Raw genomic sequence first — 144,179 nt, 5'->3', positions numbered from 1 at the left:
GACGTCATAATATGACGTCATGTGTACTGGCTATAACATATCGTGGGTACTTATTATGCAGAAGAAAATAAATCAAACCTTTCTCTGAATAATAGATATACCTTTTATGCGTTTTTATTAGCTCATTTGCAAAGAAACGCCTATACCTAGCCTTAACTCACATGCGCGTGTCGCAGTAGGTGCTGGCACGAAAAAGATCCCTCACTGCTCAATGGCCGTAAGTGCCGAGTATAGGACAAAATTTGCAGCAAGTGGTGGCGTCTCTACATGAGTGAAAAATTCTCGAGAGGGACGTGAAACAAAATACAAACAAACAAAACACATCAGAGCAGGGGTTTTATTACTAAGCGTTGGCTCACAGACTTCTAAATTCGAGTTGAAGGCCACAACAAGAGATTTCTTTTCTCATATATAAGATTTTGAATAAATTCTGCTTCATAATACAAAAATAGGTCTGCTAAAAAACCGGGTGCAATTGGTACCCATGGGAATTCCAACAGATTGTTGGAAGACCTGGTCTCCAAAAAACCACATATATATTGTCAATCAGAAACTCAAGCATCTTTTTAATATCAACTTCAGAGTACTTATGTGTACAATCAGAATATTTACAAAACAATTTTGCAAATGACCAATGACAAGGTAAGTAAATTTACGAGTTCCAATTTTATTGAAAAAGCAGCTGTCGAAAACCCTGGACTTTAATGTTTCGTGCGGAATGGTTGTATACAGAGTTGAAAAGTCGTAAGTTTTTATGTATTGATTTTGGTAAAACTTTTTGATTTCAAAAGTTCCTTGGAATTTTTAAATATCCACATCTCATTTACACCACTTCTCGAATGTACTATTGCAGAGTACTCCTAAGTTTCTCCTTTACTGCTGTTAATATTTTAGTGAGGAGTAAAGAAAGAGGCTTGGTAAGACATTTACTGGAAGCCGCTATGTTTATTTGTTTGTAAGGATTTTTATGAAGTTCTGGAATTTAATATATATATGGGAATTCAAATTCATTTTCGTTGTTAGGAATATTAAAAATATTCCAACTGTAATGTGCTGGTTTTTCAACTTCCATTTTTTACAGAGTTGAAGTTCATGCAAATATTCTGATTTCCACTTCTTCCAGAATTCCTCGGCAAATACTTGGAACATGTTTCCATTGTTTTATTTAAGTATGTCCTTCTGTCCAAAATCTAGGAAGGGGTAAATATCTGTTGCGGACTTTTGAGTTAGCAATATTGTCGGCGTTAACAGGCATGGTGATTCTGAATCATAAGGTACAGCTGTCGAGGGTCTCGCAATGACTATTGCAGTCACTTCCGCCATAAAAGTAGCGAGAGTCTCGTGCATGAGATTTCCTCGGTCTCGTAGGAGAGGAGAAATGCCCATCGTGTTTTTTAGGTCACCTGAGTTACTCAGGTGACCTTTGGCTATCCATTTGTGTCCGTGGTCGTGCGTCGTCCTTCGTGCGTTAACTTTTGAACATTTTCAACTTCTCTAGAACCGCTCAACCAATTTCAACCAATTTTGGCATATAGCTTCTTTGGGTAAATGGGAACACAAATTTTGAATTTCATGGTCCCTGCCCCCCTGGTGCCCCAGGGGTGGGGCTAAAACCACCAAAATTTATGCAATCTTTAAAAATCTTCTTCTTTACTGTTGGACATCAAGCAGTCAAACTGTTGGCGTGATTGTAAAAAGCATTGGACCCTCTACCTAAATTGTGAAATTCATGGCCCCAGGGTCAGGGGTTCTGGTGCTAGGGCGAGCCTCTATTGATTATATAGTGAAAATGCATTAATTCTTTGAAAATCTTCTTCTCTGCTCCAGGATATTATATAAACAAACTAAGTGCATGGTTATGACAAACAATGATGCCTTTTCCAAAATTGTGAAATTCATGGCCCCTGGGTCAGGGGTTCTGGTGTTAGGGTCGGGTTCTCTTGATTATATAGTGAAAATGCATTAATTCTTTGAAATTTTTCTTCTCTGCTACTGGGTATTATTTAACAAACTAAGTGCATGGTAAAGGTGCACAAGGATACTTTTTCCAAAATTGTGAATTTCATGTCCCCTGGGTCAGGGGTTCTGGTGTTAGGGTCGAGCTCTATTGATTATATAGTGAAAATGCATTAATTCTTTGAAAATATTCTTTTTCTGTTCCTGGATATTATTTAAACAAATTAAGTGCATGGTTATGATGCACAAGGATTCCTTTTTCAAAATTGTGAAATTTATGGCCCCAGGGTTGGGGTTGGGGGCTCTATTGACTATAGAGTGAAAAAGCATTAATTTTTTGAAAATTTTCTTTTCTGCTCCTGGTTATAAAGTAAACAAAGTGTGTAGTCATGATGAAAGTGCTTCTTCATGAATCATCACCTCTAAGTCAGATGTTCTGGTGTAAGGATGGGACTCTATTAATAATATAGTGAAAATGCATTAAATCTGTTAAATAATCTCTCTGCTCCTTAGTGTTTAGCAGATAAATAAAGTGCATAGTTATGATGAACAATTGTGCTTCTTACAAAATTTTAAAAGTTTTGGTGTTTCTCGGGGGGGGGGGCTATATTAATTAATAAAATGTAAAACTGTTAATTCTTTGAAAATCTTCAACTAAGTGCATGAGGGTACCTCTTCCAAATTTATGAATTTCATGACCCTGGGACATGGATTTTAGTGTTGGGTAGGGGTGTGTTGAATCTGTAGTGAAAATGCATTATTTCTTTGAAAATCTTCTCTTCTCCTTGGCATATCGAAGGCAAAATAGAATTAAAGTTTTCATAAGCAAGGATATTTTTACCAGATTTTTGAACATCGGGACCATTTGGTCAAGTGTTCTGGTCCTAGTCAGGGCTCTATTAATTTGTAGTTATTCCCTTGGCCGTATACTTTTGATAATTAATCACTGTAAATAATGTATTTGAAAGTTAATAGAATAAGAGAATTATGCCAAAAAAAATATTGAATAATACAAAAAGTACTTTAATAGTTTTAATGATCGGATAGACAAATAATATCAAATAGATTAAAATGAGACAAAAATAACTTATTAAATGTTCTTCAACGACCAAGAGAGGCCAATGTGAGAGGTCACAATGTGGGGTTAAAAGTAGTACAGAGGAACTATTAGTTTGTTAATAGTCTGCATGGTGATAGTGCTAAATGGGGGATAAATTAGAATTTAATGTACGAGTTGTTACTGAATACTAGACTAATTATTTCATTGATTCTGATCATCCTATTTCTCTTGCTTTTGGGCAACAAAGCTTCATCTGTCAGTTTATTTTATACTCTATGGATCTTCTAAATTGTTGATTATACTCAGGTGACCGTTAAGGCCCTTGGGCCTCTTGTTCTGGTTTGCCTCCTCTGGTAGTGTGTGAATTACCTCCCAGGGACCAAAGGTGTCCACTCCACAAAGTTGAAAGCATGACTTAGTCTATCTTTGAGTAGATATGGCATCAGCTTGAACAAAATTCTCCTCTTATCTTTCTGCAGATAACGCAGTTGTGAATAACTGAGTTAATTATGCGTCGTCTGGCCCCAATTATCCAACATCTGGCTGAACGGATCGCACTGTCTGTTAACTTTCTTCCCTGCTGAACTACTCCTTGGTAAAATGACGCACGAGAAGGGCAGCAATATGGTGTCCTTTTGGTATTTGAGAAGGGCAGCAATATGGTGTCCTTTTGGTATTTTGATAGGTTGCTGGTAAGGAGAGTTTACGGAGAGGAGACCAAGAAAAAACAAGAACAAAGAAGGAAATGGAGAGAAGCTAAACAAAGACACTTCTCGGAAAAAAGATCAGTTCGTGAAACGGATTGAGAAAGAAAAAATAAGCGTCAGAAATAAATTCTCTTGTAATACCATTCAGAGTTTTTAACTTGTATGGAGCTTGGCATTGGCAAGATACAAACCCTTACTGCGCAATGGCCGTAAGTTTACTTAAATAAAATATTGTCATAACTTTTTTCTAAAATCCTGTGCAGTTGGTTTCTACACCTCTTCTGAATTATTATCATCAACATTTATATGAAGGACCTTTGTAAGGCGGGGGAAAGTTTAATAAAGTCTGGCATGCATGCCTGACAGTTGTTTTAAACCTCACAGGAACAGTGTCGATGTTACTAAAGCCTGGGCTCTTCCTCCGTCGAGTAAAAGGGAAAGGCATGAGTTTTCGTAAAGTTTTGACACCAGTTTTAAATCAGATTTATTTAAAGGTTTACTGTGACTTCCAGATTTAGGTTTTATATTCACACTCATCAAACTTGGCACAGATATTGGAAATGATTTTGTAGCACTTTCACCTCTTCTGTCTACATTTCACTCTTGATTTGATCAGCATTTTCTGATTGCAAGCGAAATGTTTTGTCCCTGACCACCATTTATGTTAACTTAGATCCCTGCAGAAAACATTCTTTGCAAAGAGCTCAAAAGGTACTTGTATTTCAACACATAGTCAATATTTCAACCAATTATTTCCTTAGTTTAGAGTGAGAGTGAAAGATGGGTAAGGAGCACCAGTGAAAGGTGTGTGTCTTTCGGATGGGACCTTAAAAACAGAGGCCTCGTATCAAGTCAGGCTTTGGCACAAAAAAGAACCCTCACCGTTAAATGGCCCTGAGTGCCGAGTAAAGGTGTGAATTTGAAGCCCTCCACCGATGTCAGTACTCTCCATGAGTGAAAAATTCTCGAATGGGACGTAAAATAACATGCAATAAATTTTGAATTTTATGTATGCTTTTGCGTATCGAATCAACTGAGAGACAATAACTTCATTCATAGGTGATAATGATATACTTCTACATAAATGAGAAAGATTGAAGATGGAAAAGTTGAAGTCATCAAGTTTATCTAAAAGTTTTGTTGCTTGTTTGCCATTCATGTCTTTTTCTAGTAAAATGTCTATATGAGGAACAGAATTGTGAGACTCCGTGCTGTCTTCTAGTTCAAAATCATATGGATATGTCGAATCAACAGATAAAGAAAAATGAGTATTACACAAAAGCTTTTTTAAACGATTTTTTGCAACAAAACTATGCATTTGGTGGTCAAAAAAAATAAATTTAATAATTTGGAACCTTGACCGAGTTTATTTTCCAAATAGCATTGAAATTGACTGAATAAAAAAAAATAATATTGTATCAAATTGATTTTCCTTGACCATTTTTGAATCCATTTCGAACTTTCTTTTGAATGCCCCTTGATATGCAGTATACATGTATAGGTTGGCCAATGCTATATTTGTTTTTTTTTTCCCCTCAATTCTCAAACAGTTCAGGATGTGTTGTCTATTCAGTATCCCCATAGAAGAAACAAACTGGCTAAAATATGTTGGTGATGCTTGTAAGCTGAAACTCATAAAAGTGAAAATCTACTCAAAATGAGTGTCTTAATAATCTCGTAATAATTTAAACAAATATATATTGGTTCAAGGTGTAAAATGTAATTTCAGGATCTAATCTTAATTGGTTTAATTTTTCTTATCATATATTTAAGCAATGAATCATATATTTTTTAAAAGAAATAGTCTCATAATTACAACGGTGTGTACAAACAGAATGAGTAACGCGCGTTAGCGCATTATAAAAATTTGCACACATTGTTGCAGTTATGAGACTATATCTTTAGAAAAAAATGATTCAATGCCTATATTTACATTTTTTACTCTTTGCCTTGACTGCAAATGTGATTTATATTTTTTAAAAATCTCTGTATTATCCTTCGGATATGTTAAAATTAATGGAACAGCCATTGCAACAGCTTTTGTTCAATGTGAGGGTGAATTGATTTTCGCATATGACGTTGCACTTCCATGGCAATTAACTTTTGTGACTTCAAAATGAAAGACCGTTCACGGTAGCTCAGTCGGTAGAGCGCTTGCTCCGTGATCTGGAGGTCGTGAGTTCGAATCTCGGCCGCGACCGACCTAAGTCGATATAAAATGGGTAGCAACTGTTCCTTCGCCATGCGCTCGGCACTTTGAAGTGAAAGTTGCGGGTCCTTCGGATGAGACCTTAAAAACCGAGGCCCCTTGTCATGGCAGGCGTTGGCACGATAAAGATCCCTCACTGCTCAATGGCCTTGAGTGCCGAGTAAAGGTCAAAATTTGAAGCCCTTCACCGGTATATGGTGACGTCTCTATATGAGTGAAAAATTCTCAAATGGGACGTAAAACAACATCAATCAATCAATCAAAATGAAAGGCTTACTTAAACCTTTTGACCCCATGCCCTTGTTATGATGTTCCTTTTAATGTCGTAGCTTTCCTCACACTTTATACACAAAATACATCTGGAATGTAAATATACTTGCATAACGGGTAATTTCCATCTTAGCTACACATTCCAGACCGTCTGCGATTAGGACAGGAGGGGGGACAACATAGATCCAAAACTAATTATCTTCAACCTATGATCTGTAATCTGATTCCGTCTGAGTTTTTTTTATACCCCCGCTCCGAAGGAGAAGGGGGTATACTCTTTTACCTTTGTGTGTCTGTTTGTCCGTAACAAATTTTGGTCGCAGTTTTCTCAGGAACTACTCATTGCAGATGCTTGAAATTTTAGCACAATCTTTGTTAAGGCATGCCATATGGTGGGATTCATTTTTGTACTAGTCCGATGTCAACTTCCTGTTTATCCGTGCGTCTGTCCGTACCACACATAACAAATTTTGGTCGTAGTTTTCTCAGCAACTACTCATTGCAGATGCTTGAAATTTTAGCACAGTCTTTGTTTAGGCATTTCATAAAATGGGATTCAGTTTTTGGAACAAATCCGATGTCAACTTCCTGTTTATCCGTGCGTCTGTCCGTACCACACATAACAAATTTTGGTCGTAGTTTTCTCAGCAACTACTCATCGCAGATGCTTGAAATTTTAGCACAATCTTTGTTTAGGCATGCCATATGTTGGGATTCAGTTTTTACAAATCCGATGTCAATTTCCTGATTATCACTGTGTTTGTCCATAACCGAACTTGTGAATTCACATCAGAGCGGGGGTATTATTAGTGAGCATTGGCTCACAGACTTCTAGTTTCTTTTTTTTTGTGGGGGGTTGGAAACGATTCTACGTTTCTACAAAGAGAGCACATGATGAAACTGTTATATTTGCTTAGAATGAAAAAGAACATATATATAAGTACAACCTTGTCTATTTCTCATTTTGAAGCAGATTTGAGTATCCATGAAACTCATTGAAAATAATTATACAAGCACCTCGTATCAAAACTCCATTATTTCTTAATATTTTCTGTAGCAGTTCCTTTAGCACTTGGACCAGGACAATCCCTGTCTCGGTACCCAAGAGAGCTTCAGAAGGTTGAGAAGTACCATCAAGCAACCAATGAAGGGACTTATCTGCAGGTTGCCTCTTTGGATTGAGAGTGCATTTCCAGACATCAGCAGCAAAATATTTATCTGTTCAACAAGTGATATAATAAAATTAATCTATACATTATGAGAAATGCCTTGATTTCAAGTACAGACTGTAACTTCACAAGTTTTTACCGTAGATATATACATTGACAGTTATCAAAATCCTGTGTTAATTTTTATGCCCCTGGATCGAAAGATCCCGGGGGTACAGGACCCGCATCGTTATTCTTTACAATTCTATCGTGTCCTATCGTGCGTTTATCCTATCGTATCGTGCGTGTATCTTGTCGTATCGTGCGTGTATCCTGTCGTATCGTGTTTTCCGTTTGTCAGGTTTTGCTTTTATCGTGAAGATCGTTTATCAGGTTCTCTCGTGTATCGTGTTTTGTGTTTATCGTGTGCATTCGGAAACTCTCGCTTGTTATCCTTACCTTGAAAAGAAACACCCGAGATATCTCGAGTCAATTTTTCGTTTTGTTAATTTATTTAGGATCAATCTAACTGTTGAACAGAGAGAGAAATTAATACTCTAACTCTGGTATATTTGTTTAAGAAAATAAGTTAATAAATAAATAATTAAATAAATAAACGTCAAGAACCGTGACCAAGTAGAGAGCGTAAATCGAAAGTCAAATTCTTTTTTTGGACATGAAATAATCTATCTACAATTTGAGTCATTCGCTATTATTTTTTTTTTAATTTGTCGATATGCAAGAAATTTTTTTGTCAAAGATAGAAATATTATAATCCCTTTACTAAGTCAGAGTCACAAAAGCAAGATCTTTATTAACTTTGTTTTGATAATTATAGAAACATAAAACATTAGGTATATGTGCAAAATATGAATTATGAATTAAAAAATATCAGCATCTTTATTAAGTTTATCCTTTTTATCAATACGGGAAACATAAATTTTGTCCATGCGCGCAAGTTTTGTTGTTCTTTTTTATTATTATTTTTTTATTTATTTGTTTCTATGATGTCTCTACAAGTTTAATGACAATTTATTATACATGAACATGCTCCATTCAATTCATCATCTGTAATCACTCTGTCTGTCATTCTTCCGTACACAAATTTTCTGTTTTTTTCTAATAACTTTTTTTAGGGTTGACCAATTAAGTTCAAATTTGGTATGTTGGTTGAATAGGCAGTAAGACATATTTTGATGCTAAGTTTGGTTCTCTGTGTCATCTGGTTTGGAGCTGGGGTGGTGGGGTAGATTCCTTAACTTTATATAAGAGTGAATCAGCAAAGAGAGATAACTGCTGAGAATGTTCCTATTGTAAACTATGAAAGGCTGCAATGAGTCTCTTGGGATTAATTAACTTTTCTCTTGAAGAAAATCCAAAGCATTTATCTTTATCTGTCACATTGAGATTAATTAACACCTCTGTCTGCGAATGAAGTTTTTTTTTTAGTAAAGGTCAATTCTGAATGATGTTTACATTCTCTGATATGTGGATTTAATTAATGTTCATACTTTATTTTGGTAAAATACACAATGAGTTATTTATGATTTTGTTGAATTTTAAAAACAAGATATAGGTAAAGATATCTTTTTTATAATTATTTTCTTTTTTCTTTCTTTTTTCTGCCTTATGTAAATTCAAGAATACTATTTATTTTAAGAGGTAATCAGATAAAAACCTCATACTATCATTGCTGAAAAAGTTCTTGTTGTAAATTTAGAAGAAAAGGTAGAAAGCAGTATAATTAATCCCCTGGGATTAATTATCTTGCTGGTCGCAGAAAATTTTTGAGGGTTGTGTTTCTGTCAGTTTAAGATTAATTAACACCTTTGTCTGCAACTGATGTTTTGAAGTTAAGGTCAAGCCTGGGTGATATTTCCATTCACTGGAGACTGGCATTTTAGAAAACACATGCTTCATTCTTCTTTAAATATACATTTAATTGAGTCATTATAGATATGATGTTTTTACTGCCTTATGTAAATACAAGGATACTATTTACAGGTTGTTGGATATTTAGCAGTTGCTGTTGCTTATTCTTCTTTATTTATTTTTAAATTTTTGTAATCAAGTAAAATTCTCATCTCGTAATCTGCACCCTTATATTTCTACCCCTCAGCGGGGCCCTTGCTGACTGGTCAGATTTCTAGTTATATATTATAATATAGCTGTTTGCCATTCTTATTTAAATACTGCATTTAGAAGATGTAAAAAAAAAAAATAAACAAATCCACACAAATTTTTATTATGCAACTTATCTGTGTCGGCGTGGAAATGAAGTAATATATACCGTAACTAAGTGACAGGTGGAAGCGCTCCCGTGACAAGAGAACTGACACCTATATGTACCAGCCTAATCAGTACACTGTATTCTTGTCAGATCAAGACCCCCCCCCCCCCCTTTCCCCTACATGACCGGCCCGTGTGTATTCAACGTAGACATACCTGAACTCCTCTCTCACCTGGTATCAAGTATTTACCTTGAATCCTACTGGGTTTCAATGAAATGCATCTACTTATTTTCTGTATATTATTCATGATTTGTATGAACAACACTTAATTAACAATTAGAGATTTTATACTAAAAAAAATGGTAAACGTACACTTCTGTTACAGATTAAAAATTGAATAATTGAATCAAATAAAATATAGGCGAGGTTTGTCCTCCAAATTCCGTTGATTTAGTTCATTTGTATATTTTTATATAATTTTTATAGGTTTACAGTCAAAAACATGATTGGTGTGATCAAATAAAAAAAACTACGCTTGTGGTACTTCTGGATCTTCGGGTTTTCTGTTGTCTGTCGTTGTTAAAGCCGTCTCAAAGAAAAATGAAAAAAAAAAGAAATCGCGCGGTTCTGCTGTGATACACAAGACTGGTAAATACCTTGAATTTAATTTTATTAGTGTTTATCGATTGCATTTAATACGTGACTATATTGAAAAAGTCGATATATATTTTTTATTTTTTTTTCTTTGGCTCTTTGAATCGGATCTTTTTTTTTGAGTGGTTATGGACCCCCTTCCCCGCTGACTGTGCCTCAAATGGGGTTAAGACTTTCATAATTACAAAGTTTTGTCTAATTTTGCCGATGTTGTCCAAATAAGATAAGGTTTGTAACAATTAATACAGAGTCTAATAGCAATAATTGACAATTATTCAATCCGAAAATCCACTTGTTAGAAATTCATTTTTTATTTATTTTTTGTATTTATTTTTTTTTTCTTTTAGAAAGCAATGTCATTTCTTTGGGGCCGGGGGGGGGGGGTAGGTGTAAAAGAAATGTTTTGAAAAGCAAACAAAAATGGTTAAAGGCATTATTATTGTCGATGGGCATTATTATATAAGCACTATATCTCTACTGTATACTACAAATGTTTGTACATGTTGGAATATGTAAATAATTTCTATGTGCACGGGATATGTGTGACATATATATTTATATATAGGAGAGATTAATTAATCACAGTCCAATGCACGGTCTGTCTCAATGCAACTAGCAAATTTGAGCAATTTTAAAACGTAAAAAATAAATTAATGTATAGAAAATATAAATTAAAGAAAATTCGTAAAAACTTAGAGGAGAAAGCATTAATTTTAAAATAAATATAACAATAATTTTTTCCCATAAATTATGACTAGTAATTTTTTTCGTAAGATTTCAATTATTAAATACAAATTATTAAAGGCGATTTTGGATACTTCGCAGACTTCTAGCAAAAGATATTGAATCCAAATATTTCATTTTTTTTTCGATGTTTGTTATGAATTTCATAAGTTTTTTTTTTTTTTAAAATAATGAATATATTTATAGTGTTTTGTGAATTTATTGCACTTGGGTGTAAAACTTCGCTTGTCTACGGAATTTTTGAGCCACCAACAAATTAAAATTTCCTTAAATAAACGACTCAAAATTCAAATTTAACGATTCGATGGAATTTCGACATTTGTATAATTACACAAAAAATCGCCTAATTTCCATCATAGAGTGGAATTAATCTTGAAATAATTACAGTTTGAATTTGATGACGATCAATTTTACTGACAAAAAAAAAAACAGTATATTTTACAAAACATCATTACTTCAAATGTTTTATCACGATAAATTTAAAATGTTTTATCATTTCGATTTGCGGCTTTGTAAGTAATTAAAATTATCATACTACAGTATTTTCGTCTTGTCAAAAAATGTTTCGCATTTTGAAACAATCCTATCAGTTTTTGCGTTTATCCTATTGTGAAGATCGTTAATCAGGTCCATCTTGTTTTGCGTTTATCGTATTTTGCGTTTATCCTATGTGCGTGTATCCTATCGTATCGTGTATCCTGTAAAGAATAACGATGCGGGTTCTGTATATTTTTTTTTCCTGTCTGTCTGTTTGTCTGTTGTCAACTTTAACCTTGCCCATAACTTTTGATTGGTTGAAGCTACAACTTTCATATTTCACATGTCCTTGTGACAAGACCTTTCTTTGTTTACCATCATATTTGACCTTTTAACCTTGGAGTTTGACCCACTTTTGCAAAATTTTATGAGACTTTAACATCTGCCATTACTTATGAACAGTTGGTGCTTGGGGTTTCAAACTTCACATGTGTATTCTTTGTGACAAGGCCTTCCTTTGGATACCAACAACTTTGACCTTAGAGTTTGACCTACTTTTAAAAAACTTTAACCTTGGCCATAACTTTTGAACAATTGGTGCTTGGGGTCTCAAACTTCACATGTGTATTCTTTGTGACAAGGCCTTCCTTTGGATACCAACAACTTTGACATTTTGACCTTGGAGTTTGACCTACTTTTAAAAAACTTGAACCTTGGCCATAACTTATGAACAGTTGGTGCTTGGGGTTTCAAACTTCACATGTGTATTCTTTGTGACAAGGCCTTCCTTTGGATACCAACAACTTTGACATTTTGACCTTGGAGTTTGACCTACTTTTAAAAAACTTTAACCTTGGCCATAACTTTTGAACAATTGGTGCTTGGGGTTTCTAACTTCACATGTGTATTCTTTGTGACAAGACCAACCTCTTTGAGTTTGAACTACTTTTGAAAAACTTTAACCTTGGCCATAACTTTTGAACGGTTGGAGCTAGGGCTTTCATACTTCACATATGTACATGTAATCCTTGTGACAAGACCTTCCTTTGAATACCAACCACTTTGACCTTTTGAACCTTTGACCTTTTCATTTACTTTTGAAAAACTTTAACCTTGGCCATAACTTTTGAATGGTTGGTGCTAGGGCTTTCATACTTCACGTGTAATCCTCGTGACAAGACCTTCCTTTGGATACCAACAACTTTTACCTTGACGTTTTACTTACTTTTAAAAAAACTTTAACCTTCGCCATAACTTTTGAACAGTTGCAGCTAGGGCTTTCAAATTTCACAGGTATATTTCTCGAGACATTATCTTTCTTTGGGTACCAACATTTTTAGGTCACCTGAGTCAGTCAGTCAACCAAATTTGGCATATAGCATTTATGGGTATAGGGGAACAAAAATTGTGAATTTCATGGTCCCTGCCCCCCTTCGGGCCTGAGGGGTGGGGCTAAAACCACCAAAAATAATGCAATCTTTAAAAATCTTCTTCTTTACTCCTTTACATCAAGCAGTCAAACTGTTGGCATCATTGTAATAAGCATTGAGCCCTCTACCAAAATTGTGAAATTCATGGCCCCAGGGTCAGGGGTTCTGGCCCCAGGGTGGGGCTATATAGATCATATAGTGAAAGTGCATTATTTCTTTGAAAATCTTCTTCTCTGCTCCTGGGTATTGAATAAAGTAACTAAGTACATAATTATGATGAGCAAGAGTGCCTCTTCCAAAATTGTGAATTTCATGGCCCCAGGGTCAGGGATTCTGGTGTTAGGGCGGGGCTCTATTGATTATATAGTGAAAATGCATTATTTTTTTGAAAATCTTCTCTGCTCCTGGATATTCAATAAAGTACATAGTTATGATAAGCAAGAGTGCCTCTTCCAAAATTTTGAAATTCATGTCCCCAGGGTCAGGGGTTCTGGTGTTAGGGCGGGGCTCTATTGATTATATAGTGAAAATGCATTGATTCTTTGAAAATCTTCTCCTCTGCTACTGGAGATTATTTAAACAAACTACATGTAAGTGCATGATTATGATAGGCAAAGATGCCTCTTAAAATTTTTGAATATTTGGCCTCAGTTTTTGGGGTTCTTGAGGAGGGGGGTGGGCTCTATTGATTATATACTGAAAAATCATTAATTCTATTAATTAATCATTGATTAATCCTGTCTGCTCCTTAGTGTTGAGCAGATAAATAAATTGCTTAGCTATGATGAAAATGGGAGCTTCGAACAGAATTTTTAAATCTTGTGGTCCTAGGGTCAGGGGTTCTGGCATAACGGGGGGGGGGGGGGGGCGGCTTTTGATAATATAGTAGAAAAGTTTTAATTCTTTAAAATCCATAGTTATGATGATGAGGTTAACTCTTCCAAATTTGTAAATTTCTTGACCCTTGGTCTTGGGTTCTGGTGTTAGGGTAAGGCTTTGTTGAATCTGTAGTGAAAATGCATTGTACCTGTGAAATTCTTCTCTGCTTCTGAGCATATCGGAAGCAAACTGAGTAAAAGTTTAAATGATATAAGTAAGCGTATTCCTACCAGATTTTTGAACATCTGGACCATTTGTCTAAGCATTCTAGTCCTTGGCAGGGCTCTATTAATTTGTATTCTACTGAGAGAAGTTATTCCCCTTTTCCATTCACCTTTGATAATTAATCACTGTAAATAATGTATTTGAAAGGTTAATAGAATAAGATAATTATGCAAGAATGTTTATTGTATAGTTCAAAAAGTACTTTCTTAGTTTTAATAATCAGGTAGACCTGTAAGTAATAGATAAATAAAAATGAGACAAAAATAACTTATCTTATTAAAAGTTCTTCAAAGACCATAAGAGAGGTCAATGCTAGAGGTTTTAATATGGGTTTAAAAATAGTACAGAAGTACTAATAGTTTGTTAATAGTTTGCATGGTGATAGTGTTAAGTGGGGGACAGATTGAACTTAATTTATGAGTTGATACTGAATACTAGACTAATTATTTTGTTGATCCTGATCTTCCTACTTCTCTTGCTTTAGGGCAACAAAGCTTCATCTATCAGTGTATTTAACTTCTAAATTGTTGTATTATACTCAGGTGACCGTTAAGGCCCTTCGGCCTCTTCTATATCTTTTGGCCTGGATTTCGACTTACATTTGAGAAACTTTAACCTTCGCCATAAGCTGCCATACGGGGGCATCCGTGTTTCACAAACACATCTTGTTCATAATTGTTAAATTGAAGATCGTATTGTTTTACCGAGTAAACTAATATTTTACACTGAAAAATGAAAAAAAAATTCTTTATTTGATTCTGTGACACTCTGTCATTTGTGGAGAATTCATCGTACAAGTTGATTTGGCTATGATGTACTAAATGATTTTTTTATGCACGCAATGCAATGTACGCATGATCTCCACTTTATCCTAAACATGTCTGTGCTACATGTATGAATAAATTCTGTTGTCTTCTTTCTTATACTTTTTTAATACAGTTTAGATGTTACTTAGAGTATCAATTTTAGAGCGAGTCTAATATTTGGACAACACATATAAGGAACAAAATTGGAAATTCTGGTATTGGGTTTTGCCAGTGAATTGCGGCTACCAAGGGGTCAATTTTCAGACTTGAATTCCAGGCCAATTTTAAAAAAATGTCTGCTTGCCCTTTCCCGACCCACGATAAACTAATTGAGTCGGTAGGTAGGGGGAAAATTTTCTTTTTTAAATACTCTTGCAAATGTAAAGTTAAAACACTTATTAATGGGATGAGAAAACTTCGGAATGAAGTAAAAAAAATAATTGTTTTCTGGAGATTTGAAAGAGTTTTGTGTCGGGTCGTTTTCAGGCAGTCGGTCGGGAGAGGACAAACAAACATTTTTTTTAAAGATGGTCCCAGTTGTGGATCCAGATCTTATTCAACTCAACTTGACCCTTATTTAAACCTCCCTTGTAGCGTACGAGCTAAATGTCTTTCCAGGAAACTACCACATATGGGGAAGTTGTGTGAAGTTTATTCATGAAATTGATAACAAGTGATTTATTAATATCCATAAGATCCTGCAGAGTTAAGTTTTTTCTTGAAATGTGATATTAAAATCTGCAAGCCTTTTTTCGTCAAGCGTTAATCATAGTTATGAGGGTAGACTTTTGTTTTATTTACAGCTGACGACTCATGATACCTGTATTTTTAATAGTTAGTATGTCACACTGATGCACAAAATTGCAGTTTTCATATCAAAAATTCGGTCCCAGCGTTCACTCTGGAATCAACAATCTATATTAATTCCGGTTGAAGATCTTCAGTTAAATCAAACCATCGGCGAAAGAACTTTTTTCAAAGATTGATTGATTGTATGTTGTTTTACGTCCCGGTCGAGAATTTTCCACTCAGATAGGGACGTCACCATATACCGGTGAAGGGCTTCAAATTTAAACCTTTATTCGGCACTCAGGGCCATTTAGCAGTGAGGGTTCTTTATGGTACCAACGCCTAGCGAGACACGGGGCCTCGGTTTTTAAGGTCTCATCAATTTCTATATATTAACTTCTTTGAATTAATGCTCCGTGATTGGTAGGTGTTCGAATCGTGGCCGCGACTGACCTAATTCGATAAAAAAAAAAAAAAGTAGCAACTGTTCCTTCGCCAAGCGCTCGGCACTTTGAAGAGAAAGTTGCGGTTCATTCGGATGAGACCTTAAAAACCGAGGCCCCGTGTCACGGTAGGCGTTGGAATATGAGTAGAAAATTGTCGAACGGGACGTAAAACAACAATTCATCAATAGAGAGAAAGCGATGCCATTTTGTCGAAACGGTATAATGATAATTCACCATTCCTATAAGACTCTTATGTGAATACATGAACAGCAACAAAATTTAGCTCCAAAATTGAAAATTCTCAGTCAGCGTCTCAAGTTCAAGCCAGATAGAGACTCCAGCACTTGAGACACGGAGAGGAAAGCAGTTTCTGAAACCTGTCAAGAAAACAGTAGAATAAGCATATTTTGCAGCAGCAGGTAGACGACGTGAAAGAAGAAAGTTGGATAGTACTTCAAAAGCAGGTAAGAAATTGATGGAAGTTGTAATAGAGATGCAAAAAGCGTAAAACAGAAAGGATGGAAAGAGAGATAACAAAAAAGATGAGTGAGCTAACGAAAAAAAGAACCTCTTAAGACAGTTTTTGACATTTAAAAAATATGTTTGGAAAGGGACTATATCAACATCATTTTTTCTTTTTTACAGGTTTCTGTAAAAATTTGTGAATTGCAACTGCACGTTTTGAAAACAATTTTTGAATTCGTTAAAAGGGATGATCTTAATTGATAACTGTGTTTAGCTTGCAAAAAAATCAGAAATCAAGTCTACCTCTCAAAAACTGAAATGGTTATTCCCATCAGAGCACTTACAAATGTGGCATGAATTTGATCCCAGACTTGAAAAAAGTGACAATTATTGGACTATATGGTCGGCAAAAAAAACACTAATGTACTGCTCCTAACAAAAAATACTATAGTTAACTATAGTTTGCAATAGAATCGAAGTTTTTCCTATAGTAAATCAAAGTATTTTTACTATGGATCTCAGATTGTTATATTTTATGTTCTCCAATTGATACCTGCACATTTTTATTTATATTAAATGGAACTATCACTTCATTTACAAATTTTAAGAGATTTTCAGCTTTAAAATCTGAGAAAAGTTCTAGAGTGAGTTTTATTTTAAGTTTTTACTATAGTTAACGATAGTAAATTTTTTGTTAGTTGCCAATTATCTGTTTGATGTAAACTTGTCCAGAAAGTATTTTGTTTCGAAAATAAGTTTTAAATAACCAAGTTCTTTGTCAGATGTAAGGTAACTGGTTTTGAAACTTGTGTTTATTGATATGAACTTTAAAAAATCTTCTCCAGAAAGTATTTTGTTTCAAAATATTTTTTTTAAATAACCAAGTTCTTTGACACATGTAAAATTACTGGTCTTGAAACTTGTGTTTTGTGATAAAAAAAAAACTGTTCGAGAACTGAAACGTATTCTAGAAAAAAATCAACTCTCAAATATTGTGATGTCGAATGCCATTAGGAAACTTTTTTTTTTAATTGGCTCTTACATTTTACAAATTAAGATAAAATACAAACATGTAACATTGCAGAAAGAATATATAATAAATATTACTTAAAATTATTTTATATAATAAAAAAGTCTAATGATTGAATATGTTTTTGGGCTTAATTATGTATAAAAATACTTTAAATCAGTTTTCCAAATTCTCTAATAATTTTTGCCATTCATTGTAAAAGTCTTCTAATTTTCTCTTACTACAATATAGAAATTTTTTGATATATAGTTTTTCCCTAAGCATTTTTCTAAAAACAGTAAAATTCAAATTACATTCACAACTCTCTTGTGCATTTCTAATCTTATAAACATAGTATTTTGCTAGCAGTAAACAGTAATTCAGAGGTTTGTTATAAGTACTTGTACAAATTCCAAATATCATATTTTGACATAACATACCTGGGATAAAACATAAATTTTAACTATTCCACCAGTTTAAAAAGTCATTCCAAAATGCTTTAGTACTTTCACAAAAATAAAACCTATGTTTTTATTGTATCAATTTCCTTACATGATTTGCATAATGCTGATTTGTTTACACCCATGTTATATAATAGTTTTCCATGTGCTATAAATCTATGAATTAATTTATAGTTAGAAGATTGCAAATAAGTTTCACTATTGCATGAAAAGGAAATGGTAAAGATATTCTTCATATCTGATTCTGTAATACTCCTATCAAATGTTGTTTCCCATTTTCTGATACAAGTTGGTTGCTCAATCAAGTGTTCTATCATAGTCCAGTAATAGTCTTTGCATTGCATTTCTGAAATAGGACATATCTTATCATCAATAGAAAGAGTTAATGTATTTCTATTAAAATCAGGTTTTTGTTTTTCTCTAATTTTCTCCAGTTGTGTGGTATTGCCATTCGTAAAGACTTGTAATCTAGGAAAGAAGCATTTATACCATAGAGCTTGACAATATCTTCTAAAAAGTCTTTGTTTTCACCAATAATGTCACTTACAAAAAGTATCCCACATTTGTACCATTTTTCCCAGAAGATGGATAAATTGTTTATCTTTATTTTATCATTAAACCATAAAATTTCCTTAAATATTTTAGGTTCAATACAAACATCATCATTAGTTCTAAATTCCTTCCAACAATTTAAAATATCCATATAAAATTTTGGTATATAAATGTTTAAAATATCTATACAGCATTTTGATTGAAGTAGAGTTTGTAAAATTTGGAAACTGTTTTGGACTATCATGTTATTGCAGAAATAGCTAATGAATTCCTGGGGCAGGTAAACTTAAAATCTTAATACTTCGGATATAGTTCAATCATGTTTACTGAAACACAAGAGCAGAGTGCAGATAAGTGGCCAACAGGACCGCTGTTTCTTAGGTTTAATATTTTAAATTTTTACTAGATTTAAGCAGTCATACTTTTTCGACAGGTGAAGAACAGGACTCGGACGGCACGCTAATGCAAATTCCAATCCTACAGTGACAGTGTCTATGAGAGTAAATGGCAGTTGCTTGTTTAGAATATTCAGTTATATTTTATTTGGAGTGCAATCCTATCATCACGACGCAAGAAATAAAGTTGTTTGCTTTATGAAGAAGAAGAAAAACTCATTGTAAACCATGGAATCGAATTCACTAATGTATTTAAAATATTCGCGGATGGAACAAGAAGGATCCTGGGGTACCGGTACAGATATCCATATATTGGCTACAGTTTTCAAAACAATTATCTTTGTAAATTACAATCATGGGATGAATGGTAAGAACAACAACTATTACCTCAGGCTGCCGTACTCTCAGGTATACGAGGAAAGAAACGAATTAGATGGAAAATACATCTTTATTAGCAATGTCGGAAACCATAACGAACCTGTATTAGATGTCACAGAGGATAAAAAAAAACAGAGATCGGAATTCATACTAAATACACCATTCACTTAAATCAAAGAAAAGTTGTGATCTCTAAAACAAACAATTTAGAAGTCACAATGTCTTAACAAAAAGCTTAGTGCTTTTAAAAAAAAAACAGTAAATGCTATAACTACTAAACCACGTGCTATAATCGATATGTCTTAGTTAGGTAAAGAATGATTGAATCCTTAAAACAGATAAACAAACTTGAAACCTCAAACATAAATATTAAAAACTATGATGCTTTCATACCAGATCGTCTCCGAACTTTAACTGGAAATGAAATAAAAAGACCTTCATTAGAGGAAACTAATTCTCACTTTTACGAAAATGAAGCCATGATAGCGGCCTTCCGCGTCCCAAGAGAAGAGTGTCCTCTACATCCAGGCTCTACACTATGTATTCTTCGATAGTATTGACAAAGAACCACACTTTCAAGTGACCAGAAGTGAAACGCCTAATAAATGGGAAAAGTGGAGCATCTATCTTTATACTATCTTTATTTATGTACATTTTAGGGATTCGGAAGTAAATTCATTTAGAACTACTCTCTTTATTACTACCGGCACAGTACAATTCCATTGGAATAGCAAGGACGTGTATTTGTAAACCAAATTATTCCAATGCGAAAGAATGTGGCAAACAGTATTCCATTAGATTCCACTGTTTGAAACAACCAGTTCAAAGGAACCTGCTACAGCTCAGCTCGAGAAGTCATCAGAGACAATTCAAAGCCAGTCGACAAGGATACAATTAGTGGTAGGTTACCAAAAAACTATAGACTTTAGTCAACAACAGGGTATATATCAAACGCAAACAGGAAGCCATGAATCAGTCAATCAGATTAAAACAAAAGATACACAGACAAGCAGTAAAGAATAGTGGAAGAAAGTTGACTCTCTGCAGGAAACGTGTTAAGGGTTACAGAAAAAATTTACATTCAAGTCGACAACTTGATCATACAAAGTTCAGTGAAATGTACAATGCCTCATGTTTATGAAACCAAATTAAGAAAGAAATGAGCAAAATAAAAGACGATGTGACATCTTGGAAGACAACAGTTCAGAACGGAGACAAGAAAAAAAAGACAAATATATCAGAATCGCACTATGAAAAGCTAGAGCAAGAGAGCAGAGGTCTTTATGACGCTGGAACATAAAATCAAACTGAATATAAATACAAAGTTGAAAGATGTTAAACAATCTCCAGACGCTACAAAGAGTTTGATGAATCTTTACATAGAGGAGGAATACATAACGGCACGAATTGACACAAGAACTGAATAGAACGGGCAGTTCAAACTTTTAAAAAGATTATTAACAACAAAGAAGTGGAGTTGTACCGTATGTACCTTCATGCTGGAAGCATGTCAGGTACCAATGCAGGCAAATTTACGGTGGTTGTCAAAACCACTCAGTCACGTTTTATCAAGGTATTTCCAAAGAACATAGTAGGGCAATCAATGCTGATAGAAAAGGCATCATTTCAAGCTCTGCAAAGGACAAAAAAAAATCTTTCCTACTGATTTGAACTTCAAACCTGAAGCATATTCACCTACAGAGATGGACACGATACACAATGGATAAAGAAACCATGTACACTGTAGAGAGCGGCATTAGAACTGTAACAGAATATTAAAACTGTAACAAAATATGAACCAAAACCACAACCGAAAGCCGTAGTACTACATAATTTGACGAATGAGATGAAGTCTCAGCTAAGAGATATGCACAGAAAATGTTTACAATAGTGAAAAAAAAAATTCCCACAATCAAATCTAATCATATGGCTCGAGATACCAAGAAAAGATTGCGTGGAAAGAAACAACAAGGTCGAACTAGTCAACGTTATTCTTCAAAAAAAAGTTTAAAGATGATGAAAAAATAATTCTTTGTGAAAACAACATTACAATAAATGGGACACGAGTATCAAAATTTCTAGAGCCAGCTAGGGTGAACTTATCAAAGGAAGGAGCAGCAGTTTTAGGTTCCAACATTACAAAAGCTATTGATAAGGCTTGCAAGAACACCAAACTACCAGCATTTAAAGGTCCGAACTCATGACATCTCTACAAGAACAGACCCTACATAGGCTTATATCCACATCGTCCATTCTGGCAAACAAATGGCATGGTAATTCATATCAAAGGAATCGCTGGATTGACCTCTGGCTTAACAAGGCAGAAGCAGGCAAGAGTTATCATTCTTTAATTTTTTGGTCACTCAGGTGACCTATTGCTATCTGTTTTCGTCCGTCGTGTGTTAACATTCGAACAATTTTAGTTTCATCCTGAAACCGCTGAACCTATTTCAGCTAATTTTAGCATATGGCATCTATGGGTGAGGGGAAGAAAATTTGTGAATTTCATGCGCCCTTGCCCACTTGTGCAAATCAAAATGAGTGCTATCTTTAAAAATCATCTTTTTTTACTTCTGGGCATCAAAGTGTCAAACTGTTGGCATGATTATAATTAGCACTGAGTCCTCTACCAAAATTTTGAAATTCATGGCCCCCGAGTCAGGGGTTCTGGAGTTAGGATCGGGCCCTGTTGATTATATAGTGAAAATGCATACATGCTTTAAAAATCTTCTTCTCTCCCCCGTATATAAAGCAGATAACCTAGGTGCATGGTTATGATGAACATGGGTGCCTCTTCCAAAATTGTGAATTTTGTGGCCCCAGGGTAAGAGGTTCTTGGGGGGGGGGGGGGGGGCTCTATTGATTATATAGTGAAAGTGCATTATTTCTTTAAAATCTTCTCATCTCCTCCTAGGTATTTAACAGATAAACGAAGTATATACTTATGATGAGCAAGGACACCTCTTCCAAAAATATGAATATCTTGGCCCCTGGGTCAGGTGTTCTGATGTTAGAGCGGTGTTCTATTTATCATATAGTGAAAATGCATAAATCCTCTGAAAATCTCACACGGTAGAGCGATCGTTCCGTGATTGGAAGGTCGTGTGTTCGAATCACGGCCGCGACTGACTTAAGTCGATGAAAAATAGGTTGCACCTGTTCCTTCACCAAGCGCTCGGCACTTTGAAGTGAGGGTTGCAGGTCTTTCGAATGAGACTTTAAACACCGAGGCCATTTGTCACGGTAGGCGTTGGTACGATGAAGAACCCTCACTGCTCAATGGCCATGAGTGCCGAGTAAAGGTCTAAATTTGAAGCCCTTCACCGGTATACGTTGACGTCTCTGTATGAGTGATGTATAACAACAAAGAATCAATCAATCAATCTCAGAAAATCTTCTCTTCCCCTGTTTATAAAGATAAACTAGGTACAGTATGGTAATGATGAGGTGCAAGGTGCATTTTCCGAAGTTATGAAATTTGTGGCCCCAGGGTGAAGGGTTCTGCGGGAGGGGGGAGGCTCTATTTATCAAATAGTGAAAATGCATTAATTCTTTAAAAATCTTCTTCTCTCCTCTGTATAAAAAGCAGATAACTACTAGCATGGTTATGATGATCAAGGGTGCTTCTTACAATATTGTGATATATGTGGCCCTAGGGTAAGGAGTTCTGCGGGAGGGGGTCTCTATTGATTGTATAGTGAAAGTGCATTATTTCTTTGAAATCTTCCCCTGTTTATAAAGATAAACTAGGTGTATGGTTATGATTATCCAGGTGCCTCTTCCGGAATTGTGAAATTTGTGGCCCCAGGGTGAAGGGCTCTGCGGGAGGGGAGAGGCTCTATTTATCAAATAGTGAAAATGCATTAATTCTTTATTAATCTACTGCTCTCCTCTGTACAAAAAGCAGATTACTACTAGCATGGTTATGATGATCAAGGATGCTTCTTACAAAATTGTGAATTATGTGGCCCTAGGGTAAGGGGATGGTCTCTATTGATTATGTAAAGTGCATGAATTCTTTGAAAATCTCTGCTCCTTGGTAGTTTGCAAGTGCATGATTATGATGATTACGGATGCCTCTTCCAAAATTGTGAATTTCTTGGTCCCAGGGTCAAGAGTTCATGTCGTGGGGGGGGGGGTCTATTTAATATAAAGTTGAATTTTTTTTTTTCAAAATCTCTCTGCCCCTGGGTTTTTAAGTGAAAAACAAATGGCATGGTTGTGACGAACAAGGAAGTCTTTCAAAAAAAAAAAGTTTTAAATTCATAACCCCGGGGTCAGGGATTTTGTGTTTCGGTGAGGTTATTTTGAATATATGTAATAGAAATGTATTATTACTTCTTTTCTGCCCATTGTTATTAGGGAAACATACTAAGTGCATGGTTATGATGAGTAAAAGTGCCTCTAAATTACGAATATCTTGGCCCCTGGGTCAGGGGCTTTGGTTTTAACGTTGGGCTATATTCAATCTATAGTGAAAATGGATTTTTTTTTTTGAAAATCTGCGTCTCTGCTCCTGGACTTCTAGGAGGCAATTGGAATATATTAAGTTGTAATAAGCAATGGTGTTTTTACTAGATTTTGAAATTCTGTACCCTTTGGTAATTTTTTTCAATTTCTACTAAAAGAAGTTATTCCCCTTTGCCGTTCACCTATAATATGTTGCCACATAATGGAAATTATGAAAATTCATAGTTGCAATTTAAATTGTAATTAAATCTATATAATCAAATAATTTTGCACAAATTGCTCTTTAAATTGCAAATTGGTTTCATATTTGAAATTCTAAGTGGTAAATCTTATGCATAAAATTCCCTATATTATTACTGGCACAAACGTATCAGTATGGTACCCTCTCTATTTACCTGGACAGACATACGACTACACTAATGAAGACTAACAAACAAATTTTCATCTAACAGTAAAAAGGATAATGCATTTTAATTTCTCCTACATGTAATATAGACTCTATGAATGACTCTTTTGCATATCAAAAGCTCAACCACAATTTGTCTCCCTACAGCAAAGGCTCACTTATAATCTGAATCTAATTATTTAGGGAAATGTACAAAGGTTTGTGGTCTGAATAATAAGATTCTTGTGTACCCCAAGTTTGAATGGTGGTTTCAGGCACATTTGTATAAATGTAGTCAAGTGCTGAACGATAACCAGTGGTGCTACCTATTTGCAAGTACTTCAGATGAAATTTATCTGAAATATATTTGACAAGATCATCTGTTGCCAAATTGTCAAAATTAAAATCCCCTGTTAGAACAACTAATTTGTTTTCAATTGCAACAGGTACATGATTGTCAAATACTTCAACAAGTTTTCTTTTCACATTATCTTTTTCTTTTGGAGGGTTGTACAAAAATAATGTAACCTGTTCTCCCCTATGTTGCACTTCTACTGACAAAGCCTGCATTGGACCAAATTAAAGACCCTTTTTGAAATTTGTCGCCTAGTGTGCAATTGTATTCCTTATGTACAAGGCCAATCAATATGAAGGTCTCCTTTCAATGTGAACAGGAAAATCATATCTGTACAATATAAACCCTGAAAAATTGAGATAAAGACCATCATCACTTTCCATAATGCGACTTTCTGAAATGAATATAAGATCTGATGACAGAATGTTGGGAGTCCTTTCTTAAATCAACAACATGACAATGAAGAGATCGGAAATTAAAGAACGTGGCAGTTTTTGACGACTGATTGTCATGGAAATTCCTCTAACACATTTAAATTTGGCCATAGTTTCTTAGTCTTTCCATCTCTTCAATCACAGATGTAGAAACAGAAATTTTCTTTTCATTCAAATGTAATATGTGTAAATTTTCCGTACACGTAACTCTGCTAAGTCCAACATAATGTATGTGATCATGTTTTCTTGATCCAAAATGCACAACAGCATCAGGAAGAGTTGAACCTTGAGACTTATGCACAGTTTTTGCTGCACTTAGTTGCAAGGGAAACTGTTCCCTCTTTACCTTGTAAGTTCCATTATGTGATCTTTAAACATTCTGGTAATTTCTAAGATTGGGGTCCATGACTTACTTACGTCATATTTATACAAGTTTTGCTTAATCTGATCGCATCGCTTTTCCGACCTTCTCATCATTAAATTCAACCAATATGATACTACATCTACTTGAGCCTTCTACTCTGTAGTCAAAATGTTTTACAGTGCATGCTGCACCATTTGTAATCCCATCCTGCACATCTACATTATTGATAATTTCAGCTTGGGTATAAACAACTAACCTCAACTCTGATGACAGGCCCATGGTGTGATTGATTGATTGTATGTTGTTTTACGTCCCATTCGAGAATAATTTTTCACTCGTATAGAGACGTCACCATATGCCGGTGAAGGGCTTCAAATTTATACCTTTATTCGGCATTGAGCAGTGAGGGATCTTTATCGTGCCAACACCTGCTGTGACACGGGGCCTCGGTGTTTAAGGTCTCATCCGAAGGACCCGCAACTTTCACTTCAAAGTGCCGAGCGCATGGCGAAGGAACAGTTGCTACCCATTTTCGACCTCCCAATCACGGAGCGAGCGCTCTACCGCAGCTATCGTGAACGGTCCCCATGGTGTTTGAACTATCCTCCGAAATGCGACTCATGACTTTAGACTGTACATTTGTACTTGAAGTTCCTTACACCCAATCAATAGCTTTAATGTTGATTTTTATACTGTCTTCTGCCTTATCATATATCATGGTATTGTACTTTTGAACATCATCCCTTGTGTACAAATGTGGAACACGTCAGGTCTGGATTTTCCTCCTTCACACACATCTTTAATTTGTCAATATCATCAGAAGTATGTCTTCACTCCTTTAGGCTATTTAACAGTGAAGCAGAATTTTTGTCATCTTTTTGTCTCATTATGATAGTCAGTTCATACATCATGAAATTGTCCTTCCACAGGTTGGCACCCAGTGGACCATAGTCTTGTACTGACTTGGAAAATATCCATCCATCCATAACTGGTTTTAGTTGAAATAAATCCCCTACTGTTGTTACACTGACACCACCAAAGGGCACTGTACAACCTTATATTTCCTGTAGCCTCAAGTTTACAAAATTAAACATGTTTCTGCCTACCATAGAAATTTCATCAATAAAGAAAATTTTCAAATGCATGTATTTTGTACGCAGTGTGTTCAACTGCTGCATATCCAGTGCGCAGTACAGTTAAGGTGACAAATGGAAATATCGGCGAATTTTTTATATAGAAAATACATTATTTACAAGGATGGGCGATTCTTTTTAGGACTTTACCATTATCAGACAAATGTAATGTGGTTGAAAACTACATGATTTCTTACCTAGACTTGTGACGTAATGTGGCAGTGACGTGATTTTAGTAAATATACTTGCAGTATTGAGGTCATCTATAAATTCCAATATTGCAAGGGCATAACCACGTTGAAAATCTAAATTTAATTTATAATTATTTTCAACACTCTTTGTAGTTTTTGGAACGTGCTGCGAACCTATATAGATTCTACTATGCTAAAATTACGTTTGTTAGACCGTATGCTGAATATTTTGCTGGTCAAGTACATTTAATATACGTATAATTAATTCATTTGCAAGATTTCATCAGGTTCGCAGCACTTTTCAAATATCTTCATACCTCTTGAGTTTATGTGTAAAAGCTTGTCATAATTCATTGAGGGTATGCCCTTGCAATATATCGATTTATTACGACCCTTCCATTACCCTTCAATGAATCTGCATACAAATATACGGCAGTATCGCTTGTCTAGGAAATGTACGGGAAGTATATGATTAAAATCATAAAATATACATCGCATCCAAGTTAATGGCTTCTTATATATCTGCAAATATATTTTATTTACTTACAAAATACATTTTTCATTGTATAAAATATAACTTGATCCGCCTCTCACTGCATACAAACTGCGTCAAATTTTGCGATATGACGTCACATTGACAAGTGCATTGCGATCAGTGAATTGTTTATATAATGCTCTGTGGGATTAAACCAACGACAAAAAATACATGCAATAGTAAGTATTGATGTAGCTTAAAGCTATCCAACAGTTTAAAATAGCAAATCATTTCATTTTGTGGTTTTGTTTTTTGTTTGTATGTTGTTTAACGTCCCTCTCGAGAATTTTTCACTCATATGGAGACGCCACCACTTGCCGGTGGAGAGCTGCAAATTTTGTCCTATACTCGGCACTTACGGCCATTGAGCAGTGAGGGATCTTTTTCATGCCAGCACCTACTGCGACACGGGACCTCGGTTTATACAGTCTCATCCGAAGGACCGGTCTCCACGTCCCACAGTGGGATTCGAACCCGCGACGTAAGGATCAGCTCCTTACTTCGCGACTCTAGAGCAGATGCTCTAACCACTGCGCCACGCGGGCGACTCATTTTGTGGTAATTTGAAGAACATATACATTTGTGTGATGTCATAGTAAGCATTTCCCGTAAAAATTAGGCCCCGCCTCCTTACTGCAGCCTTAACTGTGCTGCGTGGTTTGTAAGAAAATCCACGTCCAACAGGAATACAGAAAGATGAGTGAAGTGTGGCTCCACAGATGTTATGAGCTGCTTTTCCAGTTGGTGCACAAAGTAAAAGATGCATATTGTCAGTTTTTTCAGCCAATTGATGGAAGTAGTATTTCAACAATGCTTGATACAATGCCCTTGTGACAACACTTTTCCAAACACCAGCACCACCTATCAAAAATGCATACAATGGATTTTCTTGGTCTTCAGCCAATGTAGTACATGATTAAAGAATTCTCTTTGTTGTAAATTTAAACTTCTCATCATTTCGCTGTATGATCTCATCATCAAGTTCTCCAAGTTGTGAAATATCCTCTTGCAATTCCTTTCTGGCAACTCTTAAGTCTAGACCAATATCATAATCTGGTGCGTGTTGACCAGGATCAAAACATCCATATTTCTCTGACAATGTTCCTCCTTCTTCCCTATCAATCTGTTCTTAGTGTTCACAATCAGTAGCAACAAATTCAGAGAATGTCTCTTCATCCATACGTTGTTTAAAGTGATTCCATGCAATCAAGAACCTCTCTGTTTTTCTCGTATTTTTGTTTCTTTTCAGTTTGTTCCTTGCAGGACTTGAATCTCTCTTCAAATGATTCAAATGTTTTCATTAAATCCTTTCCTTCATTGCGCCAGTGGGTAAAAACATTAAAAGTTCTCGATAATATTTTTCATCATCTGTCTCCTTATCATAGTGTATCCATCTAAGGACACAATGTCTTCTTCTTTTCACAATTTCAACACATAGGACTGAGCCAACTCTTCTCCATCAAATGTGTTAATTTGCTGGTCCTCTGACATATCTTCATCATTCTCATTCACAGGTAAATGTTCCTTCATCATTGGCCTCTTTTTCTTGGATTTCTGATACTTAACATAAAATTGAGATACAAAATCTGCTAGACACAATCCTTCTTTTGCTTTTGGTCTTTGCTGGTATAGTGTCAAAATGTTGCCAGACTCTGTATCAGTGCTATTGTCTCCAAGTTCTTCTAAAACATGTTTTGGTTTTAACAATACTACGCGCTCCTCTGAAGGTGAAGTGTTTACAAAAGTAACATATCTGGACGAATTGCGCAACGGCATCTGAAGCACAAGAGAAAGAGCTTCCTGAGCTCCTATCTCAACATGTGTCAGAAACTTACTTCCAATGCGACGAACTTGCTGACGAATATAGGAATCACTTTGCCTGGCCTCTTCACATGCATGTCGAAGCAAACTGGACATTCCTCTTTGTCCTTTTGAAATGTATGACACAATATAAGTCGCACATGCATATGGATCCAATATAAACTGAATATCCATGTTTGCTTACCAACCCTTCAACAATGTAGCATTTTATGCATTAACTCTCATTTCACTCGGGCTTCTTTTCAAATACACTTTATTCTGCACGAATGTAGACATTGATGTCCAAATTCAATTCTGAGAGAAATTCTTGAAATCTTAACTCACTATTCTTAAATGTCTCTGAATTCAGAAAGCCACAAATTTCTTGGTATGTAACTGCTGCTGAGGCAAAATTTTCGTCTTCCTCATCAAAAGGTGAAAGTACATTTGTGAATGGCATTGGAGGAATAGGGAAGTTGAACCTGCATATTGGCTTATTTTTCTTCATACATGTTTTAGCATGTCTGTGGGTCTGATAATTAACAAGAAAAAAACCGGCTCCATTTTTTGCTACATGTAACATACTTGTCAATGAATTTTCCTACCTCTTCATATCCATGTAATGTTGTATTTGGTGCATTCTTAATCCATAAGAGCATGTGGATATGAGACGAACCTCTCTGCTAGAATTCAACTCTGTAAAAGTAGTCTTCAATTTGTCCTATAGGATGCAGTTTATTACTCATGACCTCAGAAAAAAAAAGATAAATCTGTAGTCAAAATATCTAGCAGAATTCACAGGGTCAGCTTTGATAAGTTTGCTTTTATTTTCCCAACTCTTGTTTAAAATATCATCATCGGTATAACACAGTTTCAAGGCGTTCACCCAATGTCCTCAAAAGTGGCACCCATTTAGTTTCTACAGCTGAAAATGAGCAAAACCAAGTAGGGAGGCCTAACTGCCTTAACATTGCAAATATGTCCTTTTTAGCCTTTTCCCAGTAAGGAGGTGAGCCACGAAGAGTGCGTGAAACCTTCATTCAATTTTACAGGTGCCACAAGACGTTCTTCCAAAGGTGTTATGTCGAGCTCAGGAGGTTTGTCAGGAAACTTTAAACCATTCATTGATGAACATGCTAGAATGTTTTGTCCTTTTAATATCTGAAACGTGTAGCAACGTTGAAGAAAATCCTCTGATTTTCCTGTAGCTTTTCTTACAGTATGTTTAAACCATGTTTGTGAGCAATTTTTGCAAACAAATGTTGGGCCTGTATTTACAGCTTTGTGAAAGTTTTTCAATAACTTTATTGGATTCATTAGATTATGCGACAGAATTTGAACTTGTATTACAATGATCACTGTCCTAGTCCAACAACCGTGACAGACAAAATCGATGTTTGATTTGACGGGAAGTATTTTTTGGTAACACAAGATGCATTCATTTTATGCAAGTCAAAAGCACAGCTTTCCTCAATGTGAAACACTTTTCTTAACAAAGTCTGCAGTTGTGAAATAGTGTTAACAGACAAAATGACTGCAGAACTATTTGGACATGGATTACCACCCCTGTCACGTGCGTGCGGGTCAAATACATGAAAAGTGTTGTTTTCATAATACACTGCTATAGCACTATTGTTACACACAAGTTTTCCTGCACAAGATCCATCTATGAAGCAATAGTTCAATGCCGTTGCTTGTGAATAAAATGGCATTTTGTGTTTTAATAAATGACACATATCACCAGAAAATCTAGACTGAATTGTATATTTTGCATACTTCTCCTTCAAGCATAAACCTTTAGGTAAATCATTTGGATGAAGGTAGGGAAATGGCCATGTCTTGCGTGCATGTCTGTACAATTCATCACATTTCCATAGCAATTAATTAAGATCACTTGAATTCTAATCCTTGATAGGAATTCGAACCACTTCTCTACACTAAATGCTTACAAGTACATTAGCAACACACTGTCTACCTCTTCTATATTCTGAGAAATTGCTTGATAGTGAACTTTAATTCAGTATTTTTATTCCCCGGGATGAAAGATTTGGGGGGGGGATATAGTTTTTTTTCCTGTATTACCACTGGTCATATTGACTACCTGCCATAAACTTTAACCTTTACTAATAACTTCGCAACACAGTTAAGGCTGCAATAAGGAGTAGGAGTGAAACGGTTCACCGCGGTATCGATTCACCGCGGTATTTTTTCTCGGTTTGATACACGGTGCAAAATCTCTAATTTTCGGTTCGGTTCATTTTTCGATCGGGATCGTTATTCAGTCGGGTTTGGCATGAGGCAAAACACGTTACTCAGTATAAATAAGTATAGAAAACGTAAATTTTTGATGACTGATAGCTTGTAAATAATTTTTGACAGTCAAATAATTTTAATCAATTTCTTCTAGTCAATTTGCAAATAAAATTCGTAAAATATGTGACTAGATTTGGAAAAAGAAAGCATAAAACAACGTTGATTTTGTTTCTTTCTATCAAAATGTATCGTATCGAAAATAACCGAACCGAGACAAAATTATACAATACGTATCGAACCGTGAAGGAGGTGTATCGTTTCACCCCTAATAAGGAGGCGGGCCTAATTTGTACAGGAAATGCTTAGTATGACATCACACAAATGTATATGTTCTTCAAATTACCACAAAATGAAATGATTTGCTATTTTGAACTGTTGGATAGCTTTAAACTACATCAACTACATCAATACTTACTATTGCAAGTATTTTCGGCGGTTTTTTTAATCACACAGAACAATATATAAACAATTCACTGATCGCAATGCACTTGACAATGTGACGTCATGTCGCAAAATTTGACGCAGTTTGTATGCAATGAGAGGCGGATCAAGTTATATTTTATACAATGAAAATGTATTTTGTAAGTAAATAAAATATATTTGCAGATATATAAGAGGCCATTAACTTGGATGGGATGTATATTTTATTTTATTCATATACTTCCCGTACATTTCCTAGACAAGCGATACTGCCGTATATTTATATGCAGATTCATTGAACGGAAATAGAAGGGTCGTAATAAATCGATACATTGCAAGGGCATACCCTCAATGAATTATGACAAGCTTTTACACATACACTCGAGAGGTATGAAGATATTTGAAAAAGTGCTACGAACCTGATGAAATCTTGCAAATGAATTAATTATATCTATATTTAATGTACTTGACCAGCAAAATATTCAGCATACGGTCTAACAAACGTAATTTTAGTAGTCATATAGTAGAATCTATATAGGTTTGCAGCACTTTCCACAAACTACAAAGAGTGTTGGTCGCCCGCGTGGCGCAGTGGTTAGAGCGTCTGCTCTAGAGTCGCGAAGTAAGGAGCTGATCCTTACGTCGCGGGTTCGAATCCCACTGTGGGACGTGGAGACCGGTCCTTCGGATGAGACCGTATAAACCGAGGTCCCGTGTCGCAGTAGGTGCTGGCACGAAAAAGATCCCTCACTGCTCAATGGCCGTAAGTGCCGAGTATAGGACAAAATTTGCAGCTCTCCACCGGCAAGTGGTGGCGTCTCCATATGAGTGAAAAATTCTCGAGAGGGACGTTAAACAACATACAAACAAACAAACAAACAAACAAAGAGTGTTGAAAATAATTATAAATTAAACTTAGATTTTCAATGTGGTTATGCCCTTGCAATATTGGAGTTTATAGATGACCTCAATACTGCAGGTATATTTACTAAAATCACGTGACTGCCACATTACGTCACAAGTCTAGGTAAGTAATCTAATCGTACCCCAACATGTAGTTTTCAACCACAGTACATTTGTCTGATAATAGTTAAGTCCTAAAAAGAATCGCCCATCCTTGTAAAGAATGTATTTTCTACGTAAAAATTCGCCGATATTTCCATTTGTCACCTTAACTGTACTGCGTTTTGAGCCACGGACTTAAAACAGATGCTAAACAATTTATAATCTTATAATTTAATTCGATATTTATCTCACTGCTTTATAGTAATTTCGTGCTTTTAAATTTATCTTGAAACGTTGTCAATCGATCGTTTGTTTGTTTATTGTTTAACGTCGCTCTCGAGAATTTTTCACTCATATAGAGACTCCACCACTTGCCGGTGGAGAGCTGCAAATTTCGACCTATGCTCGGCACTTAGGGCCATTGAGCAGTGAGGGATCTTTACGGTCTCTTCCGAAGGACCGGTCTCCACGTCCCACAGTGGGATACGAACCAGCGACGTAAGGATCAACTCCTTACTCCGCGATTTTAGGGCAGACGCTCTTACCACTGCGCCACGCGGGCGACTCAATCAATCGTAACAATTCAGCAACTTTGTAGGTGAGCGCATCATTACAGATTACAGTTAAGTAATTAATGTATACAGAGTTATCCCCCCCCCCCCACAAATTTCAACAATTCCCACCCCCTTTTTTTAAATTCGCAAAGGCACTCTTTTTTGTCCAAGAAATGTACTGTTTACTTTAAATTCGAGACCTTCAAAATTCGCCCACTTGCATCAAGGACGAAAAAAAAAAAACAAAAATAAAACTAGGGCAAAATTCCCAATGAACAGTATGTCTGGTGACAGTACCAAGTCGTATATCTTAGTACATTTGTAGATATTGTCCCCCGCTTTCAATGAAAGTGGGGGATATTAATTTGAGTCTGTCGGTCCGTCCGTCTGTATTTCTGTAACACTTTCGTTTCCGTGCGATATCTCGAGAACCCTTTGAGCTTTCGCAATGAAATTTTGCATAGAAACTCCCTTTGGCCTAAGGAAGACCTCTATTGATTTTGAGGTCAAAGGTCAAGGTCATACATTGTCTGTTTTAACACTTTCGTTTCTGCGCGTAATCTCGAGAATCCTTTGAGCTGTTGCAATGAAATTTTACATAACAACTTCCTGTGGCATAAGGAAGACCCCTATTGATTTTGAGGTCAAAGTTCAAGATCGTAAATTCATACATTCCGTCTGTATGTAACACTTTCGTTTCCGGGCAATATCTCAAGAAGCCTTTGAGCTTTTGCAATGAAATTTTATACCATAACTCCTTAGGGCTTCTGTCGTCCCTCTCAAAGTGTCCCGCCCCGTTTTTTTATTATTATTTATTGTATTTAAAGTCGCTTGGCACTAGTTTTAGCACAGGGGCATGTGGAGATTTATTATTTAAATACAGGTTGTCGGCGGACTTTATATTCTTATTACATCTATTAGAACTAGTAAAGGCTAAATTAGACAACATGTATTGTGTAAAATTTTGACAATATCGAACGTGAATATAAACATTATATGAGACCTAATGTTTGCATTTAATTTGCTGTACAATCAAGCGACTCCGTGGTCTAGGGGTTATGACTCTCGCTTAGCATGTGAGAGGTCCCGGGTTCAAATCCCAAACGATCCTTCTTTTTTTTTTTTTTTTGATTTTTTTTATTTACTTAATGATAGTATTCAGCATGTGAAGTGAAAAAGTTATGACGTCTGGCTTGTACAAACTCGTAAAATCATTATTACAGTGTGATAAATATTCTATATGAAAAGAATCATCTATACACGTATCAAAGAATAAGCAATCAAATCTTTATAACCATATCGGCATTTTTTTTTTCAATATACATGTATACATTTAATAATTCTATAAGTCCAGGGGGGGGGGAGTAGAACCCCCCCCCCCCCCCCGAACTGCGCAGGCACACAAATTCTCTGAATTAGCTTGTTTTTCTTATTCTAGACTGTTTAAAACATTTGTTTGTCCCTCTGTCAATATAGAAAATTTAGCCCTTGGAGGACCTGTCTGGCAGGAATATCCCTAGTTCTGGGGCAAAGAAATGTGGGGAGCAGATAAGGCAGTGGATGGGAATTATTCTGACCGCAGTGCAGGAGGCAACCAGTGTACAATATCAGCAGACAGAAAGCAAACAGCAACATGAAGGGTGGATTAAGGGAGTGTGGTTAGCATCATTTATATCGACATCTTCTACAGGACTGATAATAGACCTAGAATGTGCTGACTTTTCATTCGACCATAGATTTAACCATTTTGTTTAAATATACATATTTTGGAGAGAAGATAATTTAGCGAAGTTATGTTAAATGCATTTCTTACAGTTATATAATTGCTCGTGTATACAGAATATCTCGCAACATGTACAACATAGCAGCAGTTCCTCCGATATTAGTAAGTGGAAATACATGTACAAATGAAATGAGATGTTAATTTTAAATTATATATAAGAGGCCTATGACTTGTATCAGAATCCATGCAAGGTAAGTTTTAGGATTAACAATTGGTCGTTCTAAAGAAATTCATATCACTCTCTTACCAGAGGGCGCGCTTCTTCATGCACACTCTCTGGTCAGTGATAGATTGATGAGACGGCCTCTATTTATATAGACTGGTCTGCTCTCTAAGACTCAAAGTAAATGGCCTGTGTACTTTATAGCTAGAGCAAAACAAGATACTTATTTGTCCCTCCCCCCTCCCCAAAACTCACAATACTCACTTGCGATGATGGTCCCGTGTCGCAGAAGGTGCTGGCACGAAAAAGATCCCTCACTGCTCAATGACCCTGAGTGCCGAGTATAGGTCAAAATTTGTAGCCCTCCACCGGCAAGTGGTGGCGTCTTATGAGTGAAAAGTTCTCGAGAGGGATGTTAAACGACAAACAATCAATCAATCTGCTCAATGACACCGATTGTCGGTAATCAATGTCGTCACATTTTAATGAAATATTTTGGAAAAGAAATTAACACAAGAATCAATGAACAAACATCATATATGAGAATACACTTAAAACTTGCACAAACATATACATATATATACCATGACTACTTAATGTTTAGAACGTCAGAAAAACTTTCAAGTATACCGTTTAGAGGTACATTTTAAGTATAAGGTTTTAAATAACTTGAACTGAATTTCCTAGCTTACAAAAATGGTGTTTAATTGAAGATTTTGATTTATTCACATCATCAACTTGGGGCAACAGATATTAGAGTCAATTTCATATGGAACCAAATAATGTTCTTTTAAATAAAATATGAGGACTAGGACTATCAAATTCCGTCAATTAAGGAATCCAATTAAAAAGTATGACAGAGAATCTAAAGCTCGTCAGTTTATCTGACTGAAGTTAACCCTTTGTCTCTGGGTGTGATTGACATAATTATTTTAATAAAAAGAAAGAAACCTAAGAAAACCAAGAACGACAGAGGACGTTAATAGTAACATACGTCTAAGATAAAATTTTCTATTGAAAATTGTATACAAAATGACCACAGAACCAAACTAACATATCTGCATAAGCAATAAAATTCATAGAAAATTCAAATTGATTTCTCGCAGAGATACAGATGCGGCGTGAAACAATTAGCCCACCCTTCTCTTTGATACAGGATTAAAAGACAGTGTTCGCTGTTTCCATCGTTGTTGGGTTCTCCGTCCGTATAGTTCAGACTGTTCCTGCTCCATCTCCAGGAAAACGAGCCCTCACTGTCAACGTCTGATCCCCCAGTTCCAATATCTTTCAAACATTGTGCTACAAACAAGTAAAAAGGATGTGGGTTTTTTTTTATGATAGATGATGAAGACGAATGATGGACAAAATGTGACCAGAAAAGCTACTCGCTTACACTTTATGCTTCGTTGAGCTAAAGTCACAATATTGAGTATTTCATTTTAAATTCTTTTATATTTAAAACAGCATAAATGTCTTCCAAGACCAAATTACACATATAAATGTACTTACTTAAAATAAAATAAATACACGAATGATGACATGTACAAAAGTGTAAGAAATACTTACATGTACATGTTCAAAAGTAATCTAAATACATACAATAATTAATCATACACAACATTACAGAACCAACCAGTTGATATACGATTTACATATAATAATAAACATTTCTCTTCTGGCAAACTTTTCCCACTCTCGCTGTCTGAATCATCAATAATTGGAGGAGTACTGGCTGCATCCAAGACATTTTTGCACCAATCTCGCACTACAAATTATTTCTCTCTGTACCTTGCACCGCTTAGATACTATATGACTGCTGCAATATGTGAGCACATCCTCGCCACTCTAAAACCAGATCTACACGTTCAGTACCGATTCCTCTCAACTCGTATTATAACTAGAGTTGGTACTTCTTGGAAGATGTGTGCTTACTCTCGGTCTTGGCTCTGAGCAGGGTGTTTTCCTCTTCATACAATATGAACATGAAATGATTTACCATAAGGAAATTATAAACCTGTCATGAATTTTACACATTTTCAACCAGTGACCTTGAACTTTCCGGAATTACAGGCCCTGAAACGTGATACTACCCCCCCTCCCCCCCCCCCCCACACGCTGCAGGAACGGTACACGCCACGTCAGTGGTATGCACGAAATGATCCATGATTAACACGTTAAATGACAAGCTTTGCACTAAAGGCTGCAAGGCTTACAAGAAAGCCTGCACGAAACACTTTGCACACGTTTCTCGCAGGCTTTGGCCTCGATCTGGATTTTCTATTTGGAATCTCTCTGACTTTATTTATATTATTACGGATGAATGAAAGATTAGTAATGAATTGCAATCATTCACATTAAGTTAAAATTAAAACTCGTTACACCAGTACTGCATAAACTGATAAAATGCTCAATGTTCAGTTGTATTTAATTAATAGTTGTCATTGCATATGTGACCCGCCCGGTGAAATACAAACCTTTTTGACTATATTAAATTACGCTCTGAAAAAATGTCATTAATAAACTCTTAACGCATTCAATGTTTTTACAGTTCTAGTTTGATATTAAAAAGTCGTTTTATTACTGACAAATAAACTCAGTTTTTGATGAGAAAAAAATATTAAATTGCGTTTGATTTCTATAAAAGGATTGATATTTTTTTTTTACTAAGTCAAATAAATAATCAATATTTAAAAAATATATATATTGATTATTTTTTGACTTAGTTAAAAAAAATAATTTCATTCAGTTGATTCAGGTTCTATTTATAATTTGCAAAGGTATTACCAGTATGTACACTGCTTCAAACAGGAAATTTATGCGGGAAGGGGTGGGGGATTAGTATAGTGAGGGACTTAAGATTTAAACAAATTTGAGGCACCTACGATATATCGGGGAAGTGTGTTATACCCGGATAACAGGATCAGAAAGTCAAAACAGGACATGAATAGATCAATAACACAAAAGTTTTAATCATTTAACGACTTAATCCGATAGTCAATATACTCAATATATAGAAGTAGTATTTAGAAATTAAAATACTTTTATAACTATTTCTGTGTTGACAAACTACAGGTGTGTAATGTATATCACAATCTTTGGGTTATGAGAACAAAGTTGTTTCATCAATTAATTTGTCAATGTGTATTCACGACTTCGGAGGATGTCAGAGACTGATAGTATTAAGTGTAATAAAGTAGGGGAAATACATTTGTTTTGCTATATGTTTTGATAAGAGGAGGCAAATTTGAGAATGAATATTAAAAAAAAATTGTTCTACCCAAGTGCTCTGGATTAATAGAATGCATTGCTCGCTGAAAAGAAATCCTACTAGCATCGAAATGAAAAAAAGACTGTAAAATTTGTAGGTTATGATAAATAATTAACGTTCCTTGGGAGGATCGTAAGGGAGAAGGGATGTTAATGGCTGTGGACAGATGTCGTTTTCGGAGACGGATCGATAGTCTATCACATTTAGTTTCATATAGAATAAGATACTCCTTCAAACGTTTAATGATGAAACAATATTAAATTAAACTTTATAGAATTCCGTAATCCAATCACACGTTCAATGTAAATGTCATAAACAAAAGTCATAATAGAAAAGACCTCCTCAATGGAAAGAAGAGTTTTCCCTTAAAAGTACATGCTGGACTCATGTTTGATACATATATTTATTAGAATACATATACTTAATACGAATCTACACACAAAGTAAAAAAATAAGATTTACAATACATAAAAAGGTATGATTGTCACACACGAATTCTACAGTTTTCACATAAAAATAATATTCGACACATCTTGTCTGTAGTCGTTTCTGGTATTCTAAGTGATTTTAAATCGCAAATTGAAGCATCCCTAGCTGATTTTGATGATCGTCTTGCAGGAAATGAGGTACGGTGTTTTCGAGTTCGGGAACCGCTTATCAACTCACATGTGATTTCAGATTCAAGTATTCGAGAGGGTGGAGGCAAATCCCCTTCTTGGTAGGTATGAGGTTTTCTTCATACTCTGGTTTCCAGTATTTTCTCGTTAACACAGGGACTGTCACATTTTATCGTCAGGAAAATATTAGCACCGATGTGAAAATAGAGATCTTTTTTCTTGTTCAAGGCTGCGTTCAAGGCAGCGTCGACATATCAATAAAAAAGCAAAATACCCACCACCTCGTAAAATCCTTCATTTCAAACCTCGGCTAGACCAAAAAAATGTTATTAATAGTCGCGGCACCTAATAATACATTCAATATGCATGTTCAACGTCTTAAAAATTAGAATTTATGCTCTAGAACTGCGTAATTAATAAAACAACTAATACATGTATATAATTATTCAGTTTTTATTTCTCTATATTATTTTTTTTTATTCACGAATAGATTAATTAATCAATTCACTGTTTACAAACATAAAGAAATAAAATACACGGGTATTTATTTGTATCCATTAAATACTAATAAAACCATTTCACGAATTACCGTATATACTCGCATATGAGTCGGTCCGCCTATAAGTCGGTTGTATTTTTTAAGCTTATATTAGAGGGCTTGACCCTCTAAAATACCAGTCTTTTTATAACTCGTCTATAAGTCGGACATAGTTTTGGACCAAAGTTTAACTCCCAAAAAACCGACTTATAGGCGAGTATATACGGTAAACAATTAATCGTTATTGTCGGATGTCATCTTGGCCAGGATTAACAAGAGATAATAGCAGAACACGTTTTCAGTTCCCGGCACGCGGAGCCCGTGATCGCTGTTATAAATGACCTTGATCACAGATGTAAGAAGAGTGTCGGAATTGTAAAGAAGATTCCAATATATTTTTAAGGGGAACAACGGGCCCACCCCCCAAAAAGACAGTAACTTTCTTTAAAAAGAAAATTATCTATTAAACACTTGTAAACAACAGAAAGTCCAAGTTTGTTCGTTTATAAAGAAAATAAATAGAATGTGCTCCCCTGCCTAGAATTCACGTACTTCACATTTATAGCAACGTGCTAATTTTTGTCATTTATTTATCACGTATGTCATATCTATCTTTTATTTTGTATTTATCACCTAAATATTCTTGTAATCTATATATTTTATAACTGTAAAATGGCAATTTAATGGTGAAGATTCAAATACATAAAATGAAAAGGACAAGACCGGATTCCTAATGAATTTTCGTTTAAAACAAGATGTGTTTGTGAAACACTATGCCCCCGATGGTAACACAATTCTAGAGTGGGACGTAGACAACAGTGCAATAGTTATGGCCAATGTTAAAGTTTTTCAAATGTAGGTCAAAGGTCACAGTTGAGGTCACATGATCAAAAATTTCTGTACCAATGGAAAGGTCATAATGAACACTCATGTTAAATATTAAAGCCTTACCCTTGACAGCGCAATAGTTGTGGGTAGGTTAAAGTTGACAACAGAGTGGCAGAAAAACAGACAGATTGGACAAAAACAATATACCCCCGGGATCTTTCGATCCGGGGGCATAAAAATAATCAGTACTTCTCTCTTTAAAACCAGAAGTCTCTGACGAGACTGTAGCTCTACTGGTTTGTTTGTTTAACGCCCCTCTCGAGAATTTTTGACTCGTATGGAGACGCCACCACTTGCCGGTGGAGGGCTAAAAATTTATACCTATACTCGGCACTTAGGGGCATTGAGTTTTGATTCTTAAACATAACGATAATATGATGGTAATAAGTGTTAATGTTGAATTACACAAACTATAATGAGATTGAAGTACTAATTACTAAGCACAATGTCAACATAGACTAGATTTTTTATATAGACATATTTTAAAATGTAATGTTTGTAAGAGCATGAATTATTAATCATAGACTATTTAGACTATCATAAGCTATCTATAATGGATTGATAAAATTGTACAATTTACTTACTAGGCAAGGCAAAATATAAATCAACACAGTGGTCTATGAGGGGCCACTCTCTTTCAACATATGCCCAAAGCTAGGGAATAGATCCGACTCTTTAGGGACCGAATAAGTCATATCCCCATTTTCACGGATGCTAATCTTCCCTTTGGACGTACAGGCCAGCTTTAACTTGCGTTCTCAAAACTCTCACAGATGTTCTAACGGCATCGGCTATTTTTATAAATCATCACTCGATATTGTTAGAGGTTTAGGATTAACTATGTATATTAACGGATAACCAAAGTGTGGAGGTGGATGTTGCATCACTGTCGAGGAGTGGGTGTCAGGGGTGAAACTGCAAACTGGAGCCCCTAGTTTATTTGATACACCCTCTATACCAGAGTTGTTTACAGATCCACTCGGTTATTCTTACAACATCCGAGTATGCCAAGGAAATGTCACTTCAGTAACGTTTATTTTTGTCACACATACTATAGAACGTTAATTTAAAATTTAACTCTGGTGAAACAGAGAATGAGAGAAGAGTTCACAAACATCAGTCACAAATATAAACAAAACTTAAAAAAAAAACATCTAAAGCGCAAAACAAACATATGTGATGTTTCCAAAAATGCATATTAATCCTTAGTTCCATCAACATAACCAATTATTTTACCAAGAAACCACCTTTACGTACACGAAATAACATTTTTGGGAGAGAGCGACTGTGAATACTGTCAAACAAGGAACACAACTCCAGATTATTACATTTAGTTTGTAGATTCTAGGATTCATTTATAACGTAAGAAATTATGTTGCAATTAATTGTTATGTTTTCTTATAAACTGACTAGACTATTTCCGTAACAACGTAGTTGCAAGTGATTATGAAAAGGCTGCAAAAATGCACATCAAAAAATGTAGTTCTGGCTAATTATCCCCTCGCGCAACTAGTTGCGGAGGGAATATAGCATCGCTACTGTGCGTATGTGTGTGTGTTAGTGTGTCCATTACAGCTTGTGGGCAAGATTGAAAGAGAACCTTTGCACTATCATTTCTCAGCCTTCACATACTTATGTTGCATTGTAAAAGGACGAACCCTATTCATTTTCAAGTTAATCAGTGAAATAATTCTTAAAATATCTCGTTTTTACTACCTTCAAACCCTGCAATTTTATGTACGAGTTGACAATACTCACTTCCGGTAAATGCAACAGGTTAAATTCGGGTCGTTTCGATAGAGCCGCTTCTGTAAGTTCTACTTTGCATTTGCGTATTGTCATATTATTGTGCGCATCTTGAGAAAGTTTGTATGAATTAAAAGATATTTATATCGATGCTGAACATGGGCGGGAACTCTGTCTCTATTTGGACATAGAATACCAATTATTTTGCTATATATGCCTTTATGACAAAAATGAATTTAGAAAATTCCATCGCCTCTACTCACCTAAATTTGGCAGAGAACTAGAACAATTCAAGTTCAAAAATATTTCCAAATCTCAGAAATATCCTTAGTCTACAAGCCTTGCTATAGCATCGCAAGTAACCCGTATTTTCAATTCCCTTAGGAAAACAGGTAAACAGAGGCCCTTTTTACACCCTTCCTACCACGCACTTAAAAGCAAAATTCCCATTATTCTAAATGTTTTAATTTTTTCAGATCCTTTCCATCTATGCCCTAAATTAACCCCCATTCGACTCCATTTAAATTCCCAATACCCTTTTATTTTTAAGAAAAAACCTCTCTTTTTTAACTGGCACTACTTGCGTGTCAATGAAAATGGGGTAAAATTAGAAGCCTGTAACCCTATGCAGTGACCATCATTTTCGCTCACTTTTCCTTTGCAAGCCTATACTTAGAAAATTGATTATCATACTTGAACAAGAATGGACAGTACAATGTAATTACAGGATTGGTAATATATAACGACGCGGTAGATAAAACGATATTTATTGCTATTGATTCATATAATCTTATTTGTACAATTAAGTATTCCTTTAATACCGGTATAGTACCTCAAATAAAAGAAGCTGATTGTTATATATTTGTAGCAATCAAGAAGCTGCCTTCAATTAGTGTATCCCATTTTTTTCTGGTTTTAATTTAAGTATTGCACTTTTGTTATTGAATTTTTAAAATGAAGTTTACTTGAGCCGAAGGCTGAAGCGAGATTTTTTTTTTTTATATCAAAGGGTGTCCAGCATCAGTCTGTCTTCTTACATGTGTCATATATTAAAGAGCCAGGCCCACGAAGGGTCAAAATATGCCCTGTAAAATGAAACTGAAGTTTTGGCCAAATATTTTTTTGCTTAAAAGATAGTCTAGGTATTGTAGTTTATCAAAGTGGAAAAAATCTTGGAGTTCCGTACTTGTATACCTGAGATCTACATCCCCAAACTACATCAGATACAGGAATTTGCTTAAATTTATCACATTTTTGGGATGAAATGATCAATTTTTATACAGAGCACAGGCCTGCCCCAAATTTATTTAGGGTTCAGTTTAAAAATAACATCAAGATGTTTCTATTTTTGTTAAAATTTTTGCGGGGCAGATATGTGCTTAATACCTAAAAAAGAACATTCAACAAAAATCCGATTTTCCTCATTTTCAACCCTTTTGCCCATTGTAATTAATACGATTATAGATTTTGTTAAAAAATTAAACATTTTTCATATAAATTATAATGCTACGATTTTAAGTTGTTTACTAACACTTTAGTAGGTGTATAGGTCCACTATTTAATTGTTTTATTATGGGAAACAGGTTTTACTGTAATTAGTTGAATCCCACACTAGAGGTAAACAAACGTCTTCTGTACATATTGGAACCTTGCTTTGAAGTTATGCATATATAGCCTCTGTATCATGTAGGAGCAAAAGAAACGAATGCATTTAAAAAACTACCAAATAAGAGCTACATTACTTTTCCGAAAACCATTACTTTTGAATTTATGTACCGATACTGGGAGTATATTCAAAGTTTATACGTCATGTTCGCTATTGTTATTGTTTGGCATTGTTCAGTAAAATCGACAATACCTGAAAACGAAATACGCACGTATAATTATAACAAGTAAAAATCAACATCTTCATCCCGAATTAAAATCATGGCTTTTGCTTGAACCATGTTTGTATACAATGATATATCGGCCTATACGAACTACCTTCAAGAATATCGACCTACAGCAGGTGAGAAGTGAAAGTATAGGTTTCACTAAATACCAGGAACGACATAAAAACGTACTAAAACAGATATAAAGACAAATTCATTTTCTTTTTTCATTTAATACTAATAGATTAGGGTAAATTCGTCAAGAAATGTTAATTTTTTTCAGGCATTAATAAAGCTATAAAGGTCGTAGGAAGAAATATTGGGGGGGGGGGGGGGTTGCAGCCACGACCCCACAAAAAATTCCTTGACTAGCAGGAAAAAAGGTAAAGGTACAATATTGTTCAGGGGGTAAAGGCGCAATTTATCATTATCTATCTTTTAGTGTAAATTGGCATAAATTGAACATAAAACACCCTATCGGATATACTGATCTTCAAATATGTTTTACACTTAAAACTACTAAGTCATTTTAAGAGCCCCCTCCTCCCCCTCGGACTGTACAACAGGCCAGACGTAAATGAACACAATACCTTTTTTAGTTTAAAAGTGCCCCCCTACCTCAGTGCATGTAATATTAAAGTTTCCCTAAGATGTTTCACTGATTCCCGTTAGATAATGCATTCAATTTGTTCCTCTACAGTTTTGGTATTAAAAGGGGGGGGGGTGGCATTATTTGTTTATTGGAGAGGGGAATATACGTATTTAGCAATCATATGAGAAATAAAATGCAGTCGATTAGTACTGCACTACCTTTAGACTTTGATGAAATACATATTTTGGTTTCTGTACACTTTTCACCAAATGAAGGTTTAATATTTATTTTTTTTTTGGGGGGGGGGGGGGATTACTGACTGCTTTTATGGTTTAAGAATGGAGGCGTCCAAGGTGAGGACAATACCTGCTGTGAGAAAAGAAATTTTAATTCTAAGAGTTCATGAAAAGATATTTTTTAAAAATTGTATTGTCAGTATCATGTTTTACATATCTGCTTCCTTTATTTTATTAAATAACTTATCTATAAATACTTTTAATTTTTCACTTCTGTTTTTAAGGTATGTGAAAAAAAAAGCTTCACACAGGATTCGAACTCTCTCCAAAGGTCAAGGTTAGGCATAAGAGTGAATGCGTTTTTTTCTCTCTTTTATTAAGACTGAATGCGTTGACCACTACGATACGATGGCTTCTTGTCATCGATGTGTGTCAGTGTGCTTTAGATAAACGAATTTGTTGAAAGAAATGTATTTTTCATAAATATTCGATTTCCATATTGAATGGATTCAGTCTCCGCTTTTCTTTTCTTTTTTTTTTCTTTTGAGACGTAAAATAGATTTTACAATTACTTTTCCATCTTTTAAACATTAATGTAGAACGGAGGCCTGATCCATTCATATTAAAAAAAAAATCATTTTTAGAGCTCTATTATACCCATTTTCCACTAAATATGCGTAACTGTCAGCTTTAAAAAATAATTATTAATTAATAAGTCATGCGATAAGGTAAATGAATCAAATGTGTTGACGATGACATAACTGACGACATAATTTTAGAAAAATATAACTTCCTGAATATTGGAAATTGAGAAATATATATTCTCAGAACAGGGGATTGTCCTCGTCTTTTACGCCCTCTTTCTTTTAGCAGTCATTTGCAGTTAAATTAAAAGCTATACTTTCAGATTTAGTCGTTGATTTTTTTTTTTTTTTTTTTTTTTGATTTAATAGACTTTTAAGCATTTGTCTGCCAATAAGATGCATGAACATGTCTAACTTGAAACTTAACAATAGTGAAACTTATTTGCAATCTTTTAATTATAAATTAATTCATAGATTTATAGCACATGGAAAACTATTATATAACATGGGTGTAAACAAATCACCATTATGCAAATCATGTAAGGAAATTGATACAATAGAACATAGGTTTTATTTTTGTGAAAATACTAAAGCATTTTGGAATGACTTTTTAAACTGGTGGAATAGTTTGAATTTATGTTTTATCCCAGATATTTCATGTCAAAATGTGATATTTGGAATTTGTACAAGTACTTATAACAAACCTCTGAATTACTGTTTACTGCTAGCAAAATACTATGTTTATAAGATTAGAAATGCACAAGAGAGTTGTGAATGTAATTTGAATTTTACTGTTTTTAGAAAAATGCTAAGGGAAAAACTATATATCAAAAAATTTCTATATTGTAGTAAGAGAAAATTAGAAGATTTTTACAATGAATGGCAAAAATTATTAGAGAATTTGGAAAACTGATTTAAAGTATTTTTATACATGATTAAGCCTAAAAACATATTCAATTATTAGACTTTTTTATTATAAAAGATAATTTTAAGTAATAATTATTATATATTGTTTCTGCAATGTTACATGTTTGTATTTTATCTTAATTTGTAAAATGTAAGAGCCAATAAAAAAAAAAAACAAAAAAAAAAAAACATGTCTAACTTTGTTTTCATCATATTTATCTATATTTGTCACATATTTGTATACTCGCTTGAGGTTGCCACTATTGTATTAATTAGTAAAGGCCTCTTTACACACAAAGGGAGACATTTCGGCACAAACGTGTGTGTGAAATTAAGTCAATGATTTTTCAAGCTCAAGAAATACTCATCATACTCACAGGTGTGCTGTTCCCTAGTAAAAGTGATGTCTTTGTCATAGCAGTCCACTATAATGAATTTGTAGGTTATTTTTTAGTAAAACAAGCATTCTGAGAGTATTGCATTAGCAATACTAGTCCCCTACCGGCAAGTGTAATCTGGTTCCCGCTAAAAATTGAAAATGCCATAATTTCGTCAACAATCAATGAAGCGGGACGAAATACTAACTTGATATATAACTCATCAAGGTTAAGCCACATGCCAAAAATCAGCTCAATTATTTGCAAGCGTTTAGAAAAAAATTGCGAAAAAAACCTGAAAAATTGAAAAGGTCGCAAGTCCGTCAAAAATCATTGAAGCAGAACGAAATGCAAACTTGATCTGTAACTCATAAAGATATACTCACATATCAAAAATCAGCTCAATATCTGCAGCGATCTTTTATTGTTTATTTCTTTTTTATATTTATTAATTTCCGAGTTACTCAGGTGACCTATTGCTATCTCTTTTCGTCCGTCGTCGTGCTTCGTCCGTCGGTCATAAACTTTTGAACATTTTCAGCTTCTTCTCTGGAACCAGTGAACCAATTTCAACTAATTTTGGCATATAGCATCTATGGGTAAAGAGGAACAAAAATTGTGAAATTCGTGGCCTTTGCCCCCTTAGGACCTTAGGGGTGGGGCCAAAACCATCAAAATTAATGAAATCTTTAAAAAAATCTTCCTCCTTACTACTGGACATCAAGCAGTCAAACTGTTGACATGATTGTAATAAGCAGTGAGCCCTCTACCAAAATTGTGAAATTCATGGCCCCAGGGTCAGGGGTTCTGGTGCTAGGGCGGGGCTATATAGATCATATAGTGAAAGTGCATTATTTCTTTGGAAATCTTCTTTTCTACTCCTGGGTATTATTGAAACAAATTAAATACATAGTTATGATAAGCAAGGGTGACTCTACCAAAATTGTGAGATTCATGTCCCCAGGGTCAGGGGTTCTGGTGCTAGGGCGGGGCTTTTTATAGATCATATAGTGAAAGTGCATTATTTCTTTGAAAATATTCTTCTCTACTCCTGGGTATTATTTAAACAAGTTAAGGTATTAAAGGTGTAATACGCCATTTCCGGTAAAAATGACGGCATTTACCGAGGTGTCTGACATCGGCAGTTTTCGGAACACTGTACTTCGTAAACAAAAATGGCGTGTCGTCAAGACGGCCTAGGACGCTAACATAAACCATACACCAAAGAAAAGGAATATATCTTAGCGGAGGAGAGAATAAATACGTTAATATATTTTGTTAGACAAAATATGCAGTCAAAACGATGATACCTTCAAATACACACTTCATGGGTTTTTCCAACTTCTAAAAATAGCACCATTTTCGAAAAACGAACTCAGTATACCTTCTTCAAAACTTTACATTCGCATAGCGATTTCTTGTGATTCTCTCAATATCAGCAAACCGTTTGATGGGAAAAAATGTACGTAATAGGTAGCATTGCGTGCATTGTAGAATCTGCAATTTATAAGTGACATTCAATGTCCATACGTAAAATATCTGAGATGTTCAAAATATATCAGTAAAAAATAGAACGTAAATATGTTTACAACACTGAAGAAAAAAAAATTAATATTAGATATGGGAATAAATGATTTATTCTGTGTTGGGTTAGGGTGATTTTTGTTATTTTATTTACATTAATTTATTTATTTATTTTTACATAAGTTTACTGTTCAGAAGGGGGGGGGGGTGAACTTCATGCACATGGAAGCTGCAAAAATATAGGTCATTTTGCAAATCTTTGTCTGGGTCGAGGTCAATGTGACGAGGTCAATCTTCTGAACAAATGAATCTGACTAAAGTGAAGTGTATTCAATATGACAATAACCTGTTGTTTATATATGCTCATTATTTCATTAATTATCACATATCCCATGACATTTACAAAAAATAATGGCTTGAATATTTATGGGTACATCGCTATGACACAGAATATAGATAAATATTGTGGATGGAATAATTTTTTTTTTTTTTGTTATATTATCACAAACACACCTTACACAAAATTGATATTGTTCTTTTATTGATCTTTCCTACCATATTTTCTTTGACAGAATATTACAAACGGTTTTATGAAAAAAATCGCCAAAATTGTCACTCAAAGTAGACAGGTTCTCTCGATTACAAGTATTCATATATCATACCTGATGAATTTGAACTAAAAAGAATGCATTTATGCAATCTGTACTGCTTAGTGTTGCAGCTGAATACATGAAAAATTCAACTGTTTGCGACTAACTAGAGTAGAGGTAAAAATTACATCTGTACCTTTTGTCTATTAAAGGTGCACCAGTGGTTAGAGGGTACAGGCATGAAAATAAGTATAGAAAAATTATGTTTGGACAGAATTGCATGAAACTTTGGTGTTGTCCATTATAACTAAAGTGAATTTAGTCATATTCAAGGCCATGACCATTACACCCCTAATACCTTAAATACAAAGTTATGATAAGCAAGGATGCCTCTTCCAAAATTGTGAAATTCATTACCCCTGGATCAGGGGTTCTGGTGTTAGGGCGGGGCTCTATTGATTATAAAGTGAAAATGTTTTAATTCTTTAAAAATTTTCTTCTCTGCACCTGGGTATTAATTAAACAAACAAAGTGCATGTACATTGTTATGATAAGCAATGATGCCTCTCCCAAAATTGTGAAATCCATGGCCCCGGGGACAGGGGTTCTGGTGCTAGGGCGGGGCTATATAGATCCTATAGTGAAGGTGAATTATTTCTTTGGAAACCTTCCCTGCCCCTGTGTATTATATAAACAAACTAAGTACATTGTTATGATACGCAACGATGCCTCTTCCAAAATTGTGAATTTCATGACCCCAGGTTCAAGGGTTCTGGTGAGAGGGTAGAGTGGGGGCTTCTGGTTAAAAAGCAAAGAAGCTAAATGTATAGTTATGATGAGCAAGAGTGCTTCTTCCAGAGTAGTGAATTTCATGACCTCTGGGTCAGATGTGCTGGTGTAAGGGTGGGGCTCCTGATAATATAGTGAAAATGCATTAATTCTATTAACTAATCCTGTTCACTCCTTAGTGTTAAGCAGATAAACAAAGTGATTACTAGTAGTTATGATGAGCAAACTTATGGTCCCAGGGTCAGGGGCTCTGGTGTTTCACGGGGAGGGGGGTGGGGTCTATTGATAATATAGAGAATGTGTAGTAAAAATGCATTATTTCTTTAAAAATCTTCTCTGCACCTGGGCATATCTGAGGCAAACAGAGTAAAGTTTTTATAAGGAAGGGTATTTTTACCAGATTTTTAAATATCTGGACCATTTAGTCAAGTGTGCTGGTCCTGGCCAGGGCTCTATTAATTTGTATTCTACTGAGAGGAATTATTCCCCTTTGCCATTTACTTTTGATAATTAATCACTGTAAATAATGTACTTGAAAGGTAAATAGAATAAGAGAATTATGCAAGATTTTTATTGTATAATACAGAAAGTACTTTCATAGTTTTAATGATCAGGTAGACTTGTAAGTGGTAGATAAATAAAAATGAGACAAAAATAACTTGTCTTATTATATGTTCATCAAAGACCAAGAGAGGCCAATGTAAGAAATGTAAGCAAGAGATTAAAATAGTACAGAAGCATTAAATTTGATAATTTGTTATACTGTATAGTGATAGTGATAAATGGGGAACAGGTTAGAACCTAATTTATGAACTGTTAATGAATATTAAGACTAATTATTTTGTTGATCCCGATCACCCTATTTTTCTTGCTTTTGGGCAACAAACCTTCACCTTTCAGTTCATTTTATACTCTTTGCATCCTTTAAATTGTTGTTTTATACTCAGGTGACTGTCAAGGCCCTTGGACCTTTTGTCTAATATACAGGATACCTAGAGGCTTCAAATAGAAGTGATAGGGGGTATAATTAATCAGAAAAGCGATTCAAGGCCCTTAGGCCACTTGTTTCACAAACCGATGTTTCCATGGGTACTAAAACATAGAAGATTGAATGATTTCGTACAGTGTATTATATAAGGCCAGAGTTTTTTTTATTTTCTGTTTAACGGGAATTTTTAAGAAAAAGTCGGGTCGAGGGGAAAAAATAAAATAAAAATAAAAAGTTCAAAATTTGTCGAGTCGAGACCATAAAAAAAAAAAAAACACCTCAAAAATGGTATGAATTTTTTTTATAGAATGTTGAAAAATGAAAGAAAACACAATAAAATTTTGTTTATCATTTATTTGGATTTCAAATATGGATAAAAAGATACAATTCCTAACTATATGCATGTGTCATCCTACTGTGGTTAATTACACTTGTAAATTCTAGTATGAAAGCAAAACAATAAAATTTAAAGTTTAAATTATTATATAGCAACAATAATGTTGGATACACGGATAACAGAAAAGTCCACACTGCTTAAAAATTTATAGATGTATTCTGGTGGTCATCTCCTACTGTATAAAATTTATAAAAGTAATGATAAGAAATGTTTTAAGCTACATATATTATGATTAAACAGAAGTTTGGAGAAAGATACGGGGTTGATAGCTAACTTGACAATGAATTCCTAGTATAGGACTAACACATTCTTCAGGTTCAGAATGGAAATTTGTCAGCTGAAATTATTTGACGAACAACAGCAGTCATCTTGGAAGTTTTCTGAACTCTTCACAAATGGTTGGGTCTCCACCAAGAAATCAAACTGCACAAAAATGCATTGTTCCTTTAAGATCTTTATTAATATAACCAAATACATGCAGTAGTTAGAAAGTAGAAGATTAAAAAAACAGTATTTACATGAGATTATTTTCTTCTCTAAATGAAGATACAAAACATTTTTAAAAAATTTTTGATAATTACATATTTCTTATATTATAAATATAATAATTCTGTTCTTTGTTCAATTTGCATTTAAAATATTAAATTCGGCGTTTCGATGCACCGTAAATTGGACAATTTGTTGACTTAATTCTTTCTATCTCTACCTTTCCACAGGATATTGTGTGCAACTCTAATTAGCTGTCACATGTCATTGTTAGTTTTAAATACTCTTTTCCAATCGTAATTTTGTTGGAATCCCGATCTCATTTAATTCAACCAAGCAGACATGGACTTGTATCTAAAATATTTTAATCGTAATTTTATATCCCTGATATAGTTAAACATAATTCATTGTAAAATTAAATTTTACCGCGAATTTTACCTCAATTTGTTATGTGATCAAATTAAATATACAATGTAAACATCTTTAAAAGAAACAAAAAACGTATCAAAATATGTCAACCATCGAACAATTGTAACAGAAAGTTTATTAAGACGTCAAAAAACTTACCCCCAACTCTTTAGACACAAGTTCAACATTTCACATGGTTCATTGTGCATCTAGTATTTAGGTTGTTGATTCCTTCATTCCGATTTAAGGATCTTTTTTCTCTTTATCGTCAATGGAATTAATATTACTATCTCGTCATTTTTATCTATAAATGTCTCGAAATGGCATTTTTGCTTGTTGATCTGTTGATAGAACCCGCGAAAAGTGCGATAAACTAGTTCTTTAAACTTGTAACGATATCATAATCAGCAAGACGCTCGTACAAGAATTTGATTAACGCAAGCTATGTCAAACATTTACCTGATTTATTAAAAATATGGTGTACAACAAACCCGATTTTATTTCAAACCATCAATAAATGACACATTCGGCGGGTATTTTATAAATAAAAGTGAGATTGACCTCTTTTATTTTTTTTTCGGTATTTTGAAAAAAAATTGGTCGGCGCTTCCCGTTAAACAGAAAATTAAAAAAAAATCTGGCCTAACTACTTCGTTAGCTCGTAAAAAACTACCTCTTTAAAACTGCAGCTACATGTAATTCTATTTTTTAACAGTTTAATTACATATTCAACATTGTTTTGTGTTGGTAAATTGTAAAGAAACAATAGTATTATGAAATCGGTACACCATGGCTACGAAAAATATTGAGCCTCAAAAATCAATTATTTACTCATACTTTTATTTTTGTTTGATACACATATAATGATAAAATGCATGCAAGTAATTAGTGTACACCACAGCGAAGTTTCGAAATTATAATTTTTCGTATATCATACAGCTTTGACAAATATACAAATGGATTCGCAAGAGAATTAAAAATACACATAAAAATCGCTACACTTTTGGAATTGGAGGAAACTTGTTCGTTGTCAGTCCATAATGAAAAAATGTAAGGCCCTGTCAACACTACGAGAAGAGCAATTAATATACCAATGAGCTTCAGGGTACTGACAACTTTTTTCCGTCTCAATGAAAGGATCCGGGCCCGACTCTGGGACTGAGATGTGTCTTGAAGATTACAATCTTTTTTATCTCTTGTGGCACCGCAAGTTGCAGATATCTGTGTCGGTTGAACATGAATCGTGTTTACATTTGTGGAATTTGTATTGCCAATAGGATTAACTTTCTTGTAAGATTTCAGAACAAAGCGAACTGAAACAATGTAGAGGATGATCGTCAATGACAGCAGAGACAGTGAAAGAAACCGAAGGTATATCGAATGTACCAGATAATGTCCATGATAGACATACAAAAGAGCACGTTCAGTAAATACATTAAAATTCCAGTGAGGCGGCGAAATAACAAGAAAATTTATGATTGTAATAACAATCGAACTGCCAAAACAAACAAAATACTTTCTTTTTTCTTGAAAGATGTACAAGTTCCAGTTTTCTTTACATAGAACTAAGTATCTCTGTAAACTGATCAGAAAGGTCTGTAAGAGAGACAGACATAAGCCATTAATCATCAAGGATGTCTGTAAAACAACTAAAATCTTGTTACTGTTCAAAGAAGGTTTGATAACAAGGGGGCTGATGCTCATTACTGCAAGTCCGACTGTAAAATCGCTAACACATAACATGAGAACGAGAAACTTGTATGTGTTCTTTCGTATGTCTTTATCTTTGATTAGGACAACAAAAATACCTCCATTAATCAAAAGAAGAAGGATACCAACAATCGTCGATAAGATATATGCCGGTAAAATATCAGAATAGTCATGTTGATTATAAATTGTACAGTTAAAGTTTCCATGTGATGAGCAATTCCCTGTTTTTATGTCATTCATACTGTTTTTTTTGGACAGCACTCTCAACCAGTTCTTTCCTTTTTGATGCTCTAGTCTCAATATGAGGTTCCCAGAGAAGATCTGATAACAAAGGAGACCTGTAGTTTGATATGAAATTACAAAATAAAAGTATTTTAATCAATTTAAACAGAATGATCTAATAATTTATTCATTAAGCTCAGTGTTGAGTCACGTTTTTCATACAAATTGGTAGGCAATCATTTTCACTATTTCCGTTTACTCGATCATGACAAGGAGAAGGAGTGACCTGTCGACAGAAGATGCTTACTCTTCCATAGCACTTAATCCCACTCTGTCTATAAAGCACAAGATTAATCTCTTCCGTTCATTTAACTGAAAGATTACAAGATTAATCTCTTCCGTTCAGTTAACTGAAAGGTTACAAGATTAATCTCTTCCGTTCAGTTAACTGAAAGGTTACTTCAGTTGACTGAATGACAGAGTTTCATCATGTGAAGGTTCGTTTTTGATCTGCTCCAAATTTGTACTGTTTTAAAAGACTTTTGAACTTGATTACTGTCTGCACATTATTTAATATTGATACATCCAAAAAATGGTGTAAAATACTGGAAAGTCTCCACATTTATAACACTTCATCATTATGTGATGAAATAAAAAATATCCCTTGACCCGGGGAGGATATGGGGGGGGGGCTGTCTACAGGCAACTGTTGTTAACAGAATTAAGTTATCATTGGAACCAAAAGCACGCGGTTATGTATATGTATACACTAAATTTAAGCCAATTACATTATACCCTGAATAAGATTTCTAAACAAAAGTTGTTTTATATTGTTTAAATCCTACAGTACAGGCAACGCGGATCCCGTATTTCTCTCGCCCCGTCGCGGTATAAACACAACGCGGGATTTGGCCAGGTGAGACAGGTAAACCGCGTTCCCTCCGCGGGAAATTCATCACCTACCTATCCCCGCCGCGGTTAAATCATCGATCAACTAGTATTGTAAACAAACGGGAGTTATCTCCCAGAACAGGAATTTTGCGAAATTCCCTCTTTAAAAAAAAAATTAAAAACCCGCAGTGTATGTATATTTATGAAAGTATTTTCTTTTATTTTGCAACAGTTAGGTGAAAATAATGAACCAAAAAAAAAAAAAAAAAAAAAAAAAAAAATTGTAAACCAGAATATCTTTAACCGTTTTTATTTTATTTATTATTATTTATTTTTGTTAAGTTATATATCAATACTAAAGCGACATCTTTTGTTTTAAATAGTATCAAGAAGACTTTTTATAAGCTGTGTCATTTGAGAGTTTAACGTGACAAATTTTAATGTCGGGAATACAAGTTTTAATAACTTCTCTTTTCAAATTATATGCGAACTGCAATGTTACATACACGTGCTAAACAATAGTCAGTGCGAGTTCCGATTAACCATTTTCAGCATTCCTATGAGGAAAAAAATACATCTATATACTGTTCATGTTTTTGTATTTTTACTTAATTTAGAACAGTATAATTCATTTAAATAATTTCACTTTACTGTATTAATGTGCAAGCATTTCCCTGAAATTGTCCAATGACGGGAAAGCTGTAATATTCGATGGTGAGCGTTTGCAGTGAGTGGGCGCGTGAACATTATAAAAGATATCGATAAAATATAACAATTTTTTTCCCTCGATATTTACTTCTTTTGTAAACAGTGATTTGTTTTTCATATATAATCATTTCTCCAATTACAGAAGATGGAATGTGCATGGTGATGAACTTCACAAAACAATTTAAACGGGGGGGGGGGGGGGGGGGGGGGGTATATCACTAAAACTTATTATTCTCAATAATACTCAAGATAAAAAATCAAATGCCAAGTTAACTTGAATATACTCTGTTTCTTTGTGTATTAAGTATTAGTCGCGATCATTTCCTGTGTATAGGGATTAGCAGAGCAAGAGCAGGAAACGGCATGCCCTGGGGGTTTCACACCTGTCCTAGAGTACCTGGGATAAATTTCTTTGCATATGCAAGGCGTTGTCTAGCCATACAACACACCAGTCCATTTAATCTTTCATTATTTCTTCATTTTCAAATGAAACTACAACCATGAAAGTTATGCGAGTCAATATATACTTGCTATTTTTTTTTACGCTGAGTGTATATTAAAAGGAAAAAGATAAATAATACTTTTAAAACAAATTAATAGAGTTTAAATGAAATAAAATAAATCAAATCAAATTATGTTTTATTACTATTTTTTTAAATGCCGACGGGCTTGGTATTTATGTTTTATTACTATTTTTTTAAATGCCGACGGGCTTGGTATTTATGTTTCTGTTTAATATGTATGTACATGTGCATGGACATGTATTGTGCAAGTAGAATGTAAAATAAAAAAAAAAACGTACAGAATGTTACGGCACGTGCATCGTTTTTCCTTCAGTCAGTTTATTGATTTATCGAGTCCATCGATTATAACAAAATATTCATGATAGAATTTCAATGAAATGAATTGCTTCTGGATTATTTTTTTTTCAGTTTCAATATGTCGTTTCTGTGAACAGATAATATACTGTAGCCGATTTATCAGTTTATTGTCCAGTTTTGGACTTTGACTAATTCTACGACCGAGTTTCTGAAAAACACCGTAATAATGACAGCCACAGAAACTATTTTACTAAACTAACTGCTTCCAAGACATTTATTAGATCACCAATATTGCTTCACGATGTAAGATTACGCAATCTGAAGGTATTACAGGTATTTCGTTGGGGTATTGGCCAGTTACACAGACACCTGAAAATTTGTAGCCTATCGCTATGACACATTTTGTCTCTGAAAATAATAGATGTTTTCTTGTGTGATGTATGTTCAAATTATTTTAGGGCCCCAAATCAGCTGATAAAAGAGGGTCTTTCTGATTTGACGAAGCGTGTAAATGAAAATACTGATGAGCATGATCATATTAATTTCAAACAGAAAGAAAATGGAAAAACTTACTATGAAATTATCCTGAATAGATAGGATGATATGATTTTGTAAACAACATTAAAAAAATGATATATTGGTATATCTTTAGTTTACAGTCTTACATGTTTAGCGCATAATATTAGCAGTTAACTGGTTAATGGTGCAACATATTCCTAAATATACACGTGTTTAATACTGTTAACATCTCTATCATCGTTTTTCATTCTAATAATATCCGATATATATATACAATGGCATATTTGTTTTTTAAGAAACCAAAGACTGTGATCGAATCTCAAAGAAAAAAAATTCATTTAATGGTATTCATGCTATAATGTAGGCCATGATCTTTAATAAATTATTCCCCCCCCCCTTTTTTTTCGTCGCGATAAAAAATCGAAAATACTTTACAGGTAACAACTCTAAGCTAAAGAAAAACGGTAGCTGGGCCCGCCGCGGTGAAAACACGGTCGCAGGTTGTACCGCGATCAAAACCCGCGACGGTGTAACGCGGAAAGGATTAACACACCGCCGAGGGGACGCAGTCTAATACGGGATCCGCGTTGCCTGTACTGTATATTCCCATAATCATCAAGTTTACTGTTAACATTGTCATCATTTATGAAGAACTCAACATTTCTTGTTCGAGGATATGAGAGACCGTCACGGTAGCTCAGTCGGTAGAGCGCTCGCTCCGTGTTCGGAACGTCGTGTGTTCGAATCACGGCCGCGACTGACCCAAGTCGACAAAAATAGGTAGCAACTGTTCCTTCGCCAAGCGCTCGAAACTTTGAAGTGAAAGTTGCGGGTCTTTCAGATGAGACCTTAAAAACCGAGGCTAAGAAACCCTCACTGCTCAATGGCTCGAAGTGCCGAGTAAAGATCTAAATTGGAAGCCCTTCACCGGTATTTGTGACGTCTCTCTATTGGTGAAAATTTCTCGAATGGTACGTTAAATACCATACAATCAATCAATGAGTTGAGGTAATTAATTATTAATTGAATTCTCCAATACTATAATTTAAATATGAAATCGATCTTATTTACACTGATAGCAAATTGAATCTTTAATTTGTTGATAAGGGGAAAAAACCATTTTCAATTCATGTTAACATTAGAAGATACAAAATGACAGAAAATATAAATAGCTCCTTAGCTATAATTACTTTATTTGTTAAAAGTGTACATACTTTTGTCTTTATTCTCCGATTTAATATGTACATTTCGTTTACTTGCAAAGTTTTTAAAGATTATTTTGAATTTCAGTTGACGTTTTCTTCTCTATCTTTCATGAATTAATTATCCGTATTATTGCTAAGGGTTTATTTAGAGTAAATGTATTTTAAAAAAGAATACGCGTTTCGTAAATGAAAAAAAATTTTATTCTTACCTCTTTATGTTTTATTCTTACCTCTTAATGTTTTATTCCTTCCTCTTTGTAACCATCAACCGAAATGTTGTTTCTTTTATGTTCGTAGGGCTGTTGTTAAAGAAGACGAATGCGTCTAAATGCCACCTGGAGACTAGATCGAAAATTATATACCAATTACATGTAACTACGTGATGATTACAATTATCAAGCAACTGGTCATATTTGTTTCTTACATAAATTCTTTTTCAAGGGCAGAACGTGCCATTTGTTTGTTCGATTATATATTTCCTTACCGATTCGGTTCTTATATGATATTCATGTTCAATAATTTTAAAGGGTTACTTATAGAAATGTGGGTGATACGGGTCTTTCAAGCGTTTTCGAAATTTTTTCTTGTTATAATGACTTGTTTGCAAATAAAAAATTAAACGAAGTATTCTGACTTGCATGTGTGAAGCTATTTTAAGTACATTTCACCAAAGAAGATATGTACCCAGCTGAGCTGGTCACCTGAGCCCACTGCATCTGTGAGCGAACGAAATGGGATTCTAACACCTCCTTGATATCTTCAGCGTGCTTGATTTAGCTTAACTTGGTGTACACCGGTGTGAAAGGTTGTGGTGTATAATCAAGTGCATTTTACGAGGTGTAGTGTATATGGTGTAGTGTATGTTTTGCATCTCGCCAGTGTGGGGCTAAAATTTTTTGGTTTAAATTGAAAAGAAAATTAAAATACATTAAGAATTGACTAAATGATATAAAATGATTAAAAAATAATTTCAATGTCATCACTTACACACAAAAGACAACTTGAATGTGATTTCTTATCCTTTATATTACATAAAATCATTGCTTAAATGTTCAATCGTATCATACTCCGCCATATTGGATTCAGTGTACACCTTTCAACACATGCCCTAAATTTGGTGTAAGAAAGTGTACACCGAGTGTACACCAAAAGTCTACAACCATGCACTTGATTAAGAAAGGTGTGCACGGTGTAAGCGGTGTAAGTAAATCAAGCGCGCCCCTTGTACAATAGTTAGGTGTGAATTCTTTTTTAAAAATGTTCTATAAACTCAGGACATCGAGTCGGGACAAAAGATCATTTCAAAGAATTAAGCCATTTTTTTTTTAATCAAACAAGCATTCTGAGAGCATTGCATTTGTAATAATAGTCCCGTACCTGCAGGTGTAATCTGGTTCCCATCAAAAATCGAAAAGCCTTCATTTAGTCTGAAAATCATTTAAGCGGAACAAAATACAAACTTTATCTATAACTTATCAAGGTAGACTAACATACCAAAAATCAGTTCAATATCTGTAAGTGTTTAGAAAAAAGTGCGGAAATCCGTTCAAAATTAAAAGGGCCCTAATTAACTAAAATCATTGAAGCGGAACGAAATTCAAACTTGATCTGCAACACATCAACGTACAAAAATCAGCTCAATATCTACAAGCCTTTAGAAAAAAAGTGCGGAAAACCAAGTAGGACAGACTGACAAACAGACAGAGGGACAGACGGACGAGAAGGAAACCTATAGTCCACCTCTGTTTCACCGGTAAGGTTCTAACAATAATCCAGACTAGACATACCAAATTAAAGAGGGAAAAAATTATGAATTATAAAAAAGCATAAGATAATCATTATCAATGGAAAACTTACATTTTAGACTTTCTCATGACCAAGAAAACATTACCTTAGTATTGAGAATATTGTTCAGTGTTGGTATTACTGGTATCTCTTAAATGATCTCAATATCACTCTTTTAATATAAATGACTGAGTTTTAGATTGCATCTAAATGTACAAATTCCTAAACCTTGTTAAATATTTACAATTACTGTTAAAACAAATGCCCTACGTACCTTCATGCACGAGGAAAGTAGGTAATAAGTAAAAAAAAATTAAGGTCATAAAAGGTTTGTAGTAATTAATTTTGACGTTTTAAATATAAGAAATTAATCAAATCAACATGTCCCATTGAAATCAAGCACATTTTCAATAACGCAAATCAGTCAAATATCGTAAGAACACTTAGACAGGGCTCTAATTGGCGACTAATTTCGTCTTTCGTTAAAGAAAAAAAATTCTATAAGTCGCAAAATTTGCAACCATTGACATGGCGATCGTCAAATTCCGGGGCTATAAACATTTTCATTGTTTTTTTTTCGCAAGAGACGAAAAGAAATAAAAAAAAAAGTAAAGATAATATGGTTTGGTAATTGACATGCTCTTTGTCACTTTGTTTTTTTTTTTTTTACTGATATGAACGCAAGTGCGAACGAAATTTTCCGTCGCCTTAGTGCACACAGAGCTTAGCTATAAGGTAGACCAGATAAGACAATAGTTGGCCCTCGTCAAGTAATTTTTTGTCTCCAGAAAATCGACACTTGTAAAATGCAGTTGATGTGGTCATTTGTTTGCCACTTAGATTCTCACTCATAGAGATATCGTCTACATTAGTGCTTGATCATTATTGTTTGGACGAGTGTAACACGTCAATCATATAAAAAATCCTTAATATTATTATATTTCATTAGATCCGAGTTTCTTAAAAAGAAATGATCAATTAAAACTTTTTGAACATTAGAGTTTTACATGCCTGTTAAATTAAAACCTTTTTGGCATTCAAATGGCTTATATTTTATGTTAATTTTTTTTCTTTACGCTTTTGTTTGCAATTGCATTGATTGCATGTGGAACCTTAAAATTTGTGGGTTCAATCAAGTATAAAATATTTGACACACAAAAACTTTTTACAATATTATTCTACTTTGAATATAGTATCCCCTACATTACTATTCAGATCGGGGAGGGGGGGGGAGAGAGAGAGAGAAAGATACTCTATCGGTCACTATATGAATAGTGTTGGCACATAAAAATATTTTGACTGACGACTAAAAATTTTGCATTCGCAACTTAATTTTTTCCATTAGGAGCTAACTGGCAAACTAAATTTTAGAGGTCACTTAGAGGCCTGTTTGATATGATTTTTTTTAAATTATGGTATAAGTCAGTTACCTCATATAATATTGTTGATTATGTGCCGATGGTCATAATGACAACTCTGGAAAAACATAATCTTTATGCCAATCCTTTATAATGCTTTCCAGGCAAGAATCTGACCCTGAGCATGCTTTGCTAATTTAAACCAACCATTCATTTTTATTTTGTTTCTATATATATATTTGTTTCTTTGTATGTTGTTTAACGTCCCTCTCGAGAATTTTTCACTCATATGGAGACGCCACCACTTGCCGGTGGAGAGCTGCAAATTTTGTCCTATACTCGGCACTCGGGGCCATTGAGCAGTGAGGGATCTTTTTCGTGCCAGCACTTACTGCGACACGGGACCTCGGTTTACATGGTCTCATCCGAAGGACCGGTCTCCACGTCCCACAGTGGGATTCGAACCCGCGAATTAAGGATCAGCTCCTTACTCCGCGACTGTAGAGCAAACGCTCTATCCACTACGCCAAGTGACCCACTTTTCAGTTTACATACTCCGTGGACCCAAAATGCAAAAAACCAACAACGTTTGATGATTAAAAGCCAATTTGTACCTGAAATATTTAAATATAGTCATAAGATTTCAAAACTAAGTCAAGGTGACCTTTTCAGTTGACTTACTCCTAGGAAACTTTCGAGAACATTATTTACAAAAATTCATCATCAAAAGTAAATGGCAAAGGGAAATAACACCTCTCAGTAGAATACAAATTACTAGCGCCTGGCCAGGACCAGAACACTTGAACAAATGGTCCAGATGTTCAAAACCTGGTAAAAATACCATTTTATTAAAAATTTTACTATGTTGCCTCCAATATACCCAGGAGCAGAGAAGATTTTTTTTTTGAAGATATAATGTATTTTTATTAAAGAATCAACACAACCTCTCCCTAACACCAGAACCCATGACCCAGGGTCAGGAAATTGACAGATTTGGAAAAGATACCCTCAGCATCATAACTATGCACTTAGTGTAAAAGAATAAACACATTTTTACTATATTATTTCTAGAAAGATATACATTTCCTTTCAGACTGTGGGATCCCAAACAAACCTTGCATTACGTGGGATGTACAAGATGGAGGCGGGATAGGAATCTATTAATAATTGCACATTTAATTCCCCAATTCCTAAGAAGAGCGAATTTGACGGTTTTGTATCTAAAGTCCCCTACATAAGCCGTTCACTTAATCACTGTTCAGTGTTATCAGTTGTCACCTGTGTGGACGGGCGTATACTACATAGCTATTGTAAAAAACTCGGTAGCGACGAAAATAACTGTTTATGTCTTCCAAGACAGGAGAGAAGGAAACTTACAACTGTTGGACAGGACAATGCAAACGTATACAAACGAACACAAATACAAGTCAACTGCTGTAAAATGTAAACAAACGTAATGTAAGATAACGAAAACGAACATGTGTCGTCCATTCCACGCCGGTAGCCGTGAAAATAAAACAGGTGCAACGAATGCGAAGGGTATACCCCAATGCTGATAGCAAAGATAGTGAATCTAATATGATGTATCCCTATTTACTAGTCGTGTTCAGCTTTAACATAAAAATTCATTTTGCAGCGGCAGTCAGAAATGTGTCTGGTCATTATTTTGATCTGCTTTCAGTATACCAAATTACACGTATACCAAATTGAAATTCCATCAATTTTGAACACAATGCAAAACAATCTTTTTTCTTGCCCATGTTTTTGTTAAATTGTTATTTGACAACGTAGATCAATTAAACTTAATACCAGCTTAGACAGAACGCCGTGAATTGATGCTTCAGTTCCTATACCTGTATTTTATTAATCTGTCTCAGAGCTATTAATGAATATTTTACTCTGTCTTTATTGATTGTCATCTATCATATACAAATTGGAACCTCTGCAAACTACAATGAAAAACCAGAAAAAAACCGTTTTAATATTTTATACATGTTTATATTCATAACATTATTCTTCGTAAGAAGCAAGAATCATGCAGACTTTCAAACATTTAGAAATCTTTATAATTTTGATTAATATAGTGTATTGCAATGGAAATTTAAAAGATAGTTATTCTACATTACAATATGGATATAGATTACATCAGAGAATGATAAAATCTTACATGAACTATAGTATATTGGAATGTGTTGAAGGGTGTTTAAAAACTTCAAGGTGCAAGTCGGTGAATTATTACAAAGGAGCAAACTTCTGTGAAACTAACTTTCAAATAAACAGAACTGAACCATCAATGTATAGAAAAAGCCTGGGCTGGATATACACCGCCATAGAGAACTGGGACGAGGTAATTATATATTTACAACTATTATTATTTTGTCACTCTACATTTTTTTTTTAAAACAAGTGTTGTTTTTACAGTGTTAATTAAAAAACAAAATTTATTTTATATAAATTTTTGGAAAACAATATGAGGAGGAAGATTTTGGTTAAAGATAAAACTTAAAGTAATTTAAAATTGAATGCTTTGAAAATGGCGTGAATATAATATTGCTAATGACAAAATATAAGTTCACTTAAGTTGCCTAGTTTTAACACTGTTCTAAGAAATAAGGTATATTTAAACAAAAACAGGTTGGCCATGTGATCAAACCAAAGGGCTTTATGGTAGATTTGATATATATATCGCGGGTTCAAATGCACAAGACTTAGTGGCCGGTCTTCGGATGAGACCGTATATAAACGGAGGTCTCGTTTCGCAGTAGGTGTTTGAATGAAAAAGATCCCTCACTGCTCAATGGCCCTGACTGCCGAGCATAGTGGTGGCGGAAAATTCTCAAGAAGGAAGTTAAAAAACAAACTTCATGACAATAAAATATATGGAAATAACAAACAGTATTCAATCTCAAAAGTCCATTAAACAATACAAAATAGGAGCAGAGCAAACACGGACTTCCAAAACATCAGAGGTGGGATCAGATGCCATGGAGGTGTGAGCACCCTCTGCCGACCGGTCACACCCGCCGTGTGCTCCTTGTCATGAATGGGAAATAACGGAAAAATCCGTCGACAATTCAGTGTGTAAATAATGACCTACAATTAATCTGGTGCAATGGCAGAGCTTTTTCTCAGAGTCGCGGATTGATCTTTACATCGCGGGTTCGAATACTTCTGCGGTGACCGGTCCTTCGGATGAGGCCGTATAAACCGAGGTCCCCTGTAGCAGTAGGTGCTTGCATGAAAAAAGACCACTAAATGTTCAAAGTCCGTAAGTGCCAAGAACAAGTCTAAAGAACTAAGTACGTTACGTATTATTCGAAGGCCCACAATTTTTCGTATTTTGATATACAAGTTTGTAAAAATATAACTACTATGTACATGTAGAAGACGATTGGTAGTTTTCATATATGCATAACAAAATTTCGCAAGTACGTTGATTAGAGGTATTCACATGATTTTAACATCCGTTCTTTCCGGAAATTGCTATTTTTTCCACTATTTTTACAACAAATTTCCAAAATTGAAGTAGTGCACACTCCTCGAGCAAAATAAAACATATATATTTGAAAATAAATTGATAAAAGACAAGCAAAAATAATGGTAAGAATTTGCTCGAGGAATGTGCAGTATGTTATTTTTGACATTTCATGACTATTTCCGGTGGCGGATACCGAGTTAGTCGAGGGGCGATTTCTTATCAAGGAGTTATAATAATGGTGTATTTCGTGTAATAATGTTAAAATATAAATTTATCATTGATTGACTATATTTATATTGCTCATACAAATATATTTTTCATGAAAATAGCATAAAAGCTCAAAAAAAAATGTTTATAGAAATGACAAATTGCAATATTGTTTCATACAAATAAGCCTTACACTTGATAAATGCTGCCAGGAAGAAGGGAAGAGATCAATTTTAATAATATACTAAATAAAAATGTTCAGCTAATAAATGATATCACTTAAAGTATTATTGCAGAAAAGAAAATGCTTAAATCCTAGCCTTTATTTTATTTTGCTACTGAAACGGCCTAGTTGACTTCTGCATGTATGTAAATAAATTACGCAATAAACTCAAAGATGACGTCACAATAGGTCCCCTTGCAACTCGTACATTTTTTGTAAAGGGGGGAGGGGGGATAAATTCCCAATCTTTTGGATGCCGTTTGTCAGGACTGACCAGATCAATTAATATTCTGAAGTCTTGTATATTCAGTCATTTATACAAGTGCACGGTTGATGCTTCAATATATTTTCAGATTTTATAATTCCACGCACAAAATAAGCGTGTTGCATCTGCACAAGTTTATATTGTAGACATTGCCTGCCGTTAATATTATGCATATAAAAAAAGGCTCATATATCACCTAGTAAAATTTATTTTTTACCCGTATATTCTACTTAAGATCATTCCACATATATACCATGCAGATTTGTAATTTCTTATCTGTCGAGGATCCAGTGACGTTAAAAGAAGACTGGAATGAGAAAGCGACAGAAAGGTCCAAAAAAGAATTTCTGTCAAAAAAAAAAAAAAATAAAATAAATAAATAAATAAAAAGCTGTATCGGACGAAAGGTTCACTTTTCAGCAACTACCTGTCACTAAATTATTTCACCCCATTACGGCGGTGTATGTGTATCACACAATTTAATATAAGTACTGTGGAACAAAACTATCAGTCAGTGTGAACAAGTCTGAAAACAAGTTATTTATCTGGCACGAAGAGTCAGGGGAGCAGGGCCCCTTCCCACTTTTTTCCCAAACTTCGAAAATGATCATTCCAAGGGTAACCCCCCCCCCCTCCCTCTTTTTGCTGTAGCATAGGTAAAGTTAAGGAATTTGGTGTATTGGGGGAAAATTGGTTGTGAAAAAATAATTGTGAAAAGAAGTTTGAACTTTCCGTGACACGGGCCCTCGGTTTTTTAAGGTCTCATCCGAAAGACCCGAAACTTTCACTTCAAAGTGGGTCGCCCGCGTGGCGCAGTGGTCAGAGCGTTTGCTCTAGAGTCGCGGAGTAAGGAGTTGATCCTTACATCGGAGGTTCGAATCCCACTGTGGGATGTGAGACCGGTCCTTCGGATGAGACCGTATAAACCGAGGTCCCGTGTCGCAGTAGGTGCTGGCACGAAAAAGATCCCTCACTGCTCAATGGCCCTCAGTGCCAAGTATAGGTCAAAATTTTCAGCTCTCCACCGGCAAGTGGTGGCGTCTTCATACGAGTGAAAAATTCTCGAGAGGGAAATTAAACAACAATAAACAAACACCTAAGCACAGGCACTTGTTCCGTATACGGGGCACCCCTACTTATAAGTAGGGGTCGCCCTCATACGAAACAAGTGCCTGTGCTTAGGTCGGTAGCGGTCGTGATTCGAACACACGACCTTCCGATCACGGAGCGAGCGCTCTGCCTGAAATGGATTGAAAAGCAGGCATAAAGGCCTGGGATCTTTCTTCCCATAGGTTTGGTATCGAAGGCTTACAATACTTAATAAAAGATAGGCTCTCATATTGAGCGAAACTTCAAGCAACAAAGTCGAAACTTTAAGCAACAGTATTTATCTTTAATTATATGTAGTATTTTAAAAAGATCGTAAATGTGTTCTTCAAAGAAAGTAAATGTTTGTGCATGTTTATTTTAATTCCTTTTTTTTGAAAAGCTATACTAAGTTGGTAAAAAAAGCCTCAATAAGTTGCTAAAAAAAATGCGATAGAAAATTGCCTATGCCAGCTATACAAGAGAAGTGCTGCATCTCTACCAGCTTGTAAAGGGGTGCGGAGTGGGGTGAAACTTGATTCGTGCATTTGAGAAATACCATCCAGTGACATATAAAATTATTAATCGAATGACAGTCCTTTTTTCCAGTTTTTTTTTTTAAAACTTTCTCAGATGACAAGACAGAAACGTTTTAAACACATTTTGTTTAGATAAATTCATGAATGACGCCGCGACTCGTTGGAAAGGATGGGCTGGGGAGTTTGCCCTTTCAATGTTATCTATTAATTAAAATTTTAAATACTTTTCGAAAATATCTTTAATGCTTTAATGCTTTCTCATAAAATTTCATAGGGAATCTGACATTCTAGAAAGTAGTGTTAAAAGTTTTAATGCAATCTTAAAATCAAACCAAATAATTTGCATAAAAAATATTGTCTAGCTTTTAAAAATCAAAATTTTGCTTGAATTATAGAATAATCGGATACTTATAATAAACGTACTATTAAATATATGCGTTACGCATCTCTCTCTCTCTCTCTTGTTTTAAAATCATATAAATTATTCTTTCATTTGAACGTATATTGTCGGACCCAAAAAATCAAACTGTTTGTCTGAGGCCGTTATTTAATCGATCGATGGGTCGACAAAACTCATTTTCCCATATATTAGTCAATAAATGTTTTGTTATACCTTTGAATCTTGAGCTGGCTTCCATGAGTAAATTAACTTAAACCACACTGCGTTTAAACTTGGTTAATTTCGTCACTGTCGAAGACCAAGGAATGCAAATAAGATTTAGCTGAACCCGCCCACAATTTTGACGTGAGCGGTCTAGTTTCTCATCGACGGGTCAAATATCTTACTCCGCGGCCAAACATCGATGTTTTTAATTACCATTCAGTACAACACTGGAAATGTGTATAGATGTATATAGAATCCAATTTCTAAAGTTTTACAAAATTTTGTGTTGTACTCTGAAAATCTTCAGAATAAACTCTGAAAATATCTCAAAAGCGATTTGTGCATATGTGTATAAATGATAGAGGCTGTATTCGAATGATTAAAACTCTGTATCAGACAAGGGCGTTCCGTGAGAAAATGAATTTTCTGTAAAAATCTTAACAGAAACTTTGAGTTGATAAAGTCATGGAAAGAGAAAGGCGCTTCACAGTTGCTGATCTTGTAAATGCACAGTTACGCGGTAAAATAATAATAATAAAAACATGGACAAACAAAATTATGCTACTGGTACGATTGTTAGCAAAATAAATTAAAATTGATAGAGAAACGTTTTTAATAAGTGGCTATTGGGCCAAACTTTGTGAAATGTAAAGGGAGAAATTTTTAAAACACCATGACGCAATGTTTTTGACGTTATAATGCATCTCCGGGGTTACCAAAACGTGTTAATTTTAAAATTAATTAAATTGATTTCTGTTAAGTCGAATAAAATGGAACTTCACACATCAACAAAATAAGTATTTGATATAAAAATGTGTTCTTTTTAATATTTCTTGAAAGTAATATAACGAACTTTCCAATAACCCTCGTATTTGCGTAACGTTGCTAGGTTGACGTCATAACGTCATAGTGTTATTTTCCAAAGAAACTCTATATTCAGATAGATTTGTAGGAAAATTGATTTGAGATAATTACAAAAGTTAAGCTGAATTAAAAAGAGGACATCTTAGACATGTTTCAAAAAAATCTTCATCAGATTTGGGGGCAGGGCCGATTTTGGTCCATAACGTACTTTCTTCTTTGCAGATCTCCACTGGCAAATGGTGGTGTCTCAATATGAGTGAAAAATTATCGATGAGACGTTAAACAAAGAAAACTTAATGACAAATACATGTTTATTAAAGTTTTTAACCCATAAAATGATTTTTTTTTTTTAGAAATTCAGTTCATTGAACGCACGTCGGTACCCAATGACTTAACAGAGAAACTATGTCGACTATTTATGTGGTTAGGTCACGAATCTGTATTTCATACTGAGATAGATTTGAATTAAAATAAAAGAGGTACATAAGGGAAATATTTGGAAATGGGAATATTTGTCAAAATATATGTGTTTGATCTTATATAGATTAGTCATTCGCATCAATAAACATTCATTTCAACAACCCATCTTGCCTTCCAATTTTTGTTTCAAGGTCTTAACGAGTTTTGCTCAGCATCATCCTGTGCCATCAATGAAAAATGCATCCCCCGACCACTGGGGAAGGTCAAGTGCGTTTTATTGAGTGAGATTTCGAGCCTAACAAGGGATGGGGCTCAAGCAAGTCAGTGTTCATTGTTTTTTGAAAAAATTATAGTTGATACGTTATTGTATTTTGTCAACGTTATGGGACTTTCTGATATTCATTCTTTCTCATTTTTTTTGCAAATTTCACAATCCATTGAAGGATTAATTCAAAATTAATGACCGGCAAATAGAAAATTGTTGAAAAAAAAAATTCAACATAAAGTAACATATTTTTGAATTATAATTGTGTCATATTGTAGATACATTCTGTTTAATATTTCTAAAGTGACAATAAAATTGACAAATGCATAAAAAAGTTTCAGATTTTTGTTAATAAAGCTTCATTTAGGAAAAAGAAAATATTACTTATTTCTAAAAGACTTAAATGCATAATCCAAAGAAACTGTAATTTTTTTATCTGTAAGACTGATGACAGGAATAGAAATTATTAGATGAAAATTTTGATCGAGTTTCTTCTCTTATATAAGTGACAAAAATAATTTTTTAATTGTTATTTAACATTAATTAGGGTCTTCCGTCTTCAGCGGAAGACCCTTCTATTATTCTTAGGTTTCTTTTTTACCTTTATTAAGGTCTTCCGTCTCCAACGGAAGACCTTATTGTTTTCGTTCGGTTTCTTTTTCCTTATTATTATTATTAGGGTCTTCCGTCTTCAGCGGAAGACCCTTCTATTATTCTTCGGTTTCTTTTTTACCTTTATTATTAGGGTCTTCCGTCTTCAGCGGAAGACCCTTCTATTATTCTATTGTTTCTTTTTCACTTTTATTAGGGTCTTCCGTCTTCTGCGGAAGACCCTTCTATTATTCTATTGTTGATTTTTCACTTTTCTTTTTATTATTATTATTCTTTTTTTTCCTTACCGATTTTGTGCAGAAGATTTCTCGGAGATCTCTCAATCGATTTGCTTCAAATTTTCAGGGTTAGTGCGTTGCTATCTGAAGTTTATAACGCCGCTTCAGTTTTTGAAAAATCACTTCCGGTCAGAAGTTATCGCCCTTTGATCGATTTTTACATAGACCTTGTGTCTGCACAAAAACTCAAGAACGACAAATGCTAGAGTGTTGAAACTTTCAGTGGTGATAGAGGACATACTCTAGATGTGCACCTTGGTTTTCAAATTTTCCGGAAGTCCGATGTATGGAAGCTCGGTAGGGGTAGAAATTTAGGATGTGATTTATGAGTGAATTTTAGAGACATTTCTGATAATAACATTTTAAATAGAAGTATTTTGTTAAAACATATTGAACAAAAAGTCTTCAAAATCACAAGACCTTTCATTTGATATCAAGAAAAAGGGGCTGACCCCTCAAATTAGGGGCTCAGAAGGGCCAAAAATCTTTCATCTATAACTCTTTAATGATGAGTATTTTGTCCTAAGTCATTGAAGCAAAAATGTTTATCTTAAAATTCTACAACTATATATTATAAAATTTTGATCATATGTTACGTAATAAGGGGCCATAAGGGGCCAGAATGCTAAATCTTTGACACGTTATATCTCGAAAAGGGGAAATATTTTGATAAACAATATTGAACAAAAGATGTTCAAAATAATGTTCTAAACAATATACATCCTTTTAATTTTTGTAAGACATCCCCATTAAGGAGTTGGAGGGCTGGCCCCTAAATAGTGTTATTCTATATATCTCTTAAACGAAAGGAAATTTCTGAATAGTTGTTGAACAAAAAGTCTTCAAAATCACAAGACCTTTCATTTGATATGAAGAAAAAGGGGCTGACCCTCAAATTAGGGGCTCAGAAGGGCCAAAAGTCTTTCATCTATAACTCTTTAATGATGAATATTTTGTTATAAGTCATTGAAGCAAAAATGTTTATCTTAAAATTCTAAAACTATATATTATAAAATTTTGATCATTATACGTAATAAGGGGCCATAAGGGGCCAGAATGCTAAATCTTTGACACGTTATATCTCGAAAAGGGGAAATATTTTGATAAGCAATATTGAACAAAAGATGTTCAGAATTATGTTCTTAACAATATACACCCTTTTAATTTTTGTAAGACATCCCCATTAAGGAGTTGGAGGGCTGGCCCCTAAATAGTGTTATTCTATATATCTCTTAAACTGAAGGAAATTTCTGAATAGTTGTTGAACAAAAAGTCTTCAAAATCACAAGACCTTTCATTTGATATGAAGAAAAAGGGGCTGACCCCTCAAATTTGGGGCTCAGAAGGGCCAAAAGTCTTTCATCTATAATTCTATCATGATCAATATTTTGTTATAAGTTATTGAAGCAAAAATGTTTATCTTAACATACTGCAACTATATATTAAAAAATTTTGATCATATGTTACGTAATAAGGGGCCAGAATGCTAAATCTTTGACACATTATATCTCGAAAAGGGGAAATATTTTGATAAACAATATTGAACAAAAGATGTTCAGAATAATATTCTAAACAATATACACCCTTATAATTTTTGCAAGACATCCCCATTAAGGAGTTGGAGGGCTGGCCCCTAAATATTCTTATTCTATATATCTCTTAAACGAAAGGAAATTTCTGAATAGTTGTTGAACAAAAAGTCTTCAAAATCACAAGACCTTTCATTTGATATGAAGAAAAAGGGGCTGACCCCTCAAATTAGGGGCTCAGAAGGGCCAAAAGTCTTTCATCTATAACTCTTTAATGATGAATATTTTGTTATAAGTTACTGAAGCAAAAATGTTTATCTTAACATTCTGCAACTACGCAGCTAGGTTAAGGACTCCCATATCTACGTCAGCCTATGCAGAGGTTTGGGAGATCTATTATGACGTCACGTTAAAACAATACAAATGAATCTCGATGAATAAATACTATAATGTTCTTTTTAAAACACACGAAATTCTTTCGTTTCTCATAAATGTTATAAAAATAAATGGATGTGCAACTTATCTTGCCATAATAGCACTTAGCGTATGCAGAATGAAAGCCAGCTTGATCTCGCTGTACTTACTGAGATGACGTCATTTTTTAGTTTGACACGCAGTTTCTCTGTATTTTAGGCGTGGATCAAACTTCTATTGTGGCTTGTAAAAATGAAAATAAATACGAAACATGCGTAGTCAGACAAAAAGAGAGACATATTCTGAAATATATTAATCCACATTTTATTGTCAAACTAAATTGATAATGTGTAGACTTCATATATAGCCGTAGGGAGCACATTTGTACATTAACGTGCTAGAATGAGGGGTCCAGCCCCTAGAAAATATCAAAAGTTCAACGATATCCGTTTCACTATAAATTCTAAATTTTTCAACACGTGTAGCCATTATTCCTACTGTTCTGAAAAGTGCTGGGAGCTGGTTGTACATTGTTTATTTATTCCGTAATCTCACATTATTCCAATGCGTATTAAATTTTTGTCTGGAGTTTATAGAAAGACGGCTAAATTTTAAACAATTCTCAAGCATGAAGAAGTTGCTCCTAGCACTTTTCGGGTTAAGGAATTTGTCTCAAAGAAAACAAAATAAATTTTATAGCGGAAGAATGTCCGTATATCGTTGAACTTTGACGATCTTTGTAGTAGTACATATATGGTCCAATTTTAAACCTGTCACGTGACAAACAGCTGATGTAAGCGATGTCACTTTGGCCGAACTCAGCAGAGACCCGATATATACAAATGCATTCACCACAATTCACATTTATCAAAACTACTGCTGTTAAAAAAATATTAAAAATTGTATTCATTTTCCCTGAATATATAAAGGCGTATATTTTATGGGCGTCCTTAACCTAGCTGCGTATATATTATAAAATTTTGATCATATGTTACGTAATAAGGGGCCATAAGGGGCCAGGATGCTAAATCTTTGACACCTCGAACAAGGGGAAATATTTTGATAAGCAATATTGAACAAAAGATGTTCAGAATAATGTTCTAAACAATATGCGTCCTTTCACTTTTTACAGACGAATATCTCAGTCAAGATCTTGACTAATCTTATCCAAAATCAGACGGAAGACCCACTCGTTGCTCGCAACGAGAACCATCTAGTTATTATTCTTTTTTTTTCTTTACAATTTTTGTGCAGACGATTTCTCGGAGATGGCTCGATCGATTTACTTGAAATTTTCAGGGAAGATGTATCTTTGTCTGAAGCTTATACGTTTTTTTCAATTTTTTGAAAATCACTTCCGGTCGGGAGTTATCTCCCTTTTATCAAAATTCAGAGGACCTCCTTGTCTGCGATGGAACTCAAAAACGGCTTAAGCTAGAGCGCTGAAATTTTCATTGATGATAGAGGACATGTTGCCATTTTGCACCTGGGTTTGGATATTTTCCGGAAGTGCGTAGTATGGAAGCTCGGTAGGGGTCAAAATTTAGGACACGAATCATGAGTGAATTTTTGAGACATTTTGTATCATATCTTTTAAAGTATAATTATTTTGTTAAAACATTCTGAACAATATTTGTGCAGAATGACAAGATCTTTAATATGATATCAAGAAAAAAGGGCTGACTTATCATATTAGGGGTCAAGAGGGGCCAAAAGTATTAAATCAATAACTCTTTAACGATCAATATTTTGGTAAACATTGCTGAAGCAAAAATGTTTATCTTAACAATTTACAACCATATATTATGATATTTACATCATATGTTACATAATTAGGGGCCATAAGGGGCCAGAATGCTAAATCTTTGACACTTTATATCTCGAAGAGGGGAAATATTTTGATAAGCAATACTGAACAAAAGATGTTCAGAATAGTGTTCTAAACAATATGCAACCTTTTAATTTTTGCTAAATTTCCCATTTAGGAGTTGAAGGGCTGGCCCCTAAATATATCTTTTATATATAGCTCGGAAACGAAAAAGAATTTCTGAATAGTTGTTGAACAAAAAGTGTTCAAAATCATGAGAGCTTTAAAGTGATATGTAGAAAAAGGGGCTGGCCCTTCAAAATAGGGGCCGAGAGGGGCCGAAAGTCTTTGAACAATAACTCTTTAACGATCAATATTTTGTAATGCATTACTGAAGCAAAAATGTTCATCTCAACAATTTACAACTATATATTATGATATTCACATCATATGTTACATAATTAGGGGCCATAAGGGGCCAGAATGCTAAATCTTTGACGCTTTATATCTCAAAAGTGATAAATATTTTGATAAGCAATATTGAACAAAAGATGTTCAAAATAATGTTCTAAACAATTTGCAACCTTTCATATTCTGCTAAACATCCCCATTAAGGAGTTGAAGGGCCGGCCCCTAAATACTTCCTTTGCAAATATCTCAGAAACGAAGAAAAATTTCTGAGTAGTTGTTGAACAAAAAGTGTTCAAAATCATGAGAGCGTTAAAGTGATATGAAGAAAAAGGGGCCGACCCCTCAAAATAGGGGCTGAGAGGGGCCGAAAGCCTTTCAACAATAACTCTTTAACGATCAATATTTTGTAATGCATTACTGAAGCAAAAATGTTCATCTCAACAAATTACAACTATATATTATGATATTCACATCATATGTTACATAATTAGGGGCCATAAGGGGCCAGAATGCTAAATCTTTGACGCTTTATATCTCAAAAGTGGGAAATATTTTGATAAGCAATATTGAACAAAAGATGTTCAAAATAATGTTCTAAACAATATGCAACCTTTCATTTTTTTGCTAAACGTCCCCATTTAGGAGTTGAATGGCCGGCCCCTAAATACTTCCTTTGCAAATATCTCAGAAACGAAAAAAAAATTTCTGAATAGTTGTTGAAAATCATGAGAGCGTTAAAGTGATATGAAGAAAAAGGGACTGGCCCTTCAAAATAGTGGCTGAGAGGGGCCGAAAGTCTTTGAACAATAACTCTTTAACGATCAATATTTTGTAATGCATTACTGAAGCAAAAATGTTTATTTCAACAATTCAAAACTATATATTATGATATTCACATCATATTTACATAATTAGGGGCCATAAGGGGCCAGAATGCTAAATCTTTGACGCTTTATATCTCAAAAGTGGGAAATATTTTGATAAGCAATATTGAACAAAAGTTATTCAAAATAATGTTCTAAACAATATGCAACCTTTTGATTTTTGCTAAACGTCCCCATTAAGGAGTTGAAGGGCCGGCCCCTAAATATATCCTTCGGATATATCTCGGAAACGAAAAAGAATTTTTGAATAATTCTTGAACAGAAAGTGTTCAAAATCATGAGAACTTTAAGGTGATATCAAGGAAAAGGGTCTGACCCATTAAATAAGGAGCTGAGAGGGGCCGAAAGTATACAATCAATAACTCTTTAATGATCAATATTTTGTAATATATAACTGAAGCGAAATAGTACATCTTCACACACTTTATCTAAATAACATGATGTTGATATCATATATTACGCAGTAAGGTGTCTTTAGGGGGCCAGATTGCATAATCTATGGCGCAATATATCTCGAAAAGGAAGAATATTTTGATAAACAGTATTGAACAAAAGACGATCGAAATAATATTCTGAACAATATGCACTCTTTCAATTTTTGCTAGACGTCCCCATTTAGGACTTGAAGGGCCGGCCTTTAATATTTCTTTAGCATATATCCCGAAAACAAAAAAGAATTTCTGACTAGTTGTTGAACAAGAAGTGTTCAAAATCATAAGAGCTTTAAAATGATATCAAGAAAAAGGGGCTGACGTCTCACATTAGGGGCCAAGAAGGGGCGAAAGTCTTTAATCTATATTCCTTTAATGATCAATATTTTGTAAAATATTATTAAAGCACAATTGTTCGTCTTAACAATTTATTTATATCATTATATTTGAACGAAAATCTCAGTCAAATTCTTATCTCATCTTATCAAAAATCGGACGGAAGACCCACTCGTTATTATTCTTTTTTTCTGCACAAATTTTGTGCAGACGATTTCTCGGAGACGGATTGATGGATTTGCTTCAAATTTTCAGGATTGTTGCTAGGTTATCTGAAGTTGATTCCGGCTGAACAGTTTTTCAAAATTCACTTCCGGTCGAAAGTTATCGCCCTTTTATCAAAATTCAGAGGATCTCCTTGTCTGTGATGGAACTCAAAAACGGCTTAAGGTAGAGCGCTGAAATTTTCAGTGATGATAGAGGACATGTTGCCATTTTGCACCTGGGTTTAGATATTTTCCGGAAGTGCCTAGTATGGAAGCTCGGTAGGGGTCGAAATTTAGGACATGAATCACGAGTGAATTTTCAAGACATTTTGTATCATATCTTTTAAACTATAATTATTTTGTTAAAACATACTGAACAATAATTGTGCAGAATGACAAGATCTTTTACATGATATCAAGAAAAAAGTGCTGACTCATCACATTAGGGGCCGAGAGGGGCCAAAAGTTTTAAATCAATAACTCTTTAACGTTCAATATTTTGTAATGTATTACTGAAGCAAATATGTTTATCTTAACAATTTACAACCAGATGTTATGATATATACATCACATATGACATCATTAGGGGCCAGAATGCTAAATCTTTGACACTTTATATCTCGAAAGTGGGAAATATTTTGATAAGCAATATTAAACAAAAGATGTTCAAAATAATGTTTTGAACAATATGCAACCTTTCAATTTTCCCTCAACATCCTCATTAAGGAGTTGAAGGGTCGGCCCCGAAATATTTCTTTTGCAAATATCTCAGAAACGAAAAAGAATTTCTGATTAGTTGTTGAACAAAAATTGTTCCAAATCATGAGAGCTTCAAAGTGGTATGAAGAAAAAGGGGCTGGCCCCTCAAAATAGTTGCCGAAAGGGGCTGAAAGTCTTTAATCAATAACTCTTTAACGATCAATATTTTGTAATGCATTACTGAAGTCAAAATGTCTATCTCAACAATTTACAACAACATACCATGTTATATACATCATATGTTACATAATTAGGGGCCATAAAGGGCCAGAAAGCTAAATCTTTGACACTTAATATCTCGAAAAGGGGGAACATTTTGATATGCAGTACTGAACAAAAGATGGTCAGAATAATGTTCTAAATAATATGCACCCTTTCCGTTTTGGTCAATTGGCCCCATTAAGGACTTGGAGGGGTGGCCCCTAAATATTTCAATTCAGAATATCTCAACAACGAAAAGAAATCTCTGAATAGTTGTTGAACAAAAAGTCTTTGAAATCACAAGACCTTTCATTTGATATCAAGAAAAGGGGACTGACCCTTCAAATCAGGGACTGAGAGGGGCCAAAAGCATGTCATTTATAGCTCTTTGATACTGTTATATAAATCAAAAGAATGAAATCTAACTAGGGAAGTCTATATATTATAATCTTTTAACAAAGGTTATAGTCAAAATCATATCTCATCTTATCGAAAAATCGGACGGAAGACCTACTCGTTGCTCGCAACGAGATCTCATCTAGTTATTATTAGGGTCTTCCGTCTTCAGCGGAAGACCCTTCTATTATTCTTCGGTTTCTTTTTTACCTTTATTAAGGTCTTCCGTCTTCAGCGGAAGACCTTGTTATTCTTAGGTTTCTTTTCCACTATTTTTATTATTATTAGGGTCTTCCGTCTTCTGCGGAAGACCCTTCTATTATTCTATTGTTGATTTTTCACTTTTCTTTTTATTATTATTATTCTTTTTTTTTTCCTTACCGATTTTGTGCAGAAGATTTCTCGGAGATCTCTCGATCGATTTGCTTCAAATTTTCAGGGTTAGTGCGTTGCTATCTGAAGTTTATAACGCCGCTTCAGTTTTTGAAAAATCACTTCCGGTCAGAAGTTATCGCCCTTTGATCGATTTTTACATAGACCTTGTGTCTGCACAAAAACTCAAGAACGACAAATGCTAGAGTGTTGAAACTTTCAGTGGTGATAGAGGACATACTCTAGATGTGCACCTTGGTTTTCAAATTTTCCGGAAGTGCGATGTATGGAAGCTCGGTAGGGGTAGAAATTTAGGATGTGATTTATTAGTGAATTTTAGAGACATTTCTGATAATAACATTTTAAATAGAAGTATTTTGTTAAAACATATTGAACAAAAAGTCTTTAAAATCACAAGACCTTTCATTTGATATCAAGAAAAAGGGGCTGACCCCTCAAATTAGGGGCTCAGAAGGGCCAAAAGTCTTTCATCTATAACTCTTTAATGATGAATATTTTGTTATAAGTCATTGAAGCAAAAATGTTTATCTTAAAATTCTACAACTATATATTATAAAATTTTGATCATATGTTACGTAATAAGGGGCCATAAGGGGCCAGAATGCTAAATCTTTGACACGTTATATCTCGAAAAGGGGAAATATTTTGATAAGCAATATTGAACAAAAGATGTTCAAAATAATGTTCTAAACAATATACACCCTTTTAATTTTTGTAAGACACCCCCATTAAGGAGTTGGAGGGCTGGCCCCTAAATATTGTTATTCTATATATCTCTTAAACGAAAGGAAAATTCTGAACAGTTGTTGAACAAAAAGTCTTCGAAATCACAAGACCTTTCATTTGATATCAAGAAAAAGGGGCTGACCCCTCAAATTAGGGGCTCAGAAGGGCCAAAAATTTTTCATCTATAACTCTTTAATGATGAATATTTTGTTATAAATTATTGAAGCAAAAATGTTTATCTTAAAATTCTACAACTATATATTATAAAATGTTGATCATATGTTACGTAATAAGGGGTCGCGAGGGGCCAAAATGCTAAATCTTTGACACGTTATATCTCGAAAAGGGTAAATATTTTGATAAACAATATTGAACAAAAGATGTTCAGAATTATGTTCTTAACAATAAATACCCTTTTAATTTTTGCAAGACATCCCCATTAAGGAGTTGGAGGGCTGGCCCCTAAATAGTGTTATTCTATATATCTCTTAAACGGAAGGAAATTTCTGAATAGTTGTTGAACAAAAAGTCTTCAAAATCACAAGACCTTTCATTTGATATGAAGAAAAAGGGGCTGACCCCTCAAATTAGGGACTCAGAAGGGCCAAAAGTCTTTCATCTATAACTCTTTAATGATGAATATTTTGTTATAAGTCATTGAAGCAAAAATGTTTATCTTAAAATTCTACAACTATATATTATAAAATTTTGATCATATGTTACGTAATAAGGGGCCATAAGGGGCCAGAATGCTAAATCTTTGACACGTTATATCTCGAAAAGGGGAAATATTTTGATAAGCAATATTGAACAAAAGATGTTCAAAATAATGTTCTAAACAATATACACCCTTTTAATTTTTGTAAGACACCCCCATTAAGGAGTTGGAGGGCTGGCCCCTAAATATTGTTATTCTATATATCTCTTAAACGAAAGGAAAATTCTGAACAGTTGTTGAACAAAAAGTCTTCGAAATCACAAGACCTTTCATTTGATATCAAGAAAAAGGGGCTGACCCCTCAAATTAGGGGCTCAGAAGGGCCAAAAATTTTTCATCTATAACTCTTTAATGATGAATATTTTGTTATAAATTATTGAAGCAAAAATGTTTATCTTAAAATTCTACAACTATATATTATAAAATATTGATCATATGTTACGTAATAAGGGGTCGCGAGGGGCCAAAATGCTAAATCTTTGACACGTTATATCTCGAAAAGGGTAAATATTTTGATAAACAATATTGAACAAAAGATGTTCAGAATTATGTTCTTAACAATAAATACCCTTTTAATTTTTGCAAGACATCCCCATTAAGGAGTTGGAGGGCTGGCCCCTAAATAGTGTTATTCTATATATCTCTTAAACGGAAGGAAATTTCTGAATAGTTGTTGAACAAAAAGTCTTCAAAATCACAAGACCTTTCATTTGATATCAAGAAAAAGGGGCTGACCCCTCAAATTAGGGGCTCAGAAGGACCAAAAGTCTTTCATCTATAACTCTTTAATGATGAATATTTTGTTATAAGTTACTGAAGCAAAAATGTTTATCTTAACATCCTGCAACTATATATTATAAAATTTTGATCATATGTTACGTAATAAGGGGCCATAAGGGACCAGGGTGCTAAATCTTTGACACCTCGAACAAGGGGAAATATTTTGATAAGCAATATTGAACAAAAGATTTTCAGAATAATGTTCTAAACAATATGCGTCCTTTCACTTTTTACAGACGAATATCTCAGTCAAGATCTTGACTAATCTTATCCAAAATCAGACGGAAGACCCACTCGTTGCTTGCAACGAGAACCATCTAGTTATTATTGTTTTTTTTTCTTACCGATTATTTGCACACGAGTTCTCGGAAACGGCTCTCTCGATTTTCTTGAAACTTACAGGTCTGATAGACCATAAAAAAATCTAGATACATATTTTTTTGTTTTGATGACGTCACTTCCGGTTCCGAGCTTTCCGCCATTTAGTGATTTTCGGAGGGTCACTTTGTCCAGCAGTTTTTTCAAGAGCGCTTCTAGACAGAAACGTGACATTTTTCGGCGATGATAGAGCAACATGTGTAGATGTGACATGCGCATTTCTCTTTCCCGGGAAGTGCCGCACTTCGTCCTTCGCTATGGCCCGAAAAAAGTCCTATCGGGACTTTTAAAATTTCTAACACTTTTTCTACAATATCTTTTTACCTGTAAATATTTTGTTAAAACATATAGAGCAAAAGTTGTGTAGAATGATACGATCTTTCAAAAGATATCAACAATAAGGGGCTGGCCCCTTAAATTAGGGAGCTAGAGAGGCCAAAAGTGTTTTCCTGATATCTCAAAATGTATTGAGAATTTGTATAGCATCATAGAAGCAAAGTTGTTCAAAATGACAAGTAGCAGCTAAGGAGATCATCAAAAGTCGTCAAAATGACGTCACTTCCGGTCACACTGGAAGTAATGGTAAATGGCTCATTCTTGCTCATATGACCGTAGATGTCTCCCGAACTCGATCTCATCTCCTTAAAATTTAGACGGAAGACTTATTTGTTGCTTTGCAACAAGCTCGTCTAGTTAAGGTCTTCCGTCTCCAACGGAAGACCTTCTTGTTTTCGTTCGGTTTCTTTTTCCCTATTATTAAGGTCTTCCGTCTTCAGCGGAAGACCTTCTTGTTATTCTTAGGTTTCTTTTCCACAGTTTTTATTATTCTTTTTCTTACCGATTTTGTGCACGCGAGTTCTCGGAAACGGCTCGCTCGATTTTCATGAAACTTTCAGGTCTGATAGAGCATCAAAAGATCTAGACATATCTTTTTTTGTTTTGATGACGTCACTTCCGGTTTGGAGATTTCCGCATTATCGTGAATTTTAGAGGGTTAGTTTGTCCGCGAGTTTTCTCAAAAATGGCTCAGAATAGAAACTTGGAATTTTCAGCGACGATATGGTAATATTTGTAGATGTGACAAACATATTTCATTTTCACCGGGAGTACTGCACGCCGACGCTCGCTATGGTACGAAAAATAGCATATCGAGAATTTCCAAATTTCTAACACGTTTTCAACAATATCTCTTTACCTGTAAAGATTTTGTTAAAACATATAAAACAAAAGTTGTGCAGAATTACAAGATCTTTCCAACAATATCATTGAAAAGGGGCTGGCCCCTAAAATAAGGGGTCCAGAGTGGCCGAAAGTTTTCTCTTAATATCTCAAAAGTATTGAGAAATTGTAATACATCAAACAAGCAAAGTTGTCTAAAATGACAAGTAGGAGCTAGTGAGACCGTTAAAAGACGTCCAATGACGTCACTTCCGGCCAAACAGGAAGTAGTTAAAAATTGTTTATTTTCACAGATACTAGTACTGGCATGAAATTTAATTATACATGTCACAGAGGACATCTGACCGTATTTCCGATCAAGCAACGTCACTTTCGACCACTTCCGGTTCAACCGGAAGTAGCCAGAAATGACTTATTTTTGCAGGTATTACATGAAATCAAATGATTAACTTCAACCAAGACTTCCGACCTAATTTTCTGTCGATTGGCGTCACTTCAGGTCAAACCGGAAGTAGTCTTAAATTGCTTTATTTTACGAAAATCAGCCTAGATTTCAATCTGAATAATATACTAAATACGGATCAACATCATTTTTGGTTTAGAGGCCTTCTTTTTAACGCATGGTTTATCTTCCTTTACCCATCTTTCTAGCAGGGATACTGAGAATCGACGGAAGACCTACTCGTTGCTTTGCAACGAGCTTTGCTCTAGTTATTATTATTATTAGGGTCTTCCGTCTTCAGCGGAAGACCCTTCTATTATTCTTATGTTTCTTTTTCAAGCTTATTATTATTAGGGTCTTCCGTCTTCAGCGGAAGACCCTTCTATTATTCTTATGTTTCTTTTTCAAGCTTATTATTATTATTAGGGTCTTCCGTCTTCAGCGGAAGACCCTTCTATTATTCTTAGGTTTCTTTTTTACCTTTATTATTATTATTATTATTATTATTATTCTTTTTTCTCCTTACAAAATTTGTGCAGAGGATTTCTCGGAGATGGCTCGTTCGATTTTATTCAAATTTTCAAGGTAGATGCGTTGACATCTTAAGTTAATTCCGGCAAGTCCGTTAAGAGATATTTACTTCCGGTCGAGAGTTATCGCCCTTTTATTAAAATTCAGAGGACCTCCTTGTCTGCGATGGAACTCATAAACGGCTTAAGCTAGAGTGCTGAAATTTTCAGTGATGATAGAGGACATGTTGCCATTATGCACCTGGGTTTAGATATTTTCCGGAAGTGCCTAGTATGGAAGCTCGGTAGGGGTCGAAATTTAGGACACGAATCATGAGTGAATTTTTGAGACATTTTGTATCATATCTTTTAAAGTATAATTATTTTGTTAAAACATATTGAACAATATTTTTGCAGAATGACAGGATCTTTGACATGATATCAAGAAAAAAGGGCTGACTCATCATATGAGGGGCCGAGAGGGGCCAAAAGTCTTTCACCTATAACTCTTAAACAAGCAATATTTTTGTATATATTTTTGAAGCAAAAATGTTCATATTTACAATCTGCAACCATATATTTTAAAATTTTTATCAAATATTACGTAATAAGGGGCCAGAATGCTTAATCTTTGACGATTTATATCTCCAAAAGGGGAAACATTTTGAAAAGCATTATTGAACAAAAGTTGTTTAAAATGATGGTCTCAACAATGTGCATCCTTTTAATTTTTCCTAAACAGTCCCTATAAGGACTTAAAGGGACGGCCCCTAAATATTTCAAGTCCACATATCTCGAAAACGAAACGAAACTTCTGAATACTTGTTGAACAAAAAGTCTTTAGAATTACAAGACCTTTCATGTGATATCAAGAAAAAGGGGCTGACCCCTCAAATTAGGGGCTCAGAGGGGCCAAACGTCTTTCACCTATAATTCTTTAACGTTAAATAATTTGATATTAATTATTGAAGCAAAAATGTTCATCTTCACAATCTGCAACCATATATTTTAAAATTTCATCAAATATTACGTAATTAGGGGCCATAAGGGGCCAGAATGCTTAATCTTTGACGATTTATATCTCCAAAAGGGGAAACATTTTGAAAAGCACTATTGAACAAAAGTTGTTTAAAATGATGTTCTCAACAATGTGCATCCCTTCAATTTTTCCTAAACATCCCCTATAAGGACTTAAAGGGACGGCCCCTAAAATTTTCAAGGCTACATATCTTGAAAACGAAACGAAACTTCTGAACAAAAAGTCTTCAGAATTACAAGACCTTTCATGTGATATCAAGAAAAAGGGGCTGACCCCTCAAATTAGGGGCTTAGAAGGGCCAAAAGTCTTTCATCTATAACTCTTTAATGATGAATATTTTATTATAAATTACTGAAGCAAAAATGTTTATCTTAAAATTCTGGAACTATATATTATAAAATTTTGATCATATGTTACGTAATTAGGGGCCATAAGTGGCCAGAATGCTAAATCTTTGACACATTATATCTCGAAAAGGGGAAATATTTTGATAAGCAATAATGAACAAAAGAAGCTCAGAATAATGTTTTAAACAATATGCATCCTTTCACTTTTTACAGACGAATATCCCAGTCAAGATCTTGACTAATCTTATCCAAAATCAGACGGAAGACCCACTCGTTGCTCGCAACGAGAACCATCTAGTTATTATTAGGGTCTTCCGTCTTCAGCGGAAGACCCTTCTATTATTCTTAGGTTTCTTTTTTACCTTTATTATTATTATTATTATTATTATTATTATTCTTTTTTCTCCTTACAAAATTTGTGCAGAGGATTTCTCGGAGATGGCTCGTTCAATTTTATTCAAATTTTCAAGGTAGATGCGTTGACATCTGAAGTTAATTCCGGCAAGTCCGTTAAGGGATATTTACTTCCGGTCGAGAGTTATCGCCCTTTTATTAAAATTCAGAGGACCTCCTTGTCTGCGATGGAACTCAAAAACGGCTTAAGCTAGAGTGCTGAAATTTTCAGTGATGTTAGAGGACATGTTGCCATTTTGCACCTGGGTTTAGATTTTTTCCGGAAGTGCCTAGTATGGAAGCTCGGTAGGGGTCGAAATTTAGGACACGAATCATGAATGAATTTTTGAGACTTTTTGTATCATATCTTTTAAAGTATAATTATTTTGTTAAAACATATTGAACAATATTTTTGCAGAATGACAAGATCTTTGACATGATATCAAGAAAAAAGGGCTGACTCATCATATGAGGGGCCGAGAGGGGCCAAAAGTCTTTAATCTATAACTCTTAAACAAGCAATATTTTTGTATACATTATTGAAGCAAAAATGTTCATATTTACAATCTGCAACCATATATTTTAAAATTTTTATCAAATAATACGTAAATAGGGGCCATAAGGGGCCAGAATGCGTAATCTTTGACGATTTATATCTCCAAAAGGGGAAACATTTTGAAAAGCATTATTGAACAAAAGTTGTTTAAAATGATGTTCTGAACAATATGCATCCCTTCAATTTTTCCTAAACAACCCCTATAAGGACTTAAAGGGACGGCCCCTAAAATTTTCAAGGCTACATATCTTGAAAACGAAACGAAACTTCTGAACAGTTGTTGAACAAAAAGTCTTCAGAATTACAAGACCTTTCATGTGATATCAAGAAAAAGGGGCTGACTCCTCAAATTAGGGGCTCAGAGGGGCCAAAAGTCTTTCACCTATAACTCTTTAACGTTAAATAATTTGGTATTAATTATTGAAGCAAAAATGTTCATCTTCACAATCTGCAACCATATATTTTAAAATTTCATCAAATATTACGTAATTAGGGGCCATAAGGGGCCAGAATGCTTAATCTTTGACGATTTATATCTCGAAAAGGGGAAACATTTTGAAAAGCATTATTGAACAAAAGTTGTTTAAAATGATGTTCTCAACAATGTGCATACCTTTAATTTTTCCTAAACAGCCCCTATAAGGACTTAAAGGGACGGCCCCTAAAATTTTCAAGGCTACATATCTTGAAAACGAAACGAAACTTCTGAACAGTTGTTGAACAAAAGAATTCAGAATTACAAGACCTTTCATGTGATATCAAGAAAAAGGGGATGACCCCTCGAATTCGGGGCTCGGAGGGGCCAAAAATCTTTCATCTATAACCCTTTTACAGTAATGTTCATCTTCAATGATCTGCTACTATAAATATTTTAAAATCTTCATCAAATGTGGCGTTTTTAGGTGCCATAATGATCAAAAACATAACTGAAGGAAATTGTACGTTTTCACTATTTATATATTTATAAACGAAAATCTCAGTCAAATTCGTATCTCATCTTATCAAAAATCGGACGGAAGACCCACTCGTTGCTCGCAACGAGATCGCATCTAGTTATTATTCTTTTTTTCTGCACAAATTTTGTGCAGACGATTTCTCGGAGATGGATCGATGGATTTGCGTCAGATTTTCAGGATTGTTGCTAGGTTATCTGAAGTTAATTCCGGCTAAACAATTTTTAGAAATTCACTTCCGGTCCGGAGTTATCGCCCTTTTATCAAAATTTAGAGGACCTCCTTGTCTGCGATGGAACTCAAAAACGGCTCAAGCTAGAGCGCTGAAATTTTCAGTGATGATAGAGGACATGTTGCCATTTTGCACCTGGGTTTGGATATTTTCCGGAAATGCCTAGTATGGAAGCTCGGTAGGGGTCGAAATTTAGGACACGAATCATGAGTTAATTTTTGAGACATTTTGTATCATATCTTTTAAAGTATAATTATTTTGTAAAAACATACTGAACAATATTTGTGCAGAATGACAAGATCTTTAATATGATATCAAGAAAAAAGGGCTGACTTGTCATATTAGGGGCCGAGAGGGGCCAAAAGTATAAAATCAATAACTCTCTAACGATCAATATTTTGGTATACATTACTGAAGCAAAAATGATATTTTGATAAGCAATATTGAATAAAAGATGTTCAAAATAATGTTCTAAACAATATCTAAACTTTCGATTTTTGCTAAACGTCCCCATTAAGGAGTTGAAGGGCTGGCCCCTAAATATATCTTTTGCATATAGCTCGGAAACGAAAAAGAATTTCTGAATAGTTGTTGAACAGAAAGTGTTCAAAATCATAAGGGCTTTAAAATAGTATGAAGAAAAAGGGACTGGCCCCTCAAAATAAGGGCCGAGAGGGGCCAAAAGTCTATAATCAATATCTTTTTAATGATCAATATTTTGTTATAAATTACTGAAGCAAAAATGTTTATCTTAACAATTTACAACTATATATTATGATATTCACATCACATGTTGCATTATTAGGGGCCCTAAGGGTCCAGAAGTCCAAATCTTTGGCACTTTATATCTCGAAAGTGGGAAATGTTTTGATAAGCAATATAGAATAAAAGATGTTCAAAATAATGTTCTAAACAGTAAGTAACCTTTCGATTTTTGCTAAACGTCCCCATTTAGGAGGTGAAGGGCTGGCCCCTAAATATATCTTTTGCATATATCTCGGAAACGAAAAAGAATTTCTGAATAGTTTTTTGAACAAAAAGTGTTCATAACCATAAGAGGTTTAAAGTGGTATGAAGAAAAAGGGGCTGGCCCCTCAAAATAGGGGCTGAGAGGGGCCGAAAGTCTTAAATCAATAACTATTTAATGATCAATATTTTGTAATATATTACTGAAGCGAAATAGTTCATCTTCACACTCTTTAGCTATATAACATGGTGTTTACGTCATATCTTATGCAATAAGGGATAATTAGGGGTCAGATTGTATAATCTTTGGCGCAATAAATCTTGAACAGGAAGAATATTTTGATAACCAATATTTTAACAAAAGACGTTCAAAATAATATTCTTAATAATATGCAATCATTCAATTTTTGCTAGACGTCCCCGTTTAGGACTTAAAGGGCCGCCCCTTAATATTTCTTTTGCATATATCTCGGAAACGAAAAAGAATTTCTGAATAGTTGTTGAACAAAAAGTGTTCAAAATCATGAGAGCTTTAAGATGATATCAAGAAAAAGGGGCTGATCATTCATGAAAGGGGCCAAGATCGGCCGGTGGTGTTTAATCTATAACTTTTTATTGATCAATATTTTGTTACACATTACTGAAGGGAAATTGTTTGTCTTAACAATTTATTTATATAACTATTTTTTAACGAAAATCTCAGTAAAATTCTTATCTCATCTTATCGAAAATTGGACGGAAGACCCACTCGTTGCTCGCAACGAGATCGCATCTATTATTCTTTTTTTTCTTTACAAAATTTGTGGAGAAGATTTCTCGGAGATGGCTAGTTCGATTTTATTCAAATTTTCATGGTAGATGAGTTGACATCTGAAGTTAATTCCGGCAATATCGTTTTTTGAAAATCACTTCCGGTCGGAATTTATCTCCCTTTTATTAAAATTCAGAGGACCTCCTTGTCTGTGATGAAACTCAAAAACGGCTTAAGCTAGAGCGCTGAAATTTTCAGTGATGATAGAGGACATGTTGCCATTATGCACCTGGGTTTAGATATTTTCCGGAAGTGCCTAGTATGGAAGCTCGGTAGGGGTCGAAATTTAGGACACGAATCATGAGTGAATTTTTGAGACATTTTGTATCATATCTTTTAAAGTATAATTATTTTGTTAAAACATATTGAACAAAATTTGTGCAGAATGACAAGATCTGTAACATGATATCAAGAAAAAAGGGCTGATTCATCACATTAGGGGCCTATAGGGGCCAAAAGTCTGAAATTGATAACTCTTAAACAAACAATATTTTGGTATATATTACTGAAGCAAAAATATTTATCTTAACAATTTACAACTATATATTATGATTTTTACGTCGTATGGCACATAATTAGGGGCCACAAGGGGCTAGAATGCTAAATCTTTGACGCTTTATATCTCGAAAAGGGGAAACATTTTGAAAAGCAATATTGAACAAAAGTTGTTTAGAATGATGGTCTCAACAATGTGCATCCTTTGAATTTTTCCTAAACAGTCCCTATAAGGACTTAAAGGGACGGCCCCTAAATATTTCAAGTCCACATATCTCGAAAACGAAACGAAACTTCTGAATACTTGTTGAACAAAAAGTCTTCAGAATTACAAGACCTTTCATGTCATATCAAGAAAAAGGAGCTGATCCCTCAAATTAGGGGCTCAGAGGGGCCAAAATTCTTTCATCTATAACTCCTTAACGTTAAATATTTTGATATTGATTATTGAAGCAAAAATGTTTATCTTCACAATCTGCAACTATATATTTTAAAATTTTCATCAAATATTACGTAATTAGGGGCCATAAGGGGCCAGAAAGCTTAATCTTTGACACTTTATATCTCGAAAAGGGGAAACATTTTGAAAAGCAATATTGAACAAAAGTTGTTTAGAATAATGGTCTCAACAAAGTGCATCCTTTGAATTTTTCCTAAACAGTCCCTATAAGGACTTAAAGGGACGGCCCCTAAATATTTCAAGTCCACATATCTCGAAAACGAAACGAAACTTCTGAATTTTTGTTGAACAAAAACTCTTCAGAATTACAAGACCTTTCATGTGATATCAATGGAAAGGGGTTGACCCCTCAGATAAGGGGCTCAGAGGGGCCAAAAGTCTTTCACCTATAACTTTTTAACGTTAAATATTTTGATATTAATTATTGAAGCAAAAATGTTCATCTTCACAATCTGCAACCATATATTTTAAAATTTTGATCAAATATTACGTAATTAGAGGCTATAAGGGGCCAGAATGCTTAATCTTTGACGATTTATATCTCGAAAAGGGGAAACATTTTGAAAAGCACTATTGAACAAAAGTTGTTTACAATGATGTTCTAGGGGCTCAGAGGGGCCAAAAGTCTTTCATCTGTAACTCTTTAACAGTAATGTTCATCTTCACGATCTGCTACTATATATATTTTAAAATCTTCATCAAATATTACGTTTAGGTGCCATAAGAGGGGACAAAAACCTTTTATTTATAACTCTTTAATGATCAAAATTTCGTTTAACGTAACTGAAGCAAATTGTACTTTTTGACTATTTATATATTTATGAACGAAAATCTCAGTTAAATTCGTATCTCATCTTATCAAAAATCAGACGGAAGACCCACTCGTTGCTCGCAACGAGATCTCATCTAGTTATTATTAGGGTCTTCCGTCTTCAGCGGAAGACCCTTCTATTATTCTTCGGTTTCTTTTTTACCTTTATTATTATTATTAGGGTCTTCCGTCTTCAGCGGAAGACCCTTCTATTATTCTTATGTTTCTTTTTCAAGCTTATTATTATTATTATTATTATTCTTTTTTTCTGCACAAATTTTGTGCAGACGATTTCTCGGAGATGGATCGATGGATTTGCTTCAGATTTTCAGGATTGTTGGTAGGTTATCTGAAGTTAATTCCGGCTAAACAATTTTTAGAAATTCACTTCCGGTCCGGAGTTATCGCCCTTTTATCAATATTTAGAGGACCTCCTTGTCTGTGATGGAACTCAAAAACGGCTCAAGCTAGAGCGCTGAAATTTTCAGTGATGATAGAGGACATGTTGTCATTTTGCACCTGGGTTTGGATATTTTCTGGAAGTGCCTAGTATGGAAGCTCGGTAGGGGTCAAAATTTAGGACACGAATTATGAGTGAATTTTTGAGACATTTTGTATCATATCTTTTAAAGTATAATTATTTTGTAAAAACATACTGAACAATATTTGTGCAGAATGACAAAATCTTTAATATGATATCAAAAAAAAAGGGCTGACTTATCATATTAGGGGCCGAGAGGGGCCAAAAGTAATAAATCAATAACTCTTTAACGATCAATATTTTGGTATACATTACTGAAACAAAAATGTTTATCTTAACAATCAACAACCATATATTATGATATATACATCATATATTACATAATTAAGGTCCATAAGGGGCCAGAATACGAAATCTTTGGCACTCTATATCTCGAAAGTGGGAAATATTTTGATAAGCAATATTGAATAAAAGATGTGCAAAATAATGTTCTAAACAATATCTAACCTTTCTATTTTTGCTAAACGTCCCCATTAAGGAGTTAAAGGGCTGGCCCCTAAATATATCTTTTGCATATAGCTCGGAAACGAAAAAGAATTTCTGAATAGTTGTTGAACAAAAAGTGTTCAAAATCATGAGAGCTTTAAAGTGATATGAAGAAAAAGGGGCGGGCCCCTCAAAATAGGGGCTGAGAGGGGCCGAAAGTCTTTGAACAATAACTCTTTAACGATCAATATTTTGCAATGCATTACTGAAGCAAAAATGTTCATCTCAACAATTTACAACTATATATTATGATATTCATATCATATGTTACATAATTAGGGGCCATAAGGGGCCAGAATGCTAAATCTTTGACGCTTTATATCTCAAAAGTGGTAAATATTTTGATAAGCAATATTGAACAAAAGATGTTCAAAATAATGTTCTAAACAATATGCAACCTTTCATTTTTTGCTAAACGTCCCCATTAAGGAGTTAAAGGGCTGGCCCCTAAATACTTCCTTTGCAAATATCTCAGAAACGAAAAAGAATTTCCGAGTAGTTGTTGAACAAAAAGTGTTCAAAATCATGAGAGCTTTAAAGTGATATGAAGAAAAAGGGGCTGGCCCCTCAAAATAGGGGCTGAGAAGGGCCGAAAGTCTTTGAACAATGACTCTTTAATGATCAATATTTTGTAATGCATTACTGAAGCAAAAATGTTCATCTCAACAATTTACAACTATATATTATGATATTCACATCATATGTTACATAATTAGGGGTCATAAGGGGCCAGAATGCTAAATCTTTGACGCTTTATATCTCAAAAGTGGGATATATTTTGATAAGCAATATTGAACAAAAGATGTTCAGAATAATGTTCTAAACAATATGCAACCTTTTATATTCTGCTAAACGTCGCCATTAAGGAGTTGAAGGGCCGCCCCTAAATACTTCTTTTGCATATATCTCAGAAACGAAAAAGAATTTCTGACTAGTTGTTGAACAAAAAGTGTTCAAAATCATGAGAGCTTTAAGGTGATATCAAGGAAAAGGGTCTGACCCCTTAAATAAGGGGCCGAGAGGCGCCGAAAGTATACAATCAATAACTCTTTAATGATCAATATTTTGTAATATATTACTGAAGCGAAATAGTTCTTCTTCACAAACTTTATCTAAATAACATGACGTTGATATCATATTTTATGAAATAAGGGGTCTTTAGGGGGCCAAATTGGATAATCTTTGGCGCAATATGTCTTGAAAAGAAAGAATATTTTGATAAACAGTATTGAACAAAAGACGTTCAAAATAATATTCTGAACAATATGCACTGTTTGAATTTTTGCTAGACGTCCCCATTTAGGACTTGAAGGGCCGGTCTTTAATATTTCTTTTGCATATATTCCGAAAACAAAAAAGAATTTCTGAATAGTTGTTGAACAAAAAGTGTTCAAAATCATGAGAGCTTTAAGATGATATCAAGAAAAAGGGGCTGACCTCTCACATTAGGAGCCAAGAAGGGCCGAAAGTCTTTAATCTAAAACCCTTTAATGATCAATATTTTGTTAAACATTATTAAAGCAAAATTGTTCGTCTTAACAATTTATTTATATCATTATATTTGAACGAAAATCCCAGTCAAATTCTTATCTCATCTTATCAAAAATCGAACGGAAGACCCACTCGTTGCTCGCAACGAGATCTCATCTAGTTATTATTATTATTATTATTATTCTTTTTTTTCTTTACAAAATTTGTGCAGACGATTTCTCGGAGATGGCTCTTTCGATTTTATTCAAATTTTCATGGTAGATGCGTTGATATCTGAAGTTAATTCCGGCAATTCCGTTAAGGGATATTTACTTCCGGTCGGAAGTTATCGCCCTTTTATCAAAATTTAGAGGACCTCCTTGTCTGCGATGGAACTCAAAAACGGCTTAAGATAGAGCGCTGAAATTTTCAGTGATGATAGAGGACATGTTGCCATTTTGCACCTGGGTTTAGATATTTTCCGGAAGTGCCGAGTATGGAAGCTCGGTAGGGGTCGAAATTTAGGACACGAATCATGAGTGAATTTTTGAGACATTTTGTGTCATATCTTTTCAAGTATAATTATTTTGTTAAAACATACTGAACAAAATTTGTGCAGAATGACAAGATCTGTAACATGATATCAAGAAAAAAGTGCTGACTCATCAGATTAGGGGCCGATAGGGGCCAAAAGTCTGAAATCCTTAACTCTTAAACAAGCAATATTTTGGTATACATTACTGAAGCAAAAATATTTATCTTAACAATTTACAACTATATATTATGATTTTTACGTCGTATGGCACATAATTAGGGGCCACAAGGGGCCAGAATGCTAAATCTTTGACACTTTATATCTCGAAAAGGGGAAACATTTTGAAAAGCAATATTGAACAAAAGTTGTTTAGAATGATGTTCTAAACAATGTGCATCCTTTGAATTTTTCCTAAACAGCCCCTATAAGGACTTAAAGGGACGGCCCCTAAATATTTCAAGTCTACATATCTCGAAAACGAAACGAAACTTCTGAATAGTTGTTGAACAAAAAGTCTTCAGAACTACGAGACCTTTCATGTGATATCAAGAAAAAGGGGCTGACCCCTCAAATTAGGGGTTCAGAGGGGCCAAAAGTCTTTCATCTTTAACTCCTTAACGTTAAATATTTTGATATTAATTATTGAAGCAAAAATGTTCATCTTCACAATCTGCAACTATATATCTGAAAGTTTTCTTCAAATATTACGTAATTAGGGACCATAAGGGGCCAGAATGCTTAATCTTTGACGCTTTATATCTGGAAAAGGGGAAACATTTTGAAAAGCAATATTGAACAAAAGTTGTTTAGAATGATGTTCTCAACAATGTGCATCCTTTGAATTTTTCCTAAACAGCCCCTATAAAGACTTAAGGGGATGGCCCCTAAATATTTCAAGTCTACATATCTCGAAAACGAAACGAAACTTCTGAATAGTTGTTGAACAAAAAGTCTTCAGAATTACAAGACCTTTCATGTGAAATCAAGGGAAAGGGGCTGACCCCTCAAATTAGGGGCTCAGAGGGACCAAAAGTCTTTCATTTGTAACTCTTTAAAGTAATGTTCATCTTCACGATCTGCTACTATATATATATATATAAATTAAAATCTTCATCAAATATCACGTTTTTAGGAGCCATAAGAGGGGCCAAAAACCTTTGTTTTATAATTCTTTAATGATCAAAATTTTTGTTTTGACTATCTATATATTTATGAACGAAAATCTCAGTCAAATTCATATCTCATCTTATCAAAAATTGGACGGAAGACCCACTCGTTGCTCGCAACGAGATCGCATCTAGTTATTATTCTTTTTTTCTGCACAAATTTTGTGCAGACGATTTCTCGGAGATGGATCAATGGAATTGCGTAAGATTTTCAGGATTGTTGCTAGGTTATCTGAAGTTAATTCCGGCTAAACAATTTTTAGAAATTAACTTCCGGTCCGGAGTTATCGCCCTTTTATCAAAATTTAGAGGACCTCCTTGTCTGCGATGGAACTCAAAAACGGCTTAAGCTAGAGCGCTGAAATTTTCAGTGATGATAGAGGACATGTTGCCATTTTGCACCTGGGTTTGGATATTTTCCGGAAATGCCTAGTATGGAAGCTCGGTAGGGGTCGAAATTTAGGACACGAATCATGAGTTAATTTTTGAGACATTTTGTATCATATCTTTTAAAGTATAATTATTTTGTAAAAACATACTGAACAATATTTGTGCAGAATGACAAGATCTTTAGTATGATATCAAGAAAAAAGGGCTGACTTGTCATATTAGGGGCCGAGAGGGACCAAAAGTATAAAATCAATAACTCTCTAACGATCAATATTTTGGTATACATTACTGAAGCAAAAATCTTTATCTTAACAATTTACAACCATATATTATGATATATACATCATATGTTACATAATTAGGGGCCATAAGGGGCCAGAATGCCAAATCTTTGGCACTCTATATCTCAAAAGTGGAAAATATTTTGATAAGCAATATTGAATTAAAGATGTTCAAAATAATGTTCGAAACAATATCTAAACTTTCGATTTTTGCTAAACGTCCCCATTAAGGAGTTGAAGGGTTGGCCCCTAAATATATCTTTTGCATATAGCTCGGAAACGAGAAAGAATTTCTGAATAGTTGTTGAACAAAAAGTGTTCAAAATTATAAGGGCTTTAAAATGGTATGAAGAAAAAGGGACTGGCCCCTCAAAATAGGGGCCGAGAGGGGCCAAAAGTGTATAATCAATATCTTTTTCATGATCAATATTTTGCAATTCATTTCTGAAGCAAAAATGTTTATCTGAACAATTTACAACTATATATTATAAAATTTATGTCATATGTTATATAATAAGGAGTCATAAGGGGCCAGAATGCCAGATCATTGGCACTCTATATCTCAAAAGTTGGAAATATTTTGATAAGCAATATTGAATAAAAGATGTTCAAAATAATGTTCTAAACAATATCTAAACTTTCGATTTTTGCTAGACGTCCCCATTTAGAAGTTGAAGGGCTGGCCCCTAATTATATCTTTTGCATATAGCTCGGAAACGAAAAAGAATTTCTGAGTAGTTGTTGAACAAAAAGTGTTCAAAATCATAGGAACTTTAAAGTGGTATGAAGAAAAAGGGGCTAGCCCCTCAAAATAGGGGACGAGCGGGGCCAAAATTGTTTAATCAATAACTTTTTAACAATCAATATTTTGCAATTCATTACTAAAGCAAAAATGTTTATCTTAACAATTTACAACTATATATTATGATATTCACATCACATGTTACATTATTAGGGGCCCTAAGGGTCCAGAAGTCCAAATCTTTGGCACTTTATATCTCGAAAGTGGGAAATGTTTTGATAAGCAATATAGAATAAAAGATGTTCAAAATAATGTTCTAAACAGGAAGTAACCTTTCGATTTTTGCTAAACGTCCCCATTTAGGAGGTGAAGGGCTGGCCCCTAAATATATCTTTTGCATATATCTCGGAAACGAAAAAGAATTTCTGAATAGTTTTTTGAACAAAAAGTGTTCATAACCATAAGAGGTTTAAAGTGGTATGAAGAAAAAGGGGCTGGCCCCTCAAAATAGGGGCTGAGAGGGGCCGAAAGTCTTAAATCAATAACTATTTAATGATCAATATTTTGTAATATATTACTGAAGCGAAATAGTTCATCTTCACACTCTTTAGCTATATAACATGGTGTTTACGTCATATCTTATGCAATAAGGGATAATTAGGGGTCAGATTGTATAATCTTTGGCGCAATAAATCTTGAACAGGAAGAATATTTTGATAACCAATATTTTAACAAAAGACGTTCAAAATAATATTCTTAATAATATGCAATCATTCAATTTTTGCTAGACGTCCCCGTTTAGGACTTAAAGGGCCGCCCCTTAATATTTCTTTTGCATATATCTCGGAAACGAAAAAGAATTTCTGAATAGTTGTTGAACAAAAAGTGTTCAAAATCATGAGAACTTTAAGATGATATCAAGAAAAAGGGGCTGATCATTCATGTAAGGGGCCAAGATGGGCCGGAAGTGTTAAATCTCTAACTTTTTATTGATCAATATTTTGTTACACATTACTGAAGGGAAATTGTTTGTCTTAATAATTTATTTATATAACTATTTTTTAACGAAAATCTAAGTCAAATTCTTATCTCGTCTTATCGAAAATTGGACGGAAGACCCACTCGTTGCTCGCAACGAGATCGCATCTATTATTCTTTTTTTTCTTTACAAAATTTGTGGAGAAGATTTCTCGGAGATGGCTCGTTCGATTTTATTCAAATTTTCATGGTAGATGAGTTGACATCTGAAGTTAATTCCGGCAATATCGTTTTTTGAAAATCACTTCCGGTCGGAAGTTATCTCCCTTTTATTAAAATTCAGAGGACCTCCTTGTCTGTGATGGAACTCAAAAACGGCTTAAGCTAAAGCGCTGAAATTTTCAGTGATGATAGAGGACATGTTGCCATTATGCACCTGGGTTTAGATATTTTCCGGAAGTGCCTAGTATGGAAGCTCGGTAGGGGTCGAAATTTAGGACACGAATCATGAGTGAATTTTTGAGACATTTTGTATCATATCTTTTAAAGTATAATTATTTTGTTAAAACATATTGAACAAAATTTGTGCAGAATGACAAGATCTGTAACATGATATCAAGAAAAAAGGGCTGACTTATCACATTAGGGGCTTATAGGGGCCAGAAGTCTAAAATTGATAACTCTTAAACATGGAATATTTTGGTATACATTACTGAAGCAAAAATATTTGTCTTAACAATTTACAACTATATATTATGATTTTTACGTCGTATGGCACATAATTAGGGGCCACAAGGGGCTAGAATGCTAAATCTTTGACGCTTTATATCTCGAAAAGGGGAAACATTTTGAAAAGCAATATTGAACAAAAGTTGTTTAGAATGATGGTCTCAACAATGTGCATCCTTTGAATTTTTCCTAAACAGTCCCTATAAGGACTTAAAGGGACGGCCCCTAAATATTTCAAGTCCACATATCTCGAAAACAAAACGAAACTTCTGAATACTTGTTGAACAAAAAGTCTTCAGAATTACAAGACCTTTCATGTCATATCAAGAAAAAGGAGCTGATCCCTCAAATTAGGGGCTAAGAGGGGCCAAAATTCTTTCATCTATAACTCCTTAACGTTAAATATTTTGATATTAATTATTGAAGCAAAAATTTTTATCTTCACAATCTGCAACTATATATTTTAAAATTTTCATCAAATATTACGTAATTAGGGGCCATAAGGGGCAAGAAAGCTTAATCTTTGACACTTTATATCTCGAAAAGGGGAAACATTTTGAAAAGCAATATTGAACAAAAGTTGTTTAGAATAATGGTCTCAACAAAGTGCATCCTTTGAATTTTTCCTAAACAGTCCCTATAAGGACTTAAAGGGACGGCCCCTAAATATTTCAAGTCCACATATATCGAAAACGAAACGAAACTTCTGAATTTTTGTTGAACAAAAAGTCTTCAGAATTACAAGACCTTTCATGTGATATCAAGAAAAAGGGGTTGACCTCTCAGATAAGGGGCTCAGAGGGACCAAAAGTCTTTCACCTATAACTTTTTAACGTTAAATATTTTGATATTAATTATTGAAGCAAAAATGTTCATCTTCACAATCTGCAACCATATATTTTAAAATTTTGATCAAATATTACGTAATTAGGGGCCATAAGGGGCCAGAATGCTTAATCTTTGACGATTTATATCTCGAAAAGGGGAAACATTTTGAAAAGCAATATTGAACAAAAGTTGTTTAGAATGATGATCTGAACAACGTGCATCCTTTGAATTTTTCCTAAACAACACCTATAATGACTTAAAGGGACGGCCCCTAAATATTTCAAGTCTGCATATCTCGAATAGCTGTTGAACAAAAAGTCTTCAGAATTACAAGACCTTTCGAGTGAAATCAAGACACCTCGAATTAGGGGCTCAAAGGGGCTAAAAGTCTTTCATCTATAACCCTTTTACAGTAATGTTCATCTTCACGATCTGTTACTATAAATATTTTAAAATCGTTATCAAATATTGCGGTTTTTGGTGCCATAATGATCAAAATTTTGTTAAACATAACTGAAGCAAATTGTACGTTTTCACTATTTATATATTTATGAACGAAAATCTCAGTCAAATTCGTATCTCATCTTATCAAAAATCGGACGGAAGACCCACTCGTTGCTCGCAACGAGATCGCATCTAGTTTTTATTCTTTTTTCTTCTTACAAAATTTGTGCAGACGATTTCTCAAAGATGGTTCGTTCGATTTTATTCAAATTTTCGTGGTAGATGCGTTGATTTCTGAAGTTAATTCCGGCAATTCCGTTAAGTGATATTTACTTCCGGTCGAGAGTTATCGCCCTTTTATTAAAATTCAGAGGACCTCCTTGTCTGCGATGGAACTCAAAAACGGCTTAAGCTAGAGTGCTGAAATTTTCAGTGATGATAGAGGACATGTTGCCGTTTTGCACCTGGGTTTAGATGTTTTCTGGAAGTGCCTAGTATGGAAGCTCGGTAGGGGTCGAAATTTAGGACACGAATCACGAGTGAATTTTTGAGACTTTTTGTATCATATCTTTAAAGTATAATTATTTTGTTAAAACATATTGAACAATATTTTTGCAGAATGACAACATCTTTGACATGATATTAAGAAAAAAGGGCTGACTCATCATATGAGGGGCCGAGAGGGGCCAAAAGTCTTTAATCAATTACTCTTAAACAAGCAATATTTTTGTATACATTATTGAAGCAAAAATGTTCATCCTCACAATCTGCAACCATATAATTTAAAATTTTCATCAAATATTACGTAATTAGGGGCCATAAGGGGCCAGAATGCTTAATCTTTGACGATTTATATCTCGAAAAGGGGAAACATTTTGAAAAGCATTATTGAACAAAAGTTGTTCAGAATGATGTTCTCAACAATGTGCATCCTTTTGATTTTTCCTAAACAGCCCCTAGAAGGACATAAAGGGACGGCCCCTAAAATTTTCAAGTCTACATATCATGAAAACGAAACGAAACTTCTGAACAGTTGTTGAACAAAAAGTCTTCAGAATTACAAGATCTTTCATGTGATATCAAGAAAAAGGGGCTGACCCCTCAAATTAGGGGCTAAGAGGGGCCAAAAGTCTTTCACCTATAACTCTTTAACGTTGAATATTTTGATATTAATTATTGAAGCAAAAATGTTCATCTTCACAATCTGCAACCATATATTTTGAAATTTCATCAAACATTACGTAATTAGGGGCCATAAGGGGCCAGAATGCTTAATCTTTGACGATTTATATCTCCAAAAGGGGAAACATTTTGAAAAGCATTATTGAACAAAAGTTGTTCAGAATGATGTTCTCAACAATGTGCATCCTTTTGATTTTTCCTAAACAGCCCCTACAGTCCCTGAAACGTTCTACTTTCCCATTTTTCCGTTCGCTCACCGTTCGTTCAGCGTGCGTTCACCGTTCGTTCACCGTGCGTTCACCGTTCGCTCTCCGTTCACAGTTTTGCGTTCAGCGTTCACCGTGCGCTCGCGTTCACCGTTCACAAAGCGTTCAGCGTTCGCTCTTCGTTCGTTCACTTTGCGTTCACCTTGCGTTCAGCGTTCACTTATCGTTCAGTCTTTATTGTCATTCGGAACTCCGAAGTGAATGGACTTATCTTTTTTTAAGTAAGGATTTACAAATTTAATAATTAATATATCGTGATCAAAGAAAAATTATCTACAATATTTATTTTTATTATTCTAACTTAGCTGTTAGGTTATTTATTAAATTTATCTGGAAAATAAATGGTTTTATAAGTACATGTATGTACCTATGTTGAACGGTGCTGAAAAATTAAGTTTAAATACGGGCAATATACAGATGCTTCAAGCACTGCAACATTTTGTTGTTATGCTAAAGACGCCAAATCGTTAGTGGATAGATAATAAGCGAAGTCAATTAATTTACCAACTTCAACAGAAATACGAAAATATTTATTTCTAACACATTTTTTTTCTTCAAATAATACAGAAATACATGTTAGAACTAATTCTGAGGATCATAAACAGTACTGGAGCTATCCAGTTAATTAAATATCTTTAGAGGGAATTAAATTCATAGTGTGGTTTGAAAAAAAATTGTTTAAAATGTAATATATTATAGAATTTTTTTTCTACTTTACAAATATAAAGTCTTTAATTAGAGAGAGAGAGATGCCTTTATAACATGATTATCATTAATATAACCAAAGTGATTCTCCAGTAATGATATTTTTCACCGTAACTTTGTTTGCCATTAGATATAATTAAGAGCCCCCCCCCCCTTTCCCGTAAATCTGTTACTTAGTTAGTATTTCCAGTATATTTTAATTAACATTTAAATAGAAGTTAATGTGTTTTGTAGCACAAAAATTTCAGTCTCAAAACAAACATGCATCTAAACAAAGTCATTAAACAATAGTCAAAATATACATATACCGGCGGTGATATTTTAAATTGGCAGGGAGTAGGTTTCAAATTCAAGCGGCTTAATCATTCCAAGTGTTTATTCCCAATGTATTTTATTCATTTATTATTATTATTTTTTTAGAAATGTTGGAATCAGATCTAAAAATGATAAGAAAAAATGTTAAAACTTCTTGGAAATACTTAACAGTTTGCCTTCGGTGTGACGAGACTTTCACACCTGCACAGTGTCCAATGATTTTGATTGACAGGTCAAGCACGTGGACTTCGTGTGAACTTGAAGCAGGAAAATAAAAACCGATTATGACTGTAACACAAATAGGTTTGGTAATAAAAATAGTTTTTTCATTGCCTGGTATATTAGAAAATAATGAAGAAATTTTATTTGATATAGGTACAAACATTTGAGAAAGGGGGGGGGGGTAAAACCGAATCTCTCTCTCTCTCTCTCTCTCTCTCTCTCTCTCTCTCTCTCTCTCTCTCTCATTTGTCTGTTTTATAAAAACTATGACAGCATATTACTTAAATATGAAGTTGTGAAAATTTAATATATAACAAATAATATGAATGCCTCTTTGCGTCATCTTGTCCGAGTATAATCACGGCCGGGAAACATGTAGAAGTCTGCTCAATAAATCATCATAAAAAATAAAACTGACTGATAAATATATTATTGCATTGAAATTTTAAAATACGGGTGTATTTATGCAATACGTCCTCAGACCTTTGTAAAATATTTTTTTTTCTCATTATTTTACACGGAATCGTCTTGGCACGGAAATAAATGTATGGTTGTTACAACCGTTGTAATTCATTCTATAAGTCCGTAGTTTGCTTTTTAAATTCCACATTATTTGTAATGTTTTTATATATCAAATAAGAATAAACATATTTATTTTACAACTAGATTAATTTTATCTTTTATACTACAGCGTTCGGTAACAATTACAATGTTTTACAGATATAAAAATCGTGTTATTAAAAAGTTGAATTTAAACGTCGTACATATGCGCAGAAAATATTGTTAGAAACTTAAATTAATAATTTTACTCAATGTGCATGTATCGTATTTTTAGGATACTTTTCATTGATTTGTTTATTTATTTATTATTCATTTATTTTTTGGCACCAGGCATACATACAATAGAATAGTTTCAATGTAAGGAAAAGATCAGAGGCATTCCGAACAAATCGTTAATTTTGCGTTCACCGTTCGTTCACCGTTCACTTTGCGTTCGCGTTTGCGCTCCGTTCGCGTTCTACGTTCGCTCACCGTTCACCGTTCACCGTTCACACATCGTTCACCAAGTTGCGTTCAGCGTTCACACTTCGTTCACTCACCGTTCGCTCTGCGTTCGTTCAGCGTTCGTTCAGCGTTCGCTCACCGTTCATGTGGGAAAGTAGAACGTTTCAGGGACTGTATAAGGACTTAAAGGGACGGCCCTTTAATATTTCAAGTCTACATATCTCGAAAACGAAACGAAACTTCTGAACAGTTGTTGAACAAAAAGTCTTCAGAATTACAAGATCTTTCATGTGATATCAAGAAAAAGGGGCTGACCCCTCAAATTAGGGGCTCAGAGGGGCCAAAAGTCTTTCACCTATAACTCTTTAACGTTGAATATTTTGATATTAATTATTGAAGCAAAAATGTTCATCTTCACAATCTACAACTATATGTCTTAAAATTTTTATCAAATATTACGTAATTAGGGTCCAGAAGGGGCCAGAATGTTAAATCTTTGATGCATTATATCTCCAAAAGGGGAAACATTTTGAAAAGCAATATTGAAAAAAAGTTGTTAAGAATGATGTTTTAAATAATGTACATCCTTTGAATTTTTCCTAAACTGCCCCTATAAGGACTTAAAGGGACGACCCTAAATATTTTAAGTCTACATATCTCGAAAACGAAACAAAACTTCTGAATACTTGTTGAACAAAAAGTCCTCAGAATTACAAGACCTTTCATGTGATATCAAGAAAAAGGGGCTGACCCCTCGAATTAGGGGCTCGGAGGGGCCAAAAATCTTTCATCTATAACCCTTTTACAGTAATGTTCATCTTCACGATCTGCTACTATAAATATTTTAAAATATTCATCAAATGTGGCGTTTTTAGGTGCCATAATGATCAAAAATATAACTGAAGGAAATTGTACGTTTTCACTATTTATATATTTATGAAGGAAAATCTCAGTCAAATTCGTATCTCAAGTTATCAATAATCGGACGGAAGACCCACTCGTTGCTCGCAACGAGATCGCATCTAGTTATTATTCTTTTTTTTCTTTACAAAATTTGTGCAGAAGATTTCTCGGAGATGGCTCGTTCGATTTTATTCAAATTTTCATGGTAGATGCGTTGACATCTGAAGTTAATTCCGGCAATATCGTTTTTTGAAAATCACTTCCGGTCGGAAGTTATCGCCCTTTTATTAAAATTCAGAAGACCTCCTTGTCTGCGATGGAACTCAAAAACGGCTTAAGCTAGAGCGCTGAAATTTTCAGGGATGATAGAGGACATGTTGCCATATTGCACCTGGGTTTAGATATTTTCCGGAAGTGCCTAGTATGGAAGCTCGGTAGGGGTCGAAATTTAGGACACGAATCATGAATGAATTTTTTAGACATTTTGTATCATATCTTTTAAAGTATAATTATTTTGTTAAAACATACTGAATAATATTTGTGCAGAATGACAAGATCTTTATCATGATATCAAGAAAAAGATGCTGACTTGTCATATAAGGGGCCGAGAGGGGCCAAAAGTATTAAATCAATAACTCTTTAACGATCAATATTTTGTAATGCATTACTGAAGCAAAAATGTTTTTTTCAACAATTTACAACTATATATTACAATATTCACATCATATGTTACATAATTAGGGGCCATAAGGGGCCAGAATGCTAAATCTTTGACACTTTATATCTCAAAAGTGGGAAATATTTTGATAAGCAATATTGAACAAAAGATGTTCAAAATAATGTTCTAAACAATATGCAACCTTTCATTTTTTGCTAGACGTCCCCATTAAGGAGTTGAAGGCCCGGCCCCTAAATATTTCTTTTGCAAATATCTCAGAAACGAAAAAGAATTTCTGACTAGTTGTTGAACAAAAAGTGTTTAAAATCATGAGAGCTTTAAAGTGATATGAAGAAAAAGGGGCTGGCCCCTCACAATAAGGGCTGAAAGGGGCCGAAAATCTTTGAAAAATAACTCTTTAACAATCAATATTTTGCAATGCATTACTGAAGCAAAAATGTTTATCTCAACAATTTACAACTATATATTATGATATTCTCATCATATATTACATAATTAGGGGCCATAAGGGGCCAGAATGCTAAATCTTTGACGCTTTATATCTCAAAAGTGGGAAATATTTTGATAAGCAATATTGAACAAAAGATATTCAAAATAATGTTCTAAACAATATGCAACCTTTCATTTTTTGCTAAACGTCCCCATTAAGGAGTTGAAGGGCCGGCCCCTAAATACTTCTTTTGCAAATATTTCAGAAACGAAAAAGAATTTCTGACTAGTTGTTGAACAAAAAGTGTTCAAAATTATGAGCGCTTAAAGGTGATATCAAGGAAATGGGTCTGACCCCTTAAATTAGGGGCCGAGAGGGGCCGAAAGTATACAATCAATAACTCTTTAATGATAAATATTTTGTAATATATTACTGAAGCGAAATAGTTCATCTTCACACTTTTTGTCTAAATAACTTGATGTTGATATCATATGTTACTCAATAAGAGGTCTTTAGGGGCCAGATTGCATAATCTTTAGGGCAATATATCTCCAAAAGGAAGAATATTTTGATAAACAGTATTGAACAAAAGACGTTCAAAATAATATTCTGAACAATATGCACTCTTTCAATTTTTGCTAGACGTCCCCATTTAGGACTTGAAGGGCCGGCCCTTAATATTTCTTTTGCATATATCCCGAAAACAAGAAAAGAATTTCTGAATTGTTGTTGAACAAAAAGTGTTCAAAATCATGAGAACTTTAAAATGATATCAAGAAAAAGGGGCTGACCTCTCACATTAGGGATCAAGAAGGGCCGAAAGTCTTTAATTCATAACTCTTTAATGATCAATATTTTGTTAAACATTACTAAGCAATTTATTTATATCATTATATTTGAATGAAAATCTCAGTCAAATTCTTATCTCATCTTATCAAAAATCGGACGGAAGACCCACTCGTTGCTCGCAACGAGATCACATCTAGTTATTATTATTATTCCACTTTTTCTTTACAATTTTTGTGCAGAAGATATCTCGCAAACGGTTCGATCGATTTTCATGAAATTTTCAGGGGTAATGCCTTTTGATCTGAAGATGATCCTTTTTTGTTCAAATCCTTAAAATTCACTTCCGGTCGGAAGTTATCGCCCTTAAATCGATTTTCAGATAACTATTTTGTCGACACAAAAACTAAAAAACGGCAAAAGACAGAGCGCTGAAATTTTCAGCGATTATAGAGAACATGTTGAAGTTTTGCACCTGGGTTTTCAAATTTTCCGGAAGTACCTAGTATGGAAGCTCGGAAGGGGTCGAAATTTAGGACATGAATCAGGAGTGAATTTTCGAGACATTTTTTATCATATCTCTAAAACTATGGAGATTTTCTAAAAACATATTGAATACAAATTGTGTAGAATTACAAGATCTTTTATATGATATCAAAGAAAAAGGGCTGACTCATCACATAAGGGGCCGAGAGGGGCCAAAAGTCTTTAGTCAATAGCTCTTTAACGATCAAAATTTTATAATGCATTACTGAAGCAAAAATGTTTATCTTAACAATTTACATCTATATATTATAATATTCATATCATATGTTACATAATTAAGGGCCAATAGGGGCCAGAATGCAAAATCTTTGACGCTTTATATTTCAAAAGTGGGAAATATTTTGATAAGCAATATTGAACAAAAGATGTTCAAAATAATGTTCTAAACAATATGCAACGCTTCATTTTTCTCTAAACGTCCCCATTAAGGAGTTAAAGGGCCGGCCCCTAAATATTTCTTTTCCTAATATCTCGGAAACGAAAAAGAATTTCTGACTAGTTGTTGAACAAAAAGTGTTCAAAACCATAAGAGCTTTAAAGTGGTATGAAGAAAAAGGGGTTGGCCCCTCAAAATAAGGGCTGAGAGGGACCAAAAGTGTTTTATCAATAACTCGTTAACGATCAATATTTTGTAATGCATTACTGAAGCAAAAATGTTAATATTAACGATTTACAACTACATATTATGATAATCACATTATATGTTACATAATTAGGGGTCATAAGGGGCCAAAATGCAAAATCTTTAACGCTATATATCTCAAAAGTGTGAAATATTTTGATATGCAATACTGAACAAAAGATGTTCTAAATTATGTTCTGAACAATATGCAACCTTTTATTTTTTGCTTAACGTCCCCAATAAGGAGTTAAATGGCCGGCCTCTTTTCTTTTGCAAATCTCTCGGAAACGAAAAAGAATTTCTGAATAGTTGTTGAACAAAAAATGTTCAAAATCATAAAAGCTTTAAAGTGATATGAAGGAAAAGGGACTGGCCCCTCAAAATAGGGGCTGAGAGGGGCCGATAGTCTTTCATGAATAACTCTCTAATGCTCAATATTTTGTAATTCATTACTGAAGCAAACATGTTTATCTCAACAATTTACAACTATATATTATAATATTCACATCATATGTTACATAATTAGGGGCCACAAGGGGCCAGAATGACAAATCTTTGGCACTCTATATCCCGAAATTGGGAAATATTTTGATAAGCAGTGTTGAATAAAAGATGTTCAAAATAAGGTTTTAAACAATATGTAACCTTTTCATTTTTGCTAAACGCCCCCATTTAGGAGTTGAAGGGTCAGCCCCTAAATATTTCTTTTGCATATATCTCGGAAGCGAAAAAGAATTTCAGAATAGTTGTTGAACAAAAATGTTCAAAATCATGAGAGCTATAAGATACCAAGAAAAAAGGACTGGCCCCTCAAAATAGGGGCCAGGACGGACCGAAAGTCTTTAATTTATAACTCTTTAATGATTAATATTTTAATACACACTACTGAAGCAAAAGTTTTTATCATTATATTTGAACAAAAATCTCAGTCAAATTCTGATCTCATCTTATCAAAAATCGGACGGAAGACCCACTCGTTGCTCGCAACGAGATCGCATCTAGTTATTATTAGGGTCTTCCGTCTTCAGCGGAAGACCCTTCTATTATTCTTCGGTTTCTTTTTCACCTTTATTAGGGTCTTCCGTCTTCAGCGGAAGACCCTTCTATTATTCTTCGGTTTCTTTTTCACTTTTATTAGGGTCTTCCGTCTCCAACGGAAGACCCTTCTATTATTCTATTGTTTCTTTTTCACTTTTATTAGGGTCTTCCGTCTCCAACGGAAGACCCTTCTATTTTTCTATTGTTTCTTTTTCACTTTTATTATTATTAGGGTCTTCCGTCTCCTACGGAAGACCCTTCTATTATTCTATTGTTTCTTTTTCACTTTTATTATTATTATTATTATTCTTTTTTTTTCTTTACAATTTTTGTGCAGAAGATTTCTCGGAGTTGGCTTGATCGATTTACTTGAAAATTTCAGGGAAGATGTATCTTTGTCTGAACCTTATACGTTTTTCTCATTTTTTTGAAATTCACTTCCGGTCCAAAGTTATCGCCCGTTAATTAAAATTCAGAGGACCTCCTTGTCTGCAATGGAACTCAAAAACGATTAAAGCTAGAATGCTGAAATTTTCAGCGATGATAGAGGACATGTTGCCATTGATCACCTGGGTTTTCAAATTTTCCGGAAGTGCCTAGTATGGAAGCTCGGTAGGGGTTGAAATTTAGGACACGAATCATGAGTGAATTTTAGAGACATTTCTTACGATAACTTTTTAACTATGAGTATTTTGTTAAAACATATTGAACAGAAATTGTGTAGAATTACAAGATCTTTTATAAGATAACAAAGAAAAAGGGCTGACTCATCACATTAGGGGCTGAGAAGGGCCGAAAGTCTTTCATCAATAACTCTTTAACGATCAATATTTTGTAATGCATTACTGAAGCAAAAATGTTTATCTCAACAATTTACAACTATATATTATGATATTCACATCATATGTTACATAATTAGGGGCCATAAGGGGCCAGAATGCTAAATCTTTGACGCTCTATATCATAAAAGTGGGAAATATTTTGATAAGCAATATTGAACAAAAGATGTTCAAAATAATGTTCTCAACAATATGCAACCTTTCATTTTTTGCTAAACGTCCCCATTAAGGAGTTGAAGGGCCGGCCCCTAAATACTTCTTTTGCAAATATCTCAGAAACGAAAAAGAATTTATAACTAGTTGTTGAACAAAAAGTGTTCAAAATCATGAGAGCTTTAAAGTGATATGAAGAGAAAGGGACTGGACCCTCAAAATAGGGACAGAGAGGGGCCGAAAGTCTTTGAGCAATAACTCTTTAACGATCAATATTTTGTAATGCATTACTGAAGCAAAAATGTTTATCTCAACAATTTACAACTATATATTATAATATTCACATCATATGTTACATAATTAGGGGCCATAAGGGGCCAGAATGCTAAATCTTTGACACTCTTTATCTCAAAAGTGGGAAATATTTTGATAAGCAATATTGAACAAAAGATGTTCAAAATAATGTTCTCAACAATATGCAACCTTTCATTTTTTGCTAAACGTCCCCATTAAGGAGTTGAAGGGCCGGCCCCTAAATATTTCTTTTGCAAATATCTCAGACACGAAAAAGAATTTCAGACTAGTTGTTGAACAAAAAGTGTTCAAAATCATGAGAGCTTTAAAGTGATATGAAGAAAAAGGTACTGGATCCTCAAAATAGGGGCTGAGAAGGGCCGAAAGTCTTTGAACAATTATTCTGTGACGACCAATATTTTGTAATGCATTACTGAAGCAAAAATGTTTATCTCTACAATTTACAACTATATATTATCATATTCACATCATATGTTCCATAGTAAGGGGCCATAAGGGGCCAGAATGCTAAATCTTTGACGCTTTATATCTCAAAAGTGGGAAATATTTTGATAAGCAATATTGAACAAAAGATGTTCAAAATAATGTTCTAAACAATATGCAACCTTTTGATTTTTACTGAAAGTCCCCATTAAGGAGTTGAAGGGCCGGCCCCTAAATATATTCTTCGCATATATTTTGGAAACGAAAAAAGAATTTTTGAATAGTTTTTGAACAAAAAATGTTCAAAATCATGAGAGCTCTAAGGTGTTATCAAGAAAAAGGGTCTGACCCCTTAAATAAGGGGCCGAGAGGGGCCGAAAGTATACAATCAATAACATTTTAATGATCAATATTTTGTAATATATTACTAAAGCGAAATAGTTCTTCTTCACACACTTTATCTAAATAACATGATGTTGATATAATATGTTACGCATTATGGGGTCTTTAGGGGGCCAGATTGCATAATCTTTGGCGCAATATACCTCGAAAAGGAAGAATATTTTGATAAACAGTATTGAACAAAAGACGTTCAAAATAATATTATGGACAATATGCACTCTTTCAATTTTTGCTAGACGTCCCAATTTAGGACTTGAAGGGCCGGCCCTTAATATTTCTTTTGCATATATCCCGAAAACAAAAAGAATTTCTAAATAGTTGTTGAACAAAAAGTGTTCAAAATCATGAGAGCTTTAAGATGATATCAAAAATGGCTGGCCTCTCACATTAGGGGCCAAGAAGGGCCGAAAATCTTTAATCTATAACACTTTAATGATCAATATTTTGTTAAACATTATGAAAGCAAAATTGTTCGTCTTAACAATTTATTTATATCATTATATTTGAACGAAAATCTCAGACAAATTCTTATCTCATCTTATTAAAAATCGGACGGAAGACCCACTCGTTGCTCGCAACGAGATCTCATCTAGTTATTATTATTATTCTTTTTTTTTCTTTACAATTTTTGTGCAGAAGATTTCTCGGAGTTGGCTCGATCGATTTACTTGAAAATTTCAGGGAAGATGTATCTTTGTCTGAACCTTATACGTTTTTTTCATTTTTTTGAAATTCACTTCCGGTCGGAAGTTATCGCCCTTTAATCAAAATTCAGAGGACCTCCTTGTCTGCAATGGAACTCAAAAACGATTAAAGCTAGAGTGCTGAAATTTTCAGCAATGATAGAGGACCTGTTGCCATTGATCACCTGGGTTTTCAAATCTTCCGGAAGTGCCTAGTATGGAAGCTCGGTAGGGGTCAAAATTTAGAACACGAATCATGAGTGAATTTTAGAGACATTTCTTACGATAACTTTTTAACTATGAGTATTTTATTAAACGATATTGAACAGAAATTGTGTAGAATTACAAGATCTTTTATATGATATCAAAGAAAAAGGGCTGACTCATCACATTAGGGGCTGAGAAGGGCCAAAAGTCTTTAATCAATAACTCTTTAACGATCAATATTTTGTAATGCATTACTGAAGCAAAAATGTTTATCTCAACAATTTACAACTATATATTATGATATTTACATCATTTGTTACATAATTAGGGGCCATAAGGGGCCAGAATGCTAAATCTTTGACGCTTTATATCTCAAAACTGGGAAATATTTTGATAAGCAATATTGAACAAAAGATGTCCAAAATAATGTTTTAAACAAGATGCCACCTTTCATTATTTGCTAAACGTCCCCATTAAGGAGTTGAAGGGCCGGCCCTTAAATACTTCTTTTGCAAATATCTCAGAAAAGAAAAAGAATTTCTGACTAGTTGTTGAACAAAAAGTGTTCAAAATCATTACAGCTTTAAAGTGATATGAAGGAAAAGGGGCTGGACCCTCACAATAGGGGCTGAGAGGGGCCGAAAGTCTTTGAACAATAACTCTTCAACGATCAATATTTTGTAATGCATTACTGAAGCAAAAATGTTTATCTCAACAATTTACAACTATATATTATGATATTTACATCATTTGTTACATAATTAGGGGCCATAAGGGGCCAGAATGCTAAATCTTTGACGCTTTATATCTCAAAACTGGGAAATATTTTGATAAGCAATATTGAACAAAAGATGTCCAAAATAATGTTTTAAACAAGATGCCACCTTTCATTATTTGCTAAACGTCCCCATTAAGGAGTTGAAGGGCCGGCCCTTAAATACTTCTTTTGCAAATATCTTTGAAAAGAAAAAGAATTTCTGACTAGTTGTTGAACAAAAAGTGTTCAAAATCATTACAGCTTTAAAGTGATATGAAGGAAAAGGGGCTGGACCCTCACAATAGGGGCTGAGAGGGGCCGAAAGTCTTTGAACAATAACTCTTCAACGATCAATATTTTGTAATGCATTACTGAAGCAAAAATGTTTATCTCAACAATTTACAACTATATATTATGATATTCACATCATATGTTACATAATTAGGGACCAGAAGGGGCCAGAATGCTAAATCTTTGATGCTTTATATCTCAAAAGTGGGAAATATTTTGATAAGCAATATTGAATAAAAGATGTTGAAAACAATGTTCTAAACAATATGCAACCTTTCATTTTTTGCTAAACGTCCCCATTAAGGAGTTGAAGGACCGGCCCCTAAATATATCCTTTGCATATATTTTGGAAACGAAAAAGAATTTTTGAATAGTTGTTGAACAAAAAGTGTTCAAAATCATGAGAGCTTTAAAGTGATATGAAGAAAAAGGGGTTGGCCCCTCAAAGTAGGGGCCGAGAGGGGCCGAAAGTCTTTGATCAATAACTCTTTAACGATCAATATTTTGCAATACATTACTGAAGAAAAAATGTTTATCTCAACAATTTACAACTATATATTATGATATTCACATCATATGTTACATAATTAGGGGCCATAAGGGGCCAAAATGCTAAATCTTTGACGCCTTATATCTCAAAAGTGGGAAAATATTTTGATAAACAATATTGAACAAAAGATGTTCAAAATAATGTTCTTAACAATATGCAACCTTTCAATTTTTGCTAAACTTCCCCATTAAGGAGTTGAAGGGCCAGCCCCTAAATATATCTTTTGCATATAGCTCGGAAACGAAAAAGAATTTCTGAATAGTTGTTGAACAAAAAGTGTTCAAAATCATGAGAGCTTAAAAGTGATATGAAGAAAAAGGGGCTGGCCCCTCAAAATAGGGGCCGAGAGGGGCCGAAAGTCTTTGATCAATAACTCTTTAACGATCAATATTTTGTAATACATTACTGAAGCAAAAATGTTCATGTCAACAATTTACAACTATATATTATGATATTCACGTCATATGTTACATAATTAGGGACCATAAGGGGCCAGAATGCTAAATCTTTGACGCTTTATATCTCAAAAGTGGGAAATATTTTGATAAGCAATACTGAACAAAAGATGTTCAAAAGAATGCTCTAAACAATATGCAACCTTTCAATTTTTGCTTAACTTCCCCATTAAGGAGTTGAAGGGCCAGCCCTTAAATACTTCCTTTGCAAATATCTCAAAAACGAAGAAAAATTTCTGAGTAGTTGTTGAACAAAAGGTGTTCAAAATCATGAGAGCTTTAAAGTGATATGAAGAAAAAGGGGCTGGCCCCTCAAAATAGGGGCCGAAAGTCTTTGATCAATAACTCTTTAACGATCAATATTTTGTAATGCATTACTGAAGAAAAAATGTTTATCTCAACAATTCACAACTTTATATTATGATATTCACATCATATTTATATAATTAGGGGCCATAAGGGGCCAGAATGCTAAATCTTTGACGCTTTATATCTCAAAAGTGGGAAATATTTTGATAAGCAATATTGAACAAAACTTATTCAAAAAATGTTCTAAACAATATGCAACCTTTTGATTTTTGCTAAACGTCCCATTAGGGAGTTGAAGGGCCGGCCCCTAAACATATTGTTCAGAACATTATTTTGCTCGTCTTTTGTTCAATACTGTTTTTCAAAAAATTCTTCCTTTTCGAGATATATTGCGCCAAAGATTATTCAATCTGGCCCCCTAAAGACCTCTAACTGTGTAATATATGATATCAACATCATGTTATTTGTGTGTGAAGATGAACTATTTCGCTTCAGTAATATATTACAAAATATTGATCATTAAAAAGTTATTGATTGTATACTTTCGGCCCCTCTAAGCCCCTTATTTAATGGGTCAGACATTTTTCCTTGATATCACCTTAAAGATCATGCACTCTTTCAATTTTTGCTAGACGCCCCCATTTAGGACTTGAAGGACCGGCCTTTAATATTTCTTTTGCATATATTCCGAAAACAAAAAAAAAAAATTCTGACTAGTTGTTGAACAAAAAGTGTTCAAAATCATGAGAGCTTTAAAATGATATGAAGAAAAAGGGGCTGACCTCTCACATTACGGACCAAGAAGGGCCAAAAGTCTTTAATCTATATTCCTTTAATGATCAATATTTTGTAAAACATTATTAAAGCAAAATTGTTCGTCTTAACAATTTATTTATATCATTATATTTGAACGAAAATCTCAGTCAAATTCTTATCTCATCTTATCAAAAATCGGACGGAAGACCCACTCGTTGCTCGCAACGAGATCTCATCTAATTAGGGTCTTCCGTCTTCTGCGGAAGACCCTTCTATTATTCTATTGTTGATTTTTCACTTTTCTTTTTATTATTATTATTCTTTTTTTTTTCCTTACCGATTTTGTGCAGAAGATTTCTCGGAGATCTCTCGATCGATTTGCTTCAAATTTTCAGGGTTAATGCGTTGCTATCTGAAGTTTATAACGCCGCTTCAGTTTTTGAAAAATCACTTCCGGTCAGAAGTTATCGCCCTTTGATCGATTTTTACATAGACCTTGTGTCTGCACAAAAACTCAAAAACGACAAATGCTAGAGTGTTGAAATTTTCAGTGGTGATAGAGGACATGTTCTAGATGTGCACCTTGGTTTTCAAATTTTCCGGAAGTGCGAAGTATGGAAGCTGGGTAGAGGTCGAAATTTAGGACGTGATTTACGAGTGAATTTTAGAGACATTTCTTATAATAACATTTTAAATAGAAGTATTTTGTTAAAACATATTGAACAAAAAGTCTTCAAAATTACAAGACCTTTTATTTGATATCAAGAAAAAGGGACTGACCCCTCAAATTAGGGGCTCAGAAGGGCCAAAAGTCTTTCATCTATAACTCTTTAATGATCAATATTTTGTTATAAATTACTGAAGCAAAAATGTTCATTATAACAATTTGCAACTATATATTATAAAATTTTGATCATATGTTACGTAACAAGGGGCCATAAGGGGTCAGAATGCTAAATCTTTGACACATTATATCTCGAAAAGGGGAAATATTTTGATAAGCAATATTGAACAAAAGATGTTCAGAATAATGTTCTAAACAATATACACCCTCTTAATTTTTGCAAGACATCCCCATTAAGGAGTTGGAGGGCTGGCCCCTAAATATTGTTATTCTATATATCTCTTAAACGAAAGGAAATTTCTGAATAGTTGTTGAACAAAAAGTCTTCAAAATCACAAAACCTTTTATTTGATATCAAGAAAAAGGGGCTGACCCCTCAAATTAGGGGCTCAGAAGGGCCAAAAGTCTTTCATCTATAACTCTTTAATGATCAATATTTTGTTATAAATTATTGAAGCAAAAATGTTCATCTTAAAATTCTACAACTATATATTATAAAATGTTGATCATATGTTACGTAATAAGGGGTCGCGAGGGGCCAAAATGCTAAATCTTTGACACTTTATATCTCGAAAAGGGGAAATATTTTGATAAGCAATATTGAACAAAAGATGTTCAGAATAATGTTCTAAACAATATACACCCTCTTAATTTTTGCAAGACATCCCCATTAAGGAGTTGGAGGGCTGGCCCCTAAATATTGTTATTCTATATATCTCTTAAACGAAAGGAAATTTCTGAATAGTTGTTGAACAAAAAGCCTTAAAAATCACAAGACCTTTTATTTGATATCAAGAAAAAGGGGCTGACCCCTCAAAATAGGGGCTCAGAAGGGCCAAAAGTCTTTCATCTATAACTCTTTAATGATCAATATTTTGTTATAAATTACTGAAGCAAAAATGTTCATCTTAACAATCTGCAACTATATATTATAAAATTTTGATCACATGTTACGTAATAAGGGGCCAGAATGCTAAATCTTTGACGCTTTATATCTCGAAAAGGGGAAATATTTTGATAAGCAATATTGAACAAAAGATGTTCAGAATAATGTTCTAAACAATATACACCCTCTTAATTTTTGCAAGACATCCCCATTATGGAGTTGGAGGGCTGGCCCCTAAATATTGTTATTCTATATATCTCTTAAACGAAAGGAAATTTCTGAATAGTTGTTGAACAAAAAGTCTTCAAAATCACAAGACCTTTTATTTGATATCAAGAAAAAGGGGCTTACCCCTCAAATTAGGGGCTCAGAAGGGCCACAAGTCTTTCATCTATCATTATTTTGTTATAAATTATTGAAGCAAAAAAGTTCATCTTAACATTCTGCAACTATATATTATAAAATTTTGATCATATGTTACGTAATAAGGGGCCATAAGGGGCCAGAATGCTAAATCTTTGACACCTCCAACAAGGGGAAATATTTTGATAAGCAGTAATGAACAAAAGATGCTCAGAATAATGTTTTAAACAATATGCATCCTTTCACTTTTTACAGACGAATATCTCAGTCAAGATCTTGACTAATCTTATCCAAAATCAGACGGAAGACCCACTCGTTGCTCGCAACGAGAACCATCTAGTTATTATTAGGGTCTTCCGTCTCCAACGGAAGACCCTTCTATTATTCTATTGTTTCTTTTTCACTTTTATTATTATTATTATTATTCTTTTTTTTTCTTTACAATTTTTGTGCAGAAGATTTCTCGGAGTTGGCTCGATCGATTTACTTGAAAATTTCAGGGAAGATGTATCTTTGTCTGAACCTTATACGTTTTTTTCATTTTTTTGAAATTCACTTCCGGTCGGAAGTTATCGCCCTTTAATCAAAATTCAGAGGACCTCCTTGTCTGCAATGGAACACAAAAACGATTAAAGCTAGAGTGCTGAAATTTTCAGCGATGATAGAGGACATGTTGCCATTGATCACCTGGGTTTTCAAATCTTCCGGAAGTGCCTAGTATGGAAGCTCGGTAGGGGTCAAAATTTAGGACACGAATCATGAGTGAATTTTAGAGACATTTCTTACGATAACTTTTTAACTATGAGTATTTTGTTAAACCATATTGAACAGAAATTGTGTAGAATTACAAGATCTTTTATACGATATCAAAGAAAAAGGGCTCACTCATCACATTAGGGGCTTAGAAGGGCCGAAAGTCTTTAATCTATAACTCTTTAACGATCAATATTTTGTAATGCATTACTGAAGCAAAAATGTTTATCTCAACAATGTACGACTATATATTGTGATATTTACATCATATGTTACATGATTAGGGGCCATAAGGGGCCAGAATGCTAAATCTTTGACGCTTTATATCTCAAAAGTGGGAAATATTTTGATAAGCAATATTGAACAAAAGATGTCCAAAATAATGTTCTAAACAAGATGCAACCTTTCATTTTTTGCTAAACGTCCCCATTAAGGAGTTGAAGGGCCGGCCCCTAAATACTTATTTTCCAAATATCTCAGAAACGAAAAAGAATTTCTGACTAGTTGTTGAACAAAAAGTGTTCAAAATCATGAGAGCTTTGAAGTGATATGAAGAAAAAGGGGCTGGACCCTCACAATAGGGGCTGAGAGGGGCCCAAAGTCTTTGAACAATAACTCTTTAACGATCAATATTTTGTAATGCATTACTGAAGCAAAAATGTTTATCTCAACAATGTACGACTATATATTGTGATATTCACATCATATGTTACATGATTAGGGGCCATAAGGGGCCAGAATGCTAAATCTTTGACGCTTTATATCTCAAAATTGGGAAATATTTTGATAAGCAATATTGAACAAAAGATGTCCAAAATAATGTTCTAAACAAGATGCAACCTTTCATTTTTTGCTAAACGTCCCCATTAAGGAGTTGAAGGGCCGGCCCCTAAATACTTCTTTTGCAAATATCTCAGAAACGAAAAAGAATTTCTGACTAGTTGTTGAACAAAAAGTGTTCAAAATCATGAGAGCTTTAAAGTGATATGGAGAAAAAGGGGCTGGACCCTCACAATAGGGGCTGAGAGGGGCCGAAAGTCTTTGAACAATAACTCTTTAACGATCAATATTTTGTAATGCATTACTGAAGCAAAAATGTTTATCTCAACAATGTACGACTACATATTATGATATTTACATCAAATGTTACATAATTAGGGGCCATAAGTGGCCAGAATGCTAAATCTTTGACGCTTTATATCTCAAAAGTGGGAAATATTTTGATAAGCAATATTGAACAAAAGATGTCCAAAATAATGTTCTAAACAAGATGCAACCTTTCATTTTTTGCTAAACGTCCCCATTAAGGAGTTGAAGGGCCGGCCCCTAAATACTTCTTTTGCAAATATCTCAGAAACGAAAAAGAATTTCAGACTAGTTGTTGAACAAAAAGTGTAAAAAATCATGAGAGCTTTAAGGTGATATCAAGGAAAAGGGTCTAACCCCTTAAATAAGGGGCCGAGAGGCGCCGAAAGTATACAATCAATAACTCTTTAATGATCAATATTTTGTAATATATTACTGAAGCGAAACAGTTCTTCTTCACAAACTTTATCTAAATAACATGATGTTGATATCATATGTTACGAAATAAGGGGTCTTTAGGGGGCCAAATTGCATAATCTTTGGCGCAATATGTCTTGAAAAGGAAGGATATTTTGATAAACAGTATTGAACAAAAGACGTTCAAAATAATATTCTGAACAATATGCACTCTTTGAATTTTTGCTAGACGTCCCCATTTAGGACTTGAAGGGCCGGCCCTTAATATTTCATTTGCATATATTCCGAAAACAAAAAAGAAATTCTGAATAGTTGTTAAACAAAAAGTGTTCGAAATCATGAGAGCTTCAAGATGATATCAAGAAAAAGGGGCTGACCTCTCACATTAGGAGCCAAGAAGGGCCGAAAGTCTTTAATCTAAAACCCTTTAATGATCAATATTTTGTTAAACATTATTAAAGCAAAATTGTTCGTCTTAACAATTTATTTATATCATTATATTTGAACAAAAATCCCAGTCAAATTCTTATCTCATCTTATCAAAAATCGGACGGAAGACCCACTCGTTGCTTGCAACGAGATCTCATCTAGTTATTATTCTTTTTTTTCTTTACAAAATTTGTGCAGAAGATTTCTCGGAGATGGCTCGTTCGACTTTATTCAAATTTTCATGGTAGATGCGTTGACATCTGAAGTTAATTCCGGCAATATCGTTTTTTGAAAATCACTTCCGGTCGGAAGTTATCGCCCTTTTATTAAAATTCAGAGGTCCTCCTAGTCTGCGATGGAACTGAAAAACGGCTTAAGCTAGAGCGCTGAAATTTTCAGTGATGATAGAGGACATGTTGCCATATTGCACCTGGGTTTAGATATCTTCCGGAAGTGCCTAGTATGGAAGCTCGGTAGGGGTCGAAATTTAGGACACGAATCATGAGTGAATTTTTGAGACATTTTGTATCATATCTTTTAAAGTATAATTATTTTGTTAAAACATATTGAACAATATTTGTGCAGAATAAAAAGATCTGTAACATGATATCAAGAAAAAAGCGCTGACTCATCACATTAGGGGCCGATAGGGGCCAAAAGTCTGAAATCGATAACTCTTAAACAAGCAATATTTTTGTATACATTACTGAAGCAAAATTATTCATCTTAACAAACTACAACTATATATTATGATTTTTACGTCATATGTTAAATAAATAAGGGCCACAAGGGGCCAGAATGCTTAATCTTTGACGCTTTATATCTCGAAAAGGGGAAATATTTTGAAAAGCAATATTGAACAAAAGTTGTTTAGAATGATGGTCTGAACAATGTGCATCCTTTGAATTTTTCCTAAACATCCCCTATAAGGACTAAAAGGGACGGCCCCTTAATATTTCAAGTCCACATATCTCGAAAACGAAACGAAACTTCTGAATACTTGTTGAACAAAAAGTCTTTAGAATTACAAGACCTTTCATGTGATATCAAGAAAAAGGGGCTGACCCCTCAAATTAGGGGCTCAGGGGGGCCAAAAATCTTTCATCTCTAACTCCTTAACGTTAAATATTTTGATATTAATTATTGCAGCAAAAGTTTTCATCTTCACAATCTGCAACTATATCTTAAAATTTTCATCAAATATTACGTAATTAGGGGCCATAAGGGGCCAGAATGCTTAATCTTTGACGCTTTATATCTCGAAAAGGGGAAACATTTTGAAAAGCAATATTGAACAAAAGTTGCTTAGAATGTTGTTCCCAACAATGTGCAACCTTTTAATTTTTCCTAATAAGCCCCTTTAAGGACTTAAAGGGACGGCCCCTAAATATTTCAAGTCTACATATCTCGAAAACGAAACGAAACTTCTGAATACTTGTTGAACAAAAAGTCTTCAGAATTACAATTTAGACAAATTGCATAATCTTTGGCGCAATATGTCTTGAAAAGGAAGGATATTTTGATAAACAGTATTGAACAAAAGACGTTCAAAATAATATTCTGAACAATATGCACTCTTTGAATTTTTGCTAGACGTCCCCATTTAGGACTTGAAGGGCCGGCCCTTAATATTTCATTTGCATATATTCCGAAAACAAAAAAGAAATTCTGAATAGTTGTTAAACAAAAAGTGTTCGAAATCATGAGAGCTTCAAGATGATATCAAGAAAAAGGGGCTGACCTCTCACATTAGGAGCCAAGAAGGGCCGAAAGTCTTTAATCTAAAACCCTTTAATGATCAATATTTTGTTAAACATTATTAAAGCAAAATTGTTCGTCTTAACAATTTATTTATATCATTATATTTGAACAAAAATCCCAGTCAAATTCTTATCTCATCTTATCAAAAATCGGACGGAAGACCCACTCGTTGCTTGCAACGAGATCTCATCTAGTTATTATTCTTTTTTTTCTTTACAAAATTTGTGCAGAAGATTTCTCGGAGATGGCTCGTTCGACTTTATTCAAATTTTCATGGTAGATGCGTTGACATCTGAAGTTAATTCCGGCAATATCGTTTTTTGAAAATCACTTCCGGTCGGAAGTTATCGCCCTTTTATTAAAATTCAGAGGTCCTCCTAGTCTGCGATGGAACTGAAAAACGGCTTAAGCTAGAGCGCTGAAATTTTCAGTGATGATAGAGGACATGTTGCCATATTGCACCTGGGTTTAGATATCTTCCGGAAGTGCCTAGTATGGAAGCTCGGTAGGGGTCGAAATTTAGGACACGAATCATGAGTGAATTTTTGAGACATTTTGTATCATATCTTTTAAAGTATAATTATTTTGTTAAAACATATTGAACAATATTTGTGCAGAATAAAAAGATCTGTAACATGATATCAAGAAAAAAGCGCTGACTCATCACATTAGGGGCCGATAGGGGCCAAAAGTCTGAAATCGATAACTCTTAAACAAGCAATATTTTTGTATACATTACTGAAGCAAAATTATTCATCTTAACAAACTACAACTATATATTATGATTTTTACGTCATATGTTAAATAAATAAGGGCCACAAGGGGCCAGAATGCTTAATCTTTGACGCTTTATATCTCGAAAAGGGGAAATATTTTGAAAAGCAATATTGAACAAAAGTTGTTTAGAATGATGGTCTGAACAATGTGCATCCTTTGAATTTTTCCTAAACATCCCCTATAAGGACTAAAAGGGACGGCCCCTTAATATTTCAAGTCCACATATCTCGAAAACGAAACGAAACTTCTGAATACTTGTTGAACAAAAAGTCTTTAGAATTACAAGACCTTTCATGTGATATCAAGAAAAAGGGGCTGACCCCTCAAATTAGGGGCTCAGGGGGGCCAAAAATCTTTCATCTCTAACTCCTTAACGTTAAATATTTTGATATTAATTATTGCAGCAAAAGTTTTCATCTTCACAATCTGCAACTATATCTTAAAATTTTCATCAAATATTACGTAATTAGGGGCCATAAGGGGCCAGAATGCTTAATCTTTGACGCTTTATATCTCGAAAAGGGGAAACATTTTGAAAAGCAATATTGAACAAAAGTTGCTTAGAATGTTGTTCCCAACAATGTGCAACCTTTTAATTTTTCCTAATAAGCCCCTTTAAGGACTTAAAGGGACGGCCCCTAAATATTTCAAGTCTACATATCTCGAAAACGAAACGAAACTTCTGAATACTTGTTGAACAAAAAGTCTTCAGAATTACAAAACCTGCCATGTGATATCAAGAAAAAGGGACTGACTCCTCAAATTAGGGACTCAGTCGGGCCAAAAGTCTTCCACCTGTAACTCTTCAACAAAAATGTTCTTGTTCACGATCTGCAACTACATATATCTTAAATTTTTTTTTATCAAATATTACGTTATTGGGGGGCCATAAGAGGGGCCGAAAACCTTTTATTTATAACTTTTTAATGATCAAAATTTTGTGAAACATAGCTGAAGAAATTGTACAAAATTGTATGTTTTGACTATCTATATATTCATGAACGAAAATCTCATTTAAATTCATATCTCATCTAATCAAAAATCGGACGGAAGACCCACTCGTTGCTCGCAACGAGATCGCATCTAGTTATTATTATTATTCTTTTTTTTTTCCTTACCGATTTTGTGCAGAAGATTTCTCGGAGATCGCTCGATCGATTTGCTCCAAATTTTCAGGGTTAATGCGTTGGTATCTGAAGTTTATAACGCCTCGTCAGTTTTTGAAAAATCACTTCTGGTCAGAAGTTATCGCCCTTTGATCGATTTTTACATAGACCTTGTGTCTGCACAAAAACTCAAAAACGACAAATGCTAGAGTGTTGAAACTTTCAGTGGTGATAGAGGACATGTTCTAGATGTGCACCTTGGTTTTCCTATTTTCCGGAAGTGCAAAGTATGGAAGCTCGGTAGGGGTCAAAATTTAGGACGTGATTTATGGGTGAATTTTAGAGACATTTCTGATAATAACATTTTAAATAGAAGTATTTTGTTAAAACATATTGAACAAAAAGTCTTCAAAATCACAAGACCTTTCATTTGATATCAAGAAAAAGGGTCTGACCCCTCAAATTAGGGGCTCAGAAGGGCCAAAAGTCTTTTATCTATAACTCTTTAATGATCAATATTTTGTTATACATTACTGAAGCAAAAATGTTTATCTTAACATTCTGTACCTATATATTATAAAATTTTGATCATATGTTACGTAATAAGGGGCCATAAGGGGCCAGAATGCTAAATCTTTGACACTTTGTATCTCGAAAAGGAGAAATATTTTGATAAGCAATATTGAACAAAAGATGTTCAGAATAATGTTCTAAACAATATACACCCTTTTAATTTTTGCAAGTCATCCCCATTAAGGACTTGGAGGGCTGGCCCCTAAATATTGTTATTCTATATATCTCTTAAACGAAAGGAAATTTCTGAATAGTTGTTGAACAAAAAGTCCTCAAAATCACAAGACCTTTCATTTGATATCAAGAAAAAGGGGCTGACCCCTCAAATTAGGGGCTCAGAAGGGCCAAAAGTCTTTTATCTATAACTCCTTAATGATCAATATTTTGTTATAAATTACTGAAGCAAAAATGTTCATCTTAACATTCTGCAACTATATATTATAAAATTTTGGTCATATGTTACGTAATAAGGGGCCATAAGGGGCCAGAATGCTAAATCTTTGACACTTTGTATCTCGAAAAGGAGGAATATTTTGATAAGCAATGTTGAACAAAAGATGTTCAGAATAATGTTCTAAACAATATACACCTATTTAATTTTTGCAAGACATCCCCATTAAGGACTTGGAGGGCTGGCCCCTAAATATTGTTTTTCTGAATATCTCTTAAACGAAAGGAAATTTCTGAATAGTTGTTGAACAAAAAGTCCTCAAAATCACAAGACCTTTCATTTGATATCAAGAAAAAGGGGCTTACCCCTCAAATTAGGGGCTCAGAAGGGCCAAAAGTCTTTTATCTATAACTCTTTAATGATCAATATTTTGCTATAAATTACTGAAGCAAAAATGTTCACCTTAACATTCTGCAACTATATATTATAAAATTTTGGTCATATGTTACGTAATAAGGGGCCATAAGGGGCCAGAATGCTAAATCTTTGACACTTTGTATCTCGAAAAGGAGGAATATTTTGATAAGCAATGTTGATCAAAAGATGTTCAGAATAATGTTCTAAACAATATACACCTATTTAATTTTTGCAAGACATCCCCATTAAGGACTTGGAGGGCTGGCCCCTAAATATTGTTATTCTATATATCTCTTAAACGAAAGGAAATTTCTGAATAGTTGTTGAACAAAAAGTCTTCAAAATCACAAGACCTTTTATTTGATATCAAGAAAAAGGGGCTGACCCCTCAAATTAGGGGCTCAGAAGGGCCAAAAGTCTTTTATCTATAACTTTTTAATGATCAATATTTTGCTATAAATTACTGAAGCAAAAATGTTCATATTAATATTTTGCAGCTATATATTGTAAAGTTTTGATCATATGTTGCGTAATAAGGTACCTTAATGGGCCAGAATGCTAAATCTTTGACACTTTATATCTCGAAAAGGGGAAATATTTTGATAAGCATGTTGAACAAAAATTGATCAGAATAATGTTTTTAACAATATGCATCCTTTAATTTTTTATAGACGAATATCTCAGTCAAGATCTTGACGAATCTTATCCAAAATCAGACGGAAGACCCACTCGTTGCTCGCAACGAGAACCATCTAGTTATTATTAGGGTCTGCCGTCTTCAGCGGAAGACCCTTCTATTATTCTTATGTTTCTTTTTCACTTTTATTATTATTCTTCTTTTTTTTCTCCTTACCGATTTTGTGCAGAAGATTTCTCGTAGATGAATTGATTGATTTACTTCAAATTTTCAGAGTTTATGTCTTATCATCTGAAGTTTGTACCGGCATTTCAAAATTCGGAAAATCACTTCCGGTCGGAAGTTATCGCCCTTTTATTAAAATTCAGAGGACCTCCTTGTCTGCGATGGAACTCAAAAACGGCTTAAGCTAGAGCGCTGAAATTTTCAGTGATGATAGAGGACATGTTGCCACATTGCACCTGGGTTTAGATATTTTCCGGAAGTGCCTAGTATGGAAGCTCGGTAGGGGTCGAAATTTAGGACACGAATCATGAGTGAATTTTTGAGACATTTTGTATCATATCTTTTAAAGTATAATTATTTTGTTAAAACATATTGAACAATATTTGTGCAGAATGGCAAGATCTGTAACATGATATCAAAAAAAAGGGCTGACTCATCACATTAGGGGCTGATAGGGGCCGAAAGTCTTTAATCGATAACTCTTAAACAAGCAATATTTTTGTATACATTACTGAAGCAAAATTATTTATCTTAATAGACTACAACTATATATCATGATTTTTACGTCATATGTTACAAAATAAGGGCCACAAGGGGCCAGAATGCTTAATCTTTGAAGCTTTATATCTCGAAAAGGGGAAACATTTTGAAAAGCAATATTGAACAAAAGTTGTTTAGAATGATGATCTGAACAATGTGCATCCTTTGAATTTTTCCTAAACAGCCCCTATAAGGACTTAAAGGGACGGCCCCTAAATATTTCAAGTCTACATATCTCGAAAACGAAACGAAACTTCTGAATAGTTGTTGAACAAAAAGTCTTCAGAATTATAAGACCTTTCAAGTGATATCAAGAAAAAGGGGCTGACCCCTGAAATTAGGGGCTCAGAGGGGCCAAAAGTCTTTCATCTATAACTCTTTAACGTTAAATATTTTGATATTAATTATTGAAGCAAACATGTTCATCTTCACAATCTGCAACTATATATCTTAAAATTTTCTTCAAATATTACGTCATTAAGGGCCATAATGGGCCAGAATGCTTAATCTTTGACGCTTTATATCTCGTAAAGGGGAAACATTTTGAAAAGCAATATTGAACAAAAGTTGTTTAGAATGATGATCTGAACAATGTGCATCCTTTGAATTTTTCCTAAACAGCCCCTATAAGGACTTAAAGGGACGGCCCCTGAATATTTCAAGTTTACATATCTCGAAAACGAAACGAAACTTCTGAATAGTTGTTGAACAAAAAGTCTTCAGAATTATAAGACCTTTCAAGTGATATCAAGAAAAAGGGGCTGACCCCTCAAATTAGGGGCTCAGAGGGGCCAAAAGTCTTTCATCTATAACTCCTTAACGTTAAATATTTTGATATTAATTATTAAAATAAAAATGTTCATCTTCACAATCTGCAACTATATATCTTAAAATTTTCTTCAAATATTACGTAATTAGGGGCCATAAGGGGCCAGAATGCTTAATCTTTGACGCTTTATATCTCGAAAAGGGGAACATTTTGAAAAGCAATATTGAACAAAAGTTGTTTAAAATGATGATCTGAACAATGTGCATCCTTTGAATTTTTCCTAAACAGCCCCTATAAGGACTTAAAGGGACGGCCCCTAAATATTTCAAGTCTACATATCTCGAAAACGAAACGAAACTTCTGAATAGTTGTTGAACAAAAAGTCTTCAGAATTATAAGACCTTTCAAGTGATATCAAGAAAAAGGGGCTGACCCCTCAAATTAGGGGCTCAGAGGGGCCAAAAGTCTTTCATCTATAACTCCTTAACGTTAAATATTTTGATATTAATTATTAAAGTAAAAATGTTCATCTTCACAATCTGCAACTATATATCTTAAAATTTTCTTCAAATATTACGTAATTAGGGGCCATAAGGGGCCAGAATGCTTAATCTTTGACGCTTTATATCTCGAAAAGGGGAAACATTTTGAAAAGCAATATTGAACAAAAGTTGTTTAAAATGATGATCTGAACAATGTGCATCCTTTGAATTTTTCCTAAACAGCCCCTATAAGGACTTAAAGGGACGGCCCCTAAATATTTCAGTCTGCATATCTCGAAAACTGAATAGTTGTTGAACAAAAAGTCTTCAGAATTACAAGACTTTTCATGTGATATCAAGACCCCTCGAATTAGGGGCTCAAAGGGGCTAAAAGTCTTTCATCTATAACCCTTTTACAGTAATGTTCATCATCACGATCTGCTACTATGAATATGTTAAAATCTTCATCAAATATTGCGTTTTTTGGTGCCATAATGATCAAAATTTTGTTAAAAATAACTGAAGGAAATTGTGCGTTTTCACTATTTATATATTTATGAACAAAAATCTGAGTCAAATTCGTATCTCATCTTATCAAAAATCGGACGGAAGACCCACTCGTTGCTCGCAACGAGATCGCATCTAGTTATTATTATTATTCTTTTTTTTTCTTTACAATTTTTGTGCAGAAGATTTCTCGGAGTTGGCTCGATCGATTTACTTGAAAATTTCAGGGAAGATGTATCTTTGTCTGAACCTTATACGTTTTTCTTATTTTTTTGAAATTCACTTCTGGTCGGAAGTTATCGCCCTTTAATCAAAATTCAGAGGACCTCCTTGTCTGCAATGGAACTCAAAAACGATAATAGCTAGAGTGCTGAAATTTTCAGCGATGCTAGAGGACATGTTGCCATTGATCACCTGGGTTTTCAAATCTTCGGGAAGTGCCTAGTATGGAAGCTCGGTAGGGGTCAAAATTTAGGACACGAATCATGAGTGAATTTTAGAGACATTTCTTACGATAACTTTTTAACTATGAGTATTTTGTTAAACCATATTGAACAGAAATTGTGTAGAATTAGAAGATCTTTTATATGATATCAAAGAAAAAGGGCTGACTCATCACATTAGGGGCTGAGAAGGGCCAAAAGTTTTTAATCAATAACTTTTTAACGATCAATATTTTGTAATGCATTACTGAAGCAAAAATGTTTATCTCAACAATTTACAACTATATATTATGATATTCACATCATATGTTACATAATTAAGGGCCATAAGGGGCCAGAATGTCAAATCTTTGACGCTTTATATCTCAAAAGTGGGAAATATTTTGATAAGCAATATTGAACAAAAGATGTCCAAAATAATGTTCTAAACAAGATGCAACCTTTCATTTTTTGCTTAACGTCCCCATTAAGGAGTTGAAGGGCCGGCCCCTAAATACTTCTTTTGCAAATATCTCAGAAACGAAAAAGAATTTCTGAATAGTTGTTGAACAAAAAGTGTAAAAAATCATGGGAGCTTTATGGTAATATCAAGGAAAAGGGTCTGACCCCTTAAATAAGGGACAGAGAGGGGCCAAAAGTACACAATCAATAACTCTTTAATGATCAATATTTTGTAATATATTACTGAAGCGAAATAGTTCTTCTTCACACACTTTATCTAAATAACATGATGTTGATATCATATGTTGCGCAACAAGGGGTCTTTAGGGGGCCAGATTGCATAATCTTTGGTGCAATATGTCTCGAAAAAGAAGCATATTTTGATAAACAGTATTGAACAAAAGACGTTCAAAATAATATTCTGAACAATATGCACTCTTTGAATTTTTGCTAGACGTCCCCATTTAGGACTTGAAGGGCCGGCCCTTAATATTTCTTTTGCATATATCCCGAAAACAAAAAAGAATTTCTGAATAGTTGTTGAACAAAAAGTGTTCAAAATCATGAGAGCTTTAAGATGTTATCAAGAAAAAGGGGCTGACCTCTCACATTAGGGGCCAAGAAGGGCCGAAAATCTTTACTCTATAACCCTTTAATGACCAATATTTTGTTAAACATTATTTAAGCAAAATTGTTCGTCTTAACAATTTATTTATATCATTATATTTAAAAGAAAATCTCATTCAAACTCTTATCTCATCTTATCAAAAATCGGACGGAAGACCCACTCGTTGCTCGCAACGAGATCTCATCTAGTTAGGGTCTTCCGTCTTCTGCGGAAGACCCTTCTATTATTCTATTGTTGATTTTTCACTTTTCTTATTATTAGGGTCTTCCGTCTTCAGCGGAAGACCCTTCTATTATTGTACTGTTTCTTTTTCTTCTTCTTCTTATTATTATTTTTTTTCCTACACCGGTATCTCAGTAACGGTTCAGTGGATTTTTATGAAACTTTCGGAGATGATAGGGAACGATGTTCCCTCGGGACGTTTTTTTCATTTTTGATGATTTCACTTCCGGTCGCGAAATATGACGTATTTTTGACGTTTTTCTGCAATTCCGGTCTGTCCTACTCCGAAGAAACTGCGCAAAATAGAAATTTGAAATTTTCAGGAATGATAGAATTGTGACCTTGACATGTGCACCTGACTTTTGAAATTTTAAGAAGATGTTTAAATTTTTCAAATTTTAAAGTTAAATTTTTCAAAAAAAATTTTTTAATCCAATTTTAAAATTTTTTATATTGTCAAATAGATCTTGGCGAGAACTTTCCAAAAATGTATTTGTTTTGCATGTGAGTACATTAATAAACAATATATAAGCTCAGGTGTGTTAGGCCACTTGAGTGCAAGTGTACTTTTAGAACTTTTCTTTAAAAAATCATTACTCTTTTATTTCTTGACCGATTTTAAAACTTTTTACACCGTCAAATAGATCTTTACGAGACCTTTCCAACAGTATATTTGGTGTTATTGTAAGTGCACTGATAAAGAAAATATGAGCTCAGGTATGTTTGCTTTTTTTTGACAGGACATGTCAAAATCATTGTCAAGGACACTTGTTGATGACCGTACTCTTTGATCTTTGGCGGATATCCTTTTATTTCTTTTTTAAAAATCTTTACTCTTTTAATTCTTGACCGATTTTAAAACTTTTTACACCGTCTGATAGGTCTTCCTGTGATCTTTCCTACAGTATATTTGTTTTGATTTTAGGTGCAGTTTTAAAGAAAATATGAGCTCAGGTGTGTTAGAGAATTTTGACGGCCCATGTATAAGTTATTAATTTTCTTCAGCGACGTTTAATACACAGTGACCTAGAAGAAAGCAAGGACATTCAATTAAGTCTGAAATAGTGATTTCATAATGTACCTGTGATTATGAAAAATTGTGTATTCAATTTAAATCATTGAAAGGTTTGAATACTATAATTTCAAATTTTAATACCTTTAAAATCGTAAGATTTTGATATATCCTCTAATGTTTAAAGCAGTGAGCCCTTACTTGATGAATTTTTATTGCAGCATTTAAAACTTCAAAAAATTTTCAAATTTAGAATAATTTAAAAGACTTAAAATATGAAATCAAGGGCATCTAAAACATGAGAACATGAATGAGAGTGATTTGGAGTCTATTGGAGGTCAAAAAGAGTGAAATTTAAACGATTTAAATTTTTGAAAAAAAAATTCAAAACTGCTCCCAAAGATGGAGAACATCATGCAATGTTGAAATCTCTCAAAGGTCAAATAGAGTGAAATTTAAACGATTTAAATTTTTCAAAAAATTTAAATTGAACCCAAACGTTAAAACAAGGACTATCTCTGTATTTTGAGAGATGGAGAACATCATACAATGTGTTTTGAATCTCTTAAAGGTCAAATAAAATGAATTTTGAACGATTTAAATTTTTCAAAAAATTTAAATTGAATTCAAATGTTAAAACAAGGACTATTTCTGTATCTTGAAAGATGGAGAACATCATATGATGTGTTTTGAAATCTCTCAAAGATCAAATAGAGTGAAATTTAAACGATTTAAATTTTTCAAAAAATTTAAATTGAATCCGAACGTTAAAACAAGAACTATCTGTATATTTTGAGAGATGGAGAACATCATACAATACGTTTGAAATTTCTCAAAGGTCAAATAGAGTGAAATTTAAACGATTTAAATTTTTCAAAAAAATTAAATTGAATCCAAACGTTAAAACAAGGACTATCTCTATATTTTGAGAGATGGAGAACATCAAACAATGTGTTTTGAAATCTCTCAAAGGTCAAATAGAGTGAAATTTAAACGATTTAAATTTTTCAAAAAATTTAAATTGAATCTAAATGTTAATACAAAGACTATCTCTGTATTTTGAAAGATGGAGAACATCATACAATGTGTTTTGAAATCTCTCAAAGGTCAAATAGGGTGAAATTTACACGATTTAAATTTTTCAAAAAATTTAAATTGAATCCAAATTTTGAAAAAAGGACTATCTCTGTATTTTGAAAGATGGAGAACATCATACAATGTGTTTTAAAATCTCTGAAAGGTCAAATAGGGTGAAATTTAAACGATTTAAATTTTTCAAAAAATTTAAATTCCTTCCACAAACCTAAAAACGCAACAAATGATGTTCTCTTCCTTCAAAATATGGAAGTTGGCTTTTATTTAATATTTCATTGCAATTTAAATTTTTTGAAAAAATTAAATCGTTTAAATCTCACTGTAATTGACCTTTGAGAGGTTCCAAAACACATTGTACGATGTTCTCCATCTTTCAAAACACAGAGACAGTCCTTGTTTTAACATTTGGAAGCTATTTAAATTTTTTGAAAAATTTAAATCGTTTAAATCTCACTCTATTTGACCTTTGAGAGATTTCAAAACACATCATATGATGTTCTCCATCTTTCAAGATATAGAAATAGTCCTTGTTTTACCATTTGAATTCAATTTAATTTTTTTGAAAAATTTAAATTGTTTAAATCTTACTCTATTTGACCTTTAAAAGATTTCAAAACACATTGTATGATGTTCTCCATCTTTCAAAATACAGAGATAGTCCTTATTTTAACTTTTGGAAGCAATTTAAATTTTTTGAAAAATTTAATTCCTTTAAATCTCACTCTATTTGACCTTTCAGAGATTTCAAACAACATTGTATGATGTTCTCCATCTTTCAAAATACAGAGATAGTCCTTTTTTCAAAATTTGGATTCAATTTGAATTTTTTGAAAAATTTAAATCGTTTAAATTCCACTCTATTTGACCTTTGAGAGATTTCAAAACACATTGTATGATGTTCTCCATCTTTCAAAATGTAGAGATAGTACTTGATTTTACCATTTGGATTCAATTTAAATTTTTTGAAAAATTTAAATCGTTTAAATCTCACTCTAATTGACCTTTGAGAGGTTTCAAAACACATTGTATGATGTTCTCCATCTTTCAAAATACAGAGACAGTCTTTGTTTTAACATTTGGAAGCAATTTAAATTTTGTGAAAAATTTAAATCGTTTAAATCTCACTCTATTTGACCTTTGAGAGATTTCAAAACACATCGTATGATGTTCTCCATCTCTCAAAATATACAGATAGTCCTTGTTTTAACGTTTGGATTCAATTTAAATTTTTTGAAAAATTTAAATCGTTTAAATTTCACTCTATTTGACCTTTGAGAGATTTCAAAACACATCATATGATGTTCTCCATCTTTCAAGATATAGAAATAGTCCTTGTTTTACCATTTGAATTCAATTTAAATTTTTTGAAAAATTTAAATCGTTTAAATCTCACTCTAATTGACCTTTGAGAGGTTTAAAAACACATTGTATGATGTTCTCCATCTTTCAAAATACAGAGACAGTCTTTGTTTTAACATTTGGAAGCAATTTAAATTTTTTGAAAAATTTAAATCGTTTAAATCTCACTCTATTTGACCTTTGAGAGATTTCAAAACACATTGTATGATGTTCTCCATCTCTCAAAATATACAGATAGTCCTTGTTTTAACGTTTGGATTCAATTTAAATTTTTTGAAAAATTTAAATCGTTTTAATTTCACTCTATTTGACCTTTGAGAGATTTCAAAACACATCATATGATGTTCTCCATCTTTCAAGATATAGAAATAGTCCTTGTTTTACCATTTGAATTCAATTTAATTTTTTTGAAAAATTTAAATCGTTTAAATCTCACTCTAATTGACCTTTGAGAGGTTCCAAAACACATTGTATGATGTTCTCCATCTTTCAAAATACAGAGACAGTCTTTGTTTTAATATTTGGAAGCAATTTAAATTTTTTGAAAAATTTAAATCGTTTAAATTTCACTCTATTTGACCTTTGAGAGATTTCAAAACACATCATATGATGTTCTCCATCTTTCAAGATATAGAAATAGTCCTTGTTTTACCATTTGAATTCAATTTAAATTTTTTTAAAAATTTAAATTGTTTAAATCTTACTCTAATTGACCTTTGAGAGGTTTCAAAACACATTGTATGATGTTCTCCATCTTTCAAAATACAGAGATAGTCTTTATTTTAACTTTTGGATTCAATTTAAATTTTTTGAAAAATTTAATTCCTTTAAATCTCACTCCATTTGACCTTTCAGAGATTTCAAACAACATTGTATGATGTTCTCCATCTTTCAAAATACAGAGATAGTCCTTTTTTCAAAATTTGGATTCAATTTGAATTTTTTGAAAAATTTAAATCGTTTAATTTCCACTCTATTTGACCTTTGAGAGATTTCAAAACACATTATATGATGTTCTGCATCTTTCAAAATGTAGAGATAGTACTTGATTTTACCATTTGGATTCAATTTAAATTTTTGAAAAATTTAAATCGTTTAAATCTCACTCTATTTAATCTTTCAGTGATTTCAAAACACATTGTATGATGTTCTCCATCTTTCAAAATACACAGATAGTCCTTATTTTTACATTTGGATTCAATTAAAATTTTTTGAAAAATTTAAATCATTTAAATTTCACTCTATTTGACCTTTGAAAGATTTCAAAACACATTGTATGATGTTCTCCATCTCCTAAAATACAGAGATAGTCCTTGTTTTAACATTTGGATTTAATTTAAATTTTTTGAAAAATTTAAATCGTTTAAATTCCACTTCATTTGACCTTTCAGTGATTTCAAAACACATTGTTTGATGTTCTCCGTCTTTCAAAATACAGAGATAGTCCTTGTTTTCACAATTGGATTCAATTTAAATTTTTTGAAAAATTTAAATCGTTTAAATCTCACTCTATTTGACCTTAAAGTGATTTCAAAACACATTTTATGATGTTCTCCATCTTTCAAAATACAGTGATAGTCCTTGTTTTAACAATCAAAATCACATCTCATCGATATCGGGCGGAAGACCCACTCGTTGCTCGCAACGAGATCGGATCTAGTTATTATTATTATTATTCTTTTTTTTTTCCTTACCGATTTTGTGCAGAAGATTTCTCAGAGATCGCTTGATCGATTTGCTCCAAATTTTCAGGGTTAATGCGTTGGTATCTGAAGTGTATAACGCCTCGTCAGTTTTTGAAAAATCACTTCCGGTCAGAAGTTATCGCCCTTTGATCGATTTTTAGATAGACCTTGTGTCTGCACAAAAACTCAGGAACGACAAATGCTAGAGTGTTGAAACTTTCAGTGGTGATAGAGGACATGTTCTAGATGTGCACCTTGGTTTTCATATTTTCCGGAAGTGCAAAGTATGGAAGCTCGGTAGGGGTCAAAATTTAGGACGTGATTTATGGGTGAATTTTAGAGACATTACTGATAATAACATTTTAAATAGAAGTATTTTGTTAAAAGATATTGAACAAAAAGTCTTTAAAATCACAAGACCTTTCATTTGATATCAAGAAAAAGGGGCTGACCCTTCAAATTAGGGGCTCAGAAGGGCCAAAAGTCTTTTATCTATAACTTTTTAATGATCAATATTTTGTTATACATTACTGAAGCAAAAATGTTTATCTTAACATTCTGTAGCTATATATTATAAAATTTTGGTCATATGTTACGTAATAAGGGGCCATAAGGGGCCAGAATGCTAAATCTTTGACACTTTGTATCTCGAAAAGGAGAAATATTTTGATAAGCAATATTGAACAAAAGATGTTCAGAATAATGTTCTAAACAATATACACCCTTTTAATTTTTGCAAGACATCCCCATTAAGGACTTGGAGGGCTGGCCCCTAAATATTGTTATTCTATATATCTCTTAAACGAAAGGAAATTTCTGAATAGTTGTTGAACAAAAAGTCTTCAAAATCACAAGACCTTTCATTTGATATCAAGAAAAAGGGGCTGAACCCTCAAATTAGGGGCTCAGAAGGGCCAAAAGTCTTTTATCTATAAGTCTTTAATGATCAATATTTTGCTATAAATTACTGAAAGAAAAATGTTCATCTTAACATTCTGCAACTATATATTATAAAATTTTGGTCATATGTTACGTAATAAGGGGCCATAAGGGGCCAGAATGCTAAATCTTTGACACTTTGTATCTCGAAAAGGAGAAATATTTTGATAAGCAATATTGAACAAAAGATGTTCAGAATAATGTTCTAAACAATATACACCCTTTTAATTTTTGCAAGACATCCCCATTAAGGACTTGGAGGGCTGGCCCCTAAATATTGTTATTCTATATATCTCTTAAACGAAAGGAAATTTCTGAATAGTTGTTGAACAAAAAGTCTTCAAAATCACAAGACCTTTCATTTGATATCAAGAAAAAGGGGCTGACCCCTCAAACTAGGGGCTCAGAAGGGCCAAAAGTCTTTTATCTATAACTCTTTAATGATCAATATTTTGCAATAAATTACTGAAGCAAAAATGTTTATCTTAACATTCTGCAACTATATATTATAAAATTTTGGTCATATGTTACGTAATAAGGGGCCATAAGGGGCCAGAATGCTAAATCTTTGACACTTTGTATCTCGAAAAGGAGAAATATTTTGATAAGCAATAATGAACAAAAGATGTTCAGAATAATGTTCCAAACAATATACACCTTTAATTTTTGCAAGACATCCCCATTAAGGACTTGGAGGGCTTGCCCCTAAATATTGTTATTCTATATATCTCTTAAACAAAAGGAAATTTCTGAATAGTTGTTGAACAAAAAGTCTTCAAAATCACAAGACCTTTTATTTGATATCAAGAAAAAGGGGCTGACCCCTCAAATTAGGGGCTCAGAAGGACCAAAATTCTTTTATCTATAACTTTTTAATGATCAATATTTTGTTATAAATTACTGAAGCAAAAATGTTCATATTAATATTTTGTAGCTATATATTGTAAAGTTTTGATCATATGTTACGTAATAAGGTACTTTAATGGGCCAGAATGCTAAATCTTTGACACTTTATATCTCGAAAAGGGGAAATATTTTGATAAGCAATATTGAACAAAAGATGATCAGAATAATGTTTTTAACAATATGCATCCTTTAATTTTTGCAAGACATCCCCATTAAGGACTTGGAGGGCTTGCCCCTAAATATTGTTATTCTATATATCTCTTAAACAAAAGGAAATTTCTGAATAGTTGTTGAACAAAAAGTCTTCAAAATCACAAGACCTTTTATTTGATATCAAGAAAAAGGGGCTGACCCCTCAAATTAGGGGCTCAGAAGGACCAAAATTCTTTTATCTATAACTTTTTAATGATCAATATTTTGTTATAAATTACTGAAGCAAAAATGTTCATATTAATATTTTGTAGCTATATATTGTAAAGTTTTGATCATATGTTACGTAATAAGGTACTTTAATGGGCCAGAATGCTAAATCTTTGACACTTTATATCTCGAAAAGGGGAAATATTTTGATAAGCAATATTGAACAAAAGATGATCAGAATAATGTTTTTAACAATATGCATCCTTTAATTTTTTATAGACGAATATCTCAGTCAAGATCTTGACGAATCTTATCTAAAATCAGACGGAAGACCCACTCGTTGCTCGCAACGAGAACCATCTAGTTATTATTATTTTTATTCTTTTTTCTTCTTACAAATTTTGTGCAGACGATTTCTCGGAGATGGCTTGTTCAATTTCATTCAAATTTTCATGGTAGATGCGTTGACATCTGAAGTTAATTCCGGCAATTCCGTTAAGGGATATTAACTTCCGGTCGGAAGTTATCGCCCTTTTATCAAAATCTAGAGGACCACCTTGTCTGCGATGGAACTCAAAAACGGCTTAAGCTAGAGCGCTGAAATTTTCAGTGATGATAGAGGACATGTTGCCATTTTGCACCTGGGTTTGGATATTTTCCGGAAGTGCCTAGTATGAAAGCTCGGTTGGGGTCAAAATTTAGGACACGAATCATGAGTGAATTTTTGAGACATTTTGTATCATATCTTTTAAAGTATAATTATTTTGTTAAAACATACTGAACATAATTTGTGCAGAATGACAAGATCTTTAATATGATATCAGGAAAAAAGGGCTGACTTATCATATTAGGGGCCGAGAGGGGCCAAAAGTATTAACTCAATAACTCTTTAACGATCAATATTTTGGTATACATTACTGAAGCAAAAATGTTTATCCCAACAATTTACAACTATATATTATGATATTCATATCATATGTTACATAATTAGGGGCCATAAGGGGCCAGAATGCTAAATCTTTGATGCTTTATATCTCAAAAGTGGGAAATAATTTGATAAGCAATATTGAACAAAAGATGTTCAAAATAATGTTCTTAACAATATGCAACCTTTCATTTTTTGCTTAACGTCCCCCTTAAGGAGTTGAAGGGCTGGCCCCTAAATACTTCTTTTGCAAGTATATCAGAAACGAAAAAGAATTTCTGAATAGTTCTTGAACAAAAAGTGTTCAAAATCATGAGAGCTTTAAAGTGATGTGAAGAAAAAGGGGCTGGCGCCTCAAAATAGGGGCTGATAGGGGCCGAAAGTCTTTGAACAATAACTCTTTAACGATCAATATTTTGTAATGCATTACTGAAGCAAAAATGTTTATCCCAACAATTTTCAACTATATATTATGATATTCACATCATATGTTACATAATTAGGGGCCATAAGGGACCAGAATGCTAAATCTTTGACGCTTTATATCTCAAAAGTGGGAAATAATTTGATAAGCAATATTGAACAAAAGTTATTCAAAATAATGTTCTAAACAATATGCAACCTTTTGATTTTTGCAAAACGTCCCCATTAAGGAGTTGAAGGGCTGGCCCCTAAATATATCCTCCGCGTACTTCTTGGAAACGAAAAAGAATGTTTGAATAATTGTTAAACAAAAAGTGTTCAAAATCATGAGAGGTTTAAGGTGATATCAAGGAAAAGGGTCTGACCCCTTAAATTAGGTGCTGAGAGGGGCCGAAAGTATACAATCAATAACTCTTTTAATGATCAATATTTTGTAATATATTACTGAACCGAAATAGTTCATTTTCACACTCTTTGTTTAAATAACATGGATGTTGATATCATATGTTACGCAATAAGAGGTCTTTAGGGGCCAGATTGCATAATCTTTGTATATATCTCGAAAAGGAAGAATATTTTGATAAACAATATTGAAGAAAAGACGTTCAAAATAATATTCTGAACAATATGCACTCTTTCATTTTTTGCTAGACGTCCCCATTTAGGACTTAAAGGGCCGGCCCTTAATATTTCTTTTGCATATATCCCGAAAACAAAGAAGAATTTCTGAATAGTTCTTGAACAAAGAGTGTTCAAAATCATGAGAGCTTTAAGATGATATCAAGAAAAAGAGGCTGACCTCTCACATTAGGGGCCAAGAAGGGCCGAAAGTCTTTAATCTATAACCCTTTAATGATCAATATTTTGTTAAACATTACTAAAGCAAAATTGTTCGTCTTAACAATTTATTTATATCATTATATTTGAACGAAAATCTCAGTCAAATTCTTATCTCATCTTATCAAAAATCGGACGGAAGACCCACTCGTTGCTCGCAACGAGATCGCATCTAGTTATTATTCTTTTTTCTCCTTACAAAATTTGTGCAGAGGATTTCTCGGAGATGGCTAGTTCGATTTTATTCAAATTTTCAAGGTAGATGCGTTGACATCTGAAGTTAATTCCGGCTAGTCTGTTAAGGGATATTTACTTCCGGTCCGGAGTTATCGCCCTTTTATCAAAATTCAGAGGATCTCCTTGTCTGCGATGGAACTCAAAAACGGCTTAAGCTAGAGCGCTGAAATTTTCAATGATGATAGAGGACATGTTGCCATTTTGCACCTGGGTTTGGATATTTTCCGAAAGTGCCTAGTATGGAAGCTCGGTAGGGGTCGAAATTTAGGACACGAATCATGAGTGAATTTTTGAGACATTTTGTATCATATCTTTTAAAGTATAAATATTTTGTAAAAACATACTGAAAAATGTTTGTGCAGAATGACAAGATCTTTAATATGATATCAAGAATTAAGGGCTGACTTGTCATGTTAGGGGCCGAGAGGGGCAAAACGTATTAAATCAATAACTCTTTAACGATCAATATTTTGGTATACATTGCTGAAGCAAAAATGTTTATCTTAACAATTTACAACCATATATTATGATATATACATCATATGTTACATAATTAAGGGCCATAAAGGGCCAGAATGCCAAATCTTTGGCACTTTAAATTTCGAAAGTGGGAAATATTTTGATAACCAATATTGAATAAAAGATGTTCAAAATAACGTTCTAAACAATATTTAACCTTTCAATTTTTGCTAAACTTCCCCATTAAGGAGTTGAAGGGCTGGCCCCTAAATACTTCTTTTGCAAGTATATCAGAAACGAAAAAGAATTTCTGAATAGTTCTTGAACAAAAAGTGTTCAAAATCATGAGAGCTTTAAAGTGATGTGAAGAAAAAGGGGCTGGCGCCTCAAAATAGGGGCTGATAGGGGCCGAAAGTCTTTGAACAATAACTCTTTAACGATCAATATTTTGTAATGCATTACTGAAGCAAAAATGTTTATCCCAACAATTTTCAACTATATATTATGATATTCACATCATATGTTACATAATTAGGGGCCATAAGGGACCAGAATGCTAAATCTTTGACGCTTTATATCTCAAAAGTGGGAAATAATTTGATAAGCAATATTGAACAAAAGTTATTCAAAATAATGTTCTAAACAATATGCAACCTTTTGATTTTTGCGAAACGTCCCCATTAAGGAGTTGAAGGGCTGGCCCCTAAATATATCCTCCGCGTACTTCTTGGAAACGAAAAAGAATGTTTGAATAATTGTTAAACAAAAAGTGTTCAAAATCATGAGAGGTTTAAGGTGATATCAAGGAAAAGGGTCTGACCCCTTAAATTAGGTGCTGAGAGGGGCCGAAAGTATACAATCAATAACTCTTTTAATGATCAATATTTTGTAATATATTACTGAACCGAAATAGTTCATTTTCACACTCTTTGTTTAAATAACATGGATGTTGATATCATATGTTACGCAATAAGAGGTCTTTAGGGGCCAGATTGCATAATCTTTGTATATATCTCGAAAAGGAAGAATATTTTGATAAACAATATTGAAGAAAAGACGTTCAAAATAATATTCTGAACAATATGCACTCTTTCATTTTTTGCTAGACGTCCCCATTTAGGACTTAAAGGGCCGGCCCTTAATATTTCTTTTGCATATATCCCGAAAACAAAGAAGAATTTCTGAATAGTTCTTGAACAAAGAGTGTTCAAAATCATGAGAGCTTTAAGATGATATCAAGAAAAAGAGGCTGACCTCTCACATTAGGGGCCAAGAAGGGCCGAAAGTCTTTAATCTATAACCCTTTAATGATCAATATTTTGTTAAACATTACTAAAGCAAAATTGTTCGTCTTAACAATTTATTTATATCATTATATTTGAACGAAAATCTCAGTCAAATTCTTATCTCATCTTATCAAAAATCGGACGGAAGACCCACTCGTTGCTCGCAACGAGATCGCATCTAGTTATTATTCTTTTTTCTCCTTACAAAATTTGTGCAGAGGATTTCTCGGAGATGGCTAGTTCGATTTTATTCAAATTTTCAAGGTAGATGCGTTGACATCTGAAGTTAATTCCGGCTAGTCTGTTAAGGGATATTTACTTCCGGTCCGGAGTTATCGCCCTTTTATCAAAATTCAGAGGATCTCCTTGTCTGCGATGGAACTCAAAAACGGCTTAAGCTAGAGCGCTGAAATTTTCAATGATGATAGAGGACATGTTGCCATTTTGCACCTGGGTTTGGATATTTTCCGAAAGTGCCTAGTATGGAAGCTCGGTAGGGGTCGAAATTTAGGACACGAATCATGAGTGAATTTTTGAGACATTTTGTATCATATCTTTTAAAGTATAAATATTTTGTAAAAACATACTGAAAAATGTTTGTGCAGAATGACAAGATCTTTAATATGATATCAAGAATTAAGGGCTGACTTGTCATGTTAGGGGCCGAGAGGGGCAAAACGTATTAAATCAATAACTCTTTAACGATCAATATTTTGTAATGCATTACTGAAGCAAAAATGTTCATCTCAACAATTTACAACTATATATTATGATATTTTTACATCAGATGTTACATAATTAGGGGCCATAAGGGGCCAGAATGCTAAATCTTTGACGCTCTATATCTCAAAAGTGGGAAATATTTTGATAAGCAATATTGAACAAAAGATGTTCAAAATAATGTTCTAAACAATATGCAACCTTTGATTTTTTGCTAAACGTCCCCATTAAGGAGTTGAATGGCCGGCCCCTAAATACTTCCTTTGCAAATATCTCAGAAACGAAAAAGAATTTCTGAGTAGTTGCTGAACAAAAAGTGTTCAAAATCATGAGAGCTTTAAAGTGATATGAAGAAAAAGGGGCTGGCCCCTTAAAATAGGGGCTGAGAGGGGCCGAAAGTCTTTGAACAATAACTCTTTAACGATCAATATTTTGTAATGCATTACTGAAGCAAAAATGTTCATCTCAACAATTTACAACTATATATTATGATATTCACATTATATGTTACATAATTAGGGGCCATAAGGGGCCAGATGCTAAATCTCTGACGCTTTATAAAAGTGGGAAATATTTTGATAAGCAATATTGAACAGAAGATGTTCAAAATAATGTTCTAAACAATATGCAACCTTTAATATTCTGCTAAACGTCCCCATTAAGGAGTTGAAGGGCCGGCCCCTAAATATATCCTTCGGATATATCTTGGAAACGAAAATGAATTTTTGAATAATTCTTGAAGAAAAAGTGTTCAAAATCATGAGAGCTTGAAGGTGATATCAAGGAAAAGGGTCTGACCCATTAAATAAGGGGCTGACAGGGGCCGAAAGTATACAATCAATAACTCTTTAATGATCAATATTTTGTAATATATTACTGAAGCGAAATAGTACATCTTCACACACTTTATCTAAATAACATGATGTTGATATCATATATTACGCAGTAAGGGGTCTTTAGGGGGCCAGATTGCATAATCTATGGCGCAATATATCTCGAAAAGGAAGAATATTTTTATAAAGAGTATTGAACAAAAGACGATCGATCAAAATAATATTCTGAACAATATGCACTCTTTCAATTTTTGCTAGACGTCCCATTTAGGACTTGAAGGGCTGGCCTTTAATATTTCTTTTGCATGTATCCCGAAAACAAAAAAGAATTTCTGACTAGTTGTTGAACGAAAAGTGTTCAAAATCATGAGAGCTTTAAAATGATATCAAGAAAAAGGGGCTGACGTCTCACATTAGGGGCCAAGAAGGGGTGAAATTCTTTAATCTATATTCCTTTAATGATCAATATTTTGTAAAACATTATTAAAGCAAAATTGTTCGTCTTTACAATTTATTTATATCATTATATTTGAATGAAAATCTCAGTCAAATTCTTATCTCATCTTATCAAAAATCGGACGGAAGACCCACTCGTTGCTCGCAACGAGATCTCATCTAGTTTTCTTTATAATTGTTTGAAAAGTTACATACAAAGGAATTATGATGCAAGACATTTTCCCAGAATTACTTTGTCTTGTGAATTTAGTATATTCTTCAAATCCAAGTCCAAAAGAATAGAGTAAGTTTTCTTATAAATATACAAGATTTTAAAGTAATCCTACTGTTAACTTATTTTTGCTGACATTAAGTATGGTACATTAAGATATATCGACGACATTCTAACAACTAAAATAGTAACTTCTATCGTATGTTGACTTGATATAATTTTACACTTGAAAGATAAGAGAACACAGAATCTGTCACATCTGATTCAGATTTAGATGTTTTACTGACTATAAACGAACAGGGCTGGGACGATATAGCGTTTTGCCGTATCGATACATATCACGATATTTGCATGACGATAAGATACGTATCACGATATTTCCATTGGCTTTACAGTACATGTAAAGATCAATAAGTTTTAGAACAAATAACATTATATATATATATATATATATATATATATATATATATATATATATATATATATATATATATATATATATATATATCAACATTTGTGTACAATCATAGAAAAAAAAAGAATTAAGAAATGCAACTTAAACATGCTTTTGTTTTACATTTATGAATGGCACAGAAAAGTGAACATCTTTTTTAATTGATTAAACTTTGATTTGATTTGATTTCTTCTTGTAAGCCAATATCTAAATTTCATCTCCAAAAATAGCAGCTTATCTACCAGCTCAGGGTCTAGACAGGATTGAGTAGCAGTAATAATATCAACTGCACAACTGAACACCCTTCACCAGCTACAGATGTACCAGAAATACCAAGGAATGCCTGTGCAACAATAGAAGGCTTTGGGAATTTGTCAAGGTGGCTTTTCCACCATTGTAATGGTTCAGCATTTAAAGCGATATTGGATTCTGATCTGTATCTCTCTACTACATCGTGGACTAATTCAGAAGTACTCCTCCCTGGAGTTGCATTGACAATAAATACATCTCCATAAAATCCTTCATTGCTCCTTTTGAATGTCTGATTTGTCTTCAACTGAAATATTTCTATAAAATAAAGACATGACATGAGCTTCCCGTAAAACACTACTTAATTTGATTAATATGAAACAATGATTTATATCATCATTGATATAATCAAGTTGAGGTAACTGGCTTAAATTAGCGCTGGGGTTCGATCATTGTTTGTTATCATTACCTTTTTCATAATCAGAGAGTTCGATATATCGAGGTTATGTTTTGTTTGTTTGTTTTGTTTTTTTTTCACATGTAGCAATATTTAAATACTTAATACCTGCGTATGGTGTTTATGTCCTCCAGTTTTAATATCAAATGCATGTTTTAAATACACCTACGAATAATTTCTAAACTGAAGTAGACAGCATGAAATTAGGTAGATGATACAAGGTTATTGGAAATCTCGTTTAAAGTAACCGTTCAATAACTGTAAGGCCATTATTTGTTTACACTGATTTTCTGCTCCATATCTGTCGTTGAAATTGGTTGATCTGTTTGCTCTGCTGATTTAGAAAAATTTAGTTGAACTTTCGATTATTGTTTCACATGTTCATATTATACACTTAAATAAAAAAAAATGAAAATGCAAAACTTCAGAAAATTTATTAATATTTTAATTTTAACCCTTCCCGATTCAAATCAAATCGATTCCGATGAAAGAAAAAAAAAAAGAAAAAAAAAAACAACTAATAAACAAAACTATTTACTACTAATATTATGTTGCCATTTAAAAAATCTTTATATTTTCAATTTATTTGTTAACCATATGACTGCCAGGTCTTTTGATAATATTATTATATTTGCATTTTTTATAAATAATATAGTGTTCAGTGCTTTCGTAGCTTGTCTTTTAAATTGTTGGTACATTTCATAATGCAATGTCTACATTATTTTTCTTTCTGTTTAAGTTACTATAGATTGCAAAGACCTCCATGAAAATGGTCACACTAATTCCGGTGTGTACGAGATTTATCCCTATGGTACCAGCTCCCGTCCTGTCAAAGTTTACTGTGATATGGAGACAATGGACGGAGGTTGGACGGTATCTTTTTCATTTTTAAAGCTTTGGTGTAGGAAAAGTGAATTTTAATTTTGATGTTCAAATGATTATAAAAGACAGGGATGATGGTACGTATTGTGGTTCTGTACATACGGTGACAATATGCACCTTTACCTTATCTCACTGCATGTATTGTCATTTTTATCGGTTTACATTGTCGCCGGCGGAAAAATTAATAATGTATATAATGTAGCTGTAGACCATATTTTTTTCAATTGGTGGCACTGTAGCTGTCTGGTCGGCCCTCTATTTTTTTCAGACTTGCAGCTAATAACGTTGCAGCCGAGAATATGTGCTTACCCTCACTGCAGATATTGCTGCCCCTTTATTTGGGTTGATTAATATTTTTGTGCTTTCTGGATTCATTTTGATATATCACACAGACTTGAAAAGTATGCATAATTCATGATGAAGTATGGTACGTAATACACGCTGCATTTCTCAGTCAATAATAGATTGAAAACTGAAATTATCCTCAGGTTTAATGAGATTGCATGTTCTTTAATAAAAAAAAATGAATTCTTGTGAAACAGCTTCAATAAAAACCTCAATACTTAATATAAGAATGTGTTATTAACATATTAAATATTCATTGAAAAGAACCAGGAGCATCTCTCCCTTTCTTTCTCCGATCCA

General features: G+C 33.8%; 1 protein-coding gene across 1 annotated transcript in view; it reads left to right on the top strand.

The window, feature by feature from the left end:
* Nucleotides 1–142,849: 142,849 nt before the first annotated feature.
* LOC133199216 (fibroleukin-like) overlaps nucleotides 142,850–144,179 on the top strand; it is a 4,014-nt gene continuing 2,684 nt past the window's right edge. Inside the window, exons 1-2 of the mRNA XM_061335056.1 lie at nucleotides 142,850–142,859; nucleotides 143,392–143,525. Of these exons, the coding sequence (XP_061191040.1) occupies nucleotides 142,850–142,859; nucleotides 143,392–143,525 (144 nt within the window). The remainder of the gene's footprint in view (nucleotides 142,860–143,391; nucleotides 143,526–144,179) is intronic.

Source organism: Saccostrea echinata, unplaced genomic scaffold (genome assembly GCF_033153115.1).
Source record: "Saccostrea echinata isolate AGI-Se365-2 ecotype Australia unplaced genomic scaffold, CSIRO_AGI_Sech_v1 ptg000033l, whole genome shotgun sequence".
NCBI lineage: Eukaryota > Metazoa > Mollusca > Bivalvia > Ostreida > Ostreidae > Saccostrea > Saccostrea echinata.
This window is presented reverse-complemented; position numbering and strand designations above follow the sequence as displayed.